This window comes from Triturus cristatus, chromosome 8, assembly GCF_964204655.1.
Source record: "Triturus cristatus chromosome 8, aTriCri1.1, whole genome shotgun sequence".
Lineage (NCBI taxonomy): Eukaryota > Metazoa > Chordata > Amphibia > Caudata > Salamandridae > Triturus > Triturus cristatus.
Window position 1 is genome coordinate 1,667,184,743 of NC_140591.1, and position 144,179 is coordinate 1,667,328,921.

The 144,179-nt window shown below is 46.1% G+C and overlaps 1 protein-coding gene across 1 annotated transcript; it reads right to left on the reverse strand.

The window, feature by feature from the left end:
- Positions 1-9,534: 9,534 nt before the first annotated feature.
- LOC146808533 (extracellular calcium-sensing receptor-like) lies at positions 9,535-61,281 on the reverse strand. Its single transcript, XM_085623984.1, has 6 exons — positions 60,790-61,281; positions 60,241-60,308; positions 54,129-54,915; positions 50,913-51,140; positions 23,317-23,440; positions 9,535-10,475 (listed from the first exon to the last, which is right to left on the reverse strand). The coding sequence occupies exons 1-6, from the start codon at positions 61,279-61,281 to the stop codon at positions 9,535-9,537; spliced, it is 2,640 nt and encodes an 879-aa protein (XP_085480110.1).
- Between the last annotated feature and the right edge of the window lie 82,898 nt (positions 61,282-144,179).

The window sequence follows — 144,179 nt, forward strand, 5'->3', positions numbered from 1 at the left end:
TGGATTTGGCCTTTGGATGTGAATCTTTAAAAAGGTGTGGTTTTGGGACTAATGTTTATGTTTTGTTTCATGACTATAGGAATAGCCAAAGGCTATAGGTTTTTGATGGTATATCATCTCTTTATTTCTCTTTATAGGATGGCATCCTACTAGACTGCCTTTATCGCATGTGTTATTTGTTTTAGCATTAGAAACTTTTTTGCTATGAATTCTACAAAATATTGATTAAAGGCTTTGTAATATGTGAATTTTAATTGCAATTATCACACATGCTGATGATATAATTTGATATTTAGATGACACTGACACTGCTAGATCTCCATTTTTAATGAAGTCGAGGTATTCTTCAGTCTTTCAGGCCATAGGATAATATTGATAGGTCAGGGGCGCACCTACTAAATATATTCTGTCTGTCAAGTGTATGGATTGTAACCTATTATGGGACAGCTCTAAAACTGAATATTCCAGCAAATAGTTCACCAGTTATACCATTCGATTTAGGTTTAATATGGAATGAGTTGAAAATCTCTCTTGGTCGGGCAAGTGGGACATACCTGGATTGATGGTTTCTCCTAATATTGTATATTTGATTGCTATGTTATTAATTATTTTTTTACCTAAATGCCATTTTAAAAGTATTAACTCATCTTAATTTAACTTTACATGGAATTAAAAAAGACTTATTGTTTCTGTTCCAAACTTGTAACACTTTAGGCGAAATGGAGTCGGAAGGTTTCCTGATTTTTCCTTAAGTCATTTGACTTTCTCTATATCACAATTTTAGTGAATGGTTGCATTAGGAGCATATTTATTGTATTATTTTCAATGTTGAGATAATGGAAGAGTTGTTTTTGGGTCAAGTTGAAATTGATGTACATCAAGTACGTGGAAATAATTCATGTTTATTGCTTATTATTTGAAACAAAACATAAAAGCTCTCCTACACTGTCGGGGTCCTTTACACTAAATTGACTGCTAGTTTAGATATGTTAGTGATTTACCCTGAATAAACTACCTATTTAGTACATTATGTAGATAGATTATTGGAAAATAACGTGGGTTTTCTTAACCTTATGTGATGTATATTCAGATTTTGTCTTTAAAAGAAGATGCAGATGAATAAAATGTGGGAAAAATGTGGAAAAGTAATTTGAATATCAATTGGCCTATTAATTTGTGGGATAAAATATGCTCTGCAATTCATTATACACCAATTACTCAGTAGTGGCTCCTGGAGGGAGTGCTGCGGCGTGGTGGGGCAGGGGAGGAGAAGGGTGTGGGGTAGTAAACTCCAGCTCACGGCCTACCGGAGTAATGTAAATAAATACATTTTAAAAACGAATTTCATTGCACATGCTGAAACGCCAAATGGCGATGCAGCGCGTGCAATGACATTTGTTTTATTAATTTATTTATTTACATTACGCCAGTCGGCCTTGAATTGGAGTTTACTACCCCCACCCTGCCCCTCCCCCGCCCTGCCTCACCGCCCCGCAGCACTCCCTCCAGGAGCGGCTACTGCAATTACTACTTCCCCCTCACAGACTTTATTTTTCTTTGTAATAAGTTGTTATTTATGTAAACCTAATGCTAATGTAAATCATTTTCTAATTCAAGTTTGCAAAATCTTTAATGATGTTGTGAGCACTAATGTTCGCTTCAAAATGCTCTTTTTGGAGGTTTAGTTCCAGAATATAGTGCAATTCCAATGAAAGGTAAAATGATATACATATTAATTATCATTGTGTAACAATAGATAACAATTTTATTTTCAATGTTTCTTATAATGTTTTACTTCAGTTATTCTTTGGCAACTTTTTACATTTCATTCAAAATTCTTTATTAAATACATTTTAGACTAAAAAGCATATACTGCCAAATAGCCACAATTACTAAATATCAAATCATTCAGTATGGCAGTGATAACCGAGCATTTACACAATATTCAGTTCACTAGTTTAGAAAAAATTGTTTTCCGTTAACTTGTGTTGGCATGGGTGAAGTTACAATAGTTGGAAGTAGGAGTACAGGCAGACATGGTAAAGTGGCCATGTTACCTCTGGATGGGGCATGTATATACACTTTCTGCTAGAATTAAAGTCTTTGATGTCTTTATTTTGTAGCCTTCCAGAAAGACTTTGGTAAAACTTGATGTTAGAACTAGATCTTTGATGTTATCATGGTCATATGAGACTTTGATTGTGGGTAAAGGTTGATGATGTGTGTGTGTGTGATTCTATGAAAAATATGTCTGGGCATTTAAGGTGGTGTCTTAAGGATGGAAATGTGTACAAATATACAGGACCCCTGGCCGCAGCGAGCGCATGTGGTTCCATTATTGAGAAGGCGACCTGTGGGGCCTGTTATAGTGCAATTTGTGCACATATGCCACAATTGATGCAGATGTTGTTGTAGGCCTTACCTCATCAGAGAATACATGTAGGCTGCGTGAAGGTTAATGGTCAGGCGGCATGTTTGTCCTGAGGAGACCCCTATGAATTAACTTGAGGGTCTAAATCCCAACTGTTTTATTGGGATTTTCCGGTCATTCATCTGGTGTACAGCAACCTATGATTGGATTTGGGACTGCCCTATTTACATAAATTTTTCGGACATCCCTTTGTATATATGGACCATTGTAAATAATGCACTTCACTGCTCTTTTTGAGCACTGCGCCACCTGCACTTTACTTGATTTTGATGATGTTCGTATGGTTGTTTATGAATAAACAGAGCATTACTGATGGATAATGTAGAGAGTACTTTTGGTCAGGTGAACACATAGATGAAAAGAGACCCACAGAACCATTGTTGTTTTATTTTAAGGCTGAAAATGGCCATTTGAGCCTAAATTGGGAATTGCATTCATTTACTTATGAACTTATGATGAACTTATGATGGCATTGTTTGCTTGTGTATGGCTGTGCCGCGTGCAACACCTTGGGCATTTCATGATTTAACACTTCGCTTCTCATTGTGCAACATGCTGTTCAGAATATGGCGAGTAAGAAACTGGTCTAGGTGTTCTATTAAATAGTGTGCACATATTGCAGTTTTTAATACTCCATTGATGTCACTCCCTGTGAAATCATCGCAATGTCATAACAATATTCCATGTGCAGTCAAAGATTAGGTGAAGTCACTTGCTTTCGTGGCACCAAGAGAGGTAAAAGAGCACTTATGTTACCCCTGGTATCTTGGTAAATTGAAATAAATGTCTTACTCTCAGAATAACAGAAACATGATATGACAGTGCAGGGCAAGCTGGCCATTCAGACATGCACAATTTAGGCATTCATAACACTGATGAGTTGTGATATTGCCAGCCATGACCATAGTCATGTAGCATATGTAAGAAAGAAAATCAACATGTTTGCTATCTTATTTGAGACATTCAAATGAATATTTTAGAAATATATATTTTTTAACGAGACATGAATTGTTTCTCCTTTCTGTCATGTTTGTAAAATGTTGCTTTCCCTTTTGGAATTCTTTCCTCAGTGTAAAACCTAGCAAAGGGTGAAAAATGCCATCCCCCAGATAACTGTGGTACCATTTCATCATTGACTTAGTTATCAGCAAATGACTAAGGTAGTTCTTCTGTGTGGGATGTTATAGTCAAAAGCTTTGATTGTCCTCCACAATCAGTGGACAGTCTCCTTATTAGTTCAAACTTTATTTTCAGTCACTCTACGTTATTACTAACCTCTCTTTTATTTAGACCTTTTATTACATCTAAACGTTTGAAAAGACACACACTCAATATGTGTGAGTCCTGTCTGTTTCAGGAGTTGAAAGGGGAAAAGCTGAAGATAGCAGAGAATTAAAGATGACAGGGATTTTTGTCCCAAATGGTAAATCAGTTGTGTGCCAGTCCTTTTTGTTTGGGGTATGGGCATTTTGGGTATGACTCTTTCTATAATCAAGAGGATAATGTATTTATATTTGAAATTAGCTTTAGGATGGAGTGCAGTAGGATAAAATGTCAGATTAGTAGTCATGAGCAGTGCCATTCCCTGATTTGAACACATGCATCATTAGCTTGTAAACAGTTTTTTTGATAGAGAAGTAAAAGTTGCATGTTTGGATGCAATAGGAGGAGTATTGTTAGGAGACCGTACAAGGCTCCATTCGTGAAGTTTAAGACCTTATCCAGTGAGGGAAGAATATTGGAGGTTGCCAATCGCAGGCTCGGCAGCCACCTGATTGCTAGTGAGTGTGTATGAGATTGCTGTCAATAAGTAAGCCAAAGAGCTGGAGCTATTGATACATTTTGTGGTAAAGCCAAACACTTCCATTACAGATTTGTCATCTCTGTGGTAGTGAAAAGCATGAATCTAATCTTTATAAGGTAGATTCAGGCTCTTCTTGTCTACTGCACCTTTCATCCTCCTTTCATCCTCCTGTGCCAACTACAATGCTGTTAACTCAATTGAAGTTTGATCAAGATCTGCTTGTAAAACAAAGGACCAGCAACATCACCAGACTAGTACCACTTCTATGGCACAGCACTGTTCTTTAGCTGGGCTTTTGCTCATGCACGATACATAACAAAAGGAAATAGCGGGCAGGGAATCAATGTAGGTTTCCCCAGCCTACTTGGCTACTATAGATTTATGCTGCTGGGTTCCGACCCCAAAATGTGGAATATGTACTCAACTTGCAGAAGAGAAGCTTGCAGGCATTCTCCCATCATGTGCTTGAAAAAAATTCTATATGGCCTTATCACTATATCAGCTGCCTCTACTCTTCAGTCAACCAGCAGCCCATTTTGAAGGGGTTGAATCCACGTTTAATTGTGATGGGGGTACAATTTAGATAAATCCATTAAAGAGCATAACTTAAGGTTTCTTTTGAATGTCTCAAAGAAATACAGAGCGATACCAAAAGGGATGATGGACGGAGCGTTTGAGCAAATCAAACACTCACCCCCAGTCAACTGATCTGGGTTTAAATCATCCTCATTCTTTAGCTCACTCCACCACCCTAGTTCAGACATGGCCAAAAAAATGTTGGATTTAGACCCAGATCTCTGTACTGGGGTGAATATATGACATTGTTCTGCATTCTGTCCATCAACTGTTGTTTTTGCATTTGTCACCCCGAGTGGGACGGGTATGCTCATACGTGGATCCCATGCTCTCCATGCCATTGGAATCAAGCTATCCTGCCTTAAGAGGGGTGAAACCCCGAAACCGGTCCTAGAATGCTTGTTTCCAGTCCTGGGAGGACCTGGCTTGGCAGTTCGGGCTGGACTGTTCCCATGAGGCACAGGGTCAAGACTGATTTGCATATGGCTGGGTTCAAACTGGAAAGGCATGGTGAGCAAACACATGATGGATTTAGGCCCAGATCTCTGTACTGGGGTGAATGTATGACATTGTTCTGCATTCTGTCCATCAACTGTCATTTTTGCATTTGTCACCCCGAGTGGGACGGGTATGCCCAGACGTGAGTCCTGTGCACTCCATGCCACTGGAGTAAAGCTATCCTGGCTGAAGAGGGTTGAAACCCCAGAACCGGTCCTAGGATGCTTGTTTCCAGTATAGGGAGGACCTGGCCTGGCAGTTCAGGCTGGACTGTTCCCATGGGGCACAGGGTCAAGACTGATTTGCATATGGCTGGGTCCAAACTGGAATGGCATGGTGAGCAACAAAACAATGGATTTAGGCCCAGATCTCTGTACTGGGGGGAATGTATGACATTGTTCTGCATTCTGTCCATCAACTGTTTTTTTGCGCTCAAAGAAATACAGAACACCTGCAAATAACTCACAGATTATTGACTCCACTAAACAGATGAGTAAATGTACAGCAAGGACCGTGGGGACACAATCATCATAAGCATGCAATGGGTTTATCTCTACACTCTAATTCTGGAACAGTTTGAACAATCTTCCAACCACCAATGGTTTAGAAGCTTTAGAAATGTAAAGCTCCGCTTGACCCTTACCAGTACTTTTATTGCTTACCAGTGCTAAGCAGTGGATTACCAGAGATTGCAAGTGTGCAGGAGTAGACTGTGCACCCCTCGCACAGTTAGGCAGCATGTTGTTGGATGTTGTTGGATGTTGTGGTCAGCACATGGTTAAGCATCCTTGCTGACCAGGGCAGCAGTAGTATTGCAAGATGCTACATTGGGCAAATGATGTCACACGTCTGTATAGTCACGCTTAGCGCTTTCCTCTTCCCTGGTGTCAATGAAAATTTTGTTCCTTTCTATTTATTTCTGTATTAATCGTCAATCGTCATCTTAAATCAAGAGATACAATATTGCCAATAAGGACTTTTATCCTTTGTGTTTTTCTCCCTTCTAACTTGGACAACTTATGCAGACACTTGGCACCTTCCACATGTACAATTAAGTGCAAAATGGCACCTTGGCTAATGAGAGGAGTAACCGTTTCCTTAGGCAATCAAGAAGGAGTCTCATCAAACCTTCTCATTGTCTAGCATGGAGTCTCATCAAACCTTCTCATTGTCTAGCATGGAGTCTCATCAAACCTTCTCATTGTCTAGCATGGAGTCTCATCAAACCTTCTCATTGTCTAGCATGGAGTCTCATCAAACCTTCTCATTGTCTAGCATGGAGTCTCATCAAACCTTCACATTGTCTAGCATGGAGTCTCATCAAACCTTCTCATTGTCTAGCATGGAGGCTCATTAAACCTTCACATTGTCTAGCACTTGACAGTAATACAGACTCTCGGTTTCCCTGTGAGACCAGAAAAAAATGATGATGACCAACTGGTACTGATCTATGTCCAGCTAAATATTAGTACCGCTGAGGACCCCACTGGGACTCATGAGTATTACTGCTTGACATCTTGTGCTCAAGCAATTGTGCCCATTTCCCATCATCTCACAGGCAATATCATACCCTTTAGCCACTGGGAACTGGACACCAAAGAACTAGAGATGCTGTCCAGTTTAAATTTGTGTTAACTGTTAGTATCACTAACCTAGTAGGTAGTGATCCAGTTAAAGTTTGACTACTGACATTTGAGTGTGATTGCAAAGCCTAAGGAATTGCTTAGATGGAAACCATGGACATTTCCCACAGGAAGGCCCAGAAAAACTTACAAATGGGGTTGGGCGGTCAGAACTAGCCACATCACTAGCAGGCTCATTTAGAGCCTGGCAGAGAGTCCACAAGCCTGCAAAGCTAGCAGAGGTAATTACCACCCACCGTATTTAGGGATCCCTACCTACCTAGATGGAGACATCATAGCTGAGCTCTTCTGCAGGCTCATTTATATGCCATGTGTGCCTCATGTTTTTGGTGTCATTCTGCGTTTCCATTCATGTTTCAAAAACAAACAAGCAATGACCCTGACAACTATGAAGATTAATTCCCTTTGCATCAGTCACTGATTGATGTGATTGCCTGGGTCTGATATTCTTGACATGTCAAACCCAAGCAAGTAAATTTATTGATGGGCACCCAACCCTAAGTAGAGCAGGGAGATCATCAGTCTGACCTGTTGGCCCAGTGGAGGAGGCCATCAAGTCACACATTTGTGCTAACACACTCACCGCCAATGTTTTTGTGCTTTTGCTACTCTGTCAAACTTTGAATGCCCCTTCTAGAGGAGGGTGCCTGCACAGTCTCCCCTTTGCACAGGTGGAGCGTCAGAAATGTTTTTTTAATTCTGAAAACATACGCTATTTCAAAATGTTTTTCCTTCCACCTTAAACTACTTGGCAGTTGGCATCTGATATTATTGGCCAGTTCCTCATATCTTTTCTGCACTATTCATGTTTGAATTCTAGAGGTGGAAAACAAAACTCTGAGGGGCATATCAGCAAGGGGCGGAGATAATTATCGCTAAGCGCACATAGCGCTAGGATAATTATCGCCGGCTATCGCTGCTTTCTATCGTGGAGATAGCATGCTATCAGCAACGCTTATCTCCAAAGTGATAGAAATGCAAGCAATAGCTGGAAAACAGTGTGATTATCGCTGGAAATCCAGCGATAATCGCACTGTGACCGGCGATACCTTGCTGATAGGGCAGGGTGGTCTTAGCCATGTAATCCACCTCCCATTGAATTACATGGCTAAGTCAGAATTAAAGCAGGCGTAAGGAAAGTAGCGATAACCATGGTTAGTGCCACTTTTCTTATCGCTATGCTTGTTAGCGATTCCCTTGATAATTGGGGAAATGTCGGTTAGCGACATTTCTCCAGTTATTTCGGGAAGGAACGCCTACCTTGCATCTCATTAGCGATGAGATGCAAGGCGTTAGTGAAATGTGCGATGGCACATGCTAAAGCCGGTTAGCGTGCCCTTGCTAATACCGCGTTAGGATTATCGCCGCTTTACGGACGAAAACGGACACTGAAGCGGCGATAATCGTCTTGATGATATGCCCCTAAATGAATAGAGGAACCATGAAAGTTGATGTTTGTGTTTGGTTTGGAGACTCCAGTCCACTCTCCGTCTCGACCGACGCACACAGCATGAGACTAGGAGATAGGACGAGGCTTAACCTGCCAGACACATTGGTGGTGCCGTTGCTGAGCAAACAACACGCTGCAGTGCAAGGGGACTTTGAGGCACCAGTCTCAAATTTAAAAAAATACTTGCCGCCTGATGACTGAGCTGGAGCATTTTGAAGCGACGCTGCTGCTAAGCTGCAGAAAAGGGCCTGAATATTTACCCTCTGCAAATAATGATATCGATGGGCAATAAACAAAAAAAAGAGTTGGTTATTTATTTGTAAAACGAAAGTTTAACCCATACTAAACTCCGCTCCGCCGGTCAGTGACGGAGCTTGTCATGGTCCGCGATCAAAGCAAATCGCGGAATTGCAAAAACTCCGCCCACTCCGCCGGCGGAGCGGAGTTTGCCGCCCACCCCTACTGCATACTGGACTAAGACCCCTATATTTTGAATAAATCAACAACAATATCAGCAGTGTTTGAGACATGATTACCATCTCCTTCCCCCTCTTCATCTCTCTCTTTCTTGTTCCTCACAAATGCAAACACACACACACACACACACATGCACACACATCATCTCTCTGTACCCCATTTTGTATTTCTGTCTGACATTATCTCTTATTGTCTTGTATTATCTTTTTCAAACTTTCTCACTGTAATACTATATTCTATCTCTTAGTCACTGCCCCATTTTCACACTTTTTTTGCAATGTATCTTACTCTGCATCTTTGCCACTCTGTTTCTTCCCCTTATCTCTTATACACTCTCTCTCATACTTGCTTGCACTCGTCCCCCCTCTCTCTGTCTTACTCTTTCCTTCTCTAGCCCTGTCTCTTTCTAGCTCATCTTTTTATTGTAATATTTTCCTCTCCAATATAAATCCATTTATTATTAGAGGGAGATGATTCAAAGAATCTGAAACACTCTCTATTTTGCAGCTGCCGTTTCCGCTGTGTGTTTGGTAATTCTAGTCTTTCTCAGTTGTTTCTTAGTCCAAGGATGGATGATTTCAAACCAAATTTGCATAATTTCAGTTCTCCATAATGGCCACTCAATTTCCCATAATACTCCACAGCTGATTAAGCATTAGCTCAGGACATCATAACCTTTTTTACATTTATTAGGAACGTGGTGTTTCCCTACTAGATGCTCCCTTGTGTTCCTGTCAGGCCTCATGACAATAATATAACATTTTGGAAAGAATATGCATCCAAGCAGTCCCAGGCTGGAGGAATTTATGGCAAACACCTCCACGGCCACCATGTACTTCCCCCTCGTGCTCAGGTACGCCGGGATGAAGGAGATCCACACACTGACAAACACCAGCATACTGAAGGTGATCAGCTTGGCCTCATTGAAGCTTCCAGGGAGATTCCTTGAGACAAAGGCCACTATAAAGCTGACTGTGGCCAGGAGGCCCAGGTATCCCAGCATGCAGTAGAAGAAGAAGGTGTCTCCTTCATTACACTCAAATATTATCTTTTCTTTACTAGATGCCATGTTCCTTTCTGGGAATGGAGGTGACTTTACCATCCATGTAACACATATTAGGATTTGCACCAATGAGCAGAAGGAAATGATACAAACTGGCAACTTTGACCCCAGCCACTTCCTGGCAGAGCTGCTAGGATGTGTAGCCTTGAAGGCAAGAACAACAAGAACAGTTTTAGCCAGAACAGAGGAAACACTAATGGAAAAGATTACTGCAAAGACAGTCTGGCGCAGCATGCAGGTGAGTTTTCTGGGACGGTCAATAAATATGAAGGAGCACAGAAAACAGCACATGAGGGCAACGAGCAGCAGGTAACTGAGCCCACGATTGTTGGCTTTGACGATAGGAGTGTCTCTGTACTTGATGAAGAAGAACAGGATCAATGCAGTGAGTAGGGATAGGATTGCTGCAGAGAGTGTGAGCATTAAACCCAGTGGTTCATCGAATTCTAGGAACTCAATCAGTTTTTGAATGCATTGGTCACGTCTCTCATTCGGCCACTGGTTTTCAAGACATTTGGAGCATTTCACTGTATCTGAAACAAAAATGGGCATTTACATGTTTTGGATATATCATCAGTGAATTGATTCCACCAAAAAAACATCAGTGGCAAGGTGTAGACATTGTGTTATATTTCCAGATTATTAAACTGGTTGGCAGTGATCCTTTACAGTAGATAGTACATAGAGAATAAATACTTTTTCTAAGTGCTGCTGTCAACCAAATGTTATTTCAACTCAGACATAGATTTTAAATCAGCAACAAGATTTCAAGAAAATGTCTATTACTCTCTGTTATCACTTAGAATCAAAAACATTTATTATATTTTGCCTAAATAGTATTTAACTTTGCACATCTATCTAAAAATAACATACAGCTGCGGTATAGAGTGCCTTTTCTGGAAACATAATATAAATACATGCAATAGACATTTGATAACGTACACCTGAAAGTTAAATAACAATAGATCATATATATTTATAGAGTAAGAGCCACCATCCTGAAGCAGCACAGACACACACAATCCTTTTAAACCCTCATAGCGCCGATTTTAGACTAAGGTGTACATGTAAATAAATGGATGCTTGGTGTTAGACCTGTCAGCCTTAGGGTGGGCTTCCCCCAAACCTTTTGCTTTCATCCCTCCTACTTTTGCTGATTTCATTTTTATTGACCTTAGGACTCTGTGCACTTTACCACTGCTGACCAGTACTAAAGCACTTGTGCTCCCTACTTTAAACGTGATTGAATTGGACTACAACCAACTGGCATATTTAATGTACTTCTTAGCCCCTCATAAAGAGGTACCAAATGTACTAAATGTACCCAGGGCCTGTGAATTAAATGTTACTAAGGGGCCTCCAGCACATATTTTGGAACCCACTTAAGTAGTCCTTCAACATTTTTCAGGCCTGCCATGGCAGCCTCTGTGTGAAGTTTTAAGCTGTAATTTCGACCTTGGAAAGTAAACCTTTTCCTGGGCTCAAATCTTCTTTTTTAATGCTTATCTCCCATCCCTAATGTAGGCCTGAACAGCCCGGAGGGCAGAAAGCAGTGTATTCAAGAAGTTTGACTTATATTACTGCAAGGCCTAGCTCTCCCGTAGGATAGCATTGGGTCGCCGTATTACATTTAATAAGTGATAACTTCCAATTGGGAGCAGGATGATAGGTCAAGTTTAATGTCTAAAGAATTGCAATTTAAAACCCTCTGAAATGGTAAAGTCAGATTTTTAGTCATAATGGATTCTGGGATGTTGTTCCAGACCATAGGTACAGAGATGGAAGAGGTCTGCTACCTTGGTTTTTATTTTTTGATACTACTTTGTCTGCAGGGGGCCCATCCATTACAACGCAGTCATTACAACGACCTACCTTTACAACGCAACTGTTACAATGCAACTGCATTTACTTCGCATGCCATTACAAATCATGCCATTACAACGCATGTCACTACACCGCATGCCATTACAACACATACCATTACAACGCATGCCATTACAACGCATTATAAGGTAGGTAATGGAGATTTTTTAGTATTAGGGTAGGTATGGGTTTTGGGGTACATCGGAATAGTAATTTTTACCCCTACCCTATCCATCACTTTCCCTACTGTTGCGCTCACTGGAGTGGTAATAGTAATTTTTGCCCCTACACTATCCAACCCTTACCCTACTGTTGCCCTAAAAGTATTATGCGTTGTAATCTTATGCATTGTAATGGTATGCATGGTAATGGAATGCGTTGTAATGGGAGTTTAAAAAAATGTGTTGTAATGGCATGCGTTGTAAAATCATGCAATGTAATGGTAGTTGCGATGTAAAGACTGCATTGTAAAAGCATGCGTTGTAATTGCATGCGTTGTGACATTACATATTCATCTGCAGTCTCATTGTGTCCTGGCTTTGGGAGTGCTGGAGCCACCAGAGATGGTGAGCTTATCTGCAGCTTACATAAATAATGTTACCCATGTGAGGGGAAACATTTCCTGGGCACAGTAATCTCTATTTGCATGGACATATCATCAAAGCCGAAACAGCAGAGACAGGGAAGTGGCGCCTAGCCTCACTCTCCAAAAGGCAGCATTCTTCTAATGATGGCCTCATTTACATCATGAACGCATTTGTCAGAGATAGGATTTATAAGCAAAGATTACCTTCCTGCTCCTCACCTCACCCCTTGATTGCATTCACTTTGAGACATCATCCCTTGCTCCTTGTTATATCAATTCATCTACGCCAAAGCGAATAAAATGTGTTGTTCCTATTCTACCTGCTCTACATTATTCAGACCTCACAGTCAGAAGCAAACACTAAGATTCCTTCCGGGAACTTGAGAGAGTGGTGACCTTGGCTTTTGACACCCTGTAGTCTAACTAATGCCTCTTTCTCAGTCATTAACACCCTTTCTCCAGTTTAAGTCTCCTACTCCCTAAGTTTAGGCCTCCAAGACACTATAACTATGGCTTACTCCATCCATGCACAGGCATCACAGGGTGCCATTGCTCGGCTTCCCTAAGCCCATTCTTCTATTTTATTAAATGCAACTGATTTATCACATTATATAAAGAAGAAAAGATACCTGTCTAACACAACATAAGTATACAGTGACAGTGGTTTGAAGAACTGTGTACTTAGTGCTCCAAGATTATTGGGTCTGACACGTATATAGACTGAGCAAAACTTAAACCTTAGATTACCATCTGTGGAATGTCATCATCAATGGAAGATTTTTTTATTTTTTTTAGCAGAGTTTTATATAGCGCGAACTTGACCCGAATCCAATCAGGTATCAAAGCGCTTTACATAACACCAGTTACGTTACATAAGGACACACATTTGTTTTATTTTTTTTGTTAGGCACGGCAATATTAAGTGATTTGCCCAGAATCACTGGAGGTTTAGCGTCGTTACCGAGACTCAAACCCAGTTCTCCCAGGTCCGAGGTCGAGCACCCTAACAGTTAGGCCAACTCCTCTCCCCTCACACACTTTTTAGTGTCATGCTTCATCATAGGAATCCTCTCGGCACCCTGGTAGGACAATACCACCAAGACGGATTCAACCTCCTCGAAGACTGACTAGATAGGAGGGAGTTCTTACATAAATCTTACTGGAAAGCACCAAATGACAGGGGATCCAGCTAAATATTTAAAAATACCTTGGTGTGCCAAGGGGAAAATACCTTTATTACTGGAACACTAGGTATGGTTAAAATCAAAATAGGTAGGGTAGTAGAGTACAATGACTCACAACCAACTACTTGCCAAAATGTTTCTGCCCATCATTAATTGCATATACGATCTGGGGCTTTCGTCAGGGCGTGTAGATCCCTATGGGTGAAATATTCCTAAATAATCTCCTGTTCAGACTAACTAACGCGCTATACGCCAGACAAGCCTCTCTCCACCATAGTGATTCCTGGTATCTGATCTACGATCGGTTACTTTTTAAATCACCCTGCACTTTGCTATTTGCTTTTACCCAAGAAACCCTTCTAAAATGCACAGATTTTCTACCCTAATTCCTACCTTCCGTCGCCATCCAAGCACTTCTACTTGGTCCAATGCGGGCTCGCCCATTGAGTGGAGGGAGATAGTGTTGTCGGATGCGACCAGGGGTACTTCTGGCGGAGACCGGAAAGGAGGGCCAAAACCTACTTTAGTCGATGGCTGGTGAGACGCGCAGTGGACACACTATACGCCAGAAAAGCCTCTCTCCACCATAGTGATTCCTGGTAAAGGATCTACGATCAGTTACTTTTTAAATCACCCTGCAGTTTGCTATTTGCGTTTACCCAAGAAACCCTTTTAAAACGCACTGTTTTTCTACCCTATTTCCTACCTTCCGCCGCCATCCAAGCACTTCTCCTTGGTCCAACGCAGGCTCGCCTGTTGAGTGGACGGAGATAGTGCTGATGGACGCGACCAGGGGTACTCCCTGCAGAGACCGGAAAGGAGGGTGACGGTCTATTGGCCGAATCCTACTTTAGTCGATGGCTGGCGAGATGCGCAGCGGATATGCGCAGTGGGCGCACAGTGGGCGCGCCGCTGGTGTGTCGAAGGCGAGCCTAAGGCAAGCCTGCTTGCGCCCGTCCACGCCAGGACCCCTGCTAGTTTGCTCTCATACATTTTAAAGGTTACGAGTCCATGGTGCTCTTATACACGAGACGAGCTGCTCAGGATTAGATACAACCTGTGTGAACACAGAGTGCACTCAGATAGCTTACCTGAAGGCCCTTTTTTTTGCAAGGTTTGCAGATATCAGAGCATTGCCCCCCCTGATTCAGAATTACTCCCTGAACTGTCCGTTACAGGCGTTAGTTCTGGGTCACTTAGGAATATTCCTCATAGCTGTGCCCAGTCACCATCTAACATCACAGGCTGGAACTGCTTCCTAGCTAATGTCAGATCCCTCCCCAAACATGCTACTAATATATGGGATCTTTTAACCGAAAAAGATCTTGACATTGGATTCCTCATGGAAACTTGGATCAAACCTTCCTCAATCCCCGCTATTGCTCTGGCATTACCGGATGGATACCGCATCCAAAAATTAGACAGGACAGGACGAGCAGGGGGCGAGATAGCTCTAATTCACAATTATTCTATACCCATTTCTATTTTAGACCAGCTATGCACTAATGAAATAGAATGCCGTATCTTCAGACTTGACCTTCACCCCCAACATAGCTGGAAAGGGACTCTTGTTTATAGACCCCCCAGGCCCGCTACTAGGTTTCATTAGCCAATTCTTGGAATTCATCTCTCCACATGTTATTACTACCTGTAACTTCCTCCTCCTGGGGGATTTCAACATTCATAGTGAAGATGCCCTCAACCGTGAAGCCACTGCTTGCCTAAAAGACCTGGCCACTACCGGTCTCTTGAAGATCAACAACGATCCTACCCACACAGCTGGGCACATTTTAGATCTCATCCTATTCAATTCCCCGAACATCCTCTGCGGGGAAACATGCCCTCTGATTTGGTCTGACCACTCTCTGGTGAACTTCCAACTCATGAGTCCTAGAAACCTTCCCACCCCAACACTTCACACCAATCGCTGGTATAGACCATGGCACAAAATGAAGCCCGATCAACTCATGTCCCCTTTTTGTTCCTGGGACATCGACACTGGCACTTATGAGGTAGAAGAACAACTAGCCCATTTTAACTCCATTATTTTAAACACTATAGATAAAGTGGCCCCTATGAAGCCACAGACCCATTTCCCTAAACCCACCCCCACTAACTGGTATTCCCCAGCCTTATGAACTGAAAAGAGACTGTGTAAAAAACTAGAGCGGACATGGCGACTCTCTCACAGCGGGCAAGATAAAGAGAGCTATAAAGCCGGACTGTCCTCCTATCATAAAAATATTAAATCCGCCCGCAAGCTACACATCACTCATCAACTGGAGCAAGCTGGGAACAATTCCAGAACCCTCTTCCAGATCCTAAAATCCTACACGAATCCCAGAGCCTGCGAAACTGTGGAATCTCCGTCACAGCCACTGTGCGACAATGTAACCTCCTTCTTCAACCAAAAAATTGAAGACATATACCAGAAAATGATCTCGTCCAATATAACTTCTCCCCATTCTACAGCAGGATATCCCAGCCCCCCCAACAATACCTCACAGCTCCACTGCTTCCCCTCTCATTTCAGCAGCAGTTGTATCCCTTCTTACCAAAACCAAATCGGGTTCTCCCCTTGATATCATCCCTGCTAAAATCTCATCTAGATTTTCCGCACAGCTAGCCACACCCATCTGTTCCATCCTTAATAGCTCCCTGAGTACAGGCAGACTCCCTCTAGAATGGAAAGCTGCTCAAGTTGTTCCTATTAGCAAAAAGCCCAAGATATCCACTACAGAGCTTTCTAATTACCGCCCCATAAAAAACATATAAACAGACATCTGTCTGATTTCATCGAAACCTCTCACTGCCTTGATGTCTCCCAGCCAGGCTTCCGGGCCAAGCACAGTATCGAATCTGCTCTAATTGAGGTAATTGATAACATCAGAATGGCCCTGGACAGTGGTCAGGTGGCACTTCTGGTGCTGCTTGACCTGTCGGCAGCATTTGACACCATTTCACATCAGATCCTACTGAGAGACTTTGAGACATTGGGGTACAGGGGCTTGCACTGAAGTGGATGACGGACGTCCTTACTGATAGAACCCAGACGGTCACTCTGGGGACTTTTAGATAAAAAACCACCAAAGTTACCAAGGGGGTCCCGCAGTGCTCTTGTTTAAGCCCCACTCTCTTCAACATCTATGTTACCCCCTTGGCTGAACTTATGAGGAACCTAGGGTTCAATCCCATTTCATACACGGACGACACCCAGCTCCTCCTCACCTTTGATAAGAACAGACCAGATATACAACTCATCTTCTCTGAAGGCATGAAGACCATTGCTGCCTGGATGAGGACTAACTTCCTCCAACTAAATGTGAGAAATCGGGGTCATGTTGTTTGGAGGAGCAGCTATAAGCTGGACTCCAAGTTGGTGGCCAGAGGAGCTGGGCAAGGCCCCATCTCCTAAGGAAGTGGTAAAATATGTAGGCATCAGGATCGGCCAGAACCTCACTCTTGATGCTCACGCCAAAACCACTGCTGGCACCTGCTTCTACACCCTCAGTCTACTTAGCTTGATCTTCCCCCTGTTACCTTTCTCTACCAAAAAAATATTGATGCAAGCTCTGGTACTAAGTCAACTGGATGGACTATTGTAATGCACTGTTAGCAGCGAGCAACAAAGCCTCCTTAAACAAGCTACAAGTTGTACAGAACACGGCTGGCCGTCTTGTAGCAAACGCCCCACCTAGAACGGCTTCCTTAAAAAACTTCACTGGCTCGCTGTGAGAAAGCGGGTAAAATTTAAGATAGGCTGTATTGTTTTCAAGGCCCTTAATGAACAGTGGCCTTCCTCCCTTTCTGCTAAACTTATCAAGTATATCCCCTCACGGCCTCTTAGATCAGGCTCCAAGCTCCTCCTCTGCACCCCTAGAATTAAAAAAGTGCGCAGCGGTAGCAACGTTTTTTCACACCTTGCCCCTGCTTTCTGGAATGAGCTGCCCCTCCAGCTCTGCAACTGCCAGAGCCTCTCTCAGTTCAGGAAGCTTCTGAAAACTCACCTCTTCTGATCCCCTCTGTCCTGGCTGCTGCCCTCCGTCCTAAGCGCAGAGATACCCCTTTGGGGTTATTCAGCGCTATATAAATTAATAATAATAATAACTAGGTTGTTCAAGGAGGATTCCTAACATATGTCCTACCACACTACCCTACCTATTAGTAATTAAGTAGAAACTTGCAACCCTAGATTATAGGGGATACCAGCATCATGGTCACAGAGGAGGCAGGGTCCTTTATAGTCACACATTCGTCAAAAGGGAAGACCATCCATATTACCTACTCCAGTCCCTGCCCTGTGCCGTAGTATCTGTGTTATTTGACCTCCATATAGCCTGAAATTCCCTTTTGCAGAAGACCCACTTATAAGCTCCGAAATCCCAAAAAGGCAAGATTGTGTGACCAGAGTGATCAGCCTTAATTATTCAACCCAGTCGCTACATGCACACCCCACTTTGGCTAATATTACATACAGATAAGGAATGGCCATCCTCTTTGGGCAATTTCTGACCTGCTAGAGTCTTAAAATTTGGAGGGGCCCTAATTGTAGATGTCTCATTGTTTGCTCTGAACAACTTCACATCACACTTTTTTTCGCTGCTGTCCAGATGTTTTGTTAAATGTGTCTTTTTCCTTTTGGGATTGATTGAGTTTATAGCCTGGCCCTTCACTCAACTATAGATAGGGCAGACATACTTGAAACAGCAAGTACTAATGACAGAGCACGACTGTGTAATGCAAGGGAGTAGTGCAACGTGCAAGGTATCTGGAGATTGACACAGTCGTTAGATTACATTACTCTGTTCCAAGCTCCTGGAACCTGCACAAACATTGTCTACTTCCAGACCTTCAGGACCCTCCTGCCGGAAGCTTCTCATTGTTCATTTACAAAGGAGGCTAATAAACCATTCACAAGCCTTACTGTATTGGACTCAGCTGCCCTGGGTCATCTATCAAATTCCTCACCCTCCTTTACAATCAACATCGCCCTCCCCAATTGCTTCAGAACCTGTAGAATGGAACTTTGTCCAAAAATCTGTTTTTACATTAACAGCAAAATACACTTTGCATAGAAGAAAGTGACATCATTACTGGCACCGTGGAAAAGCTAGGTGCCTCCAAGCAGTCCAAGCGAGGCAGATGTTAGTTAATTCAGCTATTTCTGCCACTCATGTTCAACAAGGTGCCATCTGCTCACACCCTCTCAAGATCACAAAGTCATTAGCTGCTTTTTCACTGATCTGCACCATGCCTTTCTATCCGATACCACAGCCTCAGAGAAATCATTCTTTTTCCCTATTGGGATGCCCAAGTTGACCAGCAATGGGAGAGACATCTTGGGAGAGGATATCATTGCTGATGAAATGTTTTCTATGATCTCAACCTCCCTTCAATAAATGACCAGGAGAGATCGACTTGCGAAGTGAATTCAATAACATAAGTGATCGACTTGCGAAGTGACTACAATAACATATGTAAGCCGTGTTTGACACTCCTGCTGTAAGATGTTTTCAGAGAGCATCACTCTTTGGATCTCACCACTGTGATATTGCTGATCCCCATGCCGTGCAAACATCATCCACAGTGTGCCAGCCATCACACTATATAACCTATTAACATTGCTCTCAAAAGACCATCCAAGATCCTGGCTAAGGAGCTCCGGAGGTTGATTTCAGCACTTTTTTATGATTCACAAGTAGGCAAAGTCCCTGGACTCTCCCCCAGAAATCACCCCTGGAGCCTCTTGCACCTGCTGGTGAAGGTGCAAGATGTATAGAAGATGTCATCATATTCTAAATAATTGCAGACATTTTTGACCACATCATGTGGGTACATTTCTTCAGATCTTGAGACAGCTAATCAGGGTTAGAGTATCTGATCGAAAGTCAGACAGCTGAATGCTGCTTTAAGAGCAAAAATCTTTGGTGTTTGTTCCTTAACTTGAAATTACTTTGCAGCCCAATGTCATGCGACAATATTGTCCCGTATACCCACTTGTCTTCTTGCTTTCCCTCTAATCACTAACTGTAGCAATCTGCCAAACCTTGGTTTCTAAAGGGATACCTGTGTGCAGGTGAGAACAAGGCCCTGATCTATGAGGATAATATCCTGCCCAGGCTCTCCAATCCTAGCAGCTCACCACCCAGCTTCATGGCTCAATTGCAGACTTATTGTCTTTTCCAGAGTTCAGAACTGACTGGGCTGAAGTTGATATTCTTCCCAGGTCTAAATTGAACACTAGGATAGTAATGGGTAATTACGACTGCAAATAGTGGCAACAAAATACATTTTTTGAAGCCCTCATTAACAGAGGCCTTAAACACAGTTGAATGATGGTCTAGAATCCCTTTAATGTTTCAGTTTGCTTCTCCCTCTGTGTATCAGGGGCTCACAATGCTCTGTTATATCACCCTCTTGTTTCTTCTATTTCATGCATTGGAGCCTATTGCAAGTGACCTTTCTTTTGTAACCTTATATGTTATTGCTTCTAGGGATCAAGAATTGTGAAGTTGGTGTAAATTCAAGGATTACATAAACAAAATATATCCACCAATGCAGAGCATAATATCACATGTTGGCAGTGGTTGTACAGCCAAAGGAAAACCCAATAGTAGAATGTCTGCTGAAACATGCATGCCCCGCACATATATCTCCAGTAATGAGACACACTGTCAGTTTGCCTCTTTCCCCATCACAAAGGCCTGCTTTGATGTTCTGACCTTTTCTGCCTTTTCTATTACACAGTTCAGGTTTTTTGTGTGAAATCTGACAATGTTGCAGAATGTTTTGGGCTATCAATAGGTTAAAACTATGACCACATACTTGAGTTATTTTATTATACGGAAACTGCTGTGGAATTTCGGCAGATTGACACAAGTCAATCAGCTGTTATTTTACACCAGAAACAATTAACATTTTTGATAGGTTTACTGTTGCACCCAACCTCCCACATTTGTTCTTCAAACTACCTTTTAACATGAATTAATATAGGATTGTTCCTGTAATGCCAGTCATCCCCATTTGAGAACCTTGTGTTATGGTTCAGGGAAAAGTTACTTGTCTTACATGGATTGTAAGAGCCCTTCCACTCTAAACTAAAGGACTGTCAAGGAAGCAGTCGTTTCATTTGAAATAATAGAACCAAAAAACCTGCTTGCCTTCTATCCATTAATGTGCACTCTCATGTAGAAACATGATGTCTTCCATCAGCCATGGCCTGGACAGGAAGCATTTTAATTCCTGATTAAGGTTTAGTTTTTTTCTGCTGTTTTTATTTTTTGGTGCATTCAAGTTTTTATTCTAATTGTATTCTTTTACATTTATTTTGTAGGTGCAATATTGCTTGGAAATGTTAACAGGATCACTGACTGCTACTGAAATCAAATTGGCTAGGTATGACATTTGTTTAACAATGAGGAGGGAGTTCCAAAAATCACCACAAAAAGTGTCGGATTCTACAAGGTCTTATGGGGGTAAAAACTATGTGAAATAATTGGAAGTCATTTTCCATAGCCCTGTTACTACTGATGAAACTTACATTTAATTCTTACTTTTATCATTTGTTGTTTGCCATCTTTGATTGTCATCCAAATGTTGATTTTCTACCCTTTTGGGTTCTTACTCCCTCTATAATGTTGTCTTTCTTATCATTTCTATCATTCATCAATTAATGTTAAAATATTGTAACTTATTTAGAAAGATATCTTTTTTGCAAATGTACTTCCGTTATTTGAAACAAAAACATACTAATGGAAAGGCTTGCCATCTAATGACTTCTTGCACCTGCCAACGTGTTCTTGAGCTCCTGATCTGTATTCCAGGAGCAGAGAACTCCATTTGCCTAACTGATTTTTATGATCATTCTATCCTAATCAAGTGAGTGTGAATGATCTATCTCTTCTTCCTAGGACATACTCTGGATGCACGGGATATAAGAAAACTGTAAGCCCTCAAGCTAAGCTCCAACAAGGGGGTTGTTCAATTTGAGAAGATGAGCCAGCTAGCACCAAAGTCTGATAAGATTAAAGAGCACAAGAGTTTGTTTTGAGATTGGATACAAAACCTCATTTGCTCCTGGAGACAATCAAACGAAAAAAATCCAACATATTGAATGAGCCCTTCTCCTGTCAGACATCAAGACTATGACTGAGGATCACACACTCCCAATCTGCTTACCTTTAGGAAACAAACTGCTAAACAGATCCTATCTAAAAGAATCCATTTACTTCCTTTCACCCTAGTCAGCAAAGTAATTGACTTTGCTAACGAACGGTATTTTGCTAACTAGCAGTATATGCGAAGTAGAAGCATGCAAACTTAAAGCATGGAAAGTAAAAGATTCTGCTAAGTAAAAAATGCGTAGTCATAGTAAGTCGTAGTAGTGGCTGCAATATAATGGTAGATTACCCCCTCTGTATATTACTTTCTGCTCCCTTTTAATAAATGAACTTCTTACATTTCAATCATAGTGCCCCACACAGGGTCACTTCTGAATGGACCTTTAGGCCACACCAGAACCACTGTTTTCCCTAAACAGCTTACCACCCCAAGTTCACATATTGGGATACCCTTGATTTCTCTATTACTAGAGAGAGATCCAGGCACATTGACTAAAAAGGGTGAAACACGTGCCTGCACAAGAGGTGAGAGAATATTATGTCTGGAGCATTCTCTAAATGACATAATGAATACGTTTGCAAAAGCACTGGTTTGAATAGTACCCCTTAAGTTCAAGGTCACGCTTCTTAAGTGTGAAATGTAAACATGTTGGTCAAGATTTCCAAAGGTTTAGCGCTGGGTTAGTGTTTTTTTTATAAGGCTAAACTAATGCTAAAACTTTTGGGGAATTAGCAAACCAACGCAAGTTGGTATCTGCATTGGTTTGTAGGGAAAAGTAACGTAAAGCAGCATGTTAATTTGCATCAAACGGGCATTACATGGGTGGCACATGGGTGTTCCTGTTCAACCACCCATGCTTTTTGATGCTAAACCATATCTAGTAACATTAGTAAACTGGGTTCAGTGCCAAAAATCAAAGCTGCTGAAAAGCAGGCGTTAAAATGAGAAATGTTTTAATTTCTCCTTGCTTTTCCGACTTTGCACGTGTGCTGCGCTGTGCAGCACATACACAAATTAGGAAAAGATTTTAAACTTGTCTAGCCAAATTATTTTGCATAGGAAGGGTCCTTCCTATACAAAACCTATAGTAGACTCAGGCACACACCCTATCACTATGGTGCTAAGGTGTGGGACTAGCGCATGGCAGCATAAATCAGCGCCGGTGCTCGGGAGGGAGGAGAGAGCCGTATCTCTGTGAAGATGGCACTCTGCTGATCTTTCCCTGTCACACAACACAACGCAGCCTCTTTGGGTGGTGCTCTGCATTGCATGACACCTTTATGAATTTGGGCCTGTGTATAAATCTGATGATAACGCCTATCCCACCTGTGGGTAATTGGGCACACAACTATACCATTGGTACATTTCAGTCTCTTACTTCTAAAGGGGCAAGAATGGGACAGAATCTAACACCTTGACTTTTTACCTTGAGATCAATGTTTTTATTGTAATATATCACATGAGTTTAACATCAATGTTACTTTCATAACATTGAACCTTAAAATTACCCTCACTTCCCCTCACTACTTCCTGCCCCTAAATGCTAAAGTTTCCCTTACTACCCTCATCTAATCCTGTTAGGCATTAAATTACGCATTTAACAGGAGTCATCCATCCCACCTGTGTCACTGCTGATCTCTCCTTGGGAGCAGGGGACACAGTCGAAGCAGCACAGCGGTTCCCCCTCTCTCGCAGCCTTCCTGTACCCTGCCATGCAGCTCTCACTGCAGATGGAGCGCGGGACCTGGGGAGGGTCAAAGAGAAATTGAAAAGAAAATAACAAGAGCGTGGAACCTTCAGAGAGGACACCTAAAGCATCAATGGACAGGATCATGGACAGAGGTGCCCAACAGGAGGAGTAGAAAGAAAGAGGATTTATTGAAAGGACCACAGAGAGCATGAGAAGTGTGCAGAAATGAGGCAAAGAAGAAATGTAAATTCAGAAAATGATAGAAACTTTAGACTTGAAGTCACACAGTTCTTTGACTCAAATGATCACAAACAGATAGAGCATTGTGCAGTAAGAGGTGCAACAGAAAGTGTCTTGAAGAGAGAGTGTGTCCAGCGAGAGGAATGGATTAACGATCACAGAGCATGCAGGAATGAGAATCCAAAACTGAGCGTTTAGTCTGATTTGGAACCTCCAGGGAGGTTATATGTAAAGAACCACTGAAAGGAAGACATTGAGCTCAAAGATGTCCCGGTATTTTGTACTACACTCAAACCCAAACAAACCCAGACTTCGCTATTCAGAAGAAACTATGCGGCCTTTTCAAAGACGAGGTGTGAAGGCTTTTATGTGAAGAACAGTCTTAGCTTGTTACATTACTCTCTATCAGTGATATACCAGCTGTTAAGAATGGACTCTCAGGCGATCTTGGAAGAAGAGAGTCTTTATTGACCGGATCCTTCAGTGCCCGCTCACAGACAAACACTCACAACATTCGAAGGCGAGCTTCATTCTCCAACGTTCTAAGGTAGGGAAATACCAAGGAGGGCAAGGAGGGGGAGGGGGGAAACGAGGGCAATAAGAGGGGAAAACGGGAAGTTACAACACACCTCCCTGCTAAAGGAGGACAAAACTAAAATGGGTGCAACAGAAAATATGTACCCCAATAATAAGGGTTGAGAAAAAGAATAAATACACAACAAAATTAATAATTGCAACAATCGAGCAGAAATATGGATACACAGAGAAAGGAAAAATTGGAAATAACTGTGCCAGAGCATAAAGAGGGAGTATCCATGCAGTTACATTTCATAGTCAGCTTGCCAAATAGGTGGTTGGCGTGGCCTCGACACCTTGGGATCCAAACCAGTGGTGGAAGAAATGTTTGATAGTCTCCACTGGGAGACGTGGAACCAATAACTCTTGAACAGCAAGCTATGTTGTCCATGCTCCAAGTGCTACCGTCTTCCAACACTACAGTATTGTTGTGTACACGTCTTATCCTTAATGGTTTTGAAAATACGGAGATCTTGGCTCTGGACACCGTGGGTTTCTTGACAACCACCCATTGACCTTCTTTCCAACTCTTGTTAGATGTACCCCATTTAGTGTCATATCTGCACTTATAATCTAGTTGGTGTTTCTCTACTTGTCTTAAAGCAGAATTTCTGTCTACCCATACAGGAGCTCCACCATTAAGCCAATTGGGTGTGAGTTTAGAACCAGGGTTCCTTCCCTTAAGAGAGATAAATGGGGACACCCCAGTGACTGCATTAGGTGTCGTGTGATAAGACCACAAGATTTTCCTAACAGCGTCTTCAACCGGTTCGTAAGTGACCAAAGCAAGTTGAATGGTGTCCTTTAACAACCTGTTGGCCCTTTCTACCAGACCATTTGCTTTGGGACAGTAAAGCGGGGATTTGAGATGTGTAATGAATAGTGTGGTCATAAACTGCTTTGTTTCGTCTGAAGTGAATGGAACACCATTGTCAGTTATTATAGTACTAGGAATGCCTTCCTTCGAGAAAGCTTCTCTCAAGAATTCCATCACTGATGTGGTAGAAATGGAGGAAACACATCTCGTTACAATCCAGTGGGAATGATAATCAATAAGAACGAACATGAATCTTTGAGAATGCCTGAGTAGGTTCAAAGGATCAATTATATCCAGACCCAACTTGTCCCAGGGCTTGTTGGGGATTGACACGGGCAAAAGAGGGGATTTCCGGACGGCCTTGGTTTTGTCACTGGTTCCACAAGCCACACAATTCTTTACTCGGTTCTCAACTATGGAGTCCATGTTGGGAAACCAATAGTCTTGTCTGATTTTGCTTTTCATCATGTTCCTACCAGGGTGACCTTCATGTGCAATTTGGATAATGCGCTCATACATGTCAGTTGGAGGAATGACTCTACTCCCCCTGTAGACAAGGTCTTTTACAATAGATAATTCCTCTCTCACAAACCAGAACTTGCGGAGGGCTTCTGGTACGTCTTTTATGGTTTCAGGCCAACCCTTACAAATTGTATTCTTAAGCAAAGAGAGATCATGGTCATCCCTTAAGGATTTTTCCCATCCTTCTTTATTGATGGCTGGAATTTCGACTGAGAGGATGGTCTCATCAGGTGGGTTATACGAAGGATTCTCATTGGTCAACGGGAGCCTTGAAAGACAATCGGCTACTAGATTTTCAGTTCCTGGCACATAGATCATGGAGTAGTTAAAGCCTTGAAGACCCAGTACCCACTTAGAAATACGTGGAGTGGCACATTCTAGACGTTTGGTAGTGAACAAAGGGAGCAGAGGTTTATGATCAGTCTTCAATGAGAATGGAATCCCCCATAAAACATATTTGAAGTGATTTATGGCCCAGTAACATGCAAGGGCTTCTTTCTCTATTGTGGAGTAGTTGAGTTCGGCATCTTTTAATGTTCTTGATGCAAATGCTATTACTTTTTCTTGACCATTTGTTCGCTGAGTAAGTGAAGCTCCCAAACCCTTCATGCTGGCATCCGTAGTCAAGGTGGTTTTTGCGTTAGGGTCAAATGCACTCAAGACAGGCGCTTTAGCAATGGCTTCCTTGATGTGCGTAAAAAGTGTTGACTCTGGTGATTCCACTCAAACGGTACTCCTTTTTCAAGTAGTTCTCTGAGGGGTTGGACTTGGTCAGCAAAGTTCTTGACAAATTTGGACATGTACTCAACCAAACCCAAGAAAGAATTAAGTTCTTCTTTATTCGTGGGAGCAGGAGCCAATTTAACAGAGTCAACCAGGTTGGACTTAGGTTTGATTCCATCACTTGAAATTGTGTGGCCTAGGTAGACAACAGACTCCACCCCAATTTTGCATTTTTCTCTTTGAGTAGTGAAACCTGCCTTGCTGAGTCTAGTCAAAACAGCTTCCAGAATTTTAGCTGGTTCAATCGTAATCATGTGGGTGACATTTTGTTTTAATCATGACATACTTTAGAGAAATGCCCCCTTTTTTTTACATTTACTACAAGTGACACTTCTCGCTGGACACTTCACATTGTTTGCCAAATGGTTAGGGTTACCACACCTGTAGCATTTAAGTCTATTCCCATTGACAAATTGCTTCGCAAAATCCGTAAGTGGGACTTTATGTTTGATGTCTCTGTTAGAGATTTTGTTTACATTACCGTCATAAACTTGCTTGACCTCAGTTGCTTCTTTTATCTCATTCATACAATATGCAATATGTTCTATACTCTTAGCAATGTCAATGCGTGTTTTAAATCTGGGGCTTCCGCCAAACGTCTTTCTTGTATTTTCTTATCACTAGTGCATCTGACAAGCTGATCCCTAATAAGAGACTCTGTCAAAGTTCCAAAATCACAAGTTGAAGTTAAAGCCCTTAATACAGATATATAATTAATGACTTTTTCGTTTTTTCCTTTAACACGCATAAAAAACTTGTGACGCTCTAGTACAATATTAATTTTTTCACCAAATTGAGCTTCCAAGTTTTTTTAAGGTTAATTGATGCACATCATGTTGAACATCTCCCTCCCCCTCAGCATCAATATTTGCATTATCGACTACCGAATCAGGCAAGTCATCAAAAATGTCTCTACCATGCTTCCCTAAATTGTGCAGGAGAACATGTTGTTTGCGTACTGCGGAAAACCTGTCACCATCAATGGCAATAAGATAAGACTCAAATTAATTTACCCATTTTTTCCATGAAATGAGGGGATCACCTGCCTCATCAAGAAATGATGTAGGTTGTGACATCGAAAACGCAGACATGACAGAAAGAGAAAGCAAAGGAGAGGAGGGCAAAAATAAATAATAATAATAAGGCAGGTAAGAAGAGAACATATAATAAGCAGAGGAAGGATGAATGATGAAAGGAAGGATTTGTAAGGAGACGGGAAGAATAATTAAGTAAGAATGCAGAGAATAAAGGGAAAGCGAGAAGAGAAAAAAAAAAAGAGTGGAATTGAAAATACCACTAATAACGAGAAGCCAACAATGATATACAATGATATACAAAGGTTGGATGAAGTCAAATCCAATGTAGCATGACGATGAGAAAATCAGAAGAAAAACATGTCAAAATGCAAATGTAAATGAAAGAATAGCAGAAGCTTTGCCTGTCAGCAATGAGGTGCCAGCAGGCTAATAACACTGTGCCAGACAAAGAATTTGCATGCAGGCAGGCAATTTCAGAGGTAACTGTGCCTGAAGAAACTGTGCCAACACACAGTTGCCAATAGAAGAGAACAGAAGCTGTGCCTGTCAGTGCTGAAGTGCCGGCAGGCTAGTAAAGCTGTGCCCGTCAGCGGAAAATGCAGGCAGGCAATAGCAGGGACGACAAACTTCCTTGTTGGGAGGAATGAGGCGTCTTGGCCGCTGAAGGGAAAGCGGGAGGAGTTTGGCCCAAGTCACATGGGAGGGGCGGGAACGTCCGCTCCACACAGAAGCATCGGGAGCCTTGAGAGGAAAAGAGCGTTCTGAGGCACCCGGAGCAGAGTTATGAAGAAAGGCCCAGGAGAGCCCCGAGAAGCTTGGCAGCAAAGATCCGTGACAGGAAGATAGGGCGGACTGTGCAAGGCAGTACTCCCAGGCGGCGTTGCGCAAAGAAGAGTGCCGCAGCAACCGAGAGTTTGTCAAAGAACTCGTAGGAACGCCAAACAACACTAGAAGTTGAAGTTACCACAAGGCTTCAACAAAGCTGTGTCGCGCTGTGGAGTGTTGAAGACAAACAGCTCACTGGGGAATGACCGATGGACACAGAACAAACCCACCGAAATTGCGGAGCTGCACACCCGAAGAAAGGTGCACTACATCCCTGTCAGAAGGTTCCCAGTGAGATGCGGGATCTCTAATATGGAGCGGACTCACCAGGGAATGAAGACCATCACCTCACCAATCTGAAACTGGATCGAACAACAGGCGGACCAACAGTGGCTGGAGAATGGGTTCTGGAGGTGAAGAACAGAAGACGACCCAGCAGGTAAGCAGGCAAAAAGAAGACTGGGGAAAGGATCCACCACCGTCCCCAGCACGGTGAGACAGCTCGTCGCCAAAATGTTAAGAAAGGACTCTCAGGCGATCTTGGAAGAAGAGAGTATTTATTGACCGGATCCTTCAGTGCCCGCTCACAGACAAACGCTCACAACATTCGAAGACGAGCTTGATTCTCCAACGTTCTAAGGTAGGGAAATACCAAGGAGGGCAAGGAGAGGGGGGGAAACGAGTGGAATAAGAGGGGAACGTGGGAAGTTACAACACCAGCGTTATATCATGTTGTGGATGGCTTTCAGAGAGGTGAATACTGGATTCTGAATCTGGTTATTCAATGTTGTGGCATGACAACACAAAAGTTGGTTTTCCATTGTGCTCACATCCCTTTCAAGAAGTGCTTGAACACCCTGTGTTCTGTTGGGTCTCCACTGAGGGAGGTAAGAGGATGAGAGCAGCATTTATCCTCTGCTAGATCCCTTCTCCCCTGTCAATGGTGGTCCCTGCAGACTCACTCATTCAGGGAATGCCAGGCTGTGCTGACACAACTCTCAGAGAACTGCTATCAGTGTGGTTAAGAATGGGAAGGGAGGCAGAAGGTACAGAGGAGTCTGGGGGTGGGAGGCAGGAAGCCATATATTATATTTCCTTGGGTGAGGAGGGAGCAATTAAGGAGAAGGTAGGGTGGGTGGCAGGGCACCTGTTTTGTTTTAATTTGGGCTGGGAATGGAGGGTGACTGCAGAAGGTGGTTGTTTGTGTTTTGGGGCACCAGGTCTTTTTTAGAATGATTGGACATTAGAGTTAGAGATTGATAGAATGCCAGGTATTTCTTTTTTTAATTTAGGTAGGAGACAGGAGGTTTGACTCGAGACAGTAAGTTGAATAGTAGGGCACAGAACTGGGGTGCAGAGGCAAGTTAGGCCATTTGTGTCAGGCTTGTCTGTGAGCCCTCTACACCTGCACAGTTAATCAGAGCAGCTGCAGATAATTTGGAGGTGTGGGGTAACATAACTCACAATTGTAGATGGAGAAGCTGTGATCTTGTGATGCTTGTGATCATTTTTAGTGTTTTTGCATGTTGATGGTTTGTGTAGCTGCTAATGGTTGATAGTTGGTTTAACAGGGAAGGTTTCTAATTTCTGCATGTATTCTGGACAAATGAGATAATGGGCTCTGTGAATAAGGAACAGGACCTTAGATATGATTTTTGTATCGAAAGTGGGTGAAGATATTGTGCTATGTGGATGCATGAAGTTTAAAAAACATACTCTCTGTCTATTGTGTACTTTACAACCAATCAATCATATGTGTACATAGTGGTGAATGTGAGGGTTGCCATGAGGAGGGATCTCGTTTGCTCCACCCTGCAGTTAGCATGGAGTAGTGACATTATTTTATATAGTAGTATTAACATATGGAGAGGGGCAGGTTGGTGCTGTAGGCCACTGACTTCAATGATTTACATTGAAAGGGATCATCAGATTCTTTACTTTTAGTGAGGTTGACAGAGGTGGTCCGATACTAACGGGTCTGAGGACCAATCAAATGGCGCACTTGGAACCTGTTCCTCCAAACACCCGAATTCTGTTTTGTATTGTTCTCATGTTGAAGAAGCTCTTGTTCAATCAATAGACGACATGGTCCATAAAATGAAGGTTTTTTTGGTTTCGCTTTCACAACCAATGCAGTTGGAGAGAAAGAATTTGGAACATGCTAGATAAGGTCTAGGTACAGCCATCCATTTGGACAACCTTTGGTCGCAATGGTCCACCATATTATAAATAGCAGAGAAGTCAAGGGCTAACAATAGTGTTATTTGCCTTTATTCAGAGATAGGAGAAATTGATCTCTGCTGTTTGCTTTGATGGGTTTAGAGCTGAAGGCTTGAACCTTGACATGTTATTGCAGAGAATTTGGGCCATTTCTTTCCTGTAATTAGGAAGGACCCAGTCCTTGATGACATGGATATTGTGGACTGCTTTGCAGGAGTGAAAGTAATCATCTGCAATACCTGTTCACCGCAACCTGTAAAACTCGGGCTGAGCAAAATTACAAACTTTGCCCTAGAAACTAAGTAGTAAACCAACGCAACACCTAGCCGGAGCCCTACAATCGAATCACTAATCTGGTACAATACCCATTGCAGTGAGCTAAAAATAATTCACTAATCCAGTAAAGTCCCCAACCCTGCACCCTAAACACTAATCACAAACCTGGTGCAACTCTTATCACTGCACCCTATAAATTACTAACATGGTGCGATAGCCATCCCTGAGCCCTAAAAACAAATTCAAAACTGGTGCAATACCCAATCCTACGTGCTTAAAACAAATTTGGAGCAATCGCCATCTCAGTGCCCTAAAAACTAATTACTAACCTGGAGCATTCCCTATCTCAGTGCCATAAAAAATAATCACTAATGCAGTAAAACACCTATCCCTGTGCCTTAAAAACAAATGATTAACTGTTAGACCCGGCACTCGTAACATAGCTAGACCTGACCCTTGCACCTCACACCAGCCCCCGAACCCACGGCCTAGCCGATTCTTCCCACCAGAACTCACACGCACCCAACCCGGACTTCCCGTCCGTGGCCTTCCTCCTTTCGGCCACACCGGGCCCGCGTGCCCACTTCATGCAACAAGATGGCCGCCCAGCCCCAGCGCGACCCTGGCCTAGAGGCGCCACTCCGGCTGGAGGACATCGCGCTCCCCTTGGGATGAGAGAGGGAGGAGCAGTTTCTATCACACCTCCGCGCTTCCCTGGGAAGGTGGGTTTCGATCGACCTGCCAGCCTCCCCGAGGGCTGGCCCCACGCCTGCTGGGTGTCTGGGACTCCTCCCGACCCGGCCCTGGAAGGATCAAAGGACAATGGCAGGAAACCCCAACAAGCGACCCCCAGGTGACAAGACCCCTGCCTGCACAGACTCCGGACATCAAAGAGGAGTCGCCCTATAACAAGGGGTGCTCTGGGACTGTCCGGCAGATTCGCCTTGGAAACACCTGAGCCCTGCTGAGTGACTCGCGGCTCCCTGAAGATCGTAAGACCTCCGAACTTGTGCTTGAGCCCTGCTGAGTGACTCGCGGCTCCCTGAAGATCGTAAGACCTCCGAACTTGTGCTTGAGCCCTGCTGAGTGACTCGCGGCTCCCTGAAGATCGTAAGACCTCCGAACTTGTGCTTGAGCCCTGCTGAGTGACTCGCGGCTCCCTGAAGATCGTAAGACCTCCGAACTTGTGCTTGAGCCCTGCTGAGTGACTCGCGGCTCCCTGAAGATCATAAGACCTCCGAACTTGTGCTTGAGCCCTGCTGAGTGACTCGCAGCTCCCGCAGACTCTCGTGGTCCCGCCGGACCCCCGACAACAAGCGTATCCCCCAGCTCGAGGATTGTGAGCTGTGCACCGGGTACGCTCCTGCATTTGATTCCTATCCCCAAAGACTGTCCCGCTACCTCCTAACCCCCCCTCCAAGACTTTGTGAGCCCGCGCTCTACTTGTATATATTTTGTCTTGCTGATCATAAAGATCCTACCACTCCGATCTGATAAAGATTTGCTCTTAAGAACTCCTCGTGTGGTGTCTCTCTGTCGTGTGGTGCCGAGTGTACGATCCTAGAAGCGAGGTTGCTCCCCTGAGGAGTCTCCCGCCAGTGGCCGGCTACAATACCCGAGGGTGGGTCACAGGGCAGTCAGGGCCCCCTCCGGGCCCCTCTGAGGTCGCCTTCTAACATTAACCCAGGGCAAAAACCAACCCTGCACACTAAAAAACAGATTACTGATCTGCTGCAATAAACATCCATGCACCCTAAAAACTAATTATTAAACAAGTACCACTCCCATTCGTAAGCCATAAAAAGTATTAACCCATCTCTGTGTTCTGAAAACAAATTTATAAACCATTGCAACACCCATCCTGGAGCCCTAAAAATGAAATACTAACGTGGTGCAATACCCTTGCCTGCTCCCTAAAAATCTAACGCAGTGAAACACCCATCCCTGTACCCTAAAACTTAATTAATATATTTATATTTTTTTAACTAAATGTTATGGGGCAGATTTATCAAGTCGTTGCATTGCCATTGTGCCAAGCAATGAGGCAAAAGTGTGCAACAACTACTAAGTTGGAATTATTGAGACACAAAGGCTACCTTGTGTGGTGTTGCGTGGCTTGATAAATCAAAAGTAACGCGATGTAGCTCAAATCATTATTTCTGTTTATTGTTCTTTTTAATTCTGTAATTCCATGGAGCTGTTCTGCTACATGTGGGGGAATATTGTGTGATACTTCTTTGTGGAATGGAACTAAGGTTTTACTGGGAGTAGCTATCATGTTTTCCCTTTTCTTCAACTATTTTTCTGACCTCTAGATCCACTTCAGAGACAATGTAGTAGTGCTCGGGGATCCCTTTCCACTGAGTCCCCAGACTCTGCCTATGTGTGAGAGGAGAAACAGGTGGACACATGTCTTGTGAGCCATGTCTTTATACTTCCTTTCTCTGCAATACACACAGCCTTTGAGACTAAGCAGTCTACTACCTCTCTTTGACTTAACAAAGAAGATTTGTCTACAGTGCATATCCCTGTTTTGAAAAAATACTTTAAACATTTTGGATTAGGTTTAATAATATTTTATGCTTTTTTTCTGGCAACATTGGGATTAAAATGTCACTTTAGCTTTTTTTAAACTTCGCTTAATACCTCCTTCTTAACTTGGAAGAAACATCATTAAGTATTGAATTTGGTTACTATATCTGTGGTGTTATTTTTTACCTTTGTTAGTGTTCAGTATTTTTTTATTTTTTTGTATGATATTCTTAGATTTTTCTTTCTATTCTATTTTTTGAACTCATAGATTGCTGCTTATTGTGTCAAAGCAGGATTCCTTGGATCCAGAATGTGGCTTTTACATGGTGCTCTTCTCTGGAAGAAAAATGAGAAAATAACATTCAATTTCAATTAATCTTTCTAATTGGATTAGCAACATGTTCAGAGAAGTATTTTGCTACTTTTTAAACTTTTCTCTACCTTCAAAAGAATACAGATGGCAATGTTTCCTCAGTACTTGAGAGTCTAATCTTGCAGGTCGTTTTCAGTTAGTGACCTAATGAGTGTCCAGACATGGTGGTTCCCCTCTGTATGAGTGTATGATCTGTTTTCCTTTTTTATTTAAAAATATGTTTTTACCCATGTTGGAAAATGGCCCTCATTGAAGGGTTACCCTAAACTTTCTCCTCCTCTTTTCTGACCTCATTTTTTTTGACCCAATAGCAAAACTTTTCTGCAAAGCAGCTCTAAAAAACATCTGCAATCTCGTGTGGCATAGTATGAGAGAGCACTTTAGTATGCACATAATGAATGCGGCCAACTCTTCCAGGGAAGTTTTTATTATTATTCAATTCTTTATCACCCCTGAAATGGTGAAAAGCACCTTTCACCCTTTGCCTGCACTCTGTGCTAGCCTATCAGATTTCTTTGATGAAAAAAAATCCCAAAACTTTACGTTCACGAGAGAAGCCAGAACACTGTAAATCGCTTTCTCAATGGAATTTAGAATACCTCCCAGAAATCGGGTATCTTTCCGCTGTCTGGAAAAAGACATTCCTGCTGCCACTCCTTAAAAAGCTTAATGCGGACCCTAATGTGCTCAGCAATTATAGGCTCATTGCATTGCTGCCTACACCTGCAAAAATCTTGAAATATTGGTAAATCACCAAATTGCATTCTTCGTGGAAGCAAGCGCTCCGCTTCATGCACTCAATTTGGCTTCTGTGCTGGATACAGCATGCACTACAGCATGGAGACGACTTTATTGGTAGTGTCAGAGTGTGTCAGTGAAACCTTGGATGGTGGTGCCTATGCCATGGTGGTGCTTCTAGACCTGTCTGCAGCATTTGATGCAGTGGCACTCTATTAAGGGCCTGATTACAATCTAGGTGGATGGGATACTCAATCGCAAAGGTGATGGATATACTGTCCGCAGTCTTGCATGTTCCATTATATCCTATGGAGCTTGTAATATGGCGGATGAGATCTCTGTCACATTTGTCAGGGAGTATCCCATCCACCAGGAACCGTAATCAGACCCTAAGCCTTCTTGGCTTTCTGGGCACTGTTCTGGCCTGGATTTGATTGTTCTTAGACGAATGCTCTCAGCGGGTCTTACTTCACTCATTTTCCTCTTCTCCCAAACCTTCAGCCTGCTGCTTTTTAACCTTTACTTGGCCCTTTTGGCCACCCTTATTGAAACCTGGGGAGTGAAGCTAGTATCTTATGCGGATGACATGTAGCTGCTTTTCTCATTCTGGAAACATTCAGAAGCAGCCTTTCTCAATTTTTAAGAGTACCTTAAAGGCATTGCCAACTGGATGGATGCCATATTTTTAAAACTGAATGCTCTTTTTGAGGCTCCCTGATATTTCCCACCCTCCTCTAGGACCCCTGGGGGCCTTCCTACCTCCCACCAGGGCAATGCGGCCATGGAGTCCATGCATGTCCCCCCTGCTCTGCCCTGGTTCTCCTCAGTTCTGACTCAGTGGCGACAGATAAACCTTTTGACATAAATGAACATTTCGCTGCCTTACATAAATTATAAGACATCTGGGATAAGAGGTCAAATGACCTTTGCAAAAAGCCTACCACTTTTGTAATGAAGGTGCAACTAGCACATTCAGGGTGAATTCCATATGTTGCTGAACTTTTTTAAGAGAAGATTGCAGTAAATAAGTAATTTGGCCCATCATGCCATGCACCGGTGCAAGTCCTCGGCATTCAAGTTACAAGACTTTTGATTTTGCCACAGCGTGTTGGTTGTAAAGACAACCAACTTGTCTCCATTGATGAAGTTAATTTGCATCATGTGGCAAGTTCTACACAGTACGCCACGAGGACTTCTGGTTAGTTCTCTGGCTCCTCTCACTCAACTATAGAAGATTCCTCTACAAGTTTTAAGCAACACCAATGTTGTTCCCACCACCCTGGCTCAGAAGGGCAGAAAATGACCTATTGTTGCTTCCAGTTACTGCTAAAAATACAAGTCGTACATTGGGTGTGAGTATACAGCTTGATACTGTTACTTCAACAACAGAGATGTTTATGGTGAACCATTTTTGGAGGTGTCTACCTGATCTCAACTGCCTACTATGGCTCCTGTTTTTCAACAGACTGCTCCTGGTTATTCTGTCAATGTTGAAGATTTTTCTTCTGATTCTTCTCACACTTCACTACATGGCGTACTTGACTGAAACACATTTATCTCATCCCTCCATAGTTTTACATTTGGATTGCAAATCTCATTACTTTTCATCCATCTTTTAGGTTGGATTTGTGACTATTTGCAAACTATCAAAACATATATTAAACATATTTCTTGCAAATTATCATAGCATGTAAATAAAGATATATACATATATATCGAAATTATAATTACAAATTGTGATAAAACCAAAATAAACATTAAAAAACACATATTTTGAAAATTATAATTATTTTACAGTACTGAAATAAATATATATCACCTCAAAAAGTAAACATCAATAATTCACAAAATTTATTATATATGTAAAAACTTCACACATTTAAACATTATTAAAATAATTATATATATATATGTATGAAATATAGATATTAATTAATACAATAAATACAATCAAAACTAACATTAACACAAAAAAAATCACACCAAAAGAAAACTAACCAATAAACATGAACAAACAAAACAAATAAAATCACACAAACAATTAAACTAACAATATCAAAGACACACATATTTTTTATCAATTTACAACTACAAAAACTACAAAAGCTGCAAGAAGAGGAGACTGCCAGGTTTTCAAATCAGAACATGAATACAAAAGGGTATATTTACATACTGCCTTCCAAAGTGAGTAAAACAAATACAGTAAAGTAAAAGACTAAAATAAAAAATTTACAATCACAAATACGCGACAATACACTCTACTGCTCCTATTTGTTAGCATTTAGGGCCTCATTACAATGGCAGAAGGACCGCCACTGACTTGCTGTCGGTGCTGGTCCCTCCGCCACCGCCATGCAGTTTTCCACCAGACATATTATGATGGCGGGGTGAAGACCGACCACCATGGTCCAGATGGGCGGATCAAATCCGACCACCTGTTAGACCAACTGATAGTCCCTGCCAGGCAACCGCCGTAGGGATTATCATATCCCTTTCCCCCGGTCATTCTGCGATGGTCAACCCGCCACAAAATGGCTGGCAAAAACAGATTTGAGGGCCCATAGCTAGTCCCACTTAATCGCTGGGGTAAGAACATGTACCCTGGGGGACACCTATGCTGCCCCCCTACATATCCTGCACCATTTGGCAGGCACCACATGTTGCCTGCCATGTAGTGCAAGGATATGTCTGCACTCTATTTTTTGAATTGTGGCAGGGGCTGCTGACGGCATCCCTGAATGTAAGTACAGTACAGAAAACAAGTAAAATAATTATGTATGTCAATCACAAATGTATTAAACATTTTAAAAGTCTAAAGGGCTTATTATGAATTTGGCGATCTCGAGACCGCCGCACTCGTGGTGACAGTCCGAACTCTCAGACAGCCACCAGCCCACCACAAGACCACTGGTACTGCCAGGATACTGGTCCCTGCGGTGTGCAGAGTGGGTAGGAATGGAGGCAGTGCTGAGCCCGACATCGCCAGCCATATTACAACTTGCCTTTCTGCACCCTTTTCAAACCACCATGAAAAAGCTAGCAGTAAGGCTAGGCATCCTTGCCCTTTCTGCAATGTGACTGGGGGCACATGTTGTTCTCTCTTACGCCTACGCTGCCCTGCATGCAGTGTGGGGCATGAATGACGTGATGCATTGCAGCAGTGTGCACACGATCATGCAGGCACTCCTGGGCTGCAGCATTGGCTTCAGGCTCACTCAGTGTGCTGAAGCATGCATACAGTGCATGACCGTGGTCAGTACACATCTGGCCCGGCAGTCCAGTCTTAATGCGGCGGTCTTAAGGGCACTGGCATTGCGGTCTTGGGGTGTATGCTGGACCGCTGAAGTTGTAATAAGGCCCATGTTCTTTATATTAGTACACCATTCTCAGACATAATGACCGAAAGAGCAAGATACATCACAGAAAGGAAAGAAATTATTATCTCACATGAGCTATACTTACATCAAGGACATTATCAATTGCACACATAAAAACGATTACTCCAATGTTTGCTTTGGGAGTGCCACTACAAAAGATGACGTTGTAACTTATGTAAGAGAAGACAACCCCCAAAATGTGATAGAAATAGAAGTAAGGCAACAAATGACAAGATAGATGAGAGGCAAGCACTAGATCCAAATGGCTCACAATGAAACTACTAAAAGATATACACTCTGAAGTTCCTAGATTCATCACAGGCCAGCTACCAACTATAGGCAACTTAAAACGCTTATGATACCCCTCCCTGCCCTAAAATATATAAAAACATGCACACTTAACTACCACTCATGAAGAGCCCTTCCTCTTACATAACAACCTGAACAATGAATAACAAATCCGAATATTTTCTACAGCAGATAACTTATTAAAACTAAGCTAATGTCAAACATGCATGGGACTTTCAAAATGTGCCCAAAACCATTCAATCAGACATAAACTATACATGGTAAATATCAGAACACAAGTACACCATTCATATTAGCACTACTACCTAATAAATAAAATAGCATTTACTGCATACTATTAAACCACATTAAAATTAAAACAAAAAACTATTGCCCACATAAAAAATTAAAAGATTTTGAACAAGTCATCATTCACACCATTTTAAAACATGACCAAAACACGCCCCAACGAAGCTAATACATCTGTGTACATCAGCCAGAAATATATAAAATTACACTTAAAAAAGAAATTGATGACTAAAAGTTATCTTTTCATTATTTAAAAACGTTTATCAAATCAGCCACAAACCTCAAATCACAAGTACTATTAAAATGTATGAAAACACATAAGATATAATTTAACAAAATTAAAATCATAAAATTTCCATCATTCATAAAATACAATATTTCCATACCAAAATGAAGATGAAGAACCTAAATATAACTTATTATTCTGTAGCTGCAAATCCTCCTCTACATCCATGTACTCAAAAAGTGTAATCCACCAGAAATGGAAAAATAAATTCTAAAAAGCCCCAAAAAAGCAAATATAAAACTAGTCCAATGAAGATCCATCAAGAACCATAACAACCTGAAAAAGAGGTTAACAAATGAAATACTCCTGGAAACCTGGAAACTGAAAGTATAAAAGTAAAAAAAAAAAGTAAAAAAATATTGGTTTACTAGAAACAAAACTGATTCCCTTTAAAAAAATAAAATCTAAAATCTAAATGCCCATAGGACGCCTTGGTCATTTAAAAGAGGATAGCCAGCCACAAAAAAACAGTAACTGCAAACTTAGCATATGCATCACACTTAATCAACACAAAGCACACAACTTAACATTACAATACATGATATACCTATACATTACCTAACAAATTCTATGTAAACTTATCCCAAAACACTGTTGAATATAACTACAAAAAATACTATTTAATCAACCCAAAATCCTCAAAACAGGCAAAAAAGTTTAAATGGTCTTCTCTGTTCCGATGAACAGCAGCAACTTCCAGCTTCTTAATTCCAGGAAAATGGACACAAAAAGAACCAAATAGACTACTAATTTAAAGGAAGTAGGAAGAAAAATGGAAACTTAATAAAACCAAACAAGGGAATCATTAGAAATGTAATGTAGACATGTTTAACACAATGTAAAAAGAGATTTTTTTAAATGTAAAGCATGTAAAACAGTATTCTAAAAAATATGTTGAAAAATGTAAAGTATACAATAAATAGTACTATACAAAATACTATTATTGAATATATACTAACAAAAGGTATATATTTTGTTTCATAATATATACTGGGAACAAAAACATTAATGTTACAAAATAAATTTAACAGTGAAAAGAATTACAGAAAAATATAAAACATACAAGAGTGTTTAAGTATAATTTATATATTGTATTTAATACCACGTTTGTATTAAAATATTATTTATATTTCACTTGAAAATGTTTTTCTATGTGTACAAATACATCTGTTAAAAATGTAAATATATATATATAAAATAAATATGAAAAAATACAAATACAAATTGCAAACTGTGTTATGCACCTTTATTATGATTACATATGTAATCATAAATTATGTATATAGAAAGTGCACAACCAACTCATATATGAACTATTTCTGAGAAATGCTTGGATATTTCTTAAATTACATTACCTACTCCTACTTTTACAAAACCATTTTAACAAAGTTATTGCACACTATCTGAGTACATTTACTACTCCCACTCCAATCTAAACTATTTTGGGGAAGATGTAGGCAAATAAAGGAGTTACATTTACAATTCCCACTCCAATCCATAATATTTTGGGAATTGTGTTGGATAGAAAAGTATAATTTTTTGACACAATATTGGGTATCAAAATAGTTTTTATTCAATATTTTGTCCAAGCCTTGTTCTGGCTTTAGCGCATTAGGTGGTGGTAGTATTATATTGTGTATTGTCAATCCCTAGTCTGACAATACATTTCCATCAATGTCAGTATAGTGTGACCTACAATCTCCTCTAACATTAAGTCTAGTGTTATGAGAAACCCAGAACCTTCACCTGACATCCTGTATGTATGTTGAGTATGTGTACATATGCACTATGCGAGTAGTAAAGGTGTTAGTGATACTCTGCGTGTGTATGAGTTTGAGCACTGAAGCCAGTGAGATCCATTTTGGAAGATTTTGGAACCCCTAATTCAATGCGGGCCAAAACAGAGAATAAAGATTCCCCAGACAGCAGAAGCATATTTCCATTTGTGTAGTTGGATGATGGAGAACCAGACATAGAAGTTAGCAGGATGAGACAGGGTTACACTCAAATGTTCCATGAAGTCTTTGTTAGCAAATGACTGCATAACAGTTCTTCCTGACCACTATCATATAGGTGATGGTAAGGATAAGGGGCAGGATCACCCACAGTGATGCAGCATTCTGAACCAGCAAAGACAGAAAGGCAAGCCAACAAGCCTTCGGCAGTTAATATTGCACTGAGTCTACCAGGGAAGCAGCACCACTAGACTGTTATCTACCACTGATCCAGCATCCAAAAGAGGTAGCTATTTGCACACCACATTTGAATTATTAAGCATTTCTATGCCTGCTGCCTAGTCTTCTAACTGGTAATAGCAACATCAACAGTCACCTAGGTGCCAGGAATCAGACCACACTAAAAGTAAAAACCCTTCCCATAGAAAACATTAGACACAGTGGACCAGATGTATGAAAATTGTTTTCACAAAAAGAGTTTGAAAATTGCACACCAACTTTATGTGACTGGAATAGAATTTTGTGAGCCAACCAATTCACTAATAGATCAGTTCACAAAAATCCCATTTACAATCCAACCCATCTCATTACTCTTCCGGAGTTAGTCTGCAAATTGTGGCTTACTCTCACAGGTGGACATCAAAGGTATGGTGGCCCCCTTGGGTCAGCAAACCATCTCATTTATGCTAGCTTTACACACAGCTAACACAAACCTTTCAGACACTCACCCCAGCACAGATCTGGGTTGAATCCATAATCATTCTTTAGCTCACTCCGCCACCACAATTCAGACCCAGCCATATGCAAATCATTATTGACCCTATTCGTCATGGGAACAGTCCAGCCCAAACTGCCATGCCAGGTCTTTCCTGGACCGAAAACAAGCATCCTGGGACCAATTTCAGGGTAACACGCCTAGCCAGGCTAGCTGTAATCCAGAGGCAAAGTGAGCAAGGAACACACGTCTGGGCATACCCTGCCAACTTGGAGCGAACAAAGCTCACAAATAGAGATGATGGATGGAGTGCTGAAACTTTTCAGACACTCACCACCAGTCACAGATCTTGGTTGAATCCAACATCGTTCTTTAGCTCACTTTGCCACCCCAGTTCAGACCCAGCCATATGCAAATCAGTCTTGACCCTGTTCCTCATGGGAACAGTCTAGCCCAAACTGCCAAGCCAGGTCTTCCTTAGACCGGAAACAAGCATCCTGGGGCCGGTGTCGGAGTAACATCCCTCATTAGCCAGGGTAGCTTGAATCCAGTGGCAAAGTGAGCTAAGGACCCATGTCTGGGCATACCCTGCCACATTAGGACGAACAAAGCTATAGCAAAGAGATAATTGATGGAGTGCTGAAACTTTTCAGACACTCACCCCCAGTCACAGATCTGGGTTGAATCCATCATCGTTCTTTTGCTCACCATGCCACCCAAGTTTAGACCCAGTCATATGCAAATCAGTTTTGACCCTGTTCTTCATGGGAACAGTACAGCCCAAATTACCAAGTAAGGTCTTCCCTGGACCAGAAACAAGCATCCTGGGACAGGTTTAAGTGTAACACCACTCATCATCCATTTTGTAATGTGATATCCATTACATAACGAGTTTTGTACATTTCAAAACATAGCAACCATGCTAAATGAGAAAAATGAAAGCACCTGCTGTGATTGGCTGCAAGGCTGTTGGCAGCACGGCATACAGGCCCACAGGTCCTGGGATCCAGTGCCTGGTGTCCAGCAGCACCGGAAGCAATCCTAGTGCCTGGAGGTGAAGGATGTTCTGGCCTGGTGAAGTTGTGAGCCTGGAGGGTTATTTTGCTAGGTAACTTCTTAGGCAATATATAAAGAGAGAGACCAGGAGCGCATCTAGGTCCATCATATGTGCTCCTAATGCGTCTAACCCTATGAAAAAGGGTAAGTTCCCCAAAAAACCACATACTCCTTTTTCATAAACGTCTTAAGCAAACCAATAGTTGACTGGACACATTTTAACTACTACTTGTCCCCATAATGAGTAGCCTGGAAAGTCAAAACTGATTTTATTTTAAGATAAACATGCCCTGCTTTCTCTGTTCCTCTTGCTGTCCTTTGCAGCCTGAGCTCAAAGGTTGCAAAGTCAGTGTCAGGGGTCACTGGGGACAAGGCAAGGTTTGCAACTGCAACCCCCGCTGACCCCTAAATGACGTTCAGGGTTCGATGGAAAGATGGAAGAGAGTAGTCAGTTACTTCTGTTACAGGAGATAGGGCTACATTTCAGGTTTCGGAGATTAATGGAGAGGAAGGTCTGTCCCTGTCAGGTCCCACATTGATTCAAGATTCTATGTGTGTGATATTTGTATAGTGTAAACATTGCCCAAAGCCCAAAGCAGTACAGCACTCCATAGCAACAAAGAAAAGTGTAAAGTCAAAGTGTGATAGCTCACAAAGGTGATTCATGAACTGTTAATGCATTGCTTTTTTTAAAGAGGTGAGTCTTCAACTTTTCAGAAATTGGAACAGTTATGATGGATACAGGGATTTTGTTCCAGATCCTCATTGCATAGATGGAAAAGACCTTCTGTGCCACCAGAGATGGTCAGATTGACCACAAGTTATGCAGAGGTACTGCTCATGATAGCTTTGTAAATAATGCAGCTACTTTTGTAGATGGTGTTTGCCAGCAAGGGGAGCCAATAATATTCCATTAGAAGGGGTGGTGTGATCATACTTCCTCAGGCCATGTATAAGACATGGTGTGCCTGCTAGTATGCTCCGAAAAGGTGCACATTTGGAGTCTGAGAGGCCATGGAGCAGGGCATTGCATCCATACAGGTGCAAGAGTGCAAGGGCATGAACTACAGTTCTGAAATCAGTTTCTGGATGCAGCAGTTTCACTTTTATTAGAAGAGGCTGTGTGAACACAGAATTCATACATACAGCATTTCCTCCTGCAATAAAATGATCCAAAGAGACATCATTCCCCTTTCTATACCAACTGCAAAAAATAAATCATGCATAGAAAGAGGTAGAAACAAAGAGAAATAAACATTTTCTCCTTGTAACGCCTCTCTGTGGTAGGCGTTCTTATTTCACGCAAATCAAGCTTTACAAACCTTAGTAAATTTGGAATTGCAGTTCCCGGCTAGTGTTAGGAATTGGTCCCTAAGACTGCACAATATTTTTACACATGCCTTAAAGATCTTTAGATGTATTTTTCTGCTAGTCAGCAGCATGATTCTCCAAACCCTGACTGTGCTGAAGTCATAATGCCTTTGGGTGTTAGTATGCTCTTTTAATTAAATATTATTTTTTTATTATTATTATAATTGTTATCAGTAGCGTAACGAAAGTTTAAGGGGCCCCCCTGCAAGGTTCCCAGTGGGACCCACCGCTCCGGATTTAATACGGAGCGCTCAGGCCTAAGTGCTGTGCTGAAGGGGCCCCCTGCAGCTCGGCGGCTCCCCGCACTGCGGGGGATGCGTGGGCCTGTGTTACATCCCTGATTGTTAATAATATACCAATTATTATTAATGCTAATATTATTATATAATAAGAATAAGAGTGATAGATGGGAAATTGTGAATTATAGGGATGTTTTTTACCAGGGGATTCTGAGTGAAATAAAATAGACAATACAAGTGAAGCTCGAGTGCTCACCGCTACACTGAGGACTAAGGCACTCCATCAAGTTGCGGTGGATATCCCACTCTCCATATTACAAGTACTGTAGGCTGGAGTGAGGAAAAGTAGGTCGCACACCGCTCGTCACACCAGCAAGTTGCCCCAAAGGACTGTGGGAAATGTAGTGGCGACGGCGGGTACGCCTATGCCACAAAGAGTAAATAGAACAGTATGTGTATGCGTTAGCCATCCCTGGACACGTGTTTCGAGGTAGTTGCCTCTCGTCAGCAGGGAGCAGGTCAGTGTAAAGGGGTGCCGCGTGGACTGCCAAATGTAATTAAAAGCAGGTCAAGTACCTCTCCTGGCGCGCAGGTGCAGACTCAAGGCTCGTCAGCCCGTTGGCTTAAGGAAGCCGTTTAAATTGAGGAAAAGTAGGTCGCACACCGCTCGTCACACCAGCAAGTTGCCCCAAAGGACTGTGGGAAATGTAGTGGCGACGGCGGGTACGCCTATGCCACAAAAAGTAAATAGAACAGTATGTGTATGCGTTAGCCATCCCTGGACACGTGTTTCGAGGTAGCTGCCTCTCGTCAGCAGGGAGCAGGTCAGTGTAAAGGGGTGCCGCGTGGACTGCCAAATGTAATTAAAAGCAGGTCAAGTACCTCTCCTGGCGCGCAGGTGCAGACTCAAGTCTCGTCAGCCCGTTGGCTTAAGGAAGCCATTTAAATTGAGGAAAAGTAGGTCGCACACCGCTCGTCACACCAGCAAGTTGCCCCAAAGGACTGTGGGAAATGTAGTGGCGACGGCGGGTACGCCTATGCCACAAAAAGTAAATAGAACAGTATGTGTATGCGTTAGCCATCCCTGGACACGTGTTTCGAGGTAGTTGCCTCTCGTCAGCAGGGAGCAGGTCAGTGTAAAGGGGTGCCGCGTGGACTGCCAAATGTAATTAAAAGCAGGTCAAGTACCTCTCCTGGCGCGCAGGTGCAGACTCAAGGCTCGTCAGCCCGTTGGCTTAAGGAAGCCGTTTAAATTGAGGAAAAGTAGGTCGCACACCGCTCGTCACACCAGCAAGTTGCCCCAAAGGACTGTGGGAAATGTAGTGGCGACGGCGGGTACGCCTATGCCACAAAAAGTAAATAGAACAGTATGTGTATGCGTTAGCCATCCCTGGACACGTGTTTCGAGGTAGTTGCCTCTCGTTAGCAGGGAGCAGGTCAGTGTAAAGGGGTGCCGCGTGGACTGCCAAATGTAATTAAAACCAGGTCAAGTACCTCTCCTGGCGCGCAGGTGCAGACTCAAGGCTCGTCAGCCCGTTGGCTTAAGGAAGCCGTTTAAATTGAGGAAAAGTAGGTCGCACACCGCTCGTCACACCAGCAAGTTGCCCCAAAGGACTGTGGGAAATGTAGTGGCGACGGCGGGTACGCCTATGCCACAAAAAGTAAATAGAACAGTATGTGTATGCGTTAGCCATCCCTGGACACGTGTTTCGAGGTAGTTGCCTCTCGTCAGCAGGGAGCAGGTCAGTGTAAAGGGGTGCCGCGTGGACTGCCAAATGTAATTAAAAGCAGGTCAAGTACCTCGTACCCGCCGTCGCCACTACATTCACCACAGTCCTTTGGGGCAACTTGCTGGTGTGACGAGCAGTGTGCGACCAACTTGTGTTCAAATTATTACGGCTCCCGTGAGCTAACGGGCTGACGAGCCCTGGTTCTGCACCTGCGCGCCATGAGAGGTATTTGACCTGTTTTAATTACATTTTGGCAGTCCACTCGGCACCCCTTCACATTGTCCTGCTCCCTGCTGACGAGAGGCAACTACCTCGAAACACGTGTCCAGGGATGGCTAAATGCAACACATACTGGCTTCTTTTTACACATCGTGGCATAGGCGTACCCGCCGTCGCCACTACATTCACCACAGTCCTTTGGGGCAACTTGCTGGTGTGACGAGCAGTGTGCGACCAACTTGTGTTCAAATTATTACGGCTCCCGTGAGCTAACGGGCTGACGAGCCCTGGTTCTGCACCTGCGCGCCATGAGAGGTATTTGACCTGTTTTAATTACATTTTGGCAGTCCACTCGGCACCCCTTCACATTGTCCTGCTCCCTGCTGACGAGAGGCAACTACCTCGAAACACGTGTCCAGGGATGGCTAAATGCAACACATACTGGCTTCTTTTTACACATCGTGGCATAGGCGTACCCGCCGTCGCCACTACATTCACCACAGTCCTTTGGGGCAACTTGCTGGTGTGACGAGCAGTGTGCGACCAACTTGTGTTCAAATTATTACGGCTCCTGTGAGCTAACGGGCTGACGAGCCCTGGTTCTGCACCTGCGCGCCATGAGAGGTATTTGACCTGTTTTAATTACATTTTGGCAGTCCACTCGGCACCCCTTCACATTGTCCTGCTCCCTGCTGACGAGAGGCAACTACCTCGAAACACGTGTCCAGGGATGGCTAAATGCAACACATACTGGCTTCTTTTTACACATCGTGGCATAGGCGTACCCGCCGTCGCCACTACATTCACCACAGTCCTTTGGGGCAACTTGTTGGTGTGACGAGCAGTGTGCGACCAACTTGTGTTCAAATTATTACGGCTCCCGTGAGCTAACGGGCTGACGAGCCCTGGTTCTGCACCTGCGCGCCATGAGAGGTATTTGACCTGTTTTAATTACATTTTGGCAGTCCACTCGGCACCCCTTCACATTGTCCTGCTCCCTGCTGACGAGAGGCAACTACCTCAAAACACGTGTCCAGGGATGGCTAAATGCAACACATACTGGCTTCTTTTTACACATCGTGGCATAGGCGTACCCGCCGTCGCCAGTACATTCACCACAGTCCTTTGGGGCAACTTGCTGGTGTGACGAGCAGTGTGTGACCAACTTGTGTTCAAATTATTACGGCTCCCGTGAGCTAACGGGCTGACGAGCCCTGGTTCTGCACCTGCGCGCCATGAGAGGTATTTGACCTGTTTTAATTACATTTTGGCAGTCCACTCGGCACCCCTTCACATTGTCCTGCTCCCTGCTGACGAGAGGCAACTACCTCGAAACACGTGTCCAGGGATGGCTAAATGCAACACATACTGGCTTCTTTTTACACATCGTGGCATAGGCGTACCCGCCGTCGCCACTACATTCACCACAGTCCTTTGGGGCAACTTGCTGGTGTGACGAGCAGTGTGCGACCAACTTGTGTTCAAATTATTATGGCTCCCGTGAGCTAACGGGCTGACGAGCCCTGGTTCTGCACCTGCGCGCCATGAGAGGTATTTGACCTGTTTTAATTACATTTTGGCAGTCCACTCGGCACCCCTTCACATTGTCCTGCTCCCTGCTGACGAGAGGCAACTACCTCGAAACAAGTGTCCAGGGATGGCTAAATGCAACACATACTGGCTTCTTTTTACACATCGTGGCATAGGCGTACCCGCCGTCGCCACTACATTCACCACAGTCCTTTGGGGCAACTTGCTGGTGTGACGAGCAGTGTGCGACCAACTTGTGTTCAAATTATTAAGGCTCCCGTGAGCTAACGGGCTGACGAGCCCTGGTTCTGCACCTGCGCGCCATGAGAGGTATTTGACCTGTTTTAATTACATTTTGGCAGTCCACTCGGCACCCCTTCACATTGTCCTGCTCCCTGCTGACGAGAGGCAACTACCTCGAAACACGTGTCCAGGGATGGCTAAATGCAACACATACTGGCTTCTTTTTACACATCGTGGCATAGGCGTACCCGCCGTCGCCACTACATTCACCACAGTCCTTTGGGGCAACTTGCTGGTGTGACGAGCAGTGTGCGACCAACTTGTGTTCAAATTATTACGGCTCCCGTGAGCTAACGGGATGACGAGCCCTGGTTCTGCACCTGCGCGCCATGAGAGGTATTTGACCTGTTTTAATTACATTTTGGCAGTCCACTCGGCACCCCTTCACATTGTCCTGCTCCCTGCTGACGAGAGGCAACTACCTCGAAACACGTGTCCAGGGATGGCTAAATGCAACACATACTGGCTTCTTTTTACACATCGTGGCATAGGCGTACCCGCCGTCGCCACTACATTCACCACAGTCCTTTGGGGCAACTTGCTGGTGTGACGAGCAGTGTGCGACCAACTTGTGTTCAAATTATTACGGCTCCCGTGAGCTAACGGGCTGACGAGCCCTGGTTCTGCACCTGCGCGCCATGAGAGGTATTTGACCTGTTTTAATTACATTTTGGCAGTCCACTCGGCACCCCTTCACATTGTCCTGCTCCCTGCTGACGAGAGGCAACTACCTCGAAACACGTGTCCAGGGATGGCTAAATGCAACACATACTGGCTTCTTTTTACACATCGTGGCATAGGCGTACCCGCCGTCGCCACTACATTCACCACAGTCCTTTGGGGCAACTTGCTGGTGTGACGAGCAGTGTGCGACCAACTTGTGTTCAAATTATTACGGCTCCCGTGAGCTAACGGGCTGACGAGCCCTGGTTCTGCACCTGCGCGCCATGAGAGGTATTTGACCTGTTTTAATTACATTTTGGCAGTCCACTCGGCACCCCTTCACATTGTCCTGCTCCCTGCTGACGAGAGGCAACTACCTCGAAACACGTGTCCAGGGATGGCTAAATGCAACACATACTGGCTTCTTTTTACACATCGTGGCATAGGCATACCCGCCGTCGCCACTACATTCACCACAGTCCTTTGGGGCAACTTGCTGGTGTGACGAGCAGTGTGCGACCAACTTGTGTTCAAATTATTACGGCTCCCGTGAGCTAACGGGCTGACGAGCCCTGGTTCTGCACCTGCGCGCCATGAGAGGTATTTGACCTGTTTTAATTACATTTTGGCAGTCCACTCGGCACCCCTTCACATTGTCCTGCTCCCTGCTGACGAGAGGCAACTACCTCGAAACACGTGTCCAGGGATGGCTAAATGCAACACATACTGGCTTCTTTTTACACATCGTGGCATAGGCGTACCCGCCGTCGCCACTACATTCACCACAGTCCTTTGGGGCAACTTGTTGGTGTGACGAGCAGTGTGCGACCAACTTGTGTTCAAATTATTACGGCTCCCGTGAGCTAACGGGCTGACGAGCCCTGGTTCTGCACCTGCGCGCCATGAGAGGTATTTGACCTGTTTTAATTACATTTTGGCAGTCCACTCGGCACCCCTTCACATTGTCCTGCTCCCTGCTGACGAGAGGCAACTACCTCGAAACACGTGTCCAGGGATGGCTAAATGCAACACATACTAGCTTCTTTTTACACATCGTGGCATAGGCGTACCCGCCGTCGCCACTACATTCACCACAGTCCTTTGGGGCAACTTGCTGGTGTGACGAGCAGTGTGCGACCAACTTGTGTTCAAATTATTACGGCTCCCGTGAGCTAACGGGCTGACGAGCCCTGGTTCTGCACCTGCGCGCCATGAGAGGTATTTGACCTGTTTTAATTACATTTTGGCAGTCCACTCGGCACCCCTTCACATTGTCCTGCTCCCTGCTGACGAGAGGCAACTACCTCGAAACACGTGTCCAGGGATGGCTAAATGCAACACATACTGGCTTCTTTTTACACATCGTGGCATAGGCGTACCCGCCGTCGCCACTACATTCACCACAGTCCTTTGGGGCAACTTGCTGGTGTGACGAGCAGTGTGCGACCAACTTGTGTTCAAATTATTACGGCTCCCGTGAGCTAACGGGCTGACGAGCCCTGGTTCTGCACCTGCGCGCCATGAGAGGTATTTGACCTGTTTTAATTACATTTTGGCAGTCCACTCGGCACCCCTTCACATTGTCCTGCTCCCTGCTGACGAGAGGCAACTACCTCGAAACACGTGTCCAGGGATGGCTAAATGCAACACATACTGGCTTCTTTTTACACATCGTGGCATAGGCGTACCCGCCGTCGCCACTACATTCACCACAGTCCTTTGGGGCAACTTGCTGGTGTGACGAGCAGTGTGCGACCAACTTGTGTTCAAACTGTAGGCTGGAGTGCAATGGTAATACTTCTGAAGGGACATCTGTCTGCAACCTCTACATAACACTCTAAAAATGCAACTGGTATGAAAAGGTACATTCATTGGACACATGGGAGTGTTCAGGTGCTGTTCAAGAGACTAGACGGTGTTTTCGCAGTCTGCATTCTATCTACATTGGCCAGTATTAAACAAATATAAGGTCCCTCCACAACTCACATTCACTCTGTGCATATAGGAGGGCCCTTCCGGAAAAACACCCTCTTCTTTTCTCCAGTGTTTGTTTACAGAAGAGATTGTCTAATCCTTCAGAAAAAGGAACCCTTTTTCAGCTAATCTATATGGTAGATCTGATTATATGGTCTACCATCACACGGTCCAGCTTAGGGGGGTAGTTTTACATGTGGGCAGGTTGGAATGACATCAGAGGATTGAAGTGCAAAGAGATTCCCAGTCCAACTCGGAGCCTGGCATGAAAATACGACTTATTGATCTGTCTGTACTTAAAATGCATTAAAGACGCGTATAGCCCCTCTCCTTAGTTGAGGGGGATGGCAAAGCAGAGGTCACTGATTTGTCTTTTTGTGTGTATACATCAGGTGAAGTGTGTTTTTAATCTAATATTTTGTAATTTGTTTTTTGATATGTAGCTTCTCCATATATTTTGAAATTTAACACAAGTGCAGTCTTTCCCACTTTCATTCTTCTTTTCACACTACACTCATGCTTGCAATCATTCCAACAACACCACTTAAATGAAAACATGCAAAGGCTCTCACCTCAGAGGATCCATCACTCCACTGGATGGCACTATCGTTGACGATTACATCTTTGCCTTCTTGTGCAGATGGATCTAATTTTCCAACTTTTACAAGCTGGAACTCTTCATCCTGAGATATCTGGATATTAAGAATGTCATAGGCTGCTGGGGCGTCTCCATTTGCATCAAAAAATATTTCATGCCCTGTACGTGTCTCAAAGTGCACCTTTTTCAGATAGTGAAGGACCTGCAGATGGAAAGTATAATAAGCCAACATCGTGAGCAATGGACAAGTACTACGTCCTACTGTAAATGTAAAATTATTTACAGAGCATGCATTAACATACAGACTTGTGTTTGTCAGAGTGCAAATGTTATGTGCCATCATGTGGCTCGGGGCTTGTTTTCATATTTATATTTATCCGTAACTCTGCGACCAGCCTGGATGGAGAACCACCTTGCCTATGACAGTCATTAAAGACAACTTACCAACTCTCCGGTGCTCTTAGTAATACAAGAGCATTCAATATAGCATATACTATCTTCTCTCAGAACAGACTCAAATATTGACCTGCTTTTCATCATTGAAATTTGGCCTTACCAATCCTACCTGAAACCATACACACCGGCTGCAAACTATTTAAGAGACATATCACAAAGAAGACTGGAGGAGAAGAAACTTGTTCGTAAAGGGTTAAAACCTACAGACTCCATTGTGACAAAATGCAAATCATTGTTCACCTAATATTCTCCTACTCTCTTTCACTTCCTCATTATCTCCTCTCTGCAGACCTACTACTTACATTCCCATATATACTGACCTCTTCATAAAATGTGTCCCTGAGATCACTCTAAAATATCAACACCTCTAAATTATGTGTGGTTTCAGTACCTCGACAAACCTGAATTTCAGTTTATCAAAATGTTTGTTGTCAAATATAGAACTTCTTAAACTACTCCTATAGCTGCACAGACTCAACCATCTGAAAATACACAGAAGACACATTGTGACTTTAAACCTCAGTGCAGATACTGCCAAATATTACAAGACATAAACTGACTATGTTACAAAACCTTCCCATACCTTCAAATCTAGCCAATTCCTTAGCCCTGACTGCCAAAACATTGACTAGAGCATGAAAATGGCTGGGTCATACTATTTTCTAGGATTAACTCAATGTTTTGTTGCCTAAAAACCATGCAATCTCAGTTCAACTGTTGCCCTCATGGTTCAATCTGTCCTCAGGAACATCCTGCCAATAAAGACCATCACACCTCCCATTAAGGCAGTGAAGCTGGCCCAATAAGACTATATTTGCAATCTCTCAAAAGATCTTTACAAAGACACTGGAAATATATTAACAGGACCAGCTTGACTGTACAATACCACTTCAGAATCTACACGTCCACAGCCAGAAATTGGAAAGGCAAAAAGCCGCACTATTACCATTGCATTATCTTATACAAAGAACATCACAGGTAGTTAGAGAATTCCTGACTCCTCGGTACTAAATCTTGTGCGAAGCCTCTATCTAGTGATGATAACTTCAACAATCTCACAAAGGCATGTGATGATTCAAGATCCCTGCTAGACTCCTGTCCAATCCATACGTTCAACAACATCCTCATCAACAGCTCAGCTACCAATCCTGCCACAGCCCTCATGAACAGCTCCTCGACCGCCAATTCCCAAAATACCTTAAACCTTCCGACATCAAATCCAGTCTAAATACAGACATTTGTATGGTGCTCCCATTCAACTTTATCCCAAATTTAGTGATCCTCTTCTAAGCAAACTGTTAGAAAGAGCTGCTTATGTGGAATTATCAGTTTTAATAGTCATGGTACTTAAGTTAGCATAATCTTCTGGCACCAAAGCAAGATTCTGCCCAGTAAGGAGCACAGACTCTGGACTTATTGCAGCATGGAACGATATCAAGACTACTTTGGGTGCTAAAAGTTGATCAAGTCCCTAAATGTCCAAAGTCCTATACTGACAGCAACAACATATTTTCCATGCTGTGTCCAGCACATCAGGATCTGTCCATTCACTTTAAGTAGGCCAATCAGAGCATATCTCCACACCACCAGTCCGGATATCTGTAACGTCTTACCAGTTTTAACCCCATCATACCTACCCCCAGCACCTTTGAAATGGTAGTTTACCTCAGAGTTCCATAACCTTAAAGAAGAACAATAAACCTGTGATCTCATTACTCTTTAAGGTTATGAAAGTTTTTCCTCATTCTTCTATAAGGTTATGGAACTCTAAGGTGATTTGCAAGATCCCAATTAGGTATGGTAGGGGTTACTTTATTCCTAGTAATACATGGTCCCACCATGACCATTCCCACAACTCACTTTAATCCTTCCTACTTATCACTTTGATATTTAAGAAAAAGCAGGCTTGCAAACATGAAGAATAAGATAGAACGTGCAAAATCAACTCATCAAGAAATCAGATTATTAGAGGCCTGCTTGTTTCGAAAAAAACAAAGGTGAGTAGCTCAGAATGTGTAGAAACATGCAGAAATATTCTAACTTTTCTATAACTTCTCTAAAATGTTGCCATCCTTATCTCATTTCTGTCTGTCACTTTTCAGCCAGAAAGATAGAGCGGAGGAAGGAAAAGCAACGTTTTGTTCTATAAACAGGTGATTAATTATGCTCCGTGACCTGACATACCGTTCCTCTCAGCTGACGGCTCTGGCAGCAGGCTTTGTGACTCAGAACTCAGCTGTAGCCATTTATTACAGTTAAGTTCTGACGTCATTTCTTTATATTCAGAGACTGGGAGCATCAGAAGCCGCCAATCATACAGAAATTAGAGACAGGCTTTTGTACAGGGACTGCAGAGTCGTATGTATACATTAATGTAAAGGATGATGTGATTTACAAGATGCATATTTTATATGATAAAATCTCATGATTCACGCCATCTCACCCATTGACCCTCCCATCCATCACTTACTCCCCTTTGACTCATTACAGTTTTTATTATTTTTCTGAAATGTTGTAATTTTTATTTCTGTGACAGCACTCAGAATGTTTATTTTACAGATCATCTGCTGAGTTTTAATTTAGGTGGACCAGGACTAGAGTGTCAATGCTGAACTCAATAAATATACTGTATGGCGGTGAAATCATATGCTTCATATTCTAATTGTTGCCATGCATATTTACAGGACATGTGCTAAGTCATCATTCTTATGGGGAAAAAACTTTTTTCAGTTACCTGCCAGGGTTTGATGTCATTGGTGTCGGCACAAGATCCATTGAAGAATGGCCCTCGGCCTGGCACACAGGCAGTCAGAGAGCCTAATGCATGGGCAAAAGCATGAACTGCCAGGTAACCATGGTAACTGTAGCTCAGGTCATTCAACTCAAATAACACTCTGGTCACATTATCCAGGTTCTCTTGTCCAGAGCAGGTGTCTGGGCTCTCTTCACTTGTATTTTCCTCTTTGAACTTACAATTGAATGTTTTCTCCCACAGGATTTTTATGAATATATCGTTAGGGTATCCGGAAGGATGAATGTGAGAGACAAACTCTTCAAAGCCAGGCATGGGCGTGGTGTAAGGTGCCACCCCCAGAGACCCATTCAGTATTTTCCAAGCCTGGTTGCCCAGCAGGCCTGGGCCTATTGCAAAAGCTGCAGTGAAGACCCAGACTTTGCTTGTTACATTTTGTTCATAAAGAGTTTGTAGAAAGAGCTTGGCGTGGACATCGGGGCTGTGAACGATGATCACCTTCACGGAGTGTCTCCGGATCAGCTCTACAACCTGCAGGATCCGTTGCTTGGAGAATCGAAGGCTTATTTGCTCCATGAAGGCCACACAGCCGCCGTTGTCCTCAATGCCTCTCCTTATGCCCTGGCCACCGTGTAGCCCCACCTCATCATTGGATATTATCATCCCAACCCAGGTCCATTGGAAGTGCCCCATTAACCTGGCCAGACCAATGTTCTGGAATGAGTAATTAGGGACAGTGCGTAGAAAGGATGGGAACTGGAGCTTGTCACTGAGAGAAGAGAGCACAGATGCATGGCTTATCTGTTAAAGACAAAATATTAGATAAGACATTGGCTAGGATGAAACTGCAAGAAGTTAGCAAGCACTGAGATCCAAAGATAATACCACATTACTCTTCTTATCACAAATGTACTTGGTTTAAGACTCCTCCAGTGTTTTACCAGGTGTGGCGAAGTTTAAGGGCTAAACTTTCAATTTCCCCTTTCACACGTTATACGTCTTCATGTTTATCTAGTTTTTTCCCTCTTTTTCTCATGATTTGCATGCTGTAGATTGGTCTAGGTGAAGCCTGCAGATGCAAGGTCAGCTGTACGCAGGACATCAGTTCTGATCCTTTTCAAATTTAGGGTCATGTCGCAACCGGACCGATTCACAGAAAGATTTGGAATTGCAAATACATACCGATCCAGTATTAGGAAGGGGTGTGATTAGGGCATCCCTACCTAATACCGAATCGCAGTGGTATGTAAGAATGTTTAGTGACCGAATTGCAGCTGCTGAACATTCCCATTTTAACACCTACTTCAAGTAGGTGGCAACCCATTTGCAAACAGGAAGGGGTCCCCAAGGGAACCCTTCCTCTTTGTGAATGTTTTAAAAAACTTTTTTAAGAGCAGACAGTGGTACCAACATCCACTGCCTAATCTTAAGAAAAAAAAAAGTAATCTTATCATTTTTCTTTTTTATACGCATACGTTTTTTTTTTTTCATATTTTATTTATTAATTTCAAACAATACAAACAATTGTATCATGAACATCAGTTCAGCACATTAGCAATACATCACATGGCACAATGTCCTCTTGTCCTATCGTGCAGAGCACAGTATCATGTCTGACAGGCTCCAGTCTATTCCTTCTAAGGAGATTCCTTCACTGGCATCCCTGGCCATCCCAACCCCGACCTAGTGCAATCCAATCTATGCAACCCCATGTCTCTCCATCTCGGGAAGGGAATCACCCCCCACCCACGCTGTCAAACAGCCCAGCGCCCCCCCGGGACACATGCCCCCCTCTCACTCCGCAGCGGCTCCCCCTTGCAGACATGCAAGTAGATAACATTTTAGTGGCCCCCAAATATCCTTGGGCTTAGAGGTGCTCGTCAACAGCTCCGCATATGTGGTAAGTTGTTCCTGACAATATATTAAATCGTCCAGCCATACTTTAAATTTGGGTGCCCTCCCTCCGCCCCAGCGGCATGTCACACGCCTCTTTGCCAGCAGAAGCGCTAGTGCAACATATTTGCGATACTCTGCTTTTAATGGTTTACCAAAGCCTAGTAAGGCCAGCAGGGGTGTGGGTTCAATGTGCTTGTTTACCATCAGGTCTAAAGCCTCAAAAACCTTCTTCCAATAAGTATAGACTCCCGGGCACTCCCAGGCTAAGTGTATAAGATCCGCATTTGGCGCTCTGCACCTATCACAGTTGTCCGCTGTCCTCAATGTGTACCTGTACATCCTGGCCGGCGTGTAATATAGCCTGTGTAGAAATTTATAGTGCATTATACGCAATCGACTGCTGGCCGAGACCTGCTCTGTCTGTGACGAGCAATACTCCCACTGCTCGTCTGTCAGCTCAAAACCCAATTCTGCATCCCAGCATGTCCGGGCCGAAGCAGACTGCTCCTGTCTCTGTGTGTGGATGGTGCGATATATTAACGATACCAATCGTTTAGCGGTCGCACTTTTAAGAATCAATTGTAGTGGCACAAGCTCGGGGGGGGTTCAGCTGGGAAGCCAGGGGTAAGAGAGCGAACGCCCTGCCGAAGACGAATATATAAAAACACATCTAGTGGAGTGCGTTGTGAGTCCTGGAGCATATGCTCTAGGTTCTGAAATTGACCATTCTGGTAAAGATCCCCCCAAGTTTTAATGCGCACGCGCTCCGCAAATCTGTGAAACACCGTTTCCTGAAGTAGGGGCATATTAGGGTGGTAGACGAGCGGCAATAGCGAGGAATAGAGCATAGGAGCATCCAGCAGGACACTTATGCGCTGCCATGCGGCCACAGTGCATGCAACCGTTGTCGTTGGCCGCTCCCTACTTACAGACACATCATACAGTGCTCCGTCTATCGGGATGGGATGAGCCAACCAGTGTTCCGCTGCCATTTGTGGCATATATCACGGCTGACGCACCCAAAAATAGGCATAGTGAGCCTGCGCACTGAGGTAATATAATTCAAAATTGGGTACACCGAAGCCTCCCTGCGAGTACGGCCTAATAAGGACGCTCCACTGTAGCCGTGGGTGCTTGCCCCCCCACACCAAACGTATCAATTCAGATTTCAGCGTTTTAAAAAAGTAATTTCCGGGATAAAATGGTATATTTAAGAAAAGGTACAATAATTGGGGTAAGATCACCATTTTGATCAGGGACGCCCGCCCTGCCATAGAGAGCGGGAGGGTAATCCATCGGGTCACGTATTCCATAATACGCGTCAGAGCCGTTCCGTAATTAAGGCGCATTAATGCATCCCTATTTCTCGTGAGGGTAATGCCCGAATACCGCACTTCATCCTCGCACCATTCCAGGGGATAGTCTAATGGGAAGCGGATCACGGCGGCTGTCAAAGGGAAGACGCAGGATTTACTCCAATTCATTTGGACCCCTGAGAGCCTCCCAAACACGATGAATTCCCGAAGGATCGGATTCAGATTGGTTTGCGGGTCCCGAACATACAGAGTGATGTCATCCGCATATAAGGATATTAATATTTGCCTCATGTTGCACCACAACGCCTTATCCCCATGAAGGTGCCGCAGTTTCGCCGCTAGAGGCTCAACTGCTAGTGCGAAGAGTAAAGCGATAGGGGGCAGCCCTGCCGGGTACCCCTCGTGACTGGGAATGCCCGGGACACGCGACCATTGATGAGCACCTTGGCTACTGGTACAGTACAATAGCTTAATCCATGAAAGGAAAAGGGGAGGAAAGCCCATGCGTAACATCACCCCAAACATATATTCCCACTCAAGGGAATCAAAAGCCTTTGTGGCATCAAGAAACACTGCCGCCAAAGGCAGTTCAGGAGCGACATTATTCAACACCAAAAACAGAGTGCGCAGGTTATGTGAGGTAGCGCGGCCGGGCACAAAACCAGACTGATCAGGCAGTATTAAAGTCTCCAGTAATAAGCTAAGCCGGATGAATATTAATTTTGCTAATATTTTAACGTCGCAGTTCAGAAGCGATAGTGGACGGTATGAGTCACACTGCTGAGGCGCTTTCCCAGGCTTCAATAATGAAACGATCAAGGCCTCCCGCATAGAGGGAGGAAGGTGCCCGACTTCCAGGGCATCTTCATATACTTCACGCAGTATGGGGGCCATCTGATCTACATACATTTTATAGAATTCTACAGGTGTGCCATCCAAGCCAGTGGCCTTCCCGGACTGTACCTGCATTATGGCCTCCCTAACTTCATCCAGCTGAAACGGGGTGCAGAGAAACTCTCTCTGCCTGTCACTTAGCCACCCCAATGTCACATCAGCCAAATAGCTATCTAGATCCAGTTCTCCAGTCCTCTGCTTGGTATACAATTGAGTATAATGTGTGGTAAAGGCATTGAGGATACTTGCCGTGTCTCTGTACATTACTTCCCCTGGGCCCGGTCGTTCCAACACTAAGGAGGAGTATCGTGGTTTCCGAATTGCATCCGCCAGCACCTTGCCCGGTCGTTCCCCCTCACCATACCGCCTAGCTGTCCAATATCTACCCCGAAAGCGCGTCTCACGCCGTGCCGCCTCCATGTACTCGGTAAGCCCCTCTCTAAATTTGATCTGGGTGGGACCATCCGGGCACTCGGTTAACTTCGTCTCCAGGCCCTTCAACTCACCATCCAGCCTCCTCAGTGTGCCCATAATATCTTTTAGCACACCCGCTCCCTTAGATATGCAGTACCCCCTGAGCGTGACCTTGAATGCTTCCCAAACGGTCTCAACGTGCTCAACTGGGCCTTTGTTCTGTAGGAAGTAATCACTCACCTCCTCCCCTAGCCCGGTCTGAAATACCGGATCCAACAAAATAGGTGCACGCAGTCTCCAGCTATTGCACGGGGGCCATAATCTGCCGATGTTAGGGTAAGTTTAACTGGGGCGGCCCAAATGCTGCACCTGTGTTATGGCTGGACCCAGGCCGCGGGTCACGAAGATATAATCCAATCACGCCCAGGATGCTGCCTGAGCCGTGAAGTGCGTGCCCTCTAATTTGTGTTTAATGATGGTGCCGCCAAACATCGAGTAAATGATAAGTGCAGAGTGTGTCCTGGAGGATAGCCCGGACCTTGGTGTAATGATGCGGGGCAGGGTGGGACCTATCAATCCCTGGGTCACACGCGACGTTAAAATCTCCTCCCCAAATTATATGATTTGAGCCTACGTCAAAAATCCTAGCCCACAATTCAGAATAAAAGTCTGGGGCATCCACATTAGGTCCATAGCAGCAAGCCAGGGTGACGGAGTCAGAACCCAGTCTACCCCAAGCTATGCAGTATCTCCCCTGCTCGTCCCAGGTAGCCCCAGCCAGCTGAAATGGTGTGCGTTTCTTTATAAGAATAGCTGTGCCCCGAGCGTAGGAGGAGTAAGAGGAAAAAAGTTGGTGTTCCGCCCATTTGCTTGCAAATGTATTGGGGCTCCGGGGACTAAAATACGTCTCTTGCAGCATGGCTACATGTACCTGATGCCGGTCGAGGTAGGCCAGTATGTGTCTCTTTTTACGCGCATCTCCCAACCCTTTGACGTTCCAAGTAATGACATTCAGTTTTTCTATCTTCCCGTCAGTCATAAGTATACATATTCAATAATAACCATCAAGGTCCGTGCACGTTGTGCACAATCCAAAAATGAAAAATGCATACATTGCAATAGTACAACCTGTGCCATATGCTCGGTTCTGCTAGCCACTATCGTGCTCAGTATATGTGAACTCAAACTGTCCCAGACTGGAAAGAACAAAGGATTCTGATAGGTACCCCTTTGAAATCCCTCCCCCCCCACTGAAGCAAACCCAACTTGCCAGAAGTATTCACCCACCCCCCTACCCATCCCAAAAAATAATATAACAAATTGAAAAGAGGAAAAACCCCCCCAAAAAAACATGCAATAGTGCAATGGCCAACTCACATGGCATAAGCCATGCAGTGTGCCACCGCAGGGGAGTACCCATGGGGAATCGCCTTAGGTGGCAACACTACTTCTCCCCACTCCGCCGGTCCATCACGTATGGTGAGGACCGGACTCTAACGGAGTCGAGAGTGCCCAGCTTGTCGAATATAGTACTTAGAGCGATCGGGCAGTCAAGCAGCAAGCGTACTGATTACCAGATTCCAAACCATCCAGCTATCCCTATTGTCACAATGCCCGCAATGTAGTCCAAATCTAGCATAACCTGAAACAGAACAATTAACAATTGGAGAAGAAAAAAACAATACAATAGTTACTGTGTGCCATCATCCGCCCCCGATGGCGAAGAGTGCGGCGATGCAGCTGTAGCGTCAATATTGCGACCTGTCCGCTTTGGATGCTTAAGAAAATCCTCCACCTGCTATGGTGTAGTAAAGAATCGCTGCTGGCCCTGATGGGTCACCCGGAGGCGCGCGGGATACAACAGCGCGTAGTCGATTTGAGCCAGCCGCAGTTTGTTCTTGACCGCCGTGAACTTGCGACGTTCCTCCTGAACCAGGGGAGTGAAATCCGGGTAGACAGAAAACGTGTTGCCGTCATATGACAGCTGCTTTTTTGCTTCTTGCTATCCGTAAAGCGACATCCCGGTCCCGATTTTAATAGTCGTGCTATGATGGGGCGCGGCGTGCCCCCGGGAGGCGGCCGCGGTCCCAATGTTCGATGCGCACGTTCAACTATGAACTGACTGGAGAAAACATCCGCCCGATAGAGGTCAGTAGCATCTTTTCCACATATTCCTCCATCCTCCCCGTATTGGTGGATTCAGGGATGCCTAAAACACGAATATTGTTGCGCCGACTGCGCGCTTCCAAGTCCTCATTCTTTGCGGCCACCATCTTCAGCAATTTCTCCATGCGGGTGACATGAGTGGTGACCCGCGTAGTAGTATCCTCAGTGTCCGAGATGCGTCTCTCAGTCTCTTTGATACGATCTTCGTGGCCATCTAATTTATGCGCAATAGCGTCGATACGCGATGACATCCTGTCCACCTTGTCTACTATAGTAGCGAAACCCTGCCGGACCTCTTGCAGTATACTCTGTACATCAGTAGTCACCGCAGGTGCCCTGCGCTGAGCCTCCTCCGCATTGTCCATCACCTGGCCCTCCTGTGGGGCTCGAACATTCTTTTTGTCCGTCTCGAAGTTCAACTTAGGTTGCCGGGCATCCGACTTGCCCATGATGCCACAACGATGAAGCACTCTTGGCCGGACTATCCTCCCCACTGTTGGCGCTGTACCAGGAAGTCGGCATATGGCCCCAAAAAAAAACAGCAAGGACCACACGAGAGGAAGACTATGACGGCCCCCCCTCAGCCCGCAGCACCCCAGCCCGGTTCCCCCAGTGCATCAAGAGCCAGCAGTCTCAAGTGAACCGTGGGAGCAATACAGCAACGTCCCAATAGTCTCAGCGCCACAGCATTCAGTAAAGTTACGCTCCTCTCTCTGCACCCTCAACTTCACGGAGAGATTCAGGACACTCTGCGCACAGGGTTGGGAACCGCCGTGCATCTACCACTGGCAGGGTCCACTTGGATGAGCAGACTGGGACGCCCGATTCACCTAACTCAGAATCTGCCTTCGAGGCCCCCAGCCACCGCAGCATCAAACAGTCCCGAGCAACAGTCTAAGCAAATCACAGGCAGAAAGCGCCAGAATCTCACCCCTGCAGGCAGAAACAGGCACTTGGCGCTTCATCTCACCGCATTGCACCGCGTTAAAGCTCCGCACACTCCGCCGTATTGTCTCCACTTCTACCGTGCCCCCAGGGCAGCACTGCTCCCCGCGACCTTCCCTGCCAACGTTTCGTTGTTCCTTTGCTGGGAGCTCCTCAATCCCCAGCCGGGGAACAGTCAGGCATCACCCTCCCAGGCGGCACTCACCGATGCCGGGGAACGCCCGTGTCCGCTGTTTCTCTCAGGACTCCCCCCAGGGCCCAGGCACCTCACGAGGAACACCGATCTTGCGTGCTCATGGAATCCGAGCTGGGGCGCCGCGCCAGCCGTCTCCGCCACCGCTTCGCCGCACCTCCACAACGTCCGCCGCGATCCCCCAACCAGGAATCAGGCAGGCAGCTACTCCGCAGGCACTCCTCCTGGGGGCCGGGACCGCCCGCGCCGATCTCGTTTCCCATGGTGCGCTCCGGGGCCCAGTCACCTCGTGGACAGCCCCGGCCTTGCGTGTTCTCACAGGCTGAGGGAGGGCTCTGCACCGCTCTGCTCGCTAGTCCGGCCATAACTTCTCAGCAGCGCGACATGAGTGGCATTGCTCCAAAGTTGCTGTAACTTTCACCGAGGTATATGCGTACCTCGCAATCACCGCTTTCAACCTCCACCGATGTCTCCAAGTAGGATAATTTTAAGGATAAGTATGCTGGGCTGCAGGAGCCTCACAGCAGTGCGGCCATTCTGCTTGTGCGCCACCTAGCGCCCCCCCAACGCATATGGTTTTCGTTCAAGAAAGACAGGCTGCATTTTTTTTAAATGGATAGCTTTATTTAAAAGCAATCACAGACATTGTGGTGTCCTGACCCCAGAAGGCCACTAGTCCTGTGATTTTTAGCAACTCCTAATGGGTCACAAATTGCAACATACCTAATTAATATTCATAAGGTAGGTTGATTTATGAAACCCCTAGGAATCACTAAATGAAACTCTGAGTTTCGTACATTAGGAATAGTGTTTTCCTAATTGCGATTCACTGAGGAATGCAATTAGATAATCGCTATTCCCAGTATTGATACTTCTGGACCTTATGTACACAATTTGTGTTTCGAGCACAGGTTTTTAAGTATAAGCAGATTAAAAATGTCTTTAACAAGCAAGTTAAAGACTCAGGGCTGTTCATCATGTATGGTGTATGAGACTGTTTGAATGGGTGAGTACGATGTCAATGATGACAGTGATGTGTGTAGGCCTGACAACGGAAGTACCAATGAATGCAGTACTCATGTATGTCATAACCTGTACTCGCGCAGTAGCACCAACATCGGCAATAACAATGTCAATGTCAATTTATGTCACAATCCATGCTCAAATGATGACCCTGTTAAAAGTCAGAACAATGCTGATGTATGTTATGACCTAAGCAAACTTAATTGAGTCAATACCAGTAAGAAAAATGTAAATGTATGCTATGACCACCGTATGCACTTTCTTAAGGATGTCGATACAAATTATACCAGTGACTGCCATATTATTTGTAGGAGTTCTAATGAACTCACATCATTGTTGTCAGATTCACCCAAGGTGACCTCCCCATCAACAGCGAGTCACAGATACATGGCTAGGCAAGTCCTATGACCCACACCTATGGAATACCAGGTCACAGGTGGGATCTCTCTAACTAAAAGACAAACGCAAGTCCTGGGAAAACCCCAAAATACTACAAAGCTAGATTCCGCATGTAGCAAGAAACACTCAACCAATCAGGACATGACATGCACACCACAGGCAGTGATCACGCGCTCCTCATGCCGAACATTTGGACACATACACATTCACCCACATTAGCTCTTCCCAAGCAATAGAGCCATCTGTGTCCTTATCATATGCCTGCACTTGTTGAGATACAACTGCGCAGGCACCGCCATTGGGATTAGGCAGGCAGGCCTTTATGTTGGCAGTAAGCATACTCTGTTGCGCAAAGTATCCTCATCTCCAAAATATTAATGAGATATTTAGTCAAGATGGCGGATAGGTTAACTCAGACAGGAGAGAAGGAAGTATAGAGTGAGAGAAAGAAAAAGAGAGGCAGGGGTTTACCAATATTGATGTCTAGATTCTTTCCAAATGTCTTGGACACAATATAGGTGAGAGTCAAGGGAAGGCAAAAGAGAAGGCAAAAGCTGAAATTAAGAGACGTTCTTTCCTATTTACTTTTCTATCTTAATTCAATGCTGCTGTTTTAGGAGCATTGAGCCAGATGTACGAAGCATTTTTGGCATTGCAAACGGTCTGATTTACAGAATCGGCCCGTTTGAGACTTGGAAGGGGCATGTTGAGGGCGACCCTTCCAAATAGGGAATCTGAATGGTATGTACTAATGTTTTGCAAAACTTTCGTACTTTACCATCAACTTAAAGTTGACGCCAACCCATTCGCAAATGGGAAGGGCTTCCCCTGGGATCCCTTACCCTTTGAGAATGTTCAAAGAAATATTTTACTGCACTCTTAAAAATAAAAATGAAACGTTTCACTTAAAAAAGAAAAATGCATTCTGTTTTCTTTTCAGGATATACAGGCATGGATTTGGATAACCCTTAATCCTGTACATTACAGTGGTGACCTGTCCACAATTATCAATAGTTTTTTTTAACAGAGTTTTATATAGCGCAAACTTGACCTGAATGTATCGGGTATCAGAGCGCTTTACATGAGCACCAGTTGCGTTACATGAGGACGCATTCATTTTTGTTAGGCACGGGAAGATTAAGTTAATTGCCCAGAATCACAGGATGTTCAGTGTCATTGCTGAGACTCGAACCCGGTTCCCCAGATTCAAGGCTGACCATCCTAGCCCTTAGGCCAACTCCTCTCCCCAGTTCTCACGTGGTTAGTATTTGAGTTATGTTGGATAGACCTACATAGCATACACTGTGACTTTAGAGTGAACGATTCTAGCACCTACTAGAAGGAAATTTTGGAAGGCCCTCCTCCCCGAGCTTAACCTGTAATTCCAGGAGGTGATCATAAACATCAAAGATCTGGTAGGACACAAGCAGGTGGGTGCCGATCATCTCTGCAACGCCATAGTGCAAGTCGCCAGGTAAGGATTTGCATCACTAGCCTCACAGAGAACTCAGAAAAGTTCTGCACACATTATTGTGGATTGAAACTCTGGCAAAGGAAGTGCATTATTACAGCAAAACTGAGAGTGGGTGTCCTTTACACATTAGTAGGAGTAGGTATCTTTCACTCAAAATGACTGAGTGGTTATTCTTTAGAACACTTAGGGGCCTATTTATGAAATAAAATCAAGAAGAACTAGCACTCACTAGGAAGCTAAATGTTTATGTTCTGGAAAAACCATTTGTTTTATATGAAAACTCTCACCCACGAACCTAGTTTGTGGCATGCTTCATCATCGGGTCCCACCCAAGGTGGCGAGTGCACCCCACGTGTGCTACAACGCCTGTATTACAGCAGAGCTGGGTTTTCCGTGTGGTGATAGTGCAGTGAAGTGAACTAATGTTAAACAAACTCTCCCCAGGGTCCCTTAAAGTGAAGTTTATTTATTTAACACTGGGCCTCTGGCAGTGCTTAAAAACCAGTGGATATGTGTAGAGGTAAATTATGTCTCTAATTTCCATGAGTTTAAAATCAGGTCTACATGTTTCAACCAGGCTACATCGTATGCTAGCTTTCGTCAGGACCTATGTGTGATTAATAAGGTGATGAGTGTAAAGGTCAAGAGGGATTACGATGACCTTTGGTGATGTCGCACTCGTTAAGGTGCGCGTTAACGAGAGAGATATCCTCCCATTGTTGCTAAAACCTGTAAAGAAAGAGACAAAACATGACAAACATACACATGAACATATAATAACTCTGAAATGCGAGCTTCTCATTTAGCGCACTATGTGGTAAGTGACTTGTTGCGATGTAATTAGACCGGGCAATATGCGGAAAAAGGTAGCATGAGAGCGCGGTGCAGGAAGAGGCACATTCCTGCACATAATTAATCACTCCACTCAACGCAGGCACCCTTGCGCTATGGTGCAATAGTGCCTGCGTTGGCAGCTAAATTAGCACCAGCACAGGGGGAAATGCATGGCAGCACAGTCTTCTTGTGAATACAGTGCAGCCCTGCATTTCAGCAGTGGCGGAGCGCTGCGTTAAGCCAAGGTGGCTAACTCCCCGCTCCGCCACTTCCTTGTAAATATGCCCACAGTGTTCTCACAGAGGCAGGCATTTCTTAGCAGTCACAGCAATTTCAAAGCAGTAGGCATTGCTGAACAGTAACAGTAATCTCACAGAGGCAGGAGTTTCTGAGCAGTTTTAGGGGCCTATTATGATGTCGGTCTGCGTTTCCTCCAACTGGCTCCATGGCGGAAACAGAACTGACAGACCTCCAGTCGCAAGGGAAAGTGGGCCCTGGTAGGGGCCCCCAAACACGCTTTCCGACAGGCTTTCTGTGTTACAAAGCCCAGTATGGGAAGCCTGGCGGAAACCTTGCATCATAATCCGGATGGCTTAAACCGTCGTCCATATGGATTACCGACCTGTTCTGACTGGGCTAAGGGCTCCTTGAGCCCATCAGAAGCCAGTGAGAATTACTGGCCGGGTTCAACACCTGCTGGCTGCATTGTAATCAACCTATCAGAATTGAAACTGACGATGTTGGTTGTAAAGCCTCCTACCTAAGGTCGGAGGCTTTAGGACTGACATTGTAATAGACTCCTTAGTGTTCTCACAGAGGCAGGCTTTTCTGAGCAGTCATAGTGTAAGTTTGCCACCCTTCTAGGGCCTACAACTGACCCTCTTCTGCTAGTAGGTAACAATGTACTTTAGGAGGCCGACAGAGGTTGTTAGGGGTTTTATTAACGGTTTAAACAAGGTCCGAATAGAGGTAACTGAGACACCCAGTCAAAAGGGGAGCAAAGAAAAGAAAAGTCCTCCAGAAAATTAATGTGACGAAGTCCCCAGGTCCGGTGATTGCTTCCTCGGGTCCCTCTTCGTCTATCCGCTTTACGTCAGCCTCATGGGGTTCTCTGGTTAGCGTGGCGTCTCAGGGAAACAAAGGAAACACAGAACAACCTCCCGTTAGAAACAGGACTTTTATTGGGTGTGATTGACCCTCCACCTGCTTGTACTATCACCACGGTCTGTGAGGGTGGGGATCGTGAGGGACAGGACGGTCCTGACTAGTGCCCTGCTTCGGGTGTCCTCCCTGCTTTCCCCCTCCCAGTTAAGCGCTTTAAATAGGTCAGGAAAGGCACTGACCTGAAGCTACAGTTCTCCAGGACTGTAGCGTGGGGTGTCTCGGCGTCCTGGTTCTCCGATGGACGACTGGACACGAGAGCGGTGTTGGCTGGGGCCCCACGGCCCTTCTGTTCTTCCTCTCCGGTGCTCCCTCGATGCTGTCCGCTACACGGGTCTCTCCTTGGTGCTGCCCCGTGTTCTCTTCCTCCTCCGCTGTCTGACGTGACCCTGCACTCCTCCTTCGCTTCCCCCGATACCTCCTCGATCCTTGCTGTTCTCGCCTCTCTTGTCTCGGTGTGTGACGTCAGGTCTGCGCCAGCCGGGAGGACTAGAGCGCTTCCTTTCTTCCTGGCGGGATTTATATGCCGCCATCTTGAAGTGCACCGAAGACGAGACTTTTGTATCGCCCGTATCACACTGCCTTTCTCCTCGGGATGGACGATCGGGCCATTCAGAGATAGGGAAGCGGGAGAGGTAGTCCACATTACTTTGCAACTGCCCTGGAATGTGTATAGTCTGAAATGAAAAAGGTTGCAATGCTAAGAACCATCTCAGTATTTTGGCATTAGTGTCCTTATTCGTGGCCAACCATGTTAAGGGTGCATGGTCCGTTAGCAGAAAGAAATGTCTCCCCGATAGGTAATATTGCAGGGATTCTACGGCCCACTTAATGGCTAAGCATTCTTTTTCCATGGTGGCATATCGGGTTTCTCTGGGGAATAATTTCCGACTTAGGTATAACACAGGTCATAGAAGCCCTTGGGTATCAGGTTGGGATAGTACAGCCCCTAGCCCTCTGTCTGAGTCGTCCGTTTGAAGTACAAAAGATTTTTTAAAGCCCGGACAGGACAAAACAGGGGCGCTGCAGAGGGCAGTCTTGAGGGAACTAAAACTGTCGTCTTGCCTCTTTCCCCATTCTATTTGGGTCTTTGTAGTGGTGTGTCTCAGCAGGTCCGTGAGGGGGCTAGCCAGTTCGGAAAATCGTGGAATAAATCTGCGATAATATCCTACTAGTCCCAAAAAGGCTCGAACGTCTTTCTTGGTAGATGGACGTGGAATTTTCTGAATAGCCTCAAGTTTATTGTGTTGTGGTAGAAGCGTACCCTCCCTGATTGTGTATCCCAGATATTCAATTTGATGTGTTCCCAGGGTGGTTTTCTTTGGATTCAGAGTAAGACCAGCTTGCCTCAAGGTTTTAAAGATCTTGTTAAGATGGGTTAAATGAGTTTGCCAATCGGGACTATATACCACTATGTCGTCCAAATAGGCGACAGCATAGTCCTGGTGTGCCTTTAACAGAACGTCCATAAGCCTTTGAAACGTCGCAGGCGCTCCCTGGAGTCCAAACTGCATCACCTTAAACTGGTATAGTCCGGACCGGGTTGAGAACGCTGCCTTTTCCTTGGCTGACTTCGTCAAAGGTATTTGCCAATATCCTTTTGTTAAGTCGATTGTTGACATGACTCTAGCCTCTCCTAGTCTCTCAATTAATTCATCTACACGGGGCATGGGGTAGTTGTCGAATTTGGAGTGGGCGTTCACCTGGCGGAAGTCTATGCAAAAACGAAGACTCCCGTCCGGTTTGGGTACTAATACAATGGGTGAATGCCAGGGACTGTGAGACGGTTCGATTATGTCGGCTTTGAGCATTGATTCTACTTCTGCTTCTACGGCCCCTCTCCTAGCCTGTGGTATCCTATATGGTTTGAGGTTCACCACTATTCCATCTTGGGTAATGATGTCATGAGCTACTATTGAGGTACGGCCGGGAGTCCCAGAACTCAACCCTGGGTGTTGATTTAACAGGTTGTGAACTTGTGCCCTTTGTTCGGGGGACAGCCTGGATCCCAACAGGGGTCCTTCCTCCTTGGACATCCCCTCGTTCTTCATGCATATATCTAAGGGTTTATTGAGGGTCACTTGGCATACAGGTCGTATCTCGCTCCCACCCCCGTTACTGGTCTCTCTCTCCTCCCACTTCTTTAAAAGATTTATATGGTATGTCTGCCCTTGATTATTGGTGTGAAGTACAGCTATTCGATAAGAAACCGGAGTGACCCTCTGGGTTACGGTATATGGCCCTTGCCACGTTGCCAATAGTTTCTTTTCTGAAGAGGGCAACAGAATCAGTACCTTATCCCCTACGTTCAACTCTCTCATTCTGCTGCTCCGGTCTTTCTGTTCTTTTTGGTTAACCTGTGCTTTCTCCATGTTTTGATGGACCGTGTCCCACAAGGTCGCTAGGGTTTCCTTCAATGTGGATATATAACCTAGAAGGGGTTTACCTCCGTCCTCCTCTTCAGTCCACTGTTCTGCGGCCATCTCTAAGAATGTACGAGGAGTACGTACAAACAGGGGTTCGAAAGGACTGAATCCTGAGGACTTTTGTTCATGGGTTCTAATGGCAAAGAGGACCAGAGGCAACTTCGGGTCCCAATCCTTTCCTGTGTCCCCAATGAGCTTCTTCAGGATGGTCTTGATGGTCCGGTTATACCTTTCCACCAGTCCGTCTGTTTGAGGGTGATACACCGAGGTTCGGATCTGGCGTACCCCTAGAATTTTACAGATGTCTTTCATTAATTTGGCCATGAAAGGGGTTCCTTGATCAGTTAAGAGTTCCAATGGGAATCCCACTCGGGAAAAGAAGGAGATCATAGCCTGGGCTACGGCTACTGTGGTCATGCTGGTGAGGGGGATAGCCTCGGGGTAACGAGTAGCATAGTCCACCAGGACTAAAATGTATTGGTGTCCCCTTGCTGATTTTATTAGGGGACCCACTAAATCCATGCCTACCCTCTGGAAGGGAACATCAATGATGGGTAACGGACACAGGGGTACCTTTCGGTCTTTGGAAGGATTGATCATTTGGCACTTGGGGCAAGTTGCACAGTATCTAGCTGTCTCCCGATACACTCCTGGCCAATAAAACATATCCAGTAGGTATTTTAATGTATGTTCTTGCCCATAGTGCCCCCCTCCCGTTTGGTTGTGAGCCAGCTGTAAGGCCTGTTCTCTAAATGCTATCGAGACAAGCAATTGTTCAGACCTTCCTCCTGGACCATTAACGGCCCTATACAAGAGACCTTTTTTTACAAAAAAATAAGGGCCTACCTTGTTGGGGTCAACTTCCTGAACTTGCTTCCAGGCTTGTAACAAGGTGCTGTCATCTTTCTGGTCCGCTCGAAAGCTGCGGCTGGGTGTATTGCCGTCGTCTGGGAAAGAAAGTATACATGAAGACACACCAGAACAGGCCTGCGCGTAGTGTTCCTTATCCCTTCTTTTCTCACTACGGGACTTCTTTTCCCTGTCTTGGGGCCTGGATATGAGTTCAGTACAGAATGGAGCCTCTTGTAGCCAGTCTACCTCAACACCTGCCTGCATGAGTCCGGTTAAATACTCATGAAAGTGGGGAAGGTCGGTGCCTAACAAAACTCTTTCGGGCAGTCCTGGCACTATCCCCACCTTTCTCACCTGGGGGTATCCGTCTATCTCTATTAAGACTTCAGCTAAGGGATAGGATCTAACGTCGCCATGTACACAGGACACTAATACCGTCTCCCCCTCACACTCTTTGGCCCCTGGGAGTAACTCTTTGGCTATGACGGTGTGGTGACAACCTGTGTCCAATAAAGCATCTATAGGTCTCCCATTTATCCTGACCGTTTTCTTAAATCTTTGGCTAGTGCTTCCTGTCGCTAACACCCTTCCTCGTGACCACCCGACTTCCATGGGTTCTGTGTTGTCAGCGTTTAAAGGGCAATTCCTAGCTATGTGTCCCCACTCGGCACAACGAAATCACTGTGGCCCAAGGTGGGCTGGAGTTGGGTTTGAGAGTGGTTTGGGAACTGGTTTTGTTACGGACAAGAGTCTCCTGTCTCCATCACTGGATAGTCTGGGAAGAGTCTTGAGAGAGGACAACGGGACTCTTGCTGGCTGGGCTTTGAAGTCCGGAGATCTATGGTAAGCACAAGCTAGATCAATGGCTGTCTGTTGAGTCAAACCCGGATGCTGTTTTACCCAAGCTCTAGTATTGTATGGTAGGGCTTCCAAGTATTGTTCTAAGAACACTTTCTCCACCACTTCCTCCACTGAGGCGGTACTTGGTTGAAGCCAGCGGGTTCCTAAATCTTTAATGCGATAGAACAAAGCTCTAGGGTTGTCTCCGGTCACCCACTTTTCCTTACGAAACCTAGCTCTATAGTACTCGTGGTCACACCCCAAGCGTTCCAAAATAGCCTTCTTGATATCCTGGAAGGGTGTGGCGCCAACGGGGTTGGCAGCTTGGTAGGCGGCCTGTAATTCTCCCGACAACAGCGGGGAGATATACTGTCCCCACCTTTCCGGGGGCCAAGCAGCGGTGGTAGCTACTCTTTCAAAGTTCGTAAAGAAATAATCAGGGTCCTCTCCCTCTTGGAATTTTTGTAGCACGCTTCCAGGGACGTGCGGGTGCACCCGTGTATTGGCTATCACATCCGTGAGTCTCAGTATGGCTGTGTCCTGTACCTGTTGGTTGTTGGTTAGTAGTACTGCCTGTTCGATTATAGCCTTATGGAATGACTCCCTTTCCTTCTGGGCGTTTTGGTTTTGTTGTTCCAGGACTATTTGCAAATGTCGCTGTCCCTCAGCTAGTTGGGTGATAATGTCCTGTAGGGTCACGGGTTGGGTCATCTTCAAGCCTCAGATGACAATCCCACTTCTGACACCACTGTAAGTTTGCCGCCCTTCTAGGGCCTACAACTGACCCTCTTCTGCTAGTAGGTAACAATGTACTTTAGGAAGCCGACAGAGGTTGTTAGGGGTTTTATTAACGGTTTAAAAAAGGTCCGAATAGAGGTAACTGAGACACCCAGTCAAAAGGGGAGCAAAGAAAAGAAAAGTCCTCCAGAAAATTAATGTGACGAAGTCCCCAGGTCCGGTGATCGCTTCCTCGGGTCCCTCTTCGTCTATCAGCTTTACGTCAGCCTCTTGGGGTTCTCTGGTTAGCGTGGCATCTCAGGAAAACAAAGGAAACACAGAACAACTTCCCATTAGAAACAGGACTTTTATTGGGTGTGATTGACCCTCCACCTGCTTGTACTATCACCACGGTCTGTGAGGGTGGGGGTCGTGAGGGACAGAACGGTCCTGACTAGTGCCCTGCTTCGGGTGTCCTCCCTGCTTTCCCCCTCCCAGTTAAGTGCTTTAAATAGGTCAGGAAAGGCAGTGACCTGAAGCTACAGTCCTCCAGGACTGTAGCATGGGGTGTCTCGGCATCCTGGTTCTCCGATGGACGACTGGACACGAGAGCGGTGTTGGCTGGGGCCCCACGGCCCTTCTGTTCTTCCTCTCCGGTGCTCCCTCGACGCTGTCCGCTACACGGGCCTCTCCTTGGTGCTGCTCCGTGTTCTTTTCCTCCTCCGCTGTCCGACGTGACCCTGCACTCCTCCTTCGCTTCCCCCGATACCTCCTCGATCCTTGCTGTTCTCGCCTCTCTTGTCTCGGCGTGTGATGTCAGGTCTGCGCCAGCCGGGAGGACTAGAGCGCTTCCTTCCTCCTGGCGGGATTTAGACACCGCCATCTTGAAGTGCACGAAAGACGAGTCTTCCGTATCGCCCGTATCACACATAGTAATCTCACAGAGGCAGGCATCTCTGAACAGTGGCAGTAATCTCACAAAGGCAAGCCTCTCTGATCAGTGGCAGTGGTCTCACATACGCAGCTGTCTCTGAGCAGTCACAGTAAATTCACAGAGATAGGATTCTCTGATGAGTTACAGTGTTCTCACAGAGGCAGACTTCTCCTCTGACTACTGACAGTAATCTCACAGAAGCAGGTGTCTCTGAGCAGTCACAATAATCTTACGGAGGCAGGCATGTCTGAGCAGTCTGCTAATCTCACAGAAGCAGACATCTCTGAGCAGTCACAGTAATTCCACATGGAGAGACTTCTCTGAGCATTTACCGTGTTCTCACAGAGTAAGCTCCCCTGAGCAGTCACAGTAATCTCACAGAGACAGGCTTCTATGAGCAGACACAGTAACTCCATGGAAGCAGACTGCTCTGAGCAGCCACTGTAATCTCACAGAGACAGGCTTTTCTGAGCAAGCAGAGTAATCCCACGGAGGAAGGAGTCTATGAGCAGTCACAGTAATCTCATAGAGTAAGGCTTATCTGAGTACTCACAGTAACCTCACAGATGCAGACATCTATGAGCATTCACAGTAAACTCACAGAGGAAAGCTTCTCTGAGCAATTAGAGTAATCTCATATTGGAAGGCTGGTCTGAGGAGTCAGAGTAATCTCACAGAGGCAGGCTTCTTTGAGCACTCACAGTAACCTCACAAAAGCTTGCTTCTATGTTCAGTCACAGTAATCTCACAGAAAAAGGCTTCTCTGAGCAGTCACAGCCAATCCCTAAGAGGCAGGCTTCTCTGAGCACTCACAGTAACATCACAGAAGTGGGCTTCTATGAGCATGCACAGTAATCTCGCAGGGGAAGGCTTATTGGAGCAGTCAGAGTAATTTCACAATGGCAATCCTCTCTGAGCAGTCACAGTGTTCTCACGGTGTCAGCCGTCTCTGAGCAGTCACAGTAATCACACAGAGACAGGAGTCACTGAGCTAGTATCCATCACGACTAATGAATCTCCTTTATCCACCTTTTGGCAAGTGATGGTGGGATTATCAGCTACTTTCTTCAAAATTCCAAAGAACAGGTTAAGGCTCATGTGTCAGACACCGAGACGTAAGCCAGATTAGACCACAATCCCACTGAACAATTTTTGAATTTTCTGAAGAACATTTTGGAAAGGGTAGTGAGTAATGGTACCATTACCGAAAAGGTGAGTTGATTCCTCATTCAAACAAATCCGAAAAGTCCACAAATGTACATGTTACCTAAGGTGCATAAATGCTTACAGAAACCACCATTTACACCGATAGTGACCACCAGGGGAAGCCTTCATGAACCAGTTGGGAAGTTTCTGGGTAAACATCTGCAACCATTTTTTTTTAGAATGAGCACATACATTAAGGACACCACTGAATTCCTTTCCAAAATAAATCAGATTTCATTCACTGAGGATGACCAAATATTAATGTGCACGACTGACGACAAATCATTGTACACATCTATTCCCCAAAACTTGGGGATGGAAGCCATCGAACAAGTGGTTGTCAATTCCAACCTGGACCAAGGCCGACAAACATTTCTCATGGAACTGTTACACTTTACTTTGTATCAGAGTTATTTTAAATGGGACAACCAATGTTTCTTACAGCTCACAGGAACTTCCATAGACAATTGCGCCGCTCCGGCGTATGCAAATTTATTTAGGAGTAAGTTTGAGGAAGACAACATTTTGGTTACTGCAACATGGAAAACACATGCCATTTTGTTTTTGAGATGTCTCAATGACATTTTCATCCTATGGAAGGGATCCCATGCTGATCTCCTCACAGCTCTTGCAAGTTTGAATGAAATAAATGACAGAATACAATTCACTTACAACATTGATGAAAACATGATCATCTTTCTAGACGTACAAGTCAGTAAAATCAACAATAGATTGGAAACCAACATTTTCAGAAAAGCCACTGACAGGAACAACATGCTACATTATCATAGTTTTCATCAAAAGTCCTTAACTGCTTAGAGTAAAGAGGATAGTATCTAATCCGGATACATCAGAGAAACAAACGGAGTCGATGCTTAAAAGATTTGACGAACGAGGCTATCCCAAAAAAGTTCTAGAACTAGCAAAAACAAGGAGCATGAAAAAAACAGAAATTAATTGCTAATGAAAATTCCTTAGGAGGAACAAAAACGCTTGGTAGTGGTATCTAAATTCTCCACGATGAGTGATCAATTAAAAAAGTCAATCATTCAACATTGGTCCATACATGCAATGGAACCTGATTTCGAAGGTATTTTTGAAGAGACATCCATCTTTGCATATCAAAGAGGGAGGAACATTAAAGAATTACTCAGACTAAAGGTGACTTGCAGAAAACAGGATATAAAGGCACTATCCTTTGTTATAATTGCAACAATTGTAACAACATTTTCAAAGGTACATTGATCCCTCATCCCATGAAAGGTACAGAAATTGACCTCAGGGTTTTCGCGAACTATGACACCAAAAATGGTTTATATATATCAACTAAAATGTCCCTGTGGGTTGGTATACGAGGGAAAAACCAAAAGAAAGATCAAAACAAGAGTGAATGAACATAAAAGCAGCATTCGTACCAAGAACTTGAAGTCTGTTGTTGCCAGTCATTTTGTCGAAAATAGCCACGTCAGCCAACTCAAATTTTTGTTTTTGGAAATTATGGAGAAAGAAGGCAAAGGCAACAATAACAACCTGCTCCAGTGGGATAATTTCTGGATCAAGCGCCTAGATGCTATGAAGCCCAACGGGCTAAATGACAGGATGGAATTTTTATTTTATCTGTAAAGTGACTTGCAGGACTTGTTGATTAACCTCTGTGCATTTTTGTGTATTTTTTCTTTGACACTTAGGTTCACGTTGTCTTGTTGGAAAGTTACTGCTGTATCTACTCATCCTATGGTCACTTGAATGTGCATATAACCATTAGAGTGTATTTACTACTGCCTATACTCCCATTGCCACACCAGTGAAGAATCTTGTCTTACCAATTTCCTTTACTAATGATCCCCAAATGCTCATTCCATCATTGTCACCATAATGTACTATTTTACTTAGTACATGCTTGTTGTTTAAACATTCTTTAATAAGTCCTACTCCCTTTGTGTGTCACGTTGCAAGAAGGCCCCCACATTTCACATGTTTAGCCCAATGAACTGTTCAGTGAAGTCAGTCCGTTTTCGCTGTTGTTTGCAATGTGTTTTACACATGGATTCTACCGAACACCACTTCTGATCGTTCTGTAGCACTGGAAGGTCAGCTTAGTCCCCGTAAGTAATGGAGCCGGGCGAACTCATTTGCACGCGTTATGATAAAATTTCTTGTTAAAACTTCATGGTGATCGGGTATACTCCTAGAGGGCCGGTCTACTGTTTAAAAACACGGAGGGACGCAAACTGTCACATGCGTTCTGTTAATTGTGCATGTGGATGATGTTTGCTTATAAAGGGGTGTTTCATGGTTAAAAAACTCGAAAGCACGCGTACAGGTGCACTTAGACGACTTTGAATTCAGAGGCACCACTAGTTTGGATGTTGTTATGTTATCAATAGTAGCGATCGCCTTGCATGGGTTAGTATGTAGTCGGCTCTTAGAGGAGCGAATGCTCTTGTGTTTTAATGGATGATTTTCACAGCTTGTTCTAATCCGTTTATGAGGTACTTGGTGGTACATGTTTACTGGTGCACTATTCTCACGCATTGTTAAGGGCAATTTTCTCTTATTGATGACATTCATTGCACAGGTTGTAAGGTACCAAGGGGTATTAGCATAATTACTATCTGATGTTCAGTAGCGGTCCGTGGAGGGAGTTCGGTGGGGCAGTGAGGCGGGGCGGAGGAGGGGCAGAGTGGGAAAATGTAAACACCGGAATATGGATGAAGGGAGGTAAGTACACATTTAAATAAATAAAACAAATTCCCTTGCGCGCGCTGCATCGCAAAATGCGATGCAGCGCGCGCAACGAAATTCATGGTAGCTCTGAATTTGAAGTTGGTGGTTGCAGACCACGAGGTTAGGGTTGGTTCATCGTTTGTGATGGGAAGTTGAATTGCAAAAGTAATAGGGTCCGGTTGAGGGTCGAAGTTGCTGTCTATAGAGGTCATTTTGTCACAGACGAATTCCTGAGAGCTTGTTTCAAAGGTCTTGTGAGGGGGTGATGTTTCGGTACTCCTCATTCACACAAAAAAATGTCATTATCTATCGAAGAATTTTTGACAAATTAAATTATAATAAAGAGCTGCATGTTTCAATATTCCTAGTGCATAGATGGCATAATAAATATTTTTTAAAAGATAAAAATAAACTGCCATTCAAACAAGGTGGATAGAACATAAACAGTTTATGCTTGGAATCATGTGCCGGTCGCATCTCTTCAGACCTATCACTGGGAACGTTATGTGAATTTCTTTAAACTCTTGCTTAAATTTTGTCTTTTTTTTATTGGTGATAAAATGTTTCCTTTACACCCCAACCGTTTTGAGGGGAATTACCCTGCCCCTTCCCACCCTAGAGCTTGTATATACATAACAAGAATACATTAACTATATAACAGCAAATTATACAACATAATTATAATAAGAAAGTGGGCGAGGATGTAGCCTTATGGCTAGAGTGGTCAACCTCGAAGCTGGGGAACCGGGTTCAAGTCTCGGCAACAAAGCTCAACATACTATGATTCTGGGCAAATCACTCAATCTGCCTAACAAAAAAAACAACAACAAAAATGAATGTGTCCATCTGTAACAAAACTGGTGCTCATGTAAAGCGCTCTGATACCTGATGTCTCGGGTCTAGTTCTTGCTATATAAAATTCCCAAAAAAGAAAAAAAAGTAATCTGACATTTCTACAGTATCTCCACAGTAATTTTTTTTTGTCTTCCAGAAAATATCCTACAGCAATTGCAGTAGATAGAATTTCAAGTTCAGAAAGATATGGACCATCTAGTCACCTGTGTAATTTGCTTTAAGAACCTGAGGCATGGTGATCCAAGGGAATGATGAGTTGTGTATGGTCAGCATGGGTTTGTATAAGAACTGTGCAACCAAATAATTGTAATAATTTGGAAAAGGAATGAAAGTCTTTTGTATGCAAATGTGTATGCATGTATATGATACATCTATAGCACAAACCTAGCCAAAAGGCAGCGGAGTGTGCACACACACTGTCAAGGACAAGTATAAAGTCAACAAATAATAGGAGAGGAAGCTGGGTTGTAACAGGTTAATTCATTGAGATGGAGTATACTTTAAAGGGGTGAGTCTTCAAATTGTTTCTAAATTGGAGCAGCTTGGGGGAGGTCCTGATAGGGATGTTTCTCTAGATTCTGGGTGCATGCATTGAAAAGGCCTGGTGTCTAGTTCTTTCCTGTGACACACTTCTTAATCTGCGGTCTGATGGTCTCCTGACTGTGGGAGAGCCAAGATCTATTAGAGGTGGTGAGTGCCTGTGCAAGATAAGCAGGGTGATGGCCGGGATGGTTTTGTTAATGATGCAGATGGTATAGAGGATGGTCCCGTCCGTTATGGGCCCAGTCTTAGTGCAAAACATGCCCACGTTAACACTGAACGCTAATTCTGACGCGCAGCGGCTTCATTACTGGATTGAAAATATGATTTCATCCATTGCTCCAGCGAAACGCGCGCTGTCCAAAAGGGACTCCCCCTCTGCCCCATGGTTCTTACAGGATCTTAGAACGGAGAAGGCTATATGTAAACGTTTAGAGAGGCGGTGGAGGGTAAATTATGGGACTCTAGAGAGAACTCATTATAAGATGGCCTCCCATAAATTTAAGAAGGCTGTCCGAAAGGCAAAGAAACAATTTTTTGCTGCGTCAATTGAACAGGCAGAACATTCCAGCAAGGAAGTCTTCAAGGTGGTTCAGTCCTTCTTCAAGCCTAGATGCATTGAAAGGGAGATTCCGCCTTCGGTCACTATCTGTAATAAAATCTCGGATTTTTTTGACCAGAAGATTAAGAGTGTCTATGATTCATTTGGCCCAGTGGTAGCTACTGAGAAAACAGAAGAATCTGCTAAACTGCTGATAAGCGGTCCGCTGACCTGTTTTCAACCTGTAACTCTGCCCGCGGTTTTACATGAATTAAGGTGCTGCAAGTCAGGCTCGCCGGATGACCCCTGCCCTCCCAAACTGTGGCGCACAATGGCGGATTTTGTGGCCCCGTCCTTACAACAGATCTGGAATACATCCATTACATCGGGGGTCTTCCCAGACAAATGGAAACATGCTACCCTCCTCCCTTTAAAGAAAAAGCCTAATGGAGATCCTACGGATCTCACCAACCTACGCCCTATCTCCCTTCTGGCTGCCCCGGGCAAGATGCTGGAGAAAGTTGTCCAGCGGCAACTCAGTAAATACATAGAGGACAACAAGATCCTGCACGAGACTCAGTCTGGTTTTAGACCAGGTTTTAGCACCGAGACAGCTCTGATCGAGGTGGCAGAATCAATAAGATGGTCGTTAGATTCGGGAGACTCAGCTTTGCTGGTGCTCCTGGATCTTTCGGCGGCTTTTGACACCGTTGATCACGCAAGGTTGTTGATGAGACTGTCGGAAGTGGGCATACAGGATCAAGCGCTGGCCTGGCTACACTCCTACCTGTCCCAGCGAACCCAGAAGGTCGCTTTGGGGACTGTTTTTTCTACACCTATGCAGTTAGGTTGCGGCGTACCTCAGGGCTCGGCGCTTAGTCCACTTCTATTTAATATCTATATGGCTCCACTCTTCACTCTGATCGCCAATTGGGAGGTCAAGGTAGTATCTTATGCTGATGATACTCAGCTTGTGTATCCATATGCAGAGGGGTCTGAGGCTGCCTTGGCAAATTTTAAAGGCTGCCTCCAGGATGTGGCGCGCTGGATGAATACTAATAAATTGAAACTTAATGTGGACAAAACAGAAATGCTGCATTTTGGCAAAGGCGCCCTGCCCCCCTCTGAGCTTTGGTGGCCGGCAGCAATGGGCTCCCCCCCTTCTCCCAGCACTTCGGCAAAAAATCTGGGAGTGCGTTGGGACAACAATCTATCCTTTGTTTCCCACACCCAACAGCTGATGGGCTGTTGCTTGGGTAAACTCAGGAATCTTCGCAAAATCCTGCGACTTTTGCCGACACATTGCAGGAAAATGGTAATCCATGCGACAGTCACATCTAGATTGGATTACGCGAATGGCCTGTTCTTGGGATTGCCCAAATACTTAATTCAACGCTTGCAAGTGGTCCAGAATGCGGCTGCGAGACTGTTAATGCATATTCCATTTAAGCATTCTATCTCTCCGCATCTTCGATCACTTCACTGGCTACCTGTGGCACACAGGATTAAATTCAAGGCTCTCACGCTAGCATTTAGATCCTTGTTTGGCTCATGTCCCACTTACTTGAGGGTCCGACTACCAAGATATACGCAGGCCCGTTCTCTTCGCTCCAACCTCCGGACCCAGCTTGCAGTCCCGCGAATAAGAAGGGCCCGGCTGGGCGGCAGAACGTTTTCTGCCAATGTAGCAAGTCTTTGGAACTCACTCCCCCCGGAGCTCCAGCAGGCCCCCTCTGAATCGTGCTTTAAATCAATGCTGAAAACCTGGCTCTTCTCCCAACCTCGTTAATTTACTGTTTTGCACTTCGGTAGCTGTTTTTTCTGCTTGCGTTCAGCGCCGGGACACCTCCTTGAGAGGTAACTGTTCGCGCTTTATAAAATTCTGTATTATTATTATTATTATTATGAGCTGGCAACAGGAGCCAATGGAGTTCCATCAGGATGGGGGTGATGTCATCATATTTCTTCACGCTCTGGGTGAGATGTGCTGAGGCATGGAGAATGCCCCTAAGGGGTAACAGTGTGGACTCTGGGAGGTCATGAAGTAGGGCATTACTACCTTTCCGATGCAGGGGCTTGAACAGCAGACCTGAAGTTGCTTTCTGGAAGAAATGGTTCAACTTTCTAAAGAAGAGAAAGAAGAGAGAGCTGGCATCAGGATGTCTTTTTGTTTTGTCGGTGTCTTCCTTACGAGTGAGAGTGAGGTTGGACTCCAGTGTGAATTCAAGTGACTTCGTATTTAGTGAAAGTTGCGGTCCGAAGCTGTCAATGTTCAAGTTATTGAACCAGGTTTGTACTGCATCTTGTTTGTTGTTCTTGGCAAATAAAAGGAAATATGTCATGGCTTGGTTGAGCAGTAGGTAGGCGCTGGATAATGTTCAGGAAGTGTTTGAGAAGCTGGATGTTTGAAGCAGAGAAGACATTCAAGTAAAGTTGTGTATTATCGGTATATCGGTGAATCTTGATGCTGTTATCTGTGAGGAGAGCACCAAGCAGCGCCATGCAGAGGTTGAAGGTGACAGGGGGTGGAATGACGGATGACACAGTTCATAGGGATCTTTGCTGACCTGAAGATGCCCATGTGAACCAGTGAAGGACAATGCTTGTGAATTCGATTGAAGAATCCAGGGTGTGTACGAAGGTGATATGGACAACTGTGTTGAGAAGATGACAGGTCCAGCAGTATCTGGAGGCAGTGTTATCTTTATCTATGGCAAGGAAGGCATCGTCTCCATGTGCTACAGCGGGATCTGAAACCAGAATGGTAATTGTGCTGGAGATGGTTAGCACTGATCTGATCTTGGAGTTGAATAGAGACAGATTTTTCAATGATCTTGCTGATGAAAGGCAGTTGATTGATGGGGCAATGGGTGGTGAGGTCATCAGGGTCTAGTGCAGGTTACTTTAAGAGTGGAAGGATCCGGCCTGTCTTGAAAGCTTCTGGGAAGATGCCTTGAGTGATGGAGGCACTGACAATGGTATGTAGGAGTAAAAGAGCATTCATGCAGAGATCTCTGATGATGCACGATGGTCAGATATCTTCATAAGAAGTGGCCGGAGGGAGTTGATTATGTCAGCAAGATCTGGGAGAGACAGGGATTTGAAGGTTGACCATTGCAGGATTCTATGGGAAGGGGTGGGTATAAGAGATGAAGCAGTCTTGGTGTCATCGATGTGCTGTCGGATTTTCTGTATTTGTTCACTGAAGAGTAGGTTGAAGAGATTGTAGTTTTCTGTGGTGTGTAGAATAGCAGGTTCCAAAAGGGTGTTGATGCTGTGCTATATTGTCTTGAACAGTGTTCCGCTTATTCTGATGACTCCTTTGATGGTGTTGGAATAGCACTTTACTGTGGCTGATTTTATAAGCTTTCTGCATCTTGAGCAGAGAGACTTCAGTATAGAGAGGTTCTCATGAATTTTGTTTTTATTCCCTTTTCTTTCCTACAGATGGATAGAAGGTTTATTGTCAGCAAAGGGTTTTAAAGTACCAGAGTGCTGAAGGCTTAGGCTTACATGTGCATGTTGTACTTGGGGCATGAAGGTTCACATTGCTTTCCAAAGATTTTTTTTAAGTTGTTTAGAAGCGTGTTAGGGTCGGACATGGGGTTGATAGGATAAGCTGTGAATGGAAGCATTAGGCTATTTATGGAGAAGTCTTTGAACGATATGAAGGTTTGGTCTTCACTTTTGTGTTGATCTTGGTTTGTTGGTAGGAGCAGGGGCATACCTTTGTGTGGTATTTGGGGTGTTACAGCTCCCCATATAAAAGAATGTTCTGATGAATAGTTGGGTACATGTGCCTTCAATTGGGTATGATGAGCTGTCTGTCGGATTTCACCTGGGATTTGTGCGTGTACCCATTGACAAAAATGCACACACACTGGGCCAAATTCGCAAAGGTAAACTGAGACGAAAGTCTATCTTTATGACTTTTGGTATTCACAAAGGGCATTTACCAGTCGTAAAGTTAGAATTTTGTCTTAGTTGAATCTAAGTTTTGGACCAAAACGTAAGTGGCAGAGTGTGGGAAATAGCATGCCAGCAGCTCCATGGTGTTCAGGGCTACTTTCTTTCTTGGGGTGCTGGACTAGAAGGGCTTATGGACGACAGCAAGGCCGACATCCTTCTTATGTTCACAGTCCACATGATGGATGCTGTTGCCTGTGAGAAGAAGGATGGCTTGGATGTGTGAAGATGTGGTGGGCGCAAACCATGTTTCTGTAATGAAGAGTGTATCAATTGATTGATGGGTATACTGTAGAGCAAGCATTAATGAGCATGAATTGGATATGCGTATGGTATGCATATGTCCAACAATAAATGGGGAAAGGAAGAACTCTGAGACACTCCAAAAGGTGCTCTGATTGACATGAACTTGTCCAACTTTACTACATAGCCTCTGTAGCCTTTTCTTGAGAATCGGTTGGAGAGTGATGTAACTAATCTCACAGGAGCCTCGGCAGACCATCAAAGGGCTCACTTCAGCTACTGGTAAAATGTAACCAGTTGAGATGGGATTTCCTAAAATAATTTGGAATTGCCTGAAGGATTGGACAAGAATTGTATTTGCCTGAATGTCACATGTTTACAAGGAATAATATATTAATGATTTCGATATCTGAAAAAATGCATTACTCTCTTTGTTTGGTAAGTAAGAATGTAGATGTAATTGTATATCTATCTGCAGCTTTTATTGTTTTTTACCACCCATTATGGATTCACATAATGATAGATCTTTTTTGGGGAGTATAGTTTAATTATTAAACCGAGAGCTCTAATAGCATGTTTTCTTTTACAATAAGACATTGAAAGTGAAGTAGCACTTGGTACAAGGCTGGTTTTCTTATCCAGTGAGGGTGTAACAAGTTATGTTTACAACCCCATTACTCTATGTAAATCAGGCATAAAACTTTTTCATCATCTGCATTCCGCTGGTGGGAAACACTTAGGGCCTCATTATGACGCCAGACGGATGTCTCAGGACAGACCAACCTCTGGTTGGCGGTCCCGAATCCGCAATTACAATGGAACCGCACCTGGTGCAGTTGCATACTCCCATTTGTCTATGGGAGCTCATGCTGCAGACGTAAAGTGGCTGTAGCACAAGCTCCCATAGACAAATTGGAGAATCTGTTCATCCCTGCACCATGTGACACGGTGCACGTATCAACAGCGGGGCCTCATAGGTGCCCACTCGTCCCCCAACCTGAGGCCACAGGGTGATGGGGCCCTGCTAGGGGCCCCCAATCTTGCTTTCCAAATGGCTTTCCATATTGGAAAGCCTGACATGGAAAAACCTGTCAGAAGCCGACATCGTAATCCCTATGGCGCAACTGCCGTCCATAAGGATTGCGTGCTGGTCTCTGACTGGCCATTGGGCTTCTTGATTCCCGTCGCTATCCAGCCGAAATGACCTGCTGGTTTCACTTTTGACCACCTGCATCATAATCCGGTGGTCGAAACTGAAACCACAATGAGACTCGGAAAGCCTTCGAAATCTGGTCAGAGGCTTTCCGAATCTCATTGTAATGAGGGCCTAAATCTCAATTTACTGATGTGTATTATATCCCAGATACTTCGATTCATTACCTGCGGGTAGTGAAGCACTCCCATGATCCTGGCCATGGGGACACTCAAGGATGAGAGGGATTCTCCGATGATTCCAGCCAGTGGTGGGAGCGTGGGACACCTGTATCCTGGAACTAACCGTGTCTTTCCTGAGAGAAGCTCCAGAACCCCAGAAGATGCTTTGTTCTCCGACATGCAGGAGTCGAAAATACGGAATCCGAGGGTGATATTTGGCAAGAGATGGGGATTTGAATTGATTTCTTCTGTGGCAAAGAGCATGGCCAGGACATCCCTGTAGTACCGGACACTGAACCTGTGGGATACAATACATGATGGTCAGTTCTCAGTCTGTGATGCAATAACTTCAGAAGTGCCACCATAAGTTCAATAATACAACTGGTGTTGCATGCATGGAAACTTACACACTTGCGTGATCAAGAAGATCTAGACAGGGCTTTGAAAAGTAGTGCATATGACACTAACATGGCTGTTATACACACATGGAACTGGATTTTATGAACGAGGCCTGTTAACTGGGCAATGAAAAGCCAGCATAAGATGCTGAGGATGTTTAGCCAGGTTTTGATGCAGATTGTATTTGCCTCAAATAGCAGTCTTCGTTGATGTGGTGCACCGTAGTTTCATATATTGAGGGTAAGCCTGATTACCCTTCCCGAGCTCGATGGTAGGGGCACGCACAACACTCGATGTGTTGTACAATATAAGTAGGTGGAAAATAAGATATATCATGTTTTTGAGAGCTTACATGTAGTGACATGATAAATACAGAAATGAGTGTGAAGCAAACTCAAAAAGAATAAGATGGGTGGGCTGTAATGGGAAACAGAAGCTGATGTGAGGTACTAAGAGCCTCAAAAATGTAAGGTAATAGTATAGTATGGGACATGGAACTGCCTCTTGGGGAGCTATGAAAGGGAGAGGGTGCTGACTAAGGGGTCTATTTACAAGCCCCTTGCATCACTTTTTGCCACCAATGTGTCACTTTTTGCAACGCAGCGGCGCAGTAAACAATGCTCCACTTTGCGGCCGATTTACAACGTGACGCATCTAGGTAGATGCATCACATTGTAAAGCCCTGCACCACATTAAATCTGTGTCAGGTATAATGTATGCAGGGTGGGCGTTCCCACGCAGGAAAGCCTTGTAGAAATGATGCAGTGAAATCTACAAGATTTCACTGAGCCACTTCTAGGACACAACTGCGTCAAAACCTTACGCATGCTTGGAGCAGGCGTAAGGAGTGATGCAGCACAATAAGTATAGGCCTCCACATGCATTGCTGGAGCTGCACAACTCTGCGACTTTTACGCTGACTTTTACGCCAACAGATGGTGTCACAGGCTGACGCAGGGAAAGTGACGCATCTCTGCTTTAGCCCTTTCTTGTAAATCTGTCCCCAAATCTTCAGTGTCAGTTACAATTAAAGATCATATTGTGCTATTAGCAACGCTTATCTCAATAGCGATAAAAATCCTCACGCTAACAGGCTAACGTGAGATTATCGCTGGAAACCCAGCGATAATCTCACATTAGCTTGTTGATAGGGACAGGCAAACTTAGCCATGATATCCTCCTTCCATAGGATATCATGGCTAAGTCAGAAAAATACCAGACGTAAAAAAGCAGCGTTAACCGCGGTTAGCGCTGCTTTTTTTGTCTCTAACAGGGTTAGCGATATTCTTGATAATAGGAGAAATGTTGCTTAGCGACATTTCTCCTATTATTTTACTCTGGAACGCCCCCCTTTGCATCTCATTAGAGATGCAAGGGGAAGCGTAGAGTAAAAGGGTGCTAACATGCGAATTTGCATGTTAGCACCCTGTTGTTGATAGGGCGCTAGTTTTATCTCTGCTTTTTTGGCTTTTAAAGCCAAAAAAGCAGAGATAAAGCCCTTGTTGATATGCCCCATAGTGGTTCGCCGACCGGGTTTAAATGCAGGCGGACCATAGGTTTAGTCACGGCAGAAACTACTTTGTCTCTGCCGCACTTAAACCCCATCGATGGCCCTATGGAGTAAGGGCTGCTGGAGGAACACCTATAATTCCACCCAATCACACAAACAGAAAAGGAAGAGGAGAATTCTCTAATTCCTTACGCCTAATTTACATGTGCAGAATTAGACATCAGGTTTCATGGAAAACAACCTTTACAACGCAGTCATTACATCGCAACATCCTTTACAACGCATGTCACTACAACACAGCCATTACATTGCACGACACTACAACGCATGTCATTACAACGCATGTCACTACAATGCAGGCATTACATTGCATGACATTACAACGCATACCATTACAATGCATAGTACCCCTACACTATCCAACACTTACCCTACTGTTGCACCCCCTGGAGTTAGAATAGTAATTTTTACCCCTACACTATCCAACACTTACCCTACTGTTGCACCTCCTGGAGTTAGAATAGCAATTTTTACCCCTATACTATCCAACACTTACCTTAAATGCAATGTAATAGTATGCGTTGTAATGGTATGTGTTGTATAGGTATCAAGCGATGTAATAGAATGCATTGTGCAGGTAGTTTACAACAATGCAATGTAGTGGCATGCGATGTAAAAGAATGCGTTGTAAAGGATGTTGTGATGTAAAAACTGCATTGTAAAGGCATGCGTTGTAAATGTATGCATTGTAACATCATCCATTCGGTTTCACTGACTTTCAAAGCCAGAAAACCCTGGCAGTAAGGGGCAGTGAACACTGCTAAGTGCTACCCTCGCCATGGGAGACTACTTGTAAAGGTGCATTTACTTTTTTTATTTTCAAAAAGAAAATTCCACTTTGAAATTTTATTTTTGAAGATAAAAGAAAATAGTTAGGTGCAAATCTCCGTCATGCTGACGGAGCCCTGCACCAAACTGCAACAAGCATTGTCAGGAACCGCCGGAACTGCAGTTCCTGCCAACGCTTTAGAAATGACTGCTAACTTGGCAGTTTTTTTTATTAAGCAGGCAGCACCTCCGTCTGGATGAGGGAGTCATTTATTCCCTCGCCCTGGTAGAGAAACGCGCCACCCACGTAAATATAAATCGCGCCCTAGGCCTCTACATCAGGAAATGTTGCAGTTTAGTTTGGAGACGTGCAAGAGGCTTCCAGGAAGATAGAAATCTCTGACTATTCCTAGAAATACTGTAGGACGATCTGAGGAACTATGTCTGGTCTCCTCGAATTTGAATGGGTGTAATGGATGGTTTTTTGAACTGTAGCATTTGGAAAACTATGGCTAAGTATCATACCAGGGGTCTGTACTGTTAGACCACCTAACCACTAGGGGATTTTAGGTCTGTGAGCACTAATAAAGAAAAAGGTAGGAAGAGGATGGGAAGTTAAAGAACTGGTATCCCATGTAAAAAGCTAGTCATATTATTTAGATTTTTAATTTAATTTTTAAATAAAATATGTATATATAAGTGAAGAGCACATTACACACATCATTGAGATCCCAGCTGGAATAGAAATTCATACAATGATGTATTTATTTAAAAAAAGAAGAAACAAGAAATGATTCAACCACATAGATGTAATTTAGGCATGTTTGCAACAAATACTGAAGAATCAACCACAAAAGGGGAGGAAAATAAAAAAAACAATATAACAGATGTGAACACCTTAAGGACTAAAATGTATCCTCCAGTGGCTTCTCTGGCAGCATATTATGTTTACAAATATTGGTTTGTCCATCCTGTACATTGAACCACAAATTCTTGATGCTATGCTTTAGTTTCACTCCTAGTTATAACTGGTTACAGTTTAATGCAGGTGGTAAATGTGTGTGGTAAAACTACATGGAATAGGGGATTACGTGTATTTTTACTGTTGGAAAATTAGGCCCCACACAGGAATTTCCCATTCCATCACATGGTAATGCACATAAATGGTAAAATCTCCCCAGTAGCATGCAACTTGTAGTTAGGGTCTCAGTATACACTGGCTAAGTCCATCATCAGTACACACCACTGTGAGCGCAACCAGCAACTACACCTGAAGACACCGTGACTTTACTTTCTGGCATCTTGACTCAGAATATCGCAACTAATGTTAAGTCCAAATACCACTTTTCTTCTAAACAACACCAAAAGCAGAATTTAACCTGTTGTACAAGATAAAAAGTGTCTTCCCCAGCTCCATCACATGAAATACAATAATTTGGATTTATAGATTTCTTCTCACTATCACAGAAGACACAGAATCACCCAATCAGCGAATCCCTATCGCCACTCCCTTAAAGAAATTAAAACCTCATCTGCAGCCCACCCTCACCTCTTTTCCTCAGGTTTCTTGACCAATCCTCCTCCATAAATCCTACTGTTGAGAACTTGACTGAATACATGCTGATTGAACTGTGAGGCATACATGCTGATTGAACTGTGAGGCATACATGCTGATTGAACTGTGAGGCATACATGCTGATTGAACTGTGAGGCATACATGCTGATTGAACTGCGAGGCATACATGCTGACTGAACTGCGAGGCATACATGCTGACTGAACTGTGAGGCATACATGCTGATTGAACTGTGAGGCACACATGCTGATTGAACTGTGAGGCACACATGCTGATTGAACTGTGAGGCACACATGCTGATTGAACTGTGAGGCACACATGCTGATTGAACTGTGAGGCATACATGCTGACTGAACTGTGAGGCATACATGCTGACTGAACTGTGAGGCATACATGCTGATTGAACTGTGAGGCATACATGCTGATTGAACTGTGAGGCACACATGCTGATTGAACTGTGAGGCACACATGCTGATTGAACTGTGAGGCATACATGCTGACTGAACTGTGAGGCATACATGCTGACTGAACTGTGAGGCATACATGCTGATTGAACTGTGAGGCATACATGCTGATTGAACTGTGAGGCATTTCTCCCCACAAACTCCAACGTTGTGTTTACCCTTCTCTTCACCACACTCTTTTGTTTATATCCCAGCCTGAATTGTGTGATTGTTGTCCACACAAAGCACACTAATGTTATATAGAGCAGTTTGTACCATAGAATAAGGCACTCCAAATAATTTCAAATATTCCCAGATAATCCCTACTTTGAAAAGGGATTCTTCTTTGCCGCATAGATTCAGTCATTCACAGATAGTTTATTTCCAAAACCAGGGAACTACTTTTTTGGCCAGAAAGAGTGAAGAAAGGGAAAAATACCATATGACTCCAACAAAGCTTACAATGTATGTCAGAATATTGAACACAATACTGACCAGAATATTGATTTCAGAATATCGACTACCAAAATATCGTGAAGGTATGTACATACTGCTTAATATAAATTTATAATTCGTCGAGCCACCTCTTCATACCTTCTAAATGTATCTATTACGTTCATCTGTATGTTTGTATGTATGTAAGAATATGTAAGTTTTGCCTAATCCTAAAACATACCCACAGTGAAAGAATGATACCGCATGTCATGTACCAAGAAGATCCTCATAGTCAGACACATGCACTCCAGAAATATTTACAGCGTTCTGCATGGATGCTGCCAGAGGTTTTACAACAAATACAAAAACCATGAGATCAACCAGAGTCAGAGGGAGGCAGTTTACATGCGTCACAAGCACCACAGCCAGGGCGGATTCCAGAAGAAAAACCCATTCCCCACTCCCGCCCCAAAAACTGGAAGAGGAGTGCTGGTCTGTGTGGCACAGCCCCCTGAGACACAGTGAAAGAGGGAATGGGCAAAGGTTAGAGAGATGCACTGGGGTACTGGCAACATGTATACAGGACCCCTCTGGCAACAAGCAAGTTAAGATGAGTACATTAAGTGCAATGTGAAACCACCACTGGAAGCAGCAAGGTTTACACACTTAAAAAGGCAGTCCTCGCCAGCATGAGGCTGATTGAGGCTTGAGCTGCAGGCATAGTCACGAGTACGGTTTGGAGAGAGTTGAAGAAATGAGCAGTCACACATTGCCCCAAGAGGGAGAGAAAAAGAGCACAGAGTACTGAGAAAAACTGATGGTAATGAGAAAAACAACAATGGTGTAGCAAAGGTGTGCCCGGTGCATCCTGGACCAGAAACTGAGCAAAGCCACAAATCGGCTAGTTGCCAGGTTATATAGAGAGTCGTTTTTTACGCTGTCTCTGCTTACCCTAACCTGAAAGAAGCAAAGGACTGTCTGGAAGGAAACCTAAAGGCAGGCCACATTTCGACTGTGTTCTGTGTGTAGTCAGATAAGGAAAACAGACTTTACAATGCAGCTCGAACCCCACTGTGCCTTTACAACGCAGTCTTAACCACAAATGCGTCTCTACAACGCATTTGTTTACCAGGCAAGTCATTACTACACTTTTCCTTAAGGAAAGTGTTGTTGGACTGATGCTGGAATTTAAGCCTAACACTTCCTCTACTGCTGTGCATACTGGAGTTGGAATAGTAAATTATACTGCTCCAAAGTCCAGCGCTATCCCCAAGTCAAGTCGTTGCAACAACTTGCGTGATAAAGGAATGCATTGTAAATATGTAGTACATGCATGCATGGTTTAAACATACAACCATCAAGTAGTGACAATCTTGCCATCTTGGTTTGGGAGAACCTCCAAGAATGTGTCTTAAGAAGAACCATTGTTCTAGCCTCCATCTGATGCCTGGCTGTCACACTCTCCATGCACCCATCCTGTACTGTAACACTCTTTTGGCATTTTCCATGCCACCTCTCTCCACTGTACCATGCTGTCTCCGTGGCTGAACTCTGTTTCCCAACACCCATGACCTGATGATCTGGCCTAGAGACACAGTGACTATCACATCTATAAGTAAGACCTGACACTAGCAAGGCTCACTGCAGCAACCAATTTATCAGCAAGTCTGTAAAGCTGATAGTATCAATCAATCAATCAATCAATCAATCAATCAATCAATCAATCAATCAATCAATCAGGTGACTTGTAAAGCACGACTACTCACCTGTAAGGGTCTCAAGGTGCCTGGGGGGGAGTATCAATGAATGAGCTAACATTGTGATGTCCATGCCAACCATGAATTAAAAAGATTTGCCTAGTGTCAGAAAGTGCGTTGTCTCGAGTGGTCACCCACATTTTGTCTACACACTGGGGCACTGCTGTCCAGGTTCCAGTGCATGTGCTCTGACCGCTAAAACACAACAGAAATAGCTGACTCCTAAATGACATATTTAACTTTCCAGTAAGGCCGTAGAGCCATGGAGTGGAGGGATAAATATCAGGAAAGGACTGCAAGACTGTAGCACGTTATGCTGGCCACGCGGCTGACAAAGCAAACAAATTCCTGCAAACCTGTCAAACCAACCATTATCACTGGAGAGAACCTTTTTTTAAAATATTAGATAAGTCATCCTAAGCAGTTTTTACAGCCCACAAGATAAAGTGCCTAGTATTTATTAGGGGTACATGCAATAATTACTTATAGGTTTGTGTAAGTTTACTCTTTATCGGTATTCACAAACAAATGATTAATAGTAACTTTATGACTGTGTAAACTCTGCAGTCAGGGTGGAGGATTCCACACATAACAAGTATTGGCATAGCCTATAGGTCTCCCCTTTGGGACCTTATAAGTGTTTAGCCATGCAATAGTTAATGTTGTTGCAGTAAGGATTTTGTGCTGCATAACTAAATACTTAAAAGGTTCCAAAGGCACGACCTATTGGCTATGCCAATGCTTGTTCCTAGACGCTAGGGAGATTATAGTAGAAGCATTTGACTGGTCAATGTGATGTGGTAATCTCAATAAAGTACCACAGGCCAACTTTCTGATGGAATTTCCTACATGTGGCCATCTCGCACCAGCCGGACGTTTTCACAGAACACAAAGCGGTAGGGAAACAATCTCAAAAATATTGAGTCAGGAGAAACATGGCAGAATTATGCAATGAATCGCCTTGCCAAATACATTGCATTTTCTGTTACATAATTCTTAGTAGCAAAGACTCAATAACACACACCTAGGACAGGCACAAAAACATTCACCCGGAAAAGAGACGTCGTATTCTGATCTCTAAACAAGAGGTCGGTCACTAAAAGTAGACGTAACAAAGCTAACCGCTGACCACGCTATCTCGCCAAAAACATTCTTCAGTCCACTTCTGCATTAAGAATGTGCAAAGCCCAGACCTGCAGATGTGTGCGCGCACTTTGAGAGTGTGCACGGTGTTTACAAACATGGTCCCCACTCGCTAGTATAGCTGCTGTCAATCTGCGTTGTTTTCAAGGCAGACGTAACTTAACCAGTTTAGACAGCTGGTGCCGATGAGTGCAGACTGCGTGCGCTTTATCACGCAAGGCTGAGCTCACGACAAAGGAAATGATGGGGTGGATAAATGTTGCAAATGGGACAACAGAGAGACGTCGGCCAGTCTAGCTCGCTCACATCAGAGGAATGCTGTTTCAAAAGCAAACAGAGGAACATACTCGTAAAGTGGGAAAGTCTGCAAGATATGACATTACATGTAAAGTGGTAAAGATGGCATTTCCCAAATAACACTTTCAAGAAAGACAAGCCCGGGTGTGGTGCGCGCTCGCGCGCTCTAAAAGTAATTTTTTTAAAAAGCATGGCGAAGGTGCGTGCATTCGCGTGCAGCCTGCTTTTTTTCAAAGAACATACTTGTGCTTGTGGCGCGCCGCTGCGCACTCCTGCAATCTGTATGCCACCACAAGAACGAGTATGTGCTTCGAAAAAGAGCTGTATGACGGCTAAAGATCTCCTAAGCAGCGCATGCACGCTGCGTAGGCGATACCTAAAAATGATAGGCCTGTCTGAAACGCTGAATAGTAAAAAATTGGAGAGTTACACTTAGATGTAGGAGGACGTCTACTTGTGAGTAGCGCTACATATGTATATATTTACCTTTGAGAATCAGGTCCAATGTGACGCCTTAGCAGGTTTATTCCCCAAAAATAATCATGCACAGCAGGGATTCAAGCATATTCATACTCATTACAATGCAATGCAGGTCAGATAAATCCAAGCCAGTTTTGCTTCCCACATGAAATCTCTACCCCAGGGGAGGCGTAGGAATGGCTCAATGAGAATAAATACTTTTATATCTCCTTGTTTATTCCTCACATGCAGCCTTAGAAAGTGGAATATGCCATCAACTACTGTTTTTGTGCAGGAAGGTGTCCCTTCCTGCACAAAGACAATCATCCCTGCAATGCAGGAACCCATGCAAGGGTGTTTGCGTTGGTGCACAGCTGCTGTTTGTACGCGGGTGCGGGGGAGAAGGACAGGAATGCGCTGTATCTTGTAGTTATGGTGCATTCCTGCCCCTCTATATTGACACACGTCAGTGCAGCAGGAAGGCTTTCTGCGCTGCTGTGCGTCAAAATATATTAAATGAGGCCCCAAGTCCTGAAAGTGACCAGGATAACTGCTTCTAGGACTCCCTCCTTGACTCAGAGTGAGGCAAAGCAGAGCTTCGTGCTGCTTTCAGGCAACTTTCCAGCATAAAACATGTTGCATATAATAGTTGGCACCAGTTCTGCCTTTAGCGCTAGTGGCACCCGGTGCCACAATGTTAGTTGGCGCTCCCCAATGACCACCTCTGCCATGGATTCCCTCACTAACACAACCACTCTCTCGCAGATGCACCCTGCACTCATACCAGTGTAGGGTGTGGGAGCATTTGGCATCACACACGTTATACAGAGACAATCATTCATAGGTGTGTAAATCCATGTATAGTAAATGTTACATAAGCCAGAGGACAGCAAGCTGTAGGAGTAATGTCATCCATACTGGCAGGCAATATAGTTTAAGAGTGCTTGGTCTGGAAAAGCACAAACTCAGCATTCAAAACGAAAAACCATAGCTGGGGCTGTTCACTTTAATAATAAGAATCAATTTCGACCCAAATTATCACTTTTTGCAATATTAGTATAATTAAAGACTAGGGAAAAGATCACAACGCTGTAATCAATAACTTGGAGCGTGCATGCAGCTCTTTGACTACAGGTAATAGCTCACTTTGCAGCTGGCACATTAACCCTCTGCGCTACCTTAGAAGGAGTCAAAATATCCACTAGACACACAGCTCCCTCCAGGAAGGGCATTAGTCAGAGCTGATTCTGACATTTTTGTTATTGCCTGAAAATTGCTGAATGCAGCGAGCACTCCAGCAGGTGCTTTTAAAAACATAATATACCTGCAAATACGGCGCCCCCACCCTAAGTCCGCGCCCGGTGCGGTGGCACAGGCGGCTGGTACTGAAATATATGGGGACCAGCATTCCGCTGAGAAACCTGTCGCAGTCGTTAGTTTAGTAATACGTAATTACAGTAAAAGTACAAGAGAACCCACCGAGGCCGTTGTCCCAGTTGTTAGTAAACGGGAGATGACGGCATCATGTTCTCGGGGTGGGAGGGTGGTAGATATCAGGGCCCTTCCATTCAGAATATCCGTGCAGAACATGGCCATTGTACAACGGCAACATGGACGAGCCAGGTTTAAAAGTACAAAGAATATACAGAAACGTCACCAGCACAGCAAGAAGCAGATGGCAATTTTGGCAATTCCTTACTGTACATCAGAACCTGCTGTCACAGATCTCAAACGCAACGCCTCAAGGGGCATATCATCAAGGTGGCGCTATGAAATTATCACCGCTTTTGCGTCCGTTTTCGGGCATTTCTCCAATTATCAATGGGCACGCTAACAAGCATTGCAATAAGAAAAGTAGCGGTAACCGTGTTTATTGCTACTTTCCTTACGCCTGCTTTTAGTTTGACTTAGCCATGATATCCAATGGAGGTGGATATCATGGCTGAGTCTGCCCTGCCCTATCAGCAAGCTATCACCAAACGTTGTGCGATTATCGCTGGATTTTATTTGGCAGCGTGCGCCTGGAATTTTATTGCTTTTGAGATAGTTGCTGATAGCACGCTATCTCAGCGATAAAATTCAGCGTTAGCAGGCGAAAATTATCCTAGCGCTAAGTGCGCTTAGCGACAATTATCGCCGGTTGCTGCTGATATGCCCCCAAGTGCTCCCGGCTAAACTCGCAAGGAATACGTGGTGACGTCACCAATGTCACAAGAAGAACAATGCAAATGATCTGGGACACAAGTAACTGCCCCGCCGCGTACGTGTCGCACACAGCCATTGCTGCTGTCAGGGTGCCTTGAAGTTGATGATTCATTTGTGAGCTGCAGTTCTCTCTGCGCATGCTCAGTTTGCATGTACAGCCACAGCCAACACTTGCAGGAAGCAGGGTGCTTGCTGCAGCAGAGAGGCCCCTCCTCTCAAACACAGGCTCTGTGTGCACAGTCCGTGTGCAAGGGACATCCTCTCTGTGATGGAGACCAGCAAAGGATGGGTCCGATCCAGCAGCACAGAACAGGGCTTCGAGGCACTGCTTTCAGTCACAGGGCCCACGCAGCGCTGGCATTCTGTACTGTTGGACCAGCAAACTTGAGTCCAAGGTTGGGTAAGGGCAGTGGAGTTTACTGCGTTTCCAGTAGAGCAAGCTGAAAATAATTAACGGAAATGTCCATCATTTTCATCAACTCAGATGTAAAATTTGCCATATCAAAAATGAAAGGTGAAGCATTTTTATTTAGTGTCTATACAATTACATAGGTTTACACTTCTTAAACTGGTTACTCAGACATTTCCTTACCTCTTAAACATCCATATTTTATGTGATAAACTATCCGTACTGAGACCAAGGCCTGAAACTTCTATAGATGTTGTAATGCACTGTTCTTACCCCTCACAGGATATCAGCCGTGACACTCCTATAGATACTGTAATACCCTGTACTCTTGCCTCACATTTCACCCTCTTCACATACTCTACTAAACAGTTTCTTCCCTCAAAATATCACCTCTGGCACATGTATTTATGCTGTGATAAAAAGGTCCTTAGATCTCACTGTGTGTTAACTCTGACACTGCTACTTATACTGTATTTCATTGCTCTTAGTGCTCACAGGATGTCAGCTGTGACACGTGCGCATACTGTAATAAACTGTTCTCACCCCTCACAGGATATCAGCTGTGACACTCCTATACAGACTGTAATAAACTGTTCTCACCCCTCACAGGGTATCAGCTGTGACACTCCTATAGATACTGTAATACACTGTTCTCACCCCTCACAGGGTATCAGCTGTGGCACTCCTATACATACTGTAATACACTGTCCTTACCCCTCACAGGGTGTCAGTTGTGACACTTCTAGACAGACTGTAATAAAGTGTTCTTACCTCTTACAGGGTATCAGTTGTGACACTTCTAGACAGATGATAATAAACTGTTTCCCCCTCACAGGCTATCAGTTGTGACTTATCTATACAACCTGTAATAAAGTGTTCTCACTTCTCACAGGAGAATACCCACTGTATTACACAGTTTTTCTGCCTTACAGAATTGAAGCGGTGACATTTCTCTACACACTGTAATCAGCAGATTGACTATTCTCAGGATATTAGCTGTTACTCATGTCTAGATTGTGATATTTGTATATCTGAATTCGAACTAAAGGGCTGCAGAATGCGGTACAGTGTCAAAGATACTGTCAGTGAGTGTTTAGAGCAGCAGCTGGATTCTAGGAGCAGATGTGCACTCTCCTTTAAGAAGTGGGCTTCAGCTCTTTCCTACATTGGGTCAGTGTTGGGGAGCCCCTGCTGCACACAGGATTGTGGATCCCAGGTGTAAACACAGGAAAGCCCTGCTGCCTTGTGCTGTGTTGCACTTCTTGCCTCTAATCCTGTGGGTGCCCTGGCTGCGGTGTGTTGAGAGGCCCAGAGATGCTGAGCTGCTCAGGCAGATGTGCTGGGGTGCTGCTGGCCGTGTCAGTGTCCGTGATTCTGCTGGTTATGAAGGAGGCATGAGCCGGTATGGAGGCCAGTGGAGTGTCATCAGGGTGGCGGTGATGAGCTCATATCTCTCCAGACCCCTGGAGGAACATGCTGAGAGATGAAGGATGCCCTTAAGGAGAGGGTGGGGGGGCAGTGTGGAGTCTGGAGGACCGCTGAGCGGGGTGTTGCCATCACCACATGTGAGAGTACAAGGCTTAAACAGAACATCTGTATGTGATGTAATAACCCTTCTTATCCCACACAGAGCAGTAGATGGCATACCTTTATAAATACTGTAACATGTCTTGCAGAGCTCACGTGATAATCAGCTGTGACGCGTGTGCATGCTGCGACAAACCACTTTTACTCTTTTCACGATTTCATCTCCCCCTTTACACACTGGAAATAACCTGTTCACCTCCATCTTCTAGGAGGAGACACATGTACACACACTCTAGTAACGTGTGTGATGCCTGACAATGCAACAAGCATTCCTCCCTGCACAATATTGTAATACACTGTTCTCACCCCGCACAGGATGTGACTGGTAATACTGTGACGCCCCCTCTTACCCTTCACAGGAAACCTGCTTTGGAGGCTCCTGTAGTTGGGGTTCGGGTGAAATGAACCCCGAGTGAACGATGAAAACTGCTCCCAGGACAATGTCTCCTTCCAGTGAGTAGGAGTTCTGCGTCGGGCTCTGGAGTTCACACCCAGCCTGCATGGAGCCTCTGGCCAATGAGAACACCAGGAATGCCATACAGAGGGCTGGGCCCATCACAGCTCAGGCTGTCCCTGATGGGTGGGCGGGCAGCTGCTTCCAGGTTAAGAAAGGTCAATGTTGCTTTTACTTCTCAGATCAATGCCTCTGCAATAATCAGAGTATTCCGGAGTATTGTCTGTCCAGAGTGAGGACGTGTTCTCAAGGGCTCCCTGCTCTGTCTGCTCAGGGTTTTATAGGTTCAGGTCACTCTAGGGGAGCCGGTCCTGTAATCTGTTTCCAAGGGATTGACAGATGCTGGATAGATTATTATACTTACTTGGTGCTAAATGGCAGTTGGCTAATAACCATGTCTGACATAATTACAGTGTGCCTTATAATTGTGGCACCTCTCCTCTTATGCAATTTGATGGAATGCAAGTGATAATTGCTAAAGTCACAGGGAGCCTGTTGTGCATCCTCTTTTATATGCAATGATTTTGGTTAAAAAAAGAAATGAAAAGAAAAATAGAAAACAGATTACACTGACGATCTAATATTTGCAGCAATGTGAGCTTTTCCCCATCTGATCTCAAATTGTGGAACACAAAGAGGTGTCTGAGGACTGTGAGGTGTGAAGGGTGGCTGCTCCACAGGATACAACATTGCACAGGAAGAGTTGTTCAATAAAGTGATTAACTACAGTAAGGCTCAGAAGTGAGGAAGTTGTTATTGGAATATGTTAGACCCCTAGGGCTATATAATAGCACTTGTCTATAATACCACTGCCTGTGTCTTGTGGGGTTCACCTTATCCTGTATACTCTCTGCCACAGGAGGTGGTGCACACTAGGTGCAGTGCATGAGAATCCAATGATGAAGCATGCCACAGGTGGTACCTGTGGGTGAGGATCCTATAAAAGAATTCTAAGAGATGCCACGCTCTCACTAACCACCTACTATAGCGGGCAGAGTAAATAGCATGAGGTCAACCCTCCAGGATTGTTTAGACTGTACTATATTTGGGAGGCTGAGGGTACCCCATCATTCATGGTTTTTCACTCCTCCTAAGTGTGATACACTGTCTGTGCCTTGCACAGATCAGTGCAATCCTCTAGCTGCAGTGGTACGCTCAGATATGGGTCTCATGCTCACTGTGCCATAGGACTCAAGCTATGCCCGAATGAGCAGGCCAAAGTGGATTGAAAGTGGACTGGTATCGCTTGTGTTCCTGTTTATGGGGGGTCTCACCTGGAACTTCAGAGTGGACTGGTCCGTGTTCGAGGTGGCATGATAGGTAAAAATGGAATTGGATTGTGGCTTACCAAGAACACAGAAAACACTAGGGGCCATATTATCAAGAACGGCGATAACAATATTGCTGGTTTAGTTGCAGGAAACTGCCGCTAAAGCCGCGATTAGGGGGCTTGATAATATACCCCAGAGCATTCTAATAGAAGCCCAGGTTCTGGTGGGAAGGACATCAGGGTGTCGATTCCCTTCCTGTAAAACCCGGGTACGAATGGTCGTACGGAGCGTATTCTCAGTCCGACTCGTACCCGGGCAAAACACCTTACAAACCCGCAAGTACGATTCGTACAGAAACACCATTTCTGTAAGATTGGTAAAAAACTACGTGCGGCAAAAGTTTACCCACAATTCTGATCTGGGACAGCGCGTACGTGACGTCCGGACGGAGTCAGGCAGCGTTTTACGGACCAGCAAGTACGATCCGTGCCCACGTCACTCCGCACCGCTCATTTTTTACGGCAGCCAAAAACTCCTGGGAAATTGAGGACGACGCGAAGAAGCAGCACCGGTACGCGACGGACAGCCATGGACCCCAACCTACGCGTCATCCCGGCCCTCATTGCCTACGACCTCGTGTTCAGAAACCGCCGCAGACGCCGCAGAAGGTCAGAACCACACCCAGGGGCAAAGGGGGGGGCTAGGGCAGGAAACATAACCCCCACACAATTAAAAATGTACATATGCCCTGCAAATAAATTACCTCCAGCCTCTGGTCACTCCGGGGGGCGTGTCCACTAATCCCATGTCCCGCCACAACGGAAGTGGACGCGTACCCTCACCACTACAATGGTGGTACGGACCGTACCCACGCCCCCCAGAGCGTGGGTACGGGCCGTACCACCATAGTGGCAGTGACGTAGGGGTACGCGTGGTATGGCCTGTACCCACGCCCCCAGAGCATGTGTACGGGCCGTACCACGCGTACCCCTACATCACCACTACAATGGTGGTACGGATTGTACCCACGCCCCCAGAGCGTGGGTACGGGCCGTACCACGCGTACCCCTATGTCACCACTACAATGGTGGTACGGCCCGTACCCACGCCCCCAGAGCGTGGGTACGGTCCGTACCACCATTGTAGTGGTGACGTAGGGGTACGCGTGGTACGGCCCGTACACATGCTCTGGGGGCGTGGGTACGGGCCGTACCACGCGTACCCCTGCGTCACCACTACAATGGTGGTACGGACCGTACACACACTCGGGGGGTGTGGGTACGGGCCGTGCCACGCGTACCCCTACATCACTACTACAATGGTGGTACGGACCGTACACACGCCCCCAGAGCATGTGTATGGGACGTACCACACGTACCCCTACGGCCCCATTACATGATGGATACAAGGCGTACACACGCCACGAATGTTGGTGTACGGCTTGGTGCAGCACATCAGCTGTACATTTTGGGTGGTGTATGCCCAGGACAGCAGTGTACCACAGCAAGGGCGCAAGTGGGTGGGTGGGTGGGTGCAGAGGAATACCAGCAGTGGACAGGGACATGTGAGGGGTGGGTGCCCATCACTCCCAGCAGTGGACAGGGACATGGAGGTGGGTGCAGAGGAATACCAGCAGTGGACAGGGACATGTGAGGGGTGGGTGCCCATCACTCCCAGCAGTGGACAGGGACATGGGGGTGGGTGCAGAGGAATACCAGCAGTGGACAGGGACATGGGGGTGGGTGCAGAGGAATACCAGCAGTGGACAGGGACATGTGAGGGGTGGGTGCCCATCACTCCCAGCAGTGGACAGAGACATGTGAGGGGTGAGTGCAGAGGACTCCCAGCAGTGGACAGAGACATGGGGGTGGGTGCCTATCACTCCCAGCAGTGGACAGAGACATGTGAGGGGTGGGTGCAGAGGACTCCCAGCAGTGGACAGAGACATGTGAGGGGTGGGTGCAGAGGACTCCCAGCAGTAGACAGAAACATGTGAGGAGTGGGTGCAGAGGACTCCCAGCAGTGGACAGAGACATGTGAGGGGTGGGTGCAGAGGACTCCCAGCAGTGGACAGGGACATGGGGGTGGGTGCCCATCACTCCGAGCAGTGGACAGAGACATGGGGGTGGGTGCCTATCACTCCCAGCAGTGGACAGAGAAATGTGAGGGGCGGGTGCAGAGGACTCCCAGCAGTAGACAGAGACATGGGGGTGGGTGCCCATCACTCCCACCAGTGGACAGGGACATGGGGGTGGGTGCAGAGGAATACCAGCAGTGGACAGGGGCATGTGAGGGGTGGGTGCCCATCACTCCCAGCAGTGGACAGGGACATGGGGGTGGGTGCAGAGGAATACCAGCAGTGGACAGGGACATGTGAGGGGTGGGTGCCTATCACTCCCAGCAATGGACAGGGACATGGGGGTGGGTGCAGAGGAATACCAGCAGTGGACAGGGACATGGGGGTGGGTGCCCATCACTCCCAGCAGTGGACAGAGACATGGGGGTGGGTGCCTATCACTCCCAGCAGTGGACAGAGACATGTGAGGGGTGGGTGCAGAGGACTCCCAGCAGTGGACAGAGACATGTGAGGGGTGGGTGCAGAGGACTCCCAGCAGTGGACAGAGACATGTGAGGGGTGGGTGCAGAGGACTCCCAGCAGTGGACAGGGACATGGGGGTGGGTGCAGAGGAATACCAGTAGTGGACAGGGACATGGGGGTGGTTGCAGAGGAATACCAGCAGTGGACAGGGACATGGGGGTGGGTGCCCATCACTCCCAGCAGTGGACAGAGATAATGGGGGTGGGTGCCTATCACTCCCAGCAGTGGACAGAGACATGTGAGGGGAGCATGCAGAGGACTCCCAGCAGTGGACAGAGACATGTGAGGGGTGGGTGCAGAGTACTCCCAGCAGTGGACAGAGACATGTGAGGGGTGGGTGCAGAGGACTCCCAGCAGTGGACAGAGACATGTGAGGGGTGGGTGCAGAGTACTACCAGCAGTGGACAGGGATATGGGGGTGGGTGCAGAGGAATACCAGCAGTGGACAGGGACATGGGGGTGGGTGCAGAGGAATACCAGCAGTGGAAAGGGACATGGGGGTGGGTGCCCATCACTCCCAGCAGTGGACAGAGACATGGGGGTGGGTGCCTATCACTCCCAGCAGTGGACAGAGACATGTGAGGGGTGGGTGCAGAGGACTCCCAGCAGTGGACAGAGACATGGGGGTGGGTGCCCATCACTCCCAGCAGTGGACAGGGACATGGGGGTGGGTGCAGAGGAATACCAGCAGTGGACAGGGATATGTGAGGGGTGGGTGCCCATCACTCCCAGCAGTGGACAGGGACACGGGGGTGGGTGCAGAGGAATACCAGCAGTGGACAGGGACATGTGAGGGGTGGGTGCCCATCACTCCCAGCAGTGGACAGGGACATGGGGGTGGGTGTAGAGGAATACCAGCAGTGGACAGGGACATGGGGGTGGGTGCCCATCACTCCCAGCAGTGGACAGAGACATGGGGGTGGGTGCCTATCACTCCCAGCAGTGGACAGAGACATGTGAGGGGTGGGTGCAGAGGACTCCCAGCAGTGGACAGAGACATGTGTGGGGTGGATGCAGAGGACTCTCAGCAGTGGACAGGGACATGGGGTGGGTGCAGAGGAATACCAGCAGTGGACAGGGACATGGGGGTGGGTGCCCATCACTCCCAGCAGTGGACAGAGACATGGGGTGGGTCCCTATCACTCCCAGCAGTGGACAGAGACATGTGAGGGGTAGGTGCAGAGGACTTCCAGCAGTGGACAAAGACATGTGAGGGGTGGGTGCAGAGGACTCCCAGCAGTGGACAGAGACATGTGAGGGGTGGTGCAGAGGACTCCCAGCAGTGAACAGAGACATTTGAGGGGTGGGTGCAGAGGACTCCCAGCAGTGGACAGGGACATGGGGGTGGGTGCAGAGGAATACCAGCAGTGGACAGGGACACGGGGGTGTGTACATCAACATCAGATGATCCCAACTCCATGGGTGTATTTACGCATCCCGAAATTTGGACTCTGTTGATAGTGCCATAACAACACATCACTGACAGCAGTGTCCCACTCCCATGAGGATGGATGTATTTCCCCCACGGCATGGGTGTGAGGACAAATCACACATGCATACCCACCCCTGGCAGATGCAGCACAATGCACACACAGAGATCATGCCACAAGACTTTATGGTCATGTCAATGCCTACTAAACTAAGAGAGCCAAAGGGAACACACACTGTCACGCACATCCCAGGACTGATAGGAATGTACAGGTGCTGGGACAGCCACCAAGATGTTGTCTCTCATGGAAGGAATAGGGTGGAGTTCCCACAGATACAATGCCCACAATTGTGAGTCAGGTGCCCAAATACCCTGCAGAACAAGTACCATATGTGTGCTAGGCTGGGATTACACACATGCATTGTGCGGAAAAGGGACAATGTCTCCATGAAGGCATTTCAACATACTCAATACACAAGTACAGTGACTAGCAAGGATGGCATAGACGATGCAGCTGGAGACATTGCTGAGCAGGCATGGCCAGAGTTGAAGGGATCCATCACCAACAAAGGAAATGTAGACACAGGTCAACACAACAATTTTGCAACTCTCTGCAGGGAAGATGTCAGGTGCCACAGAGGAAGGAACACTCCTAAGGACAATGTCTCCAAACACAAAGATCAGACACGACCAAAGATTCTTTCCAGAGACCTTGTGAGGGCACGCAGATACCAGGTTCCACCCCATGAGATGCAGACAACAACATTTCCATGAAACATAACACATTCCCACAACCCCAACTCCTGGAGCCTCAGCATCAACATCGATACATGAAATGCAAGACTTTTCTAAACGAAAAAGAAAATCCTTTATTCAGCATGAAAAAATAAGATGTAGTAAACACAAAGATGTCCAAAGGCCAATGGCCAGTACAGTTCATTAGTCCTGGGGGGGGACACATTGCCATGCGTCTCCCCTAGCTTGCCTGCACATCTCAAGACTCTGGTACGTCGACTGGGGGGGGCATCATGTGGGGAAGGACCAGGCACCGCAGGGACAGGAGGGGGAAGGGTAGGTGTGGTGGGTGCAGGGACGGACGACTGCACCACAGGGGGTGGGGCAGCGCCAAAGGTGGAGGTGAGCTCGGCGCTGCACACTTCTGCCAGATCTGCAAGCGTCTCCCCTGCACCCGGAGAAACAGGCCCCAAGGAGGGGGCGGTGGGGTCGGAGGGATGGGTTGCAGCGCTACTGGGGGAGGTGGTGGACAGGCTGGGGGACTCTACTCCCCTACCCGTGGAGTGCCTTGACCGTTTGCGCCCTGGTGACCTGGTGGGGCTGAGGCCCAGCCCAGCCAAGTAGGCCTCCTTCTCCAATTCTGGGGCAGGAGAGCTGAGGGGAGTGCCATCGGAGGGACTGGGGAGTGAGTCATGTGGACGAGGACTGTGGCTGCGTACCTGCCTGTGTGCCCCAGACCCAGTGGGTGTGCCTGCTTCCCCCTGAGTGTGCGTGTCAGGAGGTGTGCGTCTGCCCTTACGTGGTGGTGTGCTGCTTGTGTCTGTTGGGGTGCATGTGTGGGGATGTCTTTGTGTGCTTGGGACAGGCATGGGTGTGGGACTTGTGGATGGTGCAGAGGTAGGGGGGACGCAGCGCTGCAGGTGAGTCACTGCTGCCGTCAGTGACGAGTCCAGGGACCTCAGCAACATCCGTTGGTCAGACATCGCTGATGACATGCCCTCCATGTACGACACCATGTGGGTCAGCAGTCTGGTGTGGCCATGGAGGACAGTCAGGATCGATGTCTGACCAATCTGCAACTGACGCAGGATGTCCACAGACTCGGCAGTGAGGGCAGCAGGGGTGACAGGGGCAGGGTGCGGTGCCTGGCACGAAGGAGACACGGTGTTGCCTAGCACAGACAGAAGGGACCTTAGCAAGTGGGAGGGCGGTGATGGAAATGGAGGGGGCGGTGACGGATGGAGTGCTGCTGCCAGCTGTCGGAGCAGCCTCCGCCCCCTCAGGGAGTTCAGCCTCGGACCCGTCAGCCGCGTAGTCAGTGTTCGTACTGGGCAGGTCCTCCGCCTCACTCCCCTCGCCCTCCGTGCCACTTGATGCCGCCGACTCCTCAGCAGTGGTGGCACCAGTGCTCGATCCCTCCTCCACGTCTGTGCCGGTGTCTCCCTCGGTGTCCTCAGATGATGCTGTGGGCAAGGTGAAGAGACAGGAAAAAATCAGTCACCTGTATACATCTGACACATGAGTCCAAACAAAATAGGCAACAGTGCATATCAGGAAAGGCATCATGAGTAACATCTAGAATACTCCCCACATATGTAAGCCCTGCTCTCCCCAGTTGGTTGACCCACCATGCGACTTGGAAACAATGAAAATTAGGACACAACAGCAAATAACTTGAAATCCCAAGTTCCTGAAAAGCTAGTGTCTGGAATCAGTTGAGCACAGCAAGACTATGAAGGCATGCCACCTCTTGTTCACTGTTAATGAAACAGTATTGTCGCACCCAAGGCCAAATACCACATGCCAATGCAGAAGGTGTCCCCACACTCAGAGACCTGTGAGTAATTTTGAAACCCCAAAGAAATACATTGCAGCATCCAACATGTGTCTGTGTGCATATGTGCATGACACACATATACGCACACCATGCCACATGTGGACTCACACGTTACATGTGTCATGATGGTTCGAAGATGACTTCCTGACATGAGGCAATATCTGCATTATCTCAATGTCTGTGTCATCAGGTTTTGACATGTACCCCTTCATGGGAATGTGTGTTATCTGTCCTTTTTCAGATGCTATGTGACCTGTGCGTCTAGACTCCCGCCAGCTGTTTGTATGAGATAACATCCTTCAAATGCTGATATGTGGATGTCTGTCACTCATGTAATGTGTCTGGCTGTTCACTTACACTGGCCCACAGCTATTTTAATGGCATGTCACGTAAACATTGCCATGCAACTATTGTGGCTGGCTCTTCGTAGGAGTATCACCTGGCTGGCATACGTGTCCTGGATGTATTGCACAGACCAGACTCTGTATTTAGCAGATGTGTATTAGCTGTTGAACATGTGCTCACCTCAGTGACATTGGTGTGGTAATGTACTCACTCTTCGTTATTCCTTCCAAATCTCTGGAGGGCACCGCCTTTTCCCAGACGAATGCCAGACCTGAATGCCATGCGTGAACATGACTGCATACGCAGATACCGCTTCTCGCAAAAGTTGATTGAGAACTTGACCCTCCGGCTTGAACCACACCTCCAACCACAACACAGGTATCCTACAGCTCTGACCCCCAAGATGAAGGTGATGGCAGCCCTACATTTTTTTGCCACCGGCACGTTTCAATTGACCATAGCTGATGTTGGTGGCATGTCCCAGACAATGTTCAGCCGTGTCCTGCATGATGTTTTAGAAGCCATGTTGTTGCACCTGGATGAATTCATCCATTTTCCCACTCGTGAGCAGTTGACACGTGTCAAGGGTGAGTTCTATGCCCTGGGAGAGATGCCTCACGTAATCGGGGCCATTGATGGGACACATGTTGCTTTGGTACCACCACAGGCACAGGAGGTAGGCTTTAGGAACCGCAAACATTACCACTCTATCAATGCCCATTGTGGTGTGTCTACCTAACATGTTGATTTCCCATGTCTGTGCCCGTTTTCCAGGGTCCGCACACGATGCCTACATCATGAGGCGTAGCAGGGTGCCAGAAATGATGCTGCAGCTGCACGCCAAACTAGCATGTCTTGTTGGTGGGTATACTCTGTTAGTCCTGTGTTTATCGCTATCTTTGTATCTTACGGCATCTCCTGACCCACTTCTTCACATGATGTTTCCATGTACGGGACTCTGGCTATCCCAACATGCCATGGCTGATGACGCCTCTCCGCAACCCCAGAACAGCCGCAGAACACCAGTACAACGACACCCATGAGCAGACGAAGCGCGTGATTGTGAGGACGTTTGGACTCCAGAAGAGCAGATTCCGGTGCCTCCACAGGACCGGCGGCGCACTCCCATATGCCTCGGTGAAGGTCTGCAAAATCTTCCTTGTGTGCTGCATGCTGCACAACATGGCAGTGGAGAAGGCCATGCCACTCATCCTTGATCCGGATGAGCAGGATCATCCACCCGTGGAGGATGAAGGGCTTGGGCACGGGGCAAGTGAGGATGAGGATGAGGATGAGGACATCCGGAGTCAGCTTATCCGCAACTTCTTCTCATAATGGTGAGTCCCTGTGTCTGAGTGTGCATGCTTTGAGCCTTGTGTGGCATGTGTTGCAATGTGTGTGTCCAGCTGACTGTGTGCTAAGTGACTTGGAGGTGTGTTCTGATGTGTCATCCAAGTGATGATGTCCTTCCACACATTTTAGCTGGGACACTAAATTATTTTAAGAGCATGGTGACAACATCATTCCTGTAGAGTACATGTCCATGTCTGCAGATTACTAGCTCTTCGCTGACTTGTTGTGTGTCTGTCCTCCACAGGTTCTTGCGGCTGTCGTCTGCTCATGTCATCATTGCCCTCCTGCTATTCCTCATGAGTATTGCAACGTGTGCTGGATCAGAGTTCCATGCACGGACATGGTGAAAAGTCATTTTGGGTAAGGAGTGCAGCAAGGCATTTTGTGGGTGGTACGTGTTTGTGATATGTGGGGACTACTCCTGTGCATGTTGTGTTACCATGCATACATGTCGACTCACCATGGGGCACATGACGTGTTGCATGGCTCCCATTAATTGATAGTCACCCTTCCTGACAGTCATCTGTAATCGTTTGTGGATTCTGATGAAGGCATTAATGTGTGTATAACGTCCCTCAGGAACATACGGGATGCTAATGGTGGACATAGTGTGGGACATCCCCATATGAGGCTCAATGGGGAATTGCAGACTCTCCGTGTGCAGCAAGGGGTGTTAGGCTGAACCCCTTCACTTGTGTGCCAGCTCAGTAGGATTTGCCACATCTGTGTGTTGAAGGGGGTGTCCAGTGTAGGTCCCACATGGTCAGCCAAATGACCTGTGAGTCTGTTCCAATTGATGCATTTACCTTGGTGTGAGCCTGAGTAATAAAGGTGTACATCACACTCCAAGGTGCCTCATCTCTGTCAATGCAGGTCTCTTGCCACTTTGCATGCAGCATATCTGGCATAGTTGTGGAAGATTATGCTTAGGAGTCCATGTGTATTTTAGCAACATGCATGCAGTTGCTCATGGATTAGGATCCCTATTGGGCATGAAGTACATGCTCGTGTATGTTTTGTGGCATGTTGGTCCACACAATGGGCCATCAACACCTGCTGAGGGTGTGTCTCCTGTGCACATGTCGGCCTTCAGTTTCCTGATCCAGTGTCATGCTTCTCTGGTGATTGTGCATGCATTGTCTCTGAGTGTGCCATGTGACACTGGACACTCCTTACTTTACACACGCGCCTGTTGCAGTTGTCCTTCTGACATCCTAGTCTTTGTGTGCAAATTCTGGCATTTTGCAAGGAGATGCCGCCTGCTGCTGCGGCCCCTGCAGCAAGGGCCCGCAGAGTATCCAGATTTGGCAACACACACTTCTCCAAGATGCTCCTCACTTCCTCCCTCCACCCATAAATTTGGCTGTCCTCAGCTTGTCTATGCCACTGTTGCCGCCACGCGGTGGCAAAGGCTGGCCCATCAGCACATGCAAGGTCACATTGCACCACCATCCTGTCCTTGCACAACCCACATCACACTACAGTCTGATGTAGCAGCCACACTCCGAGCTATGTCCATCTGCACATCTAACGCCTGCTGTCAGCCATACCCTGGGCGCACACTCGACACCTTTGCATGCTGAGTGTGCAACTCCAACTGCCTACACTGCGCTGCCCCGCCTTCCAGGCCCTGCCACACCAACCAGGTCACGTCCCTGATACTCCCCACCTGCTCTGTAGCCCTGCAAGGGCATGGGAGGGGGACTCAAGGCTTAAGCATGTAGTATGGTGTCATCGTCTGGCACATGGCACAGGTATCATCTCTCAGCATGTCAATCTACAGAGTGTCCAGGACCCCCCTCTCCACCATCACATGCGCACAGCACCTCATCATCACCTCGTATGCCATTGACAGCCAGGTGCTCCTCACCCTCAACAAAGACACAGACATTGGCAGTTCCATCCTTCAAGTATGCATGAGATCCATTGATGAATGGCTGAACACGAGCCCCCTGAGGCTGGACTTGTACAGGACTGAGGTGATCATCTGAGGATTGTCCCCTTCCAGCTGGGTCAAGTGCTTGTGTCCCACCCGCAAGAGCCCTGCACAAGCACCCAGTGGCCACACATACAAGATGGTGTGCATCATGTTTTGCTCGCTCACATTTGCCATGCTAGTCCACAGCATCTGTACCTCATGCTGCAACGCCCTCTGCATTATGCACATGATCCACAGATGGATCCACTCCAAGAAAAGACAAACCATCCCCCAGGTCCATGACAACATCCGTGTCAAATACTGCCCTGCCCTCTATGGAGCAAGTACATCCAAACTCCAAGGAAACTTGTCCACATCCAGGGTGCATCTGCACACCTCAGCTTCAACACCCTGCGCCCCAGCCACCTCACCGTCCACCATGGATAGCTGCAATGGATCACTGTCTGCTGCAGGATGACCTCCACACTCCACACCCACACTCAGGAGGAAGTCCACAACCCCGAAGCCAAACCATCCTTGTACGTCTGTCATCCTAGATCCCGTTGGCCCATCTCCGTGCATCCAACCTTGCTCTGGCCACCGTTCTTCACATCCACCATACTCCAGCATACAGGACATTGTTCTCCCACCTGGCCACACATACCTGGGACTCCCTCCCCGGGAAACTCCACATGAGTCATGACCTCTACGCCTTGATGATAATCTCCCAAATAGGTCTGTCCGCAAAGTTTTGCAACCCCCCCCCTCAGCAGCCAGAGGCCATCACAGGTGAGTGTTGTGCTCCATGCCTACATTGAATGATACCTTGTGACCCATATGTGTCCTGTACCAGACTCTGATCCCAGGGTATGGATGGCTGGAGTTAGTTCAACACTCAGGCATAGTTTGACATTTCCACACACATATGTTATTGAATAATGCAAAATGACAGGAACGTCTCATGACCAAAGTGATATATTTATTTGCGGTGGGGTAGGTGTTTTGGTAAATGAAATTAGGTGCTCTACCGGGGGAATAGAATCCAAAGTTCACAGGGGGAGATGGTATCCTTGGCATTGGAAGTCATCAGAGTCCAGACCACAGTGTTGGTCATCATTGGTCAGACTGTGACCAGCAAGTCCATGTGGCAGAGAATGTCATTGGATGAGGTGCTGCTGTTGCGCCAGAGGGCTAGGTGCCAGGCCAGGTGACCTGGGAGATGTGGATCGTCCGCTGACTCTCACGGTCCGTGGACGACCCACCTTCCTCCGGGGACCCTCAGATGCAGGCCTTGACAATTGTTGGACAGGCCTCACAGACGGCTTGCTCCCTCCCCGCACGACAGGGCCCGAACTCCGGCCCACCTGGCATATCCCCGCGACAAGCACCCGTACTCCGTCTCCCGACGGACCCTCTGCCCTCGGACCCCTACTCATCACGGGGTCCAGCCCACCGGCTTCCCCGGCCGGGTCAAGCCGCCCTCTTGGGCCCTGCACCACGCGGCCGCATGGCCTCACCTCGACCCTAACCCCGGGCCTGGCCGGCCCCGACATCCCGGCACCACCATCCACCCAGGAGGTGAGCGGACCACTTGGCAGGTCAATGGGAGAACGAAGTGTCAAGGGCTCTCCCCCGCCAGGTGCCGATCGCCCCCAGCTCCCCCAGGCACTGGCTCCACCCCCTGCTGGGTGTCTGGACACCTTCATCCCGGACCCTCCGACCTCCAAGTGCGAGGGTCCGGACATCAAAGGGCACCAGCCCTATAACTGAGGCAGCTCCGGAGCAGGAAGGCAGTTGTATCCTGGAGTCGAGAGACACCGAGTGAACTCAACCTTGACGGTCTACTGGCGCTGCCGTAGCCGCTCTTGTGAACCATCGTCTTGCCTGCTGGCGCTGCCGCGGCCTTCTGCAACATTCATCTTCCTGGGACCTGCTGGCGCTGCCGCGGCCCGTTGTAACGACCATCCTCACCGGGACCTGCTGGCGCTGCCGCGGCCTTCTGCAACCTTCATCTTCCTGGGACCTGCTGGCGCTGCCGCGGCCCGTTGTAACGACCATCCGCACCGGGACCTGCTGGCGCTGCCGCGGACCGTACATCTTCCGGGGACCTGCTGGCGCTGCCGCGGCCCGTTGTATCGACCACCCGCACCGGGACCTGCTGGCGCTGCCGCGGTCCGTACCACCTAACCACCAAGCTCGAGGATTGTGAGCTCATCATCATCTCATCCGAACTACCTGATTGGTAAATAGACTGTCCCGCTACCCCCTTCCCTACCTTGCGAGACTCTAATCGAGGGGACCCCGGAGTCCAGACCTCCTTGTACCACTCAACCGTATCCTAAATAAGTGCTTATAAAGAACACTGAACCTTATCCGTGTGTGATATCTGTCTGTGGGGGGGAAGTTACTTGTCTGTACGATCGCTGGAGACGGCTCTCCCCGGAGACCTCTCCCCCTGACCCCGGCCGGCCCTCCCGGTCCGTCTACCTTTTCTAACATTGGTGGCCAGCGGCGCGATCCGAATCAACGCGTAATCGTACAGAGAGTAGCTCACCCCACGACATAAGCACGATGTCGACCAAAGATAGCAGCTCCACCGAGAAATTCCAAATGGAGAAATTAGAAGAATACAACCACCGCGAACTGAGACAATTTTGCATAGAACTTGGCATTGCTACCACCGGCCTGAGTACCAAGGATGATCTAAAGCGCGCTCTTGAGTCATGGACAGAAACTGGGGTCACAGGACCCTCCGACCAAAGCAGCGTCACACCAGACCAAAACAGCATCACACCAGAGGGGAACGCCACGGCTCCCGAGGAGCGGGGAACGGGCCTCTCGCAAGAGGAGATCCGAGAAAGAGACAGAGTCAGATTACACGAGTTGGAGATGGCACGACTCAAGATGGATGGGGAACTCAAGTTAGCTGAACAGAAACTCAACCTCGAGCATATGCGGCTTCGAGAGGAACGAGAAGAAAAGCAGAGACAGAGAGAGCTGGAAGAGAAAAAAATAACGCTCGAGCACGAGCGCCGACTAGCGGAAATAGAACTGCGCAAACAGAATAAGGAACTGGGGGTGCCTGAGCGACCGCACACCCCGGGGCCAAGTGAGAAAAAAGTTCACATCCCCAAGGATGTTGTCCGCGAATATGTCCGAGAAGACGACATACAACAGTGGTTTAAAGCCTATGAGATCGCAATGACCTCCCACCGGATCGACCGGAGTGATTGGGGAGCCGGACTTTGGGGGAGATTTATCAACGAGGGTCGCGATGCCCTGCTGCAGCTCCCCGATCACCAAATGTCGTCCTACGACCACATGAAGGCTGCCCTCCTCACCCGCTACGGCCTCACGCCCGAGATGTACCGCCAGAGGTTCAGAGATTGCACCCGGATCCCAGGTACAACTTGGGTAGAATACGTGAACTATTTCAGCCGGGCCTTCGAGGGTTGGATCAAGGGAAGTCAGGTCACCACCTACGAACAACTCTTCAACCTTATGGTATGGGAGCACCTGTCAAACAACTGTTTCGTCGAGCTCAGGCAGCACCTACTCGACAGTAAGCTGACTGACCCCCGGCAGCTCGCCGCCGAAGCTGACCGGTGGGAAAGCACCCGAGTGGGCCGGAGAGGGCCACACGACCAGAACAGAAGCAACCAAGGCCAGCACCGTCCTCGGGGAGGAGGAGGGGGCCAGGGGCGAGGGAGAGACGCCTTACCAGCAACACCCGTGGCCAGCACCCCGCCTCCGGCCGGCCGGGGCAACCCCCCGTTGCGGCCTGGGTACCGAGCCAACGTCACGTGCCACCGGTGCCAGCGACTAGGCCACTACGCCAATGACCCGAACTGCCCGCTAAACCAAACACCCAAGCCCCGCCAGGTAGCTGCCGCTGCCCTAGGGGAAGAGCAATCATCGGAGGGACCCGAAGAGTACGAGCCGGCCCAGCAAGGGTGGGAACCGGCCGCCATGGTCCTGGCGTGCTTAGGGGGAAGAGACATGGTTCCGCGGGCTCCCCTACCCGCCAACACCAGAAAATACGGTCAGTGGGTGACCATTAATGGACAGAGAGCCGAGGCCTTGCGTGACACCGGCGCCAGCGTGACGGCCGTCCGCTGTCATCTGGTGAAGCCCGAGCAGATCCTGCCGAACATTCTCTGCCCCGTCCGCTCGGCAGATAACTCTGAGAGTATGTGTAAGATGGCCTGCGTCCCGTTTGAATGGGGAGGGGTCTCCGGCCTACTGAAGGTGACGGTCCGGGACGATGCCCCCGTGGACTGCCTCCTGGGGAATGACCTCGAGAGTTCCCCGTGGGCCACCGTCGAGAAAAGAGAGCACCTGGGGATGCTGGGCCTCCCGGACTGGGCCTGCATAACCACCCGATCCATGGCCGCCCGTGCCGCCCCCCGATCAGAAGAAACCGAATGGCCAGCACCGCCGCCCCCGGTTGCCCCCGTAGAGGACAACGGCGAGTCCGACCTTCCGGACCCGACTACCGAAGAAGACGCGCAACACCAGGACCTTCCGGATCTGGCTCAGTGGCGTCAAGAAGGGGGGCCCACCCAAGAACAGTTCCGCCAGGAACAAAAGACCTGTCCCTCCCTCGAGGGACTCCGCCAACAAGCCAGTACCCAAAACGCTGGGGACACCACCGGAACCCACTGGGTCTACTGGGATAACGACCTGCTCTACAGCGAGCAAAGAATCGCCGAGCTGGGGGCCGGTCGAGTTCTGGTAGTACCGCTCCGCTTCCGAGACTTTCTGCTCAACCTGGCCCACGATGTCCCCCTGGCTGGACACCTGGGCCAGGACAAAACATACAGTCGCCTGGTGACCCACTTTTTCTGGCCGAAAATGAGGAATGACGTCCTGAACCACTGCCGATCTTGCCCCACATGCCAAGCCAGCGGGAAGAGTGGTCGGAAGCTGAAGGCCCCTCTGCAACCCTTCCCTGTGGTCACCACCCCGTTCGAGAGGGTGGGGATAGACATTGTGGGGCCTCTGGACCCCCGCACGGCACAAGGACACAGGTTCATCTTGGTACTAGTGGACCATGCCACCCGCTACCCCGAGGCGGTGCCCCTACGGACAGTGACAGCTCCGGTGGTTGGCCGGGCCCTGATGGGGATCTTCTCCCGGGTAGGCTTCCCCCGAGAAGTCGTCAGCGACCGAGGTACGAATTTCATATCTAAATACATGAAGTCCCTCTGGCAACAATGCGGGGTTACCTACAGATTCACGACCCCCTATCACCCCCAAGGGAACGGACTAGTGGAGCGTTTTAACCGCACTCTCAAGGGGATGATTGGGGGATTGGAAGAGCCTCTCCGTCGCCAGTGGGATGTACTGCTCCCGTGCCTCCTCTTCGCCTACCGGTAAGTTCCCCAGAAGTCCCTCGGTTTTAGCCCCTTCGAACTCCTGTACGGGCACCCTGTGCGAGGGCCCCTCAGCCTAGTCAAGGAAGGTTGGGAGATGACCCCCTTAACGACCCCCCCAGACGTCTTCAAATACATCCTGGCCTTACGAAACCAGACCCGGCGCTTCAGGGAGATGGCCAAGGCGAACCTCGAGGCCAGCCAGGAGGACATGAAGAGGTGGTATGATCACAATGCCTCCTCCGTTGAATTCGAGCCTGGGCAGCAAGTATGGGTGATGTCCCCCACCGAACCATGTGCCCTGCAAGATAAGTGGACGGGGCCCTTCAAAGTGGTCGAGCGTAAAAGCCCTGTCACTTACCTCATCGACATGGGGTCCTCCCGGAACCCCCTTCGGGTCCTCCACACCAACCGGCTCAAACCACACTTTGTGCGCTCCGAACTAAGCCTCTTGATGGCTACAGACAGTGGTACAGAAGAAGACTCCGAGCCCCTCCCGGATCTCCTGAAGACTCAGGAGAAGGACGGCTCCGTGGACGGGGTCCGGCTCTCTGACGCCCTCACCTCGGAGCAACGCCAGGACTGCCGGGACCTCCTGCTGCAGTTCGCTGCCCTGTTCTCCCTCACCCCCGGGGTCACCCCTTGGTGTTTGCACGACGTAGACACCGGGGACAGTCCCCCTGTCCGGCACCGGGCCTACCGCGTACCAGATCGGGTACGGGCCTGCATACAGGAGGAAGTGGCCAAGATGCTCACGATCGGGGTCATCGAGCCCTCGGACAGTCCCTGGGCCAGTCCGGTTGTATTAGTTCCCAAGGCCGCTGCCCCCGGCACCGCACCTGAACTGAGATTCTGCGTCGACTACCGGGGCTTGAACGCTGTCACCCGGACCGACGCTCATCCCATCCCCCGAGCAGACGAGCTGATCGACCGGCTGGGGGCCGCCCGCTACCTTAGTATCTTCGACCTAACGGCGGGCTACTGGCAGATCGGCCTCACACCCAGGGCTCAGGAACGGTCAGCCTTCTCCACCCCCGATGGCCACTATCAATTTAAGGTCATGCCCTTTGGCATGAAGAATGCCCCCGCCACGTTCCAACGCCTTGTGAACCAGGTCTTGGCGGGGCTCGAAGAATTCAGCGCTGCCTACCTGGACGATATCGCTGTATACAGCCGCCACTGGTCCGACCACCTCCGTCACCTCCAAGAGGTCCTACAAGCCCTCCAGCGGGCCGGCCTCACCATTAAGGCCGGCAAGTGCCAAATTGGCCAAGGGTCTGTGACCTACCTTGGGCACCAAGTGGGAAGCGGGCTGGTGGCCCCACTACAACTTAAGATTGCGGCCATCCAGTCCTGGCAGCCCCCCGTCACCCAGACCGAGGTCCGAGCCTTCTTGGGGCTCACCGGCTACTACCGGCGGTTCGTGAAGGACTACGGCAGCATCGTGGGGCCCCTCACGGGTCTCACATCCAAGAACCAACCGAAGCGGGTCAACTGGACTCCTGATTGTCAAGCGGCCTTCGAGGAGCTGAAGGCCGCCCTGTGCACCGCCCCTGTGCTCCAGGCCCCCGATTACAGTCGGGAATTTGTGGTGCAGACCGACGCCTCCGACCACGGCATCGGAGCCGTCCTCTCTCAGTTGAACCCCGAAGGTCATGACCAGCCGGTGGCCTTCATCAGTCGACGTCTCCTGGCCCGAGAACAGCGTTGGAGCACCATCGAGAGGGAGGCATTTGCAGTAGTGTGGGCCCTCAAAAAGCTCCGACCCTATCTCTTCGGTACCCACTTCCGGGTACAAACCGACCATCGACCCCTGCAATGGCTGATGCAGATGCGGGGGGAGAACCCAAAACTCTTGCGCTGGTCCATTTCCCTGCAGGGAATGGACTTCACCGTGGAGCACCGACCAGGCCAAGACCACGCCAACGCGGATGGCCTGTCCCGCTTTTTCCGCCTCGACGAAGAGAGTCCCCAAGGAGGTGGGTGACTCTCCCCGCCTTCAGCTGGGGGGGACGCATGTTGGACAGGCCTCACAGACGGCTTGCTCCCTCCCCGCACGACAGGGCCCGAACTCCGGCCCACCTGGCATATCCCCGCGACAAGCACCCGTACTCCGTCTCCCGACGGACCCTCTGCCCTCGGACCCCTACTCATCACGGGGTCCAGCCCACCGGCTTCCCCGGCCGGGTCAAGCCGCCCTCTTGGGCCCTGCACCACGCGGCCGCATGGCCTCACCTCGACCCTAACCCCGGGCCTGGCCGGCCCCGACATCCCGGCACCACCATCCACCCAGGAGGTGAGCGGACCACTTGGCAGGTCAATGGGAGAACGAAGTGTCAAGGGCTCTCCCCCGCCAGGTGCCGATCGCCCCCAGCTCCCCCAGGCACTGGCTCCACCCCCTGCTGGGTGTCTGGACACCTTCATCCCGGACCCTCCGACCTCCAAGTGCGAGGGTCCGGACATCAAAGGGCACCAGCCCTATAACTGAGGCAGCTCCGGAGCAGGAAGGCAGTTGTATCCTGGAGTCGAGAGACACCGAGTGAACTCAAACTTGACGGTCTACTGGCGCTGCCGTAGCCGCTCTTGTGAACCATCGTCTTGCCTGCTGGCGCTGCCGCGGCCTTCTGCAACATTCATCTTCCTGGGACCTGCTGGCGCTGCCGCGGCCCGTTGTAACGACCATCCTCACCGGGACCTGCTGGCGCTGCCGCGGCCTTCTGCAACCTTCATCTTCCTGGGACCTGCTGGCGCTGCCGCGGCCCGTTGTAACGACCATCCGCACCGGGACCTGCTGGCGCTGCCGTGGACCGTACATCTTCCGGGGACCTGCTGGCGCTGCCGCGGCCCGTTGTATCGACCACCCGCACCGGGACCTGCTGGCGCTGCCGCGGTCCGTACCACCTAACCACCAAGCTCGAGGATTGTGAGCTCATCATCATCTCATCCGAACTACCTGATTGGTAAATAGACTGTCCCGCTACCCCCTTCCCTACCTTGCGAGACTCTAATCGAGGGGACCCCGGAGTCCAGACCTCCTTGTACCACTCAACCGTATCCTAAATAAGTGCTTATAAAGAACACTGAACCTTATCCGTGTGTGATATCTGTCTGTGGGGGGGAAGTTACTTGTCTGTACGATCGCTGGAGACGGCTCTCCCCGGAGACCTCTCCCCCTGACCCCGGCCGGCCCTCCCGGTCCGTCTACCTTTTCTTCTAACAATTCTTGGGACGCTCCGTCAGACGAATCCTCCTCCTCCTCCTCCCTCCCTGTGTCTGGTGCTGGTCTACGCCTGGTGGCACAGGGAGGGTTGCCGAAGCTTTGGGCGATCTGACGGAGTGATTGGCTCATGTCCCTGTGCACCGCCAGGAGCTCAGCCAGTCTTGCCTCCATCCGTCCTTGGTGTTGTTGATGACTGGCATGATGCTCGACCTGCAGGTTCTTCATCTCATCGAGGGTCCCCTGCATCTCTGAGAGTCTTGACACGACCTGGTTGATGCCTCTGGTGTCACGCCGGTATGTGTCCAGGATGTTGCGTATGTGTGAAATACCGGTGTCCTGAGCTGGCTGGTCAGGTTCGCGCCTCCGCCTGCCTCCACTCCCACCATCCCTGCCCACTTGAGCCTGGCCTGCCCTTGTGGGCACCTCGGGTCTATGGGACCCCTGAGGGATGGCATTTGCAGGGTTGCCTGCCTCCTCCTGGGTGCCCAGAGAACCTTGTCCCTCCTGGTCAGACTGGCTCTGTTCAGTGCGAGCAGGGCTCCTGGGTGTCTCCTGGGATGTGGCAGGAATAGGGGTGGTGGTTGGCAGGTGCTGCAGGGGCTTGGGCACCAGAGGGTCCAGGTTGGTCGGGGTCATTCACGGAGTGGTGAGAGTCGTCGCTGCCGGTGGGATCATTTTCACGCGGAGCCTGGGACTGTGATTGTTCGCCCCCAGTGTTGGGGGGAGATCGACGACGTTGCCCTGTGTGTGAGAGAGAGACAATGTTAATGGTGTTTCATGCGACATCTATGTTTCATACATATTCAAGTTGACACAGTTCCTCCAGGTAGTTGGATGTGCCTAGCATTCCTCTCAATGTCCACTTGGGGATGGGTATGTTGCGGGGGACAGATTGGGATGTTCTCCTGAGTGTTTGACCTGTAGATTGTTGGCTATGATGCTTCTTTGGCTATGGATTGGTCTTGTTGTGTCACATGTCCATTGTGAGAGTGGGTAAATCCGTTGCCTGCCCCGGGGTTGTGTGCTTGTGTAAGGGGGGGTGTGTGACCGGGGCTGCTGTTGTGTGTTGTGTGAGTTGTCATTGGGTCTCCCAGGTGATGTGTCTGTCCCCTCATGGTGCATGCTGGCACGACAGTGAGTGTGAGCTCCTGTGCTAGATACCTGTGCTTGTGGAGTTGGTGTTTGAGTGTACAGTGGTCCCAGGAGGGCCTGGTGCTGCATACAGCAGGGCCAAGTGTCAGCTACCTTGTCAGTACTTTGGCAGTCCCTGTGCATTGTGCATGGGTATGTACCTATGCCATATGGGCTGAGGACATTGGTGTCTGCGTCTCATTTTCACAATGTGTTGTGTGGGGCCCACCCTCCCAGCCTCTCGGACATCCAGTCTTTTGTTTGTGGTTATTGTAGCCTTGGACATTGCCTTGCCTTGATTTGTGAAGGGTGCATGGAGACGTTAGTGGCATGAGCGTGGTTTTTGAGCATGGTTGTGTGCGATGAGTGCTTGGGGGAAGTTGTGTGCATTTGGTGTATATGTGGTGTGGACCCCATTGCCCCCATGTTGCGTAAGTTGTTTGTTTACTCACCAGGCTCTGCGACTCCTTCGACTCCGTGTACTCCCACCGGCGGTAGCAGGGCCATCACCTTCTCCTCCCAGGGATGGTAGTGTACGGGTCTGCGGGGCGGCACACCTCCAGTGATGTTACTCTGGGCATATTCTTCGTTCATTTTCCTCTTGACCGCCCTGCGCAGATCGTACCACCTGGCTTGGCATTCATGCCTGGTCCTTCGGATGGGCGCAACAGCATTCACCTTATCGATAATCCTCTGCCACATGGCAGATTTTTCAGCTATGCTGGTCTGTCTGACCAATGTTCCAAACAGCTGTGGCTCGACTCTGATGACTTCGTTGACAAGGAGCTCCTGCTCCGCCGTTGTGAACTTTGGATTCTTGTCTGTGGGCATGGTGTGGGGTGTGGGTGTGGATGGTTGTGGGTGTGTGGGTGTGAATGTGACGGTGTGTGTGTGTGAATGTGAAGAGGGGGATGTTTGTGAAGGAGGTTGTGTGAAGGTGTGTGAGTGAAGGTGTGGTTAAAGTATAAGTTCTGTTGAGTTGTTTGTGTGTGGGGTCTGGCAGCAGTGGGTCTGTTGCAAAGATTCATGGGTTGTGTGTGTGGGCCCTTTATATTGGTCCATTTTTGGGTGTGGCTGTGTTTGAATTTTGGTGGGTGTGTTATAAGAGGTGGTTGTGATTTTGGGCCTCTGGCTGCCTGTTTGGATGTGCCAGGTCAGTCATTGAGATGTATTTTGTCATGTAGACGTGTTTTGTGGTGTTGTGCGAGTCGAATTGACCCTCCTTGTGCTGTTTTACAGTGTCCTGGTTCTGTACGAGTCTTTTTTGCGTAGGTACGGTCCGTACATACGCGATGCTGTGTGAGGGTGCTGGGGTACGGTGTTGGAGTGCGGCGCATACATGCGGTGGGGGTTCGGTGCGTACAGGTGCGGGCCTGGGGTACGGCGCGTACATGCGGAGGTGCGGCGCGTACATGCGGGGGTGAGGCGCATACATGGGGGGTACGGCGCTTACATGGGGGGTGCGGCACGTACAGGTGCGGGCCTGGGGTACGGTGCGTACATGCGGGGGAGAGAGGGGGATAGGCGCGTACATGGGGGTACGGCGCTTACATGGGGGGTATGGCGCGTACAGGTGCGGGCCTGGGTTACGGCGCGTACATGGGGGGGTTAGGCACGTACATGGGGGTGTACGGCGCTTACATTGGGGGGTTAGATGCGTACATGGGGGTACGGCGCGTACATGGGGGGGCTAAGCGCGTACATGGGGGTGTACGGCGCTTACATGGGGGTACGGCGCTTACATGGGGGGTACGGTGCGTACAGGTGCAGGCCTGGGGTACGGCGCGTACATGCGGGGGAGAGAGGGGGATAGGCGCGTACATGGGGGGTACGGCGCTTACATGGGGGTGTACGGCGCATACAAGTGCGGGCCTGGGGTACGGCCCGTACATGGGGGGGTTAGGCACATACATGGGGGTGTACGGCGCTTACATGGGGGGTACGGCACGTACAGGTGCGGGCCTGGGGTACGGCGCGTACATAGGGGGGTGTTAGGCACGTACATGGGGGTACGGTGCTTACATGGGGGTACGGTGCGTACAGGTGCGGGCCTGGGGTACGGCGCGTACATGCGGGGGAGAGAGGGGGATAGGCGCGTACATGGGGGTATGGCGAATACATGGGGGGGTACGGCGCGTACAGGTGCGGGCCTGGGTTACGGCGCGTACATGGGCAGGGTTAGGCACGTACATGGGGGTGTACGGCGCTTACATTGGGGGGTTAGACGCGTACAAGGGGGGGTACGGCGCGTACATGGGGGGGTTAGGCGCGTACATGGGGGTGTACGGCACTTACATGGGGGTACGGCGCTTACATGGGGGGGTACGGCGCGTACAGGTGCGGGCCTGGGGTACGGCGCGTACATGCGGGGGAGAGAGAGGGATAGGCACGTACATGGGGGGTACGGCGCTTACATGGGGGGTACGGCGCATACAAGTGCGGGCCTGGGGTACGGCCCGTACATGGGGGGGTTAGGCGCGTACATAGGAGTGTACGGCGCTTACATGGGGGGGTACGGCACGTACGGGTGCGGGCCTGGGGTACGGCGCGTACATGGGGGGTGTTAGGCACGTACATGGGGAGTACGGCGCTTACATGGGGGGTACGGCGCGTACAGGTGCAGGCCTTGGGTACGGCGCGTACATGCGGGGGAGAGAGGGGGATAGGTGCCTACATGGGGGGTACGGCGCTTACATGGGGGGTACGGCGCGTACAGGTGCGGGCCTGGATTACGGCGCGTACATTGGGGGGGTTAGGCACGTACATGGGGTGTATGGCGCTTACATGGGGGGTTAGATGCGTACATGGGGGGGTATGGCGTGTACATGGTGGGGGGTTAGGCGCGTACATGGGGGTGTACGGTGCTTACATGGGGGTACAGCGCGTACAGGTGCAGGCCTGGGGTACGGCGCGTACATGGGGGGTTAGACGCATACATGGGGGTGTACGGCACTTACATGGGGGGTACGGCGCGTACAGGTGCGGGGCTGGGGTACACTGCGGACAGGGGTGTGTACGGTGCTGACATATTGGGGGTTAGGGGGGCTGTACGGCTCGTACACGGGCATAAGTTTACCCGTGTACATGTGTGCTACTGCGTTGGGTCCGTATGGGCCATTTTACGTGCGATTGTGTATTCGGACGGACGGTCGGGATCGTACTTGCGCGCTCGGTCTTGTGTTTTGCGATTTGCACGTAAAAATGTCCGGCTCCCTCTCGTACATTTCTCCCGACGATATTCGGTCGTAAACAGTTTCCGACGCCTCTCGTAGACTTTTCCCGACGCTATTCGTAGTCTTTTTTCACGTGCAAATCGTACTTGCCCATTTGTACGGTACTTGTACGACTCGTACGTAAAAAAATACGGATACGGGTCGTACGGGAATTTTTTTTAACGGATCGGAATCGGCAACTTGTGTTATCACCGTTCTTGATAATATGGCCCATTTTGTTTTCCTTAGGTTGTCTTGTTTTTCTCATTTGCCTGATTCCTATTTGATGACTTGCCTTATCCATCCTGTGTCTGCCCTCCCCGGGAGCAATGTCAGTGTATATGTGTGCTTCACTAATCACTTTTAAGAAACTAGTGGTGAGACCTCACGATAAAATAATGGCACTTTTGTTTATCAGGGCCAGTCAGGTATGTTTGTAAAATCTTAGCCTAGTCCTGGGTAACCGTGGTTCAGAACAGTCAGGCTTTATCAAAGGAACATGTGCAAATCATTAACAAGTACCAAAACAGCTGATTAGGAAAAAAAAACAACACACTAAAAATCCAATTTATAGCTGTGAGCTGGCTGGGAGGTGGATCTGGGGACTTTGACCGACGAAGACTGGATCGAAGCACTAGCCTCCCCCCGAGAGGTAGCAATTCCAATGCGACTCCGACTTGTCCAGCTTAAAATTCTCCACCGAGTGGATTTGATGCTAAACTGCTATTTAAATGAGGAAGGAGACCAGATCCACTCTGTCTTCAGCACTCCAATCAAACAGGTACATTCATAGACATCCTATGGGAATGTCCCCATATACAACTCTACTGGACTAACATCACCCGACAAATGGCAAGGGCTTGTGATAAGCCCCTATGTCCAGCTCCCCGACAATGCCTTCTTAATATTTGGGAGGCGACTGACCTCACACTAGGGGTTGCCCACGAAAATGGGATCACAAGTGGGGACACTGGAATAAATACAGGGGGGACATTTGTATTTCTCACACAGTGGAACTAAGAAGGGAGAGACTTGCACTCTTGGAGGAGGCGGGCGCCGACATGATGACATAATCCTCCGGGCCAGCTAGTAGAGTAACACAGGGGGAGTGTTCCCAGACCCGAAGACACAATTGCAACCCTATTCATACCGGACAACCTTTTATTCTGTATTATCTCTGATGCTCCTGATGATTTGTAGGCTATTTTGTAATACCGAATGTCCTTTTTTCCAGCTGGGATGCTTGTGTAATTTCATTACTGCTGCTGTTTTTGTTTCTAATAAAAATTGTTATTAAAAAAAAAAAAATCCAATTTATAAATAGCGGTTGTATTTTTATCTTTAAAAAGACACCATCTTAACAACAAAAATCCACAAGACTGCGATACCTTTGCCCTATCACCTGAACTACATAAAACTGTACAGCAAGTGGACCAGGAATCATCTCAACACAAAGTAAGTGGGTGCTCGCTACATGAAGCAAAAGAGCCCAGACCAGCCCCGGCGACTGCATCCAATGCTTTACACAAAAATGAACAATCTAGTAAGATCAAGGACTAACCGGACCAATCGAACCAATCAGACCAATCAGACCGATCCCAGATGAAAGCATCGATCGGCTCTCCAACATCCTCCGTATGGCCCCACCTGCTAAATACAATGGAGACTATTGGAAATGCAATGACATACCATGCTGACAAGGTAGACACCTAAGTTTAGCTCTTAAAAATCTTAGCCATCCACGTTCAGGGGATAGAAGAAAAGATGCATGCTCTCAACATCATGATTGCGTAGGTCCAGCAAGAACGGGATATTACATACCACACGTGTCACTGCCCCGAAATAATCGCCAAACTTGCAGTGGTACCATCTATAATGTCAGAGCTTTTGGGGGCAGTCAGGGTACCCCAAACAAAGCCCAAATGAGCAAAATCCTGTGAAAATGAGGCACTCAGGGGAGAAGGCGAGGCGAGTCCCCAGACCCCTTGGAGCCACAGCCTAAGAGATAAGGAGACCCACAAGGCTCCTGAACACGCAAGCTCACCCATTCTTGATGCCTCGAGGGAGCCTGAGAAACCGAGCAGAGCATTAAGTGCATCACCCAATCATTACTATCTGCAACTGATAGCTGATGTAAGCCCCAAACAGACAAACTCTACAACTTCCCTCACAAAGAGGGGAAGAAAACGCCTGAGGAAAGCAAGGAAAAGTAAGTCAAACAAACAAGGGTCAAATGCTGCCGTCACAAATCATAACACTCACCACAAATGACAAAAAAATTGAGAAGGATAACCTTGAACAAAGTATCAGGACTGCTGCCTGTATTACGGACCACTCCACTTCACTTATAACAGAGGCTTCCGCCTCAAGAAGCCCCAAACAACAGAAAAGTGTAAACTCACCAACTAGGAAAATGTACAGCATATTCAGTCCTTTGTAATGGCAGGAATCAAACAAATTAACCACCCAGGCCACCCAGAAAACAAACACCATATCAACATCTTGGGGTAAAAGTACAAAAGCTAGCAAACTCAGCCCACAGGAGGAGAGGTGCAACAACAACAAAGAAGTCAAGACAAGAGCACACCCCTTGGGAGGCACGGAGGTCAAATTGGCCACAAACCTTCAAAGTACTCAACAAAACAGTGCACAACACCGTCAAAACTCAGCCCTACAGCACATAGAGCCTACCTAGGCACTAATTGAGACCCCAAGCAATCAAGCTAAAAAAACAAAATACCAATTTTCCCAGCACATGCCACAAAAAGATAGAGCTAGTTCCACAGTACATCTCGAGGGGAGCTCACGATATATTGAGCGGAAATGCAATATAAAGACTTCTTGAAGCCCTCCCGGCTCTGAGCCACATTAAATCTAGCGATCTGGAAAGACTCAAATTCAAATCTAATCCCAATCTAAGCTGCCCAAAAATCACAATAGCAACCTGGACAGATCACTCTTTCGCAGAACAGAGCTGGCAGCACAGGGAGTACTTTTCTATATGGAGTATTGAGCTAAAAAAGGCAGAACATCTCCGCTACCCAAGCCAGCTCAACCGAACCTTGAGCATCTTAAAAGGAGCAAAAGGCCCTGGTGAGCTCAGCATAACGAAAGGCGACGGCCAAACAATTAGGAAAATGATGATCACAATATCACACTCCGATGTTGCCAACCCAGAGGATAACTCGCAGGCGATAGCCTCAATTATGAACCATGGAGCAGCATGAACAAAAGTAGGTAAGGATTCCAAAAAAGCTCAGGGTTGCAAGATTTATTCATGGAACGTGAACGACTTAAGTTCAAAATTCGAAGATGCTGACTTTGTAGAGTTCATCCTACAGTATGACATACTTCTACTCCAAGAAACCTGGCAGACCATAAACTCTCCAATATTGGGCTACAAAGAATACCTCAACCCAGCCATAAAGGACGCAGAGTACGGAAGGGCAAAAGGTAGCCTATGGACCTTCATCTCGACGTATATTCCTTGGAAAGATGTAGTGATGGACCTTGAATCCACCTGGATGCAATGTAAAAAACTCATAGCTTTGACAAGATAGCTAATTGTGAACATGTACATCCATCCAGTCGACAAGCAAACGGGGCATAGAATCCAGCAACTGATCGCCGCACTTGAAATTCTAAAACTCACTCATCTACAGACCAACAAAATACTGACCGGGGATTTTAATATACACTTACTGCAAGGTGAGGAAAAAAAACTATCAGGCCTTGTACAGGCAAGACAGGGAATCACAAGCAGACGTGACACCCTGGGCAAGAGATACAAGGATTTTCTGGACAAACTCTCACTGTACACGCTAAACGGACAAGGCCACCGGGACAGTCCTGCAGCACTCACTAGAGTGACGAACAAAACAGGCACAACCATTGATTTGCCCCTGGTGGGCCCCGATCTTTTTACTTTTATTCCCGAAGTCCAAATAAAGGAAAGAGTAGAAAGCGATCACCATCCTCAAACCTTTACATTAACCACCATTCTAAAAAGGTCTGGGCAAGCCAAGGGTCTTACATTATCATTCCTACAATTTAAAATGGCTCACATGGAACGAAAGCAACGTAGATCCCATCATGGGCACTTGTTTCTCGTTATTGAAATCACTGGGGGCTGAGCAACACCATATAGAGGCCTGGGAGTCGTTTGTCAATAATTTAAATAAAAACCGTGCTGACGGCCATAAAGCCCCCAGAACCACCGGGGCAGCCTAGTACACACAAGGACAAAAAAAACACCCACACAAATACTGAAGATCACTGTGAACCCAGGGCTCACAAACAACACAACAGACCCTCACATTAATAGCAAAAATTAAAAGAGAAATCAAAGGCGGCAAAGCAAACATATAATGAACAATTCTGGATGAAATTGCTCCACGCCAGCAAGCAAAGAAACTCCAAATTGTTTTGGGCGGACATCAACTTCTTATTAAATGTCAAAAACCGACATTTCAATTAGGACATAACGGAACAGACATGGAGTGCTCACATTGTTCCACATACAATATGACATCACTCCCAGCCGCACCAAAAATCTCCAAACCTTCAAAAGCGATTAGGATGGACCCCAGTCCGACAACAAGTCCTAAGCCCTAAAAACTAAGAAGAGTCCAGAAAAGAGATACTAAAATCTGCACATTCTTACCTTAAAATCCACTCTACCACCCAAAAAACCAGAGGACAAATTCCACCCAGAAGCTTGGGAAACAACAAGATTTGAACAAACAACTCATCACCTACAGATCACAAAAAATCAGGTACTAAACACCTTAAAACATTTGCGACCCGGGGCTAAAAGACCTGCCAAATGCTTTGTTTAGAAAGGATCCATCCTTTTGGTCCGGCCACCTAACTCCTCTGTTTACATGTATCTTAGAGTCTCGTATCATTCCTGATTCCTGGCGAGGAAGCATCTTACATCCGATATATAAATCAGGGGCGCGTTCCGACCCATCTAATTACAGACTGAGGGCAATTATCGACATTGAGGCAAAAATCTATGCATCAAACTTGTTGGCAGACCTTGAGGACTGGGTCAGCAACAAACCTAATTCCGAAAACACATACAGGATTTCGGGCGTGGATAGACACTTAAATGAACATTTCCACAATCACGCTCTTGTCCACTTCAGCTATCGCCAAATCAAACATCCTTTATGCTTGCTTTGTAGACCTTAAAGCAGCCTTCGATAAAGTGCCCAGATCCAAGTCATGGGCAAAAATGAAATTTTGGGGAGCTCCTACAAAATTATTAGAGGCAATCATCAATCTTTACTCACAAACAGGGGTCCAAATAAAAAAACGGGGACAGACGAAGTCTAGTTAATAAAACTTTGACCAGCAATGGCTTAAAACAGGGCTCCCTGTTTATTCAACATCTACACAGCTGGGGTAGAGAACAACCTTTGTTCATCACAAGGAGACCCTTCAAAATTTGGTAACGTCCCAATACTAAGCCTCCAATACACAGACAACATTGTCCTACTCTCTCAAACGCCTTGAGGCCTGCAGTGGTTGATTATCCAACTAGCAGAATGTACACCAACTCAGTTCAATTAGTAATCAACCTCCAAAAATCGATGGTCATGTGCTTTTCCAGCAACCACAAAAAACACCTTAAATTCACCTGGATGTTAAACAACAACATCTTGTCCCAGGTGGATACATACAAGTATTTGGGGTTATATCTAGATCGCCAGCTTAACTACAGATAACATCTGGACCTAGGGCAAGTAAAAGGTAAACAACAGCTATTTGCATTCAAAATTCTACAGAAAAAACTCAGCAGCTGTTCAACTAACCATCTCCTAACGGTCATAGCACAACATTCCTGCCATCTATTTCGTATGGATTGAAAACGATAAACACTAAGGACTCGGCAGTCTTAAACACAGCACAATACAGTCTCTTTTTGAAATTGTTCTCAATTCCATGCCACACTCTTCAAGCTCAGATAAGACTGGAATATGGATTAAAAAAACAGATACCAGCAAGACAAGGAGTCCTGGTCAAATATTACTGGAAAATGAAGGCGGCAGAGGAAAATACTTTAACCCACCACTGTTGGCAGGAGGTCAAGGCTGAGTAAGTCAGTATTCCCAGTTTTAAAACAATCCCTTTCGGCATTAAAGCTATAGGTTGCTTGGCTTACAATAACAGCCTACTCTAAGTTTGAACAAATCGTTAACAAATCCATCAAGCAACAATCGCTGTTAACAAATAAAGCCTCCTTGGCCCACAAAATACACGTGTGGACGGTGATGCCATCTTACAAATTGCTGAAACCTCCACCATATTTGTAGGAACACTTCTCAGAACAATATAAGCAGAATCTGACCCTATTAAGACTGGGATCTTTACTATCGAAAGACCTGACCCCAAAATGGAAACAGACTTGGTCAACAGTGGAATGCCGCCTTTGTGGTCACAGAGTTGAGTCCCTATTCCACCTATTATGTATCTGTCCTGCACTACTAAACACTCAGAAACCTCTCTTACGACCAATACTGAGGAGGGAAGAAATAAGTACCTGCAGAGCGGCTGTAATAAAATGTCTTGGAGGCTCGTCTGTGCAAGTATCATGCAAGGCAATACAATGGCTGTACCTAGCGGCAAAAGAATTAGACAAGAACAACAGATGAACTGAACTTGACCATGCAGAATCACCTCGTTCATCTAATTTAAATTTTGCAGTTCATACCCTCTCAGCACTAGCACTTTATCATACCCTGGATAATTGTGCATGCTTGTGTGCAGCTTTATTTAACTCACCTAGAAGTTTGCTTCCCTAATCGGGCCGGATATTACACAGAAACAGTCCTAACACTTTTTTTATCACTTATACTAATGTGTTATTATACTTTCTAACCCAGAACAATTGTTTGATGCTTTATGGACAAGGTGGTTCGCTCCACCCTTCTATGATCTTCAAGAAATTAAATACAAGTATTGTCTTCTTCTTCTTCTTCTAAACAACAAAAATGTACCAGATGGTTCTGTAGATATTAATTTTCAAAGAAACACTAATTCACTGCTTTTCACTAAATGCTAAACATCTATGTAATCTACTGCGATTGCAGGCTAGGGCTAGCCACAACGAGCAAGTTGAAAACAGTTATATAGGATACTTTTGGAGATGCCAACTCCTATAAGGATAATGTCAATTTGTCAAATGTCAATCCAATAACCCTAGGGGCCAGGTCAGTGATATGTAATCAAATGACTATGGTTCACTTGGCATAGCATCAACCACAAGGAGTGATACTATATAAATGATCTAAAACACATGTCTAGAATAGCAGTATGTCTAACACCCACACACACCCCAAGAAACATATATGCACCCAAAATAATAGCAGTAAGTCTAACACCCACACACACCCCAAGAAACATATATACACCCAAAATAATAACAGTAAGTCTAACACCCACACACACCCCAAGAAACATATATACACCCACAATAATAGCAGTAAGTCTAACACCCACACACACCCCAAGAAACATATATACACCCACAATAATAGCAGTATGTCTAACACCCACACACACCCCAAGAAACATATATACACCCAAAATAAATACCTAGTAAATCCCTATTATGAGACTAATGACCAAAGTAAAGTTGATAAATATAATAAATTGTTAATAGTCGGTCAAAGAAGGAATTCAATCAGACACAATTTAAGAGCAACACAAAAAGGACTGATATAAACTATTCAGAAAAATAGGCTGGCATTAATTCAGCAAAAGACAATAAATAATCCAATCTGACAGCAAATCAAATTTGATTACAAAATCAAACAAATAATCAATCGATTCAGCAGTGCATTTTACATACGTACAGGTCGTCTTTACAGCCCAAAGGTAAACTTGATCAGGGCCATCATCAGCACAAAGTCTCACAAAACAATAAAGGTATTTGGGTCGAGTTGGGTCAGTTTGAGAACCCATGGAATCTGCGATGGAATACACAGAGAGGGATGTACCCAGAATACAATCCTATGGAAAAACACTTAATTGAACAAAAATAATTAACACCATGGTCTTAAAAAGAGGACCATCCAGCGTTCAGAGTCACAGATGCAATTCAGGTGGAACCCAGCAGAACAATAAATGTCGAGGCAAAGGGAAGAAAACCTCCATGTGCTGGTATTATGTTGATGTGGGTGAGATCAAAATAGTAGAGCACATGTTTCAAAACGTCAATAAAAACTGCAGTCATACTCTATAAAATGTACTGCTGCTTTGTTTGTTAGGCTTATTTCAATACTAAACATGCTTTAATTCATTTATAAAGCATCACTCCTTGTGTTTGATGCTATCCCAAGTGAACCATAGTCATTTGATTCCAACTCCTATAGTGACGCAGACACAGAGACTAATAAGGTACAAGGGGAGAGTTATCTATCGGTTTTAGCAGTCTCTAGTCCATTTCTGAATCCTATGGGCAAACCTGTATTGAAATCAATGGAGTGGTCCTAATGCAAGGGAAGCAGAATGCTGACGATGCACACAGATGTTGGAGATGCTGAGCCAGTATTGAGGGTCTTTCTGTGGCCACCCTTTGGTCCCTGAGCTTGGGGAGTTACTTTGGCCTCAGGGGTCGATGTCCCATGAAGTTCAGGTGAAGTGCAGCACAAGACTGGTTGCCAATGGTTGGGTGCTACTTTTGAGAGTCTGGACTTTGTCGGCCAAGCTGAAACTTGGCTTTCCACGGTGGGCAGACATCTTGGTGCTGGGCTCTCAAGGGTTCAGGCTTCTCAGCATTTATGGCCATATGGCTGTAACAGAGGGTCAGCCAACAAACTCTTGGTGTCACTTCCTCTGTCTGGTACTCGTGAGCACCCTTACCACAAGTGGGGAACCACAGGCAAAGTCCTCTCTTTGCTAATCCACAGGTGCAGCAAGTTCAGTCCGGTTTGTGGTGCAGGCTAACTTTTTGGGCTCCAGGGAATGGCAGGGCAGATCTTCTTTAGTGCTCTCTGCAGGCCAGACGCAATCTAAGTGCCAGGGGTGTCACCTATATGTCCGGTACAAGCCTTGGGGGATGTGGCGCTAACAAGCCAATGTGCTATCAGGCCTCCTCCCATCTGATAACAACTTCCTGTGAAGTGTGGCATCTAGCTAGCCTAGAATGAACTATTCTGCCCGCTCTTAACAAGGCAGAACCAATCTCTCAGCATGTTGAACTCTCTGGCCCAACCTAGAGGTGTAGCTCCCTGGGGGCTATATTCCCCTTGAAAAACCTGTTTAACAATGGCCTCTCCCTCTCTGCCCAAGATTCCAGCCTGTCTGCTTAAACAAAAGAGTAGCCCCTTCCTAGTGGCTCTTTGGGTGGCTTCCGCTTTGAAGCTTGCGCTTTGTACTCATACCCACTCTGTCTATCCTGCTAGGAGGAGGTCACATCTCATCCCTCGGCAGGTCCTTTGTTCCTCTTTCAGAGAGTCATTCTCACCTCTCCCAAGAAGGGCAGATGGCTGTTTCGAACAGAGCAGCAGTGTGCCAAGAATACTAGAAACAGGACAATAGACTGGTAACATTCTAAACATTCTATCAGATAATATGCCCCTGTAATCTCACTTACATTGGGATGACAAACTGCAAGGTCAAGACCATAATTTGCGAACACTGCAGTACCATCAGATGTAAAAAGAACACCACACGGATGACTAACCACTTCCTGGAAGTAGGCCCCACAACCAATGACATGCGTTGGGTCGTCATTGAAGCACTGGACCCCAATCTACCAAACAGTCGCCTTCTGGAAAAAGAACAAAGATGGATCTATCGCTTATCCAGTCACAAAGCGGCCTCAACGACAACATACCATGGAATAGCCTCAGCAGGCTGTAATGTCTTTAACATACTCCATTGCAGGCCAAAAACTACGGATGGCTGCCCCACTTTATCTCATGTGTTCCATTCCGAACACCATATACTAGTGTCCATACCTGAACACCCTCCATAAGTCCCCATGCCAAGCGCCAACAACACACATGGCAGCTACACCACCACCGCGGATTTAAAACACCCCGTGTTGGTTTGCTTTTCCTTATCTATAACCACGAAGCCCGTTAAGATCACTCATGTTTGAGGTCAGGTGCCCCAACCTGTTTGCTAGCACTAGGCACCAAGGACTTGGACGTTAGTCCATGTAGTGCGATTTTGTGGCCCGCCATCATTTTATTCCACCCCACCCTCGTGGTTATACCCATCACACACGGGGCTTCCCGATATTTTGTAAGTGTCCACATTAGCTTTACTCTCAATTGGGCCACTCCAATATGGCCACCAAATTTCCCCCAACACTTAGGCAGGCTAGAGCTTTCCCGCGCCACAGGGCGCATGCGCATTGACTCACAGCCGGGGCATGGCCTTACCGGCACGTATAAAGCAGAGCTCACCTACTTAATAGCACACTCCTCCACGGTGTCCCACACCAGCCGGGACTATGGGAGACCACAGCAGGTTCAAAGCGGAATACTCACCGAGACCAAGTAACGTTGCGAGTCCTCTCCTCACCCTGTAGACTTATAAGTACATACAGAACCTCCGTGCTCACCATGCCGCTACTCTTCCCATTTACTTTAGATTGGGACACCGGATGAGACCCCTCCCGAGCCTCGATTAGCTGCCCTAAACCTTATTATAGTGTAAATATGACTTTTGACATCACGCTTTTCACCAATCTACATTGTTTTTAATAGCGCACTATGTCACACGACCGCATGTTTCTATCACACGTATTGCCTTTTTCAAGCTAAGTATAGCGCGCAACATGACCGCATGTTAATATTATATGTGTGGCCGGCACTTGCCACAAAGCGCACCACTTGACCGCATGTTGATATTACACGTGTGGCCATCACTTGCTATACAGGGCACCACTCGACCGCATTTATAAGCTATACGTGTGGCCACCATTTGGTCAGATCAGCGCGCCCGAGTTCACCAAGACTTCACATGAAGCCAGTTGCTATTCATTTAACGCGTTGCATGTCACAAGCCAGAGTACTATGTCAACAGCATGCGCTGCCACTTCTTCTTGGTAAAGTATACAATCACTGTGGTAGTCACCAAGAAATCGACTACAGCACTTTTTACGATTGAGTTTTATGTTGCTAAAATGTATGTGTCTTGTTTTGTCCTTTCTTTCCCCAACAGGTTTTTTTGACAAGTGTATGTAAGTACGCCAACACTCAGACCACACACCTTAGCGCGTGGCTATTTTCACCTTTGCCACCCACTAGTCTCACTAACCCGGTCCTGAAGAAAGCCCTTCAATACATTCTTTTACGGGCTGAAACATGTAGACCACATCACATAGACAACTAAGAATAATAATCTCCTGGTAGTTGCACCATATATTTTTAACCATATCCTGAGCCGCCAATAATAAGTTTCACAGGCAAGGATTCTCAGAGATATTTTTAATAAAATTCATGACACACCACATATTCACACTACACCAGCTCTGCTGTAATCAGGAGTTGTAGCACAACCGGGGGACACTCGGCCACCCTGTTGTGACCCCAATGATGAAGCATGACACCAACCTGGTTGGTGTGTGAGGGGTCTTTTAAGTACACCAAATGGGTCCATGTACTTATCACATAAGTGATTGTAACACATACATGTAGTGGGTTCATCCACATTGTTTAGTCTAACATTCTAAAGATGCCATTTGTCACATAGTTGCATTAAATATTACTTGGGCAACAAGTCAGATTTATTGCAACAATTCTTTAGATACCATGAAGTGCCATACTCAGCACTCATATTTGACCTTGATGTCCAATATTTATTAGTCAATGTTTAAAAATTAGAAATATTGAGTTGTCAGTTTACAACTCCATACTCGCCACTGGGGCTTCTAGCCTTGCTATAATAAAAGTGATATTACAGGGTTTAACTGTCCAGAAATGCAAAGGAAAAAAAACATGTCAGGTTTAATATAATGCACCTTGCAATGAGGGCTCAGTAGGCCTGCCTAAGGGGTGACTTCTAAATAGTATTATGGGCTTTGCTATTGGTTTAAATGGCAAAGCTGAGTTGGCAGTTTTAAAAACCACTATTCCAGTCTGCAATGACAGACTGGTAGTCATGGTTTGCCTTTTTACACTCGTGGTAGCACAATATTTGCTGGAATCCATGAGGGACACTCAACTTACTGACCCGAGGAACCCCTGGTAACACATACTAGGGACTTATCAATAAATTAACTTATACCAATTGTGGGTAAACAATTCGATTTATACCTTTAAGGGTCAGAGCACTTTGACCTGGTTGGCAGGACTCAGTGCACTTTCAGAGTTGAAAAACCAGCAACACCAGTCCATATGTGAAGATTATAACTCAGATCCCTCACAATTTTCCTAGTCTGATAAAGATGATGTCTAGACCCTGGCATAAAGTTAACAGTTCTCTCCTTTTGGATGCCCTCCTGTTCGGCAATTTTGATTGAACTGGAGTTCCAGACCAAGACACTGCACTTTTTAATAACTGGGTCAAGGAGGCCATTGACACTATTGCGCCTATGAAATCCCACTCATCCAAGAGACTTGAACCTTCTGCACCTTGGTTCTGTGATGATCTTAATCAGAAAAATCGAATTGCAAAGCAAAGGCAATAGAGGACAAAATATGATAAGGATGAAAAATTGATTTATCTATCCACCCTTACGAAATATCATGCTGTAATTTAGGTGGCTCAAAAATATTTAACGCCATGTTCATCTCTGAAGCTGACCATACACCTGGGGAGTTGTTTAAGGTGGTTAGAACCTTTCTTTACCCTACGGCTACTAAATACACTCTGACTCCATCCATAGATCTCTCTGAAGGCCTTTCAGATTTTTTTTACAACAAAATTCAAGCAATTTACAGTCAATTCCCAGTGTCTATTTCCACTTCTCAAAGTGTTTTATCCTCTTCCTCTCCTGTTCTCCTATTGTTCTGCTTTGCCCCTAAATCCTTTAAGGAATACTCTAATGAACTTGTCAAATGCAAGTTGGGTTCTCCGCTTGGCCCTAGCCCTCATGCCATTCTAAAAATGGCTGTTTCAAAGGTGAATCCCACACCAAACAGAATACTCAATGACTCCCTTGCCCAGGCATTCGTTACCTCTGATTGGAACAGGTTCTTTTACTCCTTCAGCTTAAGAAGCTCTCAGGCAATCCTAATATTCTCAGTAATTTTAGGCCCATTTCACTTCTTCCCACAGTTGCAAAACTCTTGGAGAGAAATGTGAATAGGTTCACACACTTTTTAAAAGAAAACCATCTTCTCCACCTTTTGCGATCAGGAGTTTGCTCTGTTATAGCACTGAGACGATATTCCTTGAGGTCTCAGAATATATCAAAGTAAACCTTGATTCAAACACCCCAGTCATGGTACTGCTTTTGGATCTTTCTGCGGCGTTTGATATCATCTCTCATGCCATTTTGCTCGAGAGACTGGAAATTATTGGCATCAAAGACCACGTCCTGCTGTGGTTTAAATCTTTCATTAGCAATCATACTCAGGCTGTTTCCCTTCATCTTTTCACCTTTGCAGCAAAAGCCCTAGATTAGAGAGTTCCACAGGGATTGACTCTTAGCCCTACACTTTTTAATATTTAACTTGGATAAAACTGTTGAGTCTTCAATAGTGAGAGTTGTATCCTATGCGAAGGATACTCAACTCCTCTTGGCTTTTCATGAAAATGCTCCTTTTTCTTCAAGCTCTTTAAAGACTTGCCTCAAATCTGTTGTGGACTGCATGAATGCCAGCTTTTGGAAAGCTTAACTCAGAGAAGACTGAGAATATTTATTTTAATGTTAAGACTACCCCTAATTCTAACCTCTTGTGGCCATTGGGGATGGCCTTCCCCCCACCCCTCCACTGTTTTAAGAGACCTCCGGGTTAAATTTGGTTCACAGCTTACCTTAGATCATCCGATTAAAGCACTTTCTGCCTCTTGTTCTTCTGACTCTGTACAACACAGCTAAAATTTGATATAGTAAAGAAGTGAACCTCCTAGATTAAATTTGTTCAGTGGTAGGGATTAGGTGAGGCTGGGTACTGGCCCCATTTCTCTCTTTATTATATAAAAATGGCCTTGAGTACTATCTGTGCAGAAAAATACTGCCCAAAGATTGGTCCACAATTAGTACCCTTATTGCTGTACGCAGATGATGCAGTGGTAATAGCTAGGACAGCAAATGGCTTACAGTTACTTTGAGATGTTTTCAATCTGTTCATGGGAAATTAGGGGCTAAGGACCAACCTCACAAAGTCATTCATAATGAAATGTAGCCCTAGGTTATCGAAAACAAGGACATTTTGCATACCAGTTGTTTTGGCTTCTAATTGAAACTTTTGCTTAAACATTAGAATATCAAAATTTCAAAGGTCTATTGAGGCCCTCTTCCAGTTTGCTAGAAGATTAGGACACAAACCTGCAGTGCAAATGGTGCACATCTATAGAAGCAAACGTTTATCCATTGATATTTTTGGCACTGGTGTTTGGGTTATACCAACAGTGATTGCTGCCAAAAATAGAAAAAAAGTTTATAAGAAGATTGCTGGCTGTCCCCCAGTCTACTTCTACTAATGTCTGCCGTGCAGAAGTAGAGCTTGGCTTTTTAGAAGACCATATCAAATTACAGCCCCTGCTTCTTCGTAGAATATATAGAAAGTATGAGGCTCACTTTAGGAGAACTATCTTGACAGACTGCCAGGCCCTAGAGAATTCATCAGACAATCCCTGGCCGCCCTATGTAATGCATAGCTCCAAGGTGCTTGGTTTCCCATAACTCTTTTCCAGCCCGACTGAGTTGGTAATCACAAAAAGTGAAATAATTATTTTTGGGGCTTACTCAATCTGTACGTATAAATGTCAGGGGCGCAGAATTATTCCAGCTAAATCTTAGTACTAGCTGATCTCCTGCAATCTATCTTCAACTAATTGTTCAAGAACACCACAGATTATTAATAACTAGACTTTGTCTCTATGCCCTTTACTTTTTGATGGCCTTTCCCACCCAAGTGCCTTGGGTGTGAGTGTCTGAAAAGTTTCTGCGCGCCGTCCATCATCCTATTGAGTTTTTATTGTTCACCCTAAATTGGTAGGAGAAGCCCAGACGTGGTTCCCTTGTTCACTTTGCCACTGAATTAAAGCTAGCCTGGCAGATGAGGGGTGTTACCCCGAAACTGGTCCCAGCAAGCTTGTTTCCAGTCCAGGGAAGACCGGGCTTGGCAACTCAGGTGACACTGTTCCCATGAGGAGCTGGGTCAAGACTGATTTGCATTTGGCTGGGTTTGAACTGGGGTGGCATAGTGAACTAAATATCGATGATGGATTTAACCCAGATCTAATAGTGACTGGGGGTGAGTGTCTGAAAAGTTTCAGCGCCCCGTCCATTATCTTTTTGTGTTTGCATTGTTCACCCTAAGTTGGCTGGGTATGCCCAGATGTGAGTCCCTTTGTCACCTTGCCACTGAATCAAGCTAGCCTGGCTGATGAGGGGTGTTATCCCAAAACCAGGCCCAAGATTCTTGTTTCTGGTCCGGGGAAGACCTGGCTTGGCAGTCCAGGCAGAACTGTTCCCATGAGGAGCAGGGTCAAAACTGAATGTGGCTGGGTCTGAACCGGGGAGGCGAAGTGAGCTAAATAAAGATGATGGATATAACCCGGATCTAATAGTGACTTGGGGTGAGTTTTCTCTTGAGGAGCAGGGGCAAGACTGAGGAAAGAATCCAGTATGATGTCAAGGCTGCAAGCGTGGTCCGTCGGGTTAGGGGGAGCACCCAGTGCAGCTGGCCACCAGGAGTCGTCCCAGGCTGACACGGTGGGTCTGAGGATGAGAACTTCGGTCCTGTTCAAGTTGAGCTTGAGGCAACTGTCTTAAATCCATGTCACAACGGCCTTTATTCCTTTGGGGAAGTTGGTTCTGGTGATGATTGGTTCATTGGTGAGGGAGAGGATCAGCTGTGTGTCTTCTGCGTAGGAGATGATGTTGAGTTTTTGGCTTCTGACTATGGCAGCGAGGGGGGCCATGTGGATGTTAAAGAAGGTGGGCCTCAGGTAGGAACCCTGGGGGACTCCACAGCTGATCTCTGTGGGTTCTGGGAGGAACAGTGGGAGTCTGACTTGCTGGGTCCGGCTAGTGAGGAAGGAGTGGATCCAATGGTGATTAGGGTGTGCTGGGAGATGGTTTTGAAGGTGGCCGAGAGGTCTAGTAGAATGAGTGCTGCTGTGTCGCCCCAGTCGAGGAGGGAGCAGATTTCATCTGTGGCTCCGAGTAGTGCAGTCTCGGTGCTATGGTTGCTTTGCATGCCGGACTGGAAGGTGTCTAGGACTGCAGCAGCAGCTACCAGATGGCGCTCCGCTGTGAAAGGAGCAAATCAACTAAAGATAGCTCATCATCTTTTTGTGTTTGCATTGTTTTGCCAAACACCTCTTGTTTTTTTCAGGATATTTCATATTCAAGCAACTGTTAAAACTCCAGGAAAATGCCGGAGGAAATTATCCACATTTGTGCCGGGGAGGATTTTTTTGCCTTTTTATGTTTAATTTATTGCAGGCTTTATTAAATTGAATAATGAAAATTCAAGTTTAGCTAATGGCAGAGACTTCAGTGATTTTTTAAAAGTATCCCATTATAGCCATAGGTTCTGGAGGACTGTTGGACCACTTTAACTTTCTGCATTGCAGCACTTGGAGCAGAAGATGCTGCAAAGCGGAACAACTCATTGGACACTGAGGGTGACAAGTCCTTTGGGGCCATATGATGGTGAGCACTGTGGAAACTGATGCAGCAAGCTGGTGTGTTTAACTGATGAAGGTGGAAACTTACTGAATAAATGCTGACATACTGCCAGAAACTCTCTTTCATACAGGAACTCACTTGCTAGAGCCAAAACCTTTCATTCATGTTGGAGAACAAGCTGGGAGATGCGGGTGTGGCAATAATAGGACCATGTTACTCCTTCACTCATACGTCAAAAAGCAAAAGACTGCCATAATTGCTGTTTCCAAGAAGAGATGGGCTCCACAAATAGGAAGATTCAGAAGCTCATTGGGCTGACTTGCTAGAGCTTGCTGACCATGAAGCATCACAAAACATCATGTCTGAGAGATGCCTGAGATATCACATGAGTACGTACATAGAAGAATTTGAAGGTTACCTCAACCCACCCCTCAGTTTACCACCATAATGTGTGACTGGTCACATGTTCCTGCAGTGGGCCAAGCTGTAGTTGGAAAAGGTTCATTGAACCAAGTATTATTTCTGTTACCAAAAAACCCAAGAGTTATACATTGTCTGGAATGCTCTCCAAAACATGGCCTGAGAAAAGGGCTCTAGACTTTCTAGCACCAAAGACCTACTCAATGTGCCACATGATTTCACACTTCAGATGTATTTTTAAACTTTTATTAAAACCTAAAACCTATTTGACAAAATATGAACTTAGTTACTAGAAGAAAAAAAAGACAGTTGCAATGATATAGGCACTAAACAGAGCAAAAGAAATACTTTAACATAATAGTAATTTAGGACTTCTCTGCACTGGTTTCCCAGATCCACAAACTCTTACAAGCTAAACTGATCTTAGCACTAAAAGGACAACAAAGTAAGGGTTCTGTAGGGGGAACACTGGCATTTCTATCTCTGCACCACATCAACTGTATTGTCCACAGGCAGGCATATACGGCAGTCAGAAATCTCAATGTGCCTTTTCTGTAACCTTCAGTAAGGAAAGGTGCTAACAGCTAAAGCTCTCATCTGGGTCACCCTCTGCTTGCAGTATGTGGATTGAAGTTTCTCTCTAACTAACAATGCTTCAATAGAGTTTATACACACTGCTTTGATCATTGTTGGGTAGTTTTAGACATTCTATCAATAAGATTGCCCCTCAGGCCTCTTACCAACTTATGTACCTTGAAACAGTAATTGAGAAATCATGATATCAAATTCTATTAAACCTTGTTGACCGGTTTAGAATAATTACTAGAAAATCAAGCTCTCAGGCTTTGCTAGAACAAAACATTAAACAATATTGTCATACACCTTAAATATTACAATGCCCTGAAACAAATATTTTAGCAATATTATGCACTTATACGTCAAAATGGGCATCCAAATACATAAATATGAATAATGCAAAAGGTGTTCTACCTAAATGAAAGATATATGAAGATTATATCACCTCCAAAATGTTAATGAAGCCAGTGCTATAAATATACACGTATATATTTATGTGCAATGATAAATGAAAAAAAGCTAGGCTATAATGGCATGTCTTCACGCCAGCTACCCCTGTGACAGTTCGCTTCTCTAGCTTGCCCACAATCTGCTACCCTCGGCTCATTAGGTTTTTCCTCCTTTGCTCATTTTCTGCCTTCCTTTCTGTTCTCTTTCTGCTTGTTCTTCTTCCTACTTCTGCCCTCCATTTTGTCCTCTCTTTGATTGTTGTGCCCATTATTTTACCTCATTCTGCTCACTTCTAACCTTTATTTTGCCGCTTTCTGCTTGTTTTTTGCCTTTATTTTCCTTCATTCAGCTTGTTTCTTCTTATTATTTTTCCTCTTTCTGCTCTTTTCTTTTTTAAGTTCAAAAAAGATTTTATTGATAGAAATAGGAAATGTCACAACATGTTACAACATAATAAATGTACGTCATACAAAAGAAAATCCACAATGTTATTAATGAATCAGGTTAAAAGAATAAAATTAAGGGTAATAAAGCATCAGAAGCGATAATACAGAATACTTGAAAAAACGATTAAAGGCGGAACGGTTGGGGTGATTCAGGGGGGTTTCGGGACTTCTTGTTGGGACGGACGCAATTGAAAAGAATGACTAGCACATGCATCTAAATAGGTGGTAATAGGAGACCATAAATCCAGTCTTTTTGGCCTCAAGTAGATGGGGTATACAAAGGAAGTATCCAACCTGTGATTATGACAAACAGCATACCACCGTGCCCTATAAGAAATTTTTGAGAAATCTTTTCAATTAGCTGTGATTTGCTGTAACACAATTGCTAATAATAAATCAACAATTTTGACATTGACTGCAACGTTCTCCCAACAAGAGGCCAGGCTCCTTAAGAAAACATGAGTGTAGGCAAAAGGAAATGTAGTTCCGAAAATCAAATTGATTTGAGACCAGACCCGCTTCCAAAAAGCACAAACAATAGAGCAAGAAAATAACATATGAAATAAATCAGCCTTTGGTGAGGAGCAAGTCCAGCAAATATCAGGTACATTAGTGTAATTTTTACTTAGAGCACTCGGTGATATCAAAAGTCTGTTATACACAAAAAACAATGTTTGCGTTGTGTTTGCAGCTCTAGAGGATTTGCGAATCTTAACCCATATCTTATTTCATAAAGACACTGGCCAAGATAGTGCAAAATCACGTTCCAAAGCTTCTTCGATTTTGGATTTCTGTCGAACTTTATCAATGTTATGCAGAAATGTATATAGTGTGGAAGCCTTAGGTGATGTTGCTAATAAGGAGTGTAATTGTGAGGGAGGATCTGGACTAGCAGAGACGGGATGTGTTGTTGAGAACTGTGCACGTACGTCCAGCACAGCGTTTTTAAGTATGAAGTATTTGTGGATGAATGAAGGAGGTAAATTAAAGGAGCGACTGAGTGAAGAAAAAGATAAGAAATCTGAATGTGAGAAAAGCTGATGAATCCAGACTAAACCTCTTTGATGCCATGATTTCCAGTAAAAGGGTTTATTACGTATGAGCAGACTCTTATTATGCCAAATTGTAGAGTTTAGAATGGTGTCAAAAGTATTATGAGGAAAAGGGAATAAAGGTGTTAAAAGTTTAGAAGTAAATTTAATAATGGGAGTAGCTAGGGCTTGCGGTTTACGTGAAAAAGAGAGGTATTCGCTAAAGGTAAAGGGGACAAAGAGAGACGCTCAATTGTGGTCCATTAGGGGCAATCATCTTTAGAGTCACGCAACCACAACGAGGCCTGATGGAGATGAAATGCTTTTTGATATGCTGGAAAGTCAGGAAAGTTAACTCCACCCTCAGATTTGGGACGAATTAACCTGTGTAGAGACATTCGAGGTTTCTTAGAGTTCCAAAGGAAGGAAGAAAGAATAGAATTATTTTTCATAAAGAATTTTTGTGGAATGGAAACTGGGATGTTGGAGATAGTGTATATAATTATGGGTGACAACATCATTTTGATGGTATCCAAACAACCCCACCATGATAAGAAAAGGGGGTGCCATTTGGTAGTTAAATCCGAAATCTTCTGCGTACATTTATCCATACATAATGAAACCGTGTCTGAAATTGAGGATGTGACATGTAAACCCAAATATTTAATGTGGTTAGGACTCCAACTAAATTTAGAGGCAGCAAAATCAAGTTTAAATGTGTACTTTGTCAAAGGTAGGATCTCGCATTTGTCATTATTCAGCTTGTACCCCGAAATATCAGAGTAAGCTTGTACTTCTGCTAGAAAAGCAGGGATTGAGTCAGTTGGATGGGACATGAAAAGCAAGATATCATCTGCATATGCTGCAAGTTTAATATGAGAATGGGACGCCTGGAATCCATGCAAATTAGGATTCTGGCGCAGTTTTGATAAGAATGGTTCCAGAGCCAAGTTAAAAAGAAAAGGGGAGAGGGGGCATCCTTGACGCACCCCTCTTCCGAGGTCAAAAAAGGGAGATATCAATCCATTAGCACAGACCGCCGCTCTAGGTCTAGAATAGAGGAGAGAGATCAAAGATATAAAATTGGGACCAAAGCCAAACCAATTGAGAGTATAAAAAAGGTACACCCACTCAACCCTACCGAATGCTTTTTCAGCATCCAGCGCTATTGCTGCCAAGTCTTTAAAGCGTGAGGATTTGGACAAAACGTCAAACAAGAGTCGTGTATTATCAGTTATGTAACAACCTTTAACGAAACCAGACTGCTCTGTCCCTAACAGGTCAGGTAAGAAAGAATCCAATCGCAGGGCTAGTGCTTTAGAAAAAATCTTGTAATCAATGTTTACCAGGGCTATGGGTCTATAATTCTTACAATGTTTAGAATCTTTACCTTCTTTAGGGATAAGTCATATATGAGCATCAGAGAAAGAACCAGAGGAATGTCCTAATGTACTGAAAGAGTGTAATAAAGAATATAGTTTCGGTAGTAGAAGTTTGGAAAAGTGCAGATAAAATTCAACTGTAAAACCATCAGGTCCAGGTGCCTTGTCACGTTTGAGGGAGTGAAGGGCGTTCGACAACTCTAGCTGCATTTAATTCTAAAAAAGTCAAATCTGAAGTGACATTTAGGGGCTTTTGAATAGTGGAGAAAAAATGTGATAAGGCCCGGTCAGTGGGTTGTGTTTCGGAGGCATACAATGTTTTGTAAAAAAGAGAAAATTCGTGCAGAATGTCAGTATCCTTGAACTTTAGATCTAATTGTGCATCATAAATGGATTCAATATTCAACTTATTATGCTTAACTTTCAGGTAGTTGGCTAGAGTTCTCCCAGCTTTATTTTTGCCACCATAGAATTTAGCACTGGATTTTAATAGGTACAATGAGGCATCCTCTGTGGACTTTTTATTATATTGGAATTTAGCTTGAACAAGAGTTTTTAAAGTGTCATTTGTATGTGAAGTATAATAAGAGTGCTCCCGTCTCTTAATGTCTTGGAGAAGGTCCGGAGTCTGTTTACGAGTGTTTTTACGCTTCTTTGCAACAAAGGATATTATAAAGTCTCTAGCAGAGGCTTTAAAGGCATCCCAAATAATAGAAAAAGACATGGAATCACTTTGATTTATCATAAAAAAATCATCAAAGAAGCTGGTGAATGAAGCAGTGAATTTTGGGTCCAGGAGAAGGGAATTATTAAAACGCCACCTCCTGGGGCCGGTAATTTTGGGTAAAATATCAATGCCAATGGAAACTGGGGCGTGATCTGAAATCAAAATGGGACCAATCTCTGCATGAGTAAGGGTTTGTGAAAGATTATGAGAGACAAAGATATAATTGATTCTTGATTGGGAGTGATGAGACGGGGAATAAAAAGTAAATTCCTTGGTAGTTGGGTTACAAAGTCGCCAAGCATCAAAAAGCTTATGTTGGTTTATAGTGTGAACAAAAGATTTATGGGGCTTGTTGGGTATAAAGGAAAA

Coding starts and splice junctions, on each gene's coding strand:
- LOC146808533 (XM_085623984.1), bottom strand. CDS start 61,281: ATGGGCAAGTCGGATGCCCGGCAACCTAAGTTGAACTTCGAGACGGAC. Junction 51,141..54,128: donor ATGACATCAAACCCTGGCAG/GTAACTGAAAAA, acceptor TTCCATCTGCAG/GTCCTTCACTATCTGAAAAA. Junction 10,476..23,316: donor AGAGATCAGCAGTGACACAG/GTGGGATGGATG, acceptor TTTTTGTTTCAG/ATACAGTGAAATGCTCCAAA.